The 117,053-nt window shown below is 43.0% G+C and overlaps 6 protein-coding genes across 8 annotated transcripts in view; 3 read left to right on the forward strand and 3 right to left on the reverse strand.

Annotated features, from left to right (window-relative positions):
* Positions 1–2,053, forward strand: part of IDUA (alpha-L-iduronidase) — a 14,889-nt gene extending 12,836 nt beyond the window's left edge. The window contains exon 13 of the mRNA XM_030467739.1: positions 1,769–2,053. Coding sequence (XP_030323599.1) covers positions 1,769–1,869 — 101 coding nt within the window. The 3' untranslated portion in view covers positions 1,870–2,053. The remainder of the gene's footprint in view (positions 1–1,768) is intronic.
* Positions 2,054–10,001: 7,948 nt separating this feature from the next.
* On the reverse strand, positions 10,002–34,436 carry LOC103527370 (purpurin). The gene is made up of 6 exons (XM_030467229.1): positions 34,362–34,436; positions 15,112–15,229; positions 13,862–13,998; positions 12,254–12,366; positions 10,998–11,210; positions 10,002–10,083 (listed from the first exon to the last, which is right to left on the reverse strand). Exons 2-6 carry the CDS (start codon positions 15,226–15,228, stop codon positions 10,073–10,075), a joined length of 591 nt encoding a protein of 196 aa, XP_030323089.1. The 5' UTR covers position 15,229; positions 34,362–34,436; the 3' UTR covers positions 10,002–10,072.
* Positions 29,876–51,440, forward strand: PDE6B (phosphodiesterase 6B). Its single transcript, XM_008492550.2, has 22 exons — positions 29,876–30,286; positions 32,541–32,693; positions 33,020–33,109; positions 34,382–34,522; positions 35,540–35,614; positions 35,705–35,769; positions 36,792–36,858; positions 37,004–37,051; positions 37,235–37,384; positions 38,326–38,469; positions 38,963–39,028; positions 39,638–39,784; positions 42,599–42,706; positions 43,912–44,021; positions 45,032–45,119; positions 45,675–45,775; positions 47,236–47,343; positions 48,018–48,081; positions 48,808–48,882; positions 49,813–49,896; positions 50,173–50,329; positions 51,382–51,440. The coding sequence occupies exons 1-22, from the start codon at positions 29,876–29,878 to the stop codon at positions 51,438–51,440; spliced, it is 2,511 nt and encodes an 836-aa protein (XP_008490772.1).
* Positions 51,441–56,785: 5,345 nt separating this feature from the next.
* Positions 56,786–59,195, reverse strand: ATP5ME (ATP synthase membrane subunit e). The gene is made up of 4 exons (XM_030467271.1): positions 59,059–59,195; positions 58,871–58,925; positions 58,469–58,567; positions 56,786–56,922 (listed from the first exon to the last, which is right to left on the reverse strand). Exons 1-4 carry the CDS (start codon positions 59,092–59,094, stop codon positions 56,897–56,899), a joined length of 216 nt encoding a protein of 71 aa, XP_030323131.1. The 5' UTR covers positions 59,095–59,195; the 3' UTR covers positions 56,786–56,896.
* Positions 59,196–61,739: 2,544 nt separating this feature from the next.
* TMEM175 (transmembrane protein 175) lies at positions 61,740–72,712 on the reverse strand. 2 transcript variants are annotated; one of them, XM_030467790.1, is made up of 10 exons: positions 72,487–72,712; positions 72,033–72,071; positions 70,842–70,939; positions 70,421–70,472; positions 69,370–69,405; positions 68,095–68,178; positions 67,267–67,431; positions 66,017–66,095; positions 64,104–64,245; positions 61,740–63,550 (listed from the first exon to the last, which is right to left on the reverse strand). In XM_030467790.1, the coding sequence occupies exons 1-10, from the start codon at positions 72,661–72,663 to the stop codon at positions 62,887–62,889; spliced, it is 1,536 nt and encodes a 511-aa protein (XP_030323650.1). In that variant the 5' UTR covers positions 72,664–72,712; the 3' UTR covers positions 61,740–62,886. The 2 variants fall into 2 exon arrangements, with proteins under 2 accessions (XP_030323650.1, XP_030323649.1); XM_030467789.1 differs by lacking the exons at positions 70,421–70,472; positions 72,033–72,071; positions 72,487–72,712 and having other exon boundaries at positions 61,802–63,550; positions 70,842–70,937.
* Positions 72,713–84,675: 11,963 nt separating this feature from the next.
* On the forward strand, positions 84,676–100,687 carry ALDH7A1 (aldehyde dehydrogenase 7 family member A1). 2 transcript variants are annotated; one of them, XM_030467752.1, is made up of 18 exons: positions 84,676–84,863; positions 85,030–85,083; positions 85,949–86,014; positions 87,158–87,238; positions 89,030–89,153; positions 89,707–89,839; positions 90,453–90,497; positions 91,509–91,586; positions 92,454–92,551; positions 93,542–93,583; positions 94,699–94,793; positions 95,622–95,706; positions 96,313–96,419; positions 97,144–97,260; positions 97,633–97,730; positions 97,894–97,967; positions 98,928–99,003; positions 99,780–100,287. In XM_030467752.1, exons 1-18 carry the CDS (start codon positions 84,690–84,692, stop codon positions 99,832–99,834), a joined length of 1,602 nt encoding a protein of 533 aa, XP_030323612.1. In that variant the 5' UTR covers positions 84,676–84,689; the 3' UTR covers positions 99,835–100,287. The 2 variants fall into 2 exon arrangements, with proteins under 2 accessions (XP_030323612.1, XP_030323613.1); XM_030467753.1 differs by lacking the exons at positions 97,894–97,967; positions 98,928–99,003 and having other exon boundaries at positions 84,678–84,863; positions 97,633–97,649; positions 100,119–100,687.
* Positions 100,688–117,053: the final 16,366 nt, after the last annotated feature.

The following is a 117,053-nucleotide window of genomic DNA, read 5'->3' on the forward strand; positions in this document are numbered from 1 at the left end:
GTTAACTCACAGCAATTCAAATCTGATCTTTGGGCTCAGTCCCTCACTGGCCATTCCTTTGCCTAAATTTATACAATCCTCTTGGGGTAGAGCAGTAGGAGCAAACTGCCTTGGTGACAGTTGGTTGGTACCACTGAGTCTTGAGGTGTTAAACTGCCTAAGGATACATCAACAAAATAGGTCCCACAAAGAAGTGGGAGTTCATGTCCACCTTTGCTGGAAGAGTTGCTTGTCTTGCATTTATTGTCCTGTGAGCACTAGGGGAAGCTGGCATTTCTGCTCGTCATGGTTGCCTGTCCCTGTTGATCTTCCTTTAGCAGTCTTAAGCATTTGAGGTCCTTCCTTACTACAGGAGGACAGAAGAGGTCCTCCTGTGGCACAGTTCATCCTGGCTATCTGAAAACCTAGTCAAAAAGAAACCCCTCTATTTTATTTTTCCTAGAGCTTTCTGTTTCATCCTGACTAGCTGCCTGAGTTCCACTGTAGAGGGCAGCAAGTTTCATCTTTGTCAACAGGCAAAGCTCATCACAGAGCCTGAAGGGCAGCCTAGATGCAGTAGAAACATCCCCAGATGAAAAATGCTGAGAGAAGGTTGTGATGTTTTCTTTGGGTATATTTTTGTTGATTTTTGGGTATTTTAAACCAAATATGGTCTAAGCTGCAATGTGACTGTCCAACAGGTATTACTAATAAGCACTGATCAGAGCTATGTGAAACACAGACAGACCTTGACTCAAAGTGAGGCCAATAAAGAGTAGAAGTTTTAGAAGTTTTTTCAGAAACACAGAAACACAATAGAAACACTTTCATAGAAGTTTTTCCAGAAGCACAAGCTCATTTTAGCCTGAGAAAGGCTTAGCGTCACCAGTGAGTACATTATTATATTCAGAGATATTATTGCAATCTAAAGGCTACACAGGTAAGCCAAAACTGTAAATCATGACGAAGGCAAATCTCTGAAGTAAAGATTCATTGTCATCCAATGCTCTACATCTGGCAAACCAAACAGATTGAACTGCTTGTTTCAGGAACAAAAAAAGAAAAGACTGCTTGAAAGAATCTGACATCTCAGCGGTCTTCATTGCTAGGTACTTCTTTCTCAGTCATTATGTCTTTCTTTTTCTTTTTGGAAAAAAACTAAGTGCCAAAGCACATATGAAAATCAAGTAAATAGATAAGAAAAGGCACATATAATGCACTTGAGTTAAAGACTCTGCTAGTGAAGGCTGTTTTCTTTGGACTGGATGAGGGATGAAAACCAGCAAAACCACAGAGCATTGACTCACATACCTTTGGAGCAAGTGGTGCTGCTTTCTGAGGTGAGCAGAGGGTATTCAGTCAGCCTGCATGCTTCTTGTTCTGCTTGTTTGTTGATCCTGTCCCCATATTACCTGTTCCAAAGGCACAAATCAGGCAGAAAAGAAAGGAAATTACTAGTTGTGGGTTGCAGAAGATGTCTTTGCTTTCTTCTGAAGGGACTGTTGGGACAGCAGTTCTCTGGCTGTACTTGCAAATTCTAGTGAGGATAGAGAAGGTCCTTGGTGCAACAAAGAAAAAAGAACCAGTATTTGGCCATGAGGATTTAATAATAATTTTTAGTTAGACCAGCACAGACAAACTTACACAGGGTGCAGAAATTATTTCACCACTCCCCCAGACCATTCCAAAAACCTACATTTTGTAATAGTAGTCGTGCCTGCTCCACATCCTCCAAGCACCACAGATGTCAACCTTTCACAGTGACCATTTCTGACCTTTCCATCTGCAGGAACCTCGGTCTCCGGCTTTTACAGAGTGCGTGCCATTGACTACTGGGGAAAGGCAGGCCTGTCCTCTCTTCCTGTGGAGTATGTTGAAGCTCTCAGGTGACTGTGAAGAGTGGTGCCTGGCTTGGTGATGGAGTGGTGTATGCTCCCTGCAAATCACAACTCCACAGAAAATAAACTCCTCCCAAGCTGAGGAGGGAGTATTGAAAGGACCTGAGTAAGCAAGTCAGGAATGCAAGTTAGAAGCAACTGCCCCTATTAACTCTTCAGAGTTATCAAACAGCCACAACAGAGAAGCCAACTGGTAAAACTGTGAGAGGCTGCCATAGGACTGGGATTCAGCTTAGTAACTAGGAATTAAGGAAATAAATAATACATTATTGCCTATTTTACACTGAGCTGATGACCAGGACAAATAAAGATTTAACAAGGTCACACATGGTAGCATTTGGAACAGAACCATCACTTCACTGTATGGATGAGGATGGCAGCAAAGGCATAAGGAGGGTCTGCCTAAGAGTGAGCTGCTGGCCTGAGCTTCTGGTCTAACTTGACACAATGGTTTGATGAAAAAGCACCCAGATGTGTCCTGAGCATTAATTGAAGGATCCCCACTTCACTGATGGTTAGTCGTGCATGCTCCAGTGGGGCATTTCAGAGCACCTGTCATGTTTGCAGGTCTAAGAAGTTCTTCATCCTCTCACAGAGGAATTTCCACTGCTCTCGCTGCATTTGTGGCTGTTATTTGGGTGTCAGAGCTATTCTCCTCACATGGGCAGAGGAAGGCAGCTCATTCTCAAAGGCTAAGAAGCACAGGAAGTTCTAGCCTTAAGACTTCTGGCTTTTCTGCTTTGTGCTTTTGCTCAAGACACCTTGCTTTCACTGTGGCCATCAGCTGCTGCCTCTTTCTGGTGGAGGTTCTAACCCTGAGAGCCCCTCTTTCTGTCACCTAGGCTGGCCCTCTAGAGCCAATGTGTCTCCCAAGTATGCCTCCCCTCTCAGACTTTAAGTGACCAGAGGCATGGCTTTGGGTGGCCAGGAGAAAGCTGAAATGTTATAACACAGGAGAGCACACTCTTGAATGTTACACAGCTCTTACTGACAGCTAGTTAGTAAATTATGAAGATCAGTCTGAGCTTCTGTGCTTTTGCGAAGCGTGTCTGGAAGTGTGTGATAGCCCCAGACCAGGGGCTGCAGAACACCTTTGTCTGTCCTTGCAGCTGCCAAACACTTTATGTAACAGCAAAATTCCCTGAAGTGGCAGGGGTGCTTTTTACTCCCCCCTTTTCACAACTGGCACAGTTTGAACTTGATTTAAAATGCTTGTAGAAGGAAGGATACTGCCAGTGAAAACAGCTGGACTGTTTTCTGTAAGAGGAGCAACTTTTCACACAAAATAATCCCCTACTGCTCTCTTTGCTGACATCAGCCTCCTTACCAACATAACAACAAAGACTGCATATTTGATGAAGCAGCCACAGTTCTCAGACAAAAATGAACCAAGTTTGCACAATAGGATAGAGCTGAACTACCCCAAGTGGCCTCACTTTACTGCACAGAAAATAAACACATACAAAAAGTCAGTATATTTTAGATGAGACCTTCTATCTCCTTACCTGCCAGTTACTTGTTCATATGCCTACACCAAAAGATAGTCTTAAAAGATTGATTTTGTTGCAGAATTCAGCAAAAGTACTTCTTTTCTGCCCTGAAGGAGCTGTTAATAATGAGTGCTTCTTACATCCTAATCTGCCAGTTCTTCATCCATAAAGGCTTGTGCAGAACAGAATACTGCCACTGGAGCTTATTTTATTGGTAACTTTCTCAGGTTCAAAAAAAGGTAAGGAGAAGTCTTGTTTGTATGAAGATAGTGAAAAAGTACTTTGAAGTTATTATAACTGCTCCTAAGTAAAGAATCAGATTACCTAGTTAAAGAGCATCTAGCAGTTAATACATACTGTTTTGCAAGTATGAAGAGGAACCACAGAAAAAAATGAATTGTTTTTAAGAAATATTCAAGTATTAAGTCCTTCAGAGGTTTCAGTGTATCTGAAGCAGGGAAAGATACAGGATCTCAAGAGGACAGTTTTCCATATTATCACTTTAAACCTTCTGCTTTAAAATTTTCCATCACTGGTAGTCAGCATCTTGCAGTCTTTATCAAACTAAGGACCATGCACTGCTTACAGGTGTTTGAAAAAATCAAGCATGGTTGTGAAAACTATTGGTTTTCCTACACAGTGAAATAAAAAAAATGTGGAAGTACGCAAATCATGAGAAATGGGTCAAAAAATCACTGGCCTGCTGTATTTAGCAGAGTGTTCTGCATCACAGAGGTGAGATCAATAGCATGTAGAAGGCAAATGAAGCAGCAGTGATAGAATGTTTGGCAAACCTGCAGAACAGACAGTGGTGATTTTTTGCTCTTAATGTATTGAAGTATGTCGCTGTGTCAAGTGATTTCCTTTAGGTCAAGTTATCATCTTTTAGAAAGCTTTAGGCTGGGAGCTCTGCCCAGGATTTCTGCTTTTCAGCAGTGACAGCTATGAGGCTTGTAGCTGCCTCTTTGAAGTAGGTTGTAATTCTCATCCTTGTTTTTTGTGTTTTCTTAAAAAGCAAAGTAACAGTGGTGTTTTCTCTAAAGTCTCAAGGTAATATTTCATGTCCAGCTGTATTGCTTATTAAAGTCCCAGAAAAGCAGAAATTCTATTTGCAAGGGTAGAGCTTAACGATTAGATGAAAATAAAATCCAAACATAACATCCAGAGTGTAGAAAGCACAGTGCTTTTTCACATATTTTCCTGGTAGTGGTGACTATGCAAAGTAGGAAGAGGTGACCAAAAGTGGTGCACTGCCTGTTCGGAAACAAGTTTGGAATATTCAGCAAGATTTTTCTTTTTTTCTTCTTTGTTGCTTTTGTATAAACTTGTTCCTTTAAGTATAAACAATTGGAGCAGAGTTGAGAATTTGATATTTCCTGGCTTTAATTTTTTTCCAAAAACAGTATACTAGTTTTTGGGGTTTTTTTTCTCATCTGATTTATAATATAATGTCTATAGAATAATACTATTTCATACATTTCATGCCCTGGTGATCAGTCCCCTTTCAGCATTCCAGTTTCAGAAGTGACACATGTGCATAGCTCTTAGTGGGAGTAGACATTGAATCATAGAATCACAGAATTGGCTGGGTTGGAAGGGACCTCAGAGAACATCAAGTCCAACCCTTGATCCACTACTGCTGTGGTTACCAGACCATGGCACTGAGTGCCACATCCAGTCTCTTTTTAAATATCTCCAGGGATGGAGAATCCACTACTTCCCTGGGCAGCCCATTCCAATGCCTGATCACCCTCTCGGTAAAGAAATTCCTTCTAATGTCCAACCTAAACCTCCCCCGGCACAACTTGAGACCATGCCCTCTTGTCTTGCTGAGAGTTGCCTGGGAAAAGAGACCAACCCCCACCTGGCTACGCCCTCCTTTCAGGGAGTTGTAGAGAGTGATGAGGTCTCCTCTGAGCCTCGTCTTCTCCAGGCTGAACAGCCCCAGTTCCCTCAGCCTCTCCTCATAGGATCTGTGCTCGAATCCCTTCACCAGCCTGGTTGCCCTCCTTTGGACCTGCTCCAGGACCTTGATATCCTTCCTGAACTGCGCAGCCCAGAACTGGACACGGGACTCGAGGTGTGGCCTCACCATCAGAATGCAGGATCAGAACCCAAAGCAAGACTGCAGAGCAGCTCTTGCTGACCATAAATCAAAAAACGAAAATCTGAGCGAAACTGCAAGATGAGGTTGTTTTCCTACTCTTTAAACAAAAGCTTCTGAGGCTATGAAACAGTTTTGTAACTACCAAGATGAATGCTAAGGAAAAACCTCTCAAAGGACTGTTTTATATTTTCTACCTGTCTATGTACTGCATTTTTTACTATCTTTTGTGATACCAAATAAAACCAATTTTTAATCTTTCACGTAAATCCTGTAAAAACAGGATCTGATCATTGTGTTCTGGAAACTACACAAAACTCCTGTGTCAACACCTTAATCTTGGGAGCTGAAGCCTGTTCTTGAGTTACGAAATACAGCTTGACTGTTGCAGGCTCCAACATTATATGAAAATGAACCATGAAGGGAGTGTGGCTGTAGGAAATTTCAGGGCTGGAGTAGGAACTGACATGCACAGATTGCCTCAGTTACCACAGCCCAGGGATAACTCACTGATCTAACTCAGCATGATATCACAGCGTGAGATCTCAGGACTTGTAGTGTCCTTGCTGGGAGGAGGGTCACTGGCATGTGAAGCACAGTATTCTTGCAGTGTTCCTCCTGCTGTTGCACAGTCGTAGCCTTTCTGCCAGCACTAAAGGAACTTCTGAGGACAAAACAACAGTCCTGTTCATTTGTAAGCTGCTTTTTATTTCTCTTGTTAGTGGAAAGTTTGTGCAAGACTGAAACTATGACTTGGGACCCTTGCACACACTTAAAACCAGGTATGATAGACTGATTCTCATCAACAAGCTCAAACAGCATACAGGAATGCATCTGCCTCTAGACATATGTCTTAAGTTTAAGGAGTTATTCTGTCAGCTGGTGACCCCTTCCCACCCAAGAAGGGGATCGGGAAACAGAAAGGAGGGTCATGGGTTGAAATGAAAACACATTTAATAAAACAATAATAAAGCTCTACTATTAATCCCTTTACTAATATGAAATACAAAATTAAACTCAGCTCATATAATGTTCATGAGCAGCACTGCATCTCCAGTGAGGGTGTGATGGTCACAGCAAATGGGACAGCAGGCATTGGGAGCAAGAATGATGAACAAAACCCTCCAGGAATGGGAACTGTTGAGGCAAAAGCCCTTTCCACAGCAAACTGCCCACTTTATAGGGAATGTGGTATTTATTGTTTGGAATACTTTGGCTGGCCAGCTTGGATCAGCTGTCCTGGGCTTTGCTCCTAGCCCTAGCAGCTGGCTAGATCAAAAGTACCAAAGACCTTGATCACTATGGAAACCCACATACTGTGGCTGGCCAGAAACTAAAACAATGTGTCCTACCAACTATTTTTCTTACAGAATTGAGTGCTGCAGTCTTAAAAATCGCAGCTTCTCTGAGTAGAAAATTGATTTTATAATTCAGTCCCGGTGAAACCAGGATAGCTTCCCGTAGATGTTTTATATGGAACTTAGTGAATAACAAGAGTTATTTTATTATCAGATATCAGATCAGTATCAGATCAGAAGACCCTTGTAGCTGCCTACCCTACCTTGTCTTTCACATTACATACAGTCAGTGGAGAGAAATGTATATAAACTAACTCCTACCTGTTTATTAATTCACTATATCATATGATCAGGGCCTGCATGCAATCACGATTGGAATGGGTTCCCCCAGTTCCTCCAAGAACAAGACAGAATTCCTGGGGCATATATAACTCCATGGTGAATTCTCCCAGAATCTCCTGTATCCTGGAGGCATGACCTTGTGAGGCTGTAGAGGGTTTCACTGCCTAACTCACCTGGACAGACTACACCAAGAGCAATCAGGATGCAGTTGGCCCTGCACATATCTTTCCTGATAGAACTCCCATCTGCCCTGATCATATTATAACTATAGACATTAAAAATTCCACTTCCCTAGGACTCATAGTATTGGTCTAAATGTCCTGGCCAAAGTTCAGGCTTCTTCAGCTAGAGGTTAACATTATCTAATCACTTGTGATACAAGTTCTAAGTTCACCACATACTTCCTCCACCCCAAATACTTCCTCATGGGAGAGAAGGGCAAGTGGTGAACATTCACTGCACAGACCTTGTGCTTAGTCCAGCACAAAAGGCTGATATTTTTTCCACATAACATTAGTCTCTCTGTGGTTTTTTGTTCGTCTGTTTGTTTGCATTGCTTGTTGCTGCTCTTGTTTCTGTCCCTAGTTTTAGATGGTATTTCACCATCTTGTTCCCTGTCATGGTAATATTCCCTTGATCGGAAGAACAAGGAACACCTTTATTTGATGCTGGCTGAGAGCCTTAGGAGTCCCACCTGGAAATCCTGGGTAACAGAAGCTTGAGAGGCTTCCTGCATCCCTGGCATAATGTCCTGGGCCTTGGAGAAAAGTCCTTAGTCAGTGGTTTTTATACTCCTTCGAACAGATGCAATAGATAATCACTGGATACTGTCAGTAAGGCTGCACAAGCATCTTGCAGAAGCTGTTTTATAGTATAGAATCAGAATCATAGTTACTAGGGTTGGAAGGTACCTTACAAATCATCAAGATCCAAACCTCCTGCATGGGCAGGGACAGCCCTAGACCAGGTTGCCCTCATTCTGCCTGGCCTTGAACACCTCCAGGGAGGGGCATCAACAGCCTCCCTAGGCACTCAATTCTAGTTTCTTACTACCCTTGTGGTGAAGAATTTTTCTCAGTATCTAAACTAAATCTATCCTCTTTCAGTTTAAAACCATTACCCCTTGTCCTATCACTACCCTCTCCAACCCCTCCCCAGCTTTCCTGTAGGCGCCTTTCCTGCACTGGAAGGCACTATTAGGTCTCCCCAGAGCCTTCTCTTCTCCAGGCTGTACAGCCCCAACTCTCAGCCTGTCTTCATAGCAGAGTGTAGTATAAAGTATAGTACCTCTGAAGGTCTACACTCAGTATCAGCCTTGTGCCACATACCTTTTGAAAGCTTCAGGAGCATGAGCTGTTCAGCTTGGTAATTTCTATGGTAACTGTGACTTGGAAAAATTTGTATTGCTGACAATCAGCAGTCTTCAGCAGCATGTTGAGGGTGTTGTGGACTGGTAGTTTTGTTCACAAGATACATTCAAAGTAAATGTAATTTTACTAAGAGCAGTAAGAACTATATGTGATAAATGCTGACATGGGTTACCCTTTTTCTACAAGAAGTTCTCAAGGTATTATTCTTTTGGTTCCCTCCATCTATGAAATTCTTGGCCATAAAGACCTGACGGTTCTATATCATTCAGTTCTATGCCTCCCAGATACTGGAGGCTGGTTTATAAAGGCAGTGGGAAGTAAATTTCTGCCTATCCTATTAGAAATGCAAGTAATTGTTCATTTGAAGCAATGCTATTGAAAGGAATATTATTTCACTTTTATTCTATTTCATTTGTGATTTAGGGGCTAATTAGAAATACTGTACAGACTTGAGTATCAAGATTAATGATAAGTAAATGTAACATATTACCAGACAGCAAGGATCACACTATGACTCTCATCTCAGACCTGATGTTCAGGAGGAATTCCTGTCTTCAGAATACAGATAGAAATATCGGTGGAGAAGGTATGCTGTGTACATCAGTGCTTTGTGCAGCCTCACCTGGCACCTCTGTCTGCATACCCCTTCCCCACAGTCCACAAACCCTCTTCAGCCCAGCCCAGGTCCCTGCCCCCTTGGGAGCCTTCCTGCAGGTAGCTCTGCCTCTGACCTGCTCACCAGTCCTGTTCCTGGCCAGAGCCATGCCTCTGCCCTGCCCTCTGCCTCGCTGCTAAAGCTTGCTGGCTGAACCTCCTAGCTGAACCCCAGACCTGCCCTGTCACCCTGCACTTGTCAGACTATCAGCATTGTTAGGGAACCTGTCCCTGTCACCACCCCTGCTGGCATCCCCTGGAAGGGCATTCCCCTTCCTATGCAGGTTCTACCATTGGCTGCCATCTCACCTTCTCTTGGTGAGCAGCCCTGCTCTTGCTGCTCCCTGGCAGGACAGCAGATAACAAAAAGCAGTTCCAGAGATATTTTTTTTCTAAAAAGGTTCATTGACAAATGCCACGTTAGGTATTCCCTTTAAAATTCAAATATCAATACTATATTGCACACAGTTTACAAAACCCCTGTGGGGATTGGTGAAGATGAGAATGGTGACTCTGCAAAGACCTTGGAGCAAAAGCAAGGATTTTTTAATTCCTAACAAGCCATGGGAGTGGAGCTAAAGAAAGCAGATACCTTTGCTCTGATACAAAAATAATATTGACTCCACAGAAAAAGCTGAAAAATTTCAAGGAAACTGTGGAAAAGTACAAGAGAACATTTAGGAGGGGAGCTCAGAGGGCTTGGGGGGGGGGAGTTGGTTATAAAGTGTGGCTTGTGAGTTAATAAACTTAGGTTCAGATGGTGTCTGTGAATCTGGGTCTGTGCCTTAATACACCACAGACTCTGAATATTTTAATGTGTTTTTCAGGAAAAACACACTAGTCCATATTGTAATTTTCTTTTTTTATTAGCTGAGTGGCAACTTCAAGACCAAGAGGTCTGGTGTCTGTACTTAAGGATAGGATCAGCAGTGTCCTTCTAGCAGGCCCCTGGAAAGAAAGAGAAATAAACATTAGTCCTAGTAGGTAAATTTGCAAAGCGCTTTAACAGCTGTTGCTACAACCTTCCTAGGGGACTTCTGAATCACAACAGAAGATTATGGTGGAGCCTGCAAAATGCTGTTTGCATTGTTGTATGCCTGGTGGCATAGCACTTGAGTGGCCATAACTAGTTCCAGCTAGCCACGAGTCTTCAGCTTCTGTGAGCACCTAGCATGAGCCTACAGACCAGTTACCCCTCTGCTGGACTGGGCAATATGGAGGTCTGGTTTAGTCCTGGCCAATGTCCAGAGAAGGCAGCATGTGTGTTAAGGGGGTGGGCACTCAACTGGTAGCACAGAGGAATCTGGGCATTTGGCACAGTTCTGAAAAAATTATCTGCCTATCTCATGGACAGCACATGATCTAGAAGAGCAGCTCCCATGCCTCCAGAAAACAAGTTTAAAAAAGGGCTTCAGACATTCTCTGTTTGCATGTGTGGCACAAGTGCTGATGCCCACTGCCAGCAGAGTTAGAACTGCAGCTCAGAGCCCCTCATTTCTGTTCCTCACACCAACCAGGACACAGACTGTGGTGGAGATAAGAAGAGGGAGAGTGGTCCTTTCTGAAGGCAGCTTCTCCTCTCCTGGAGCACAGTGAACAGACCTAAGGTAAGATGCTGTTATCCAGGTGGCCAAGCCAAGCAGAACTACTCATTAATAGGCTCTCTTTCCCCAGCGGGGACTTTTCTTTGCTGCAGCTATTTTCTGACTACATATACCATTTTTTAAAAAGTTGCTAAAAGAGTACAAGTTAGTTTGCTACAGTTCTGACACATTTACAGCAAATTTACAGCGATCATCTACACTACACTATAAGCTGCCATTGCAGCCTTGAGAGTGAGTTTGCTAATTATCATGAAGTACCTGACTGAAGCACAGGCTGGAACTGGCCAGACATGCAGATCTCTTCCTGCTTCTGGCGCACAATGCGCTGAATGGCAGGGGGCAGGCCCCGGGGGTTCCGTGAGAAGATCAGGGAGTAGCCATCATCACAGGAGCCATCCTCCTTCAGACTGCGGCAGGCATAGGTAATGGCATAGTTATCGTAGTCGGTGTCAATCACCCAGTAGTTGTCCCCTGGAACATCAGAAACACACGTGTTTGTCACAGCAGGATACGCAGGGCGAGTGAGTCACACTACAGGGTGATGCCTCATTTCAGCACATGAGAGGGATTATCTTCCCAAAGCTGACACCAACATCCACCTCATTTCCACACCACGAAGAGAAGAACTGGGGCAAGCACCAGGCATCTTGAGACCATGTTGCTCCCCATGATACCCAGTGCATTTTCACCTCAGATTTCTGAGGCTAGAAGTTTGAGGAGGACTGGGACTATCATGGTCTTCAGTGACAAAAAAAATTGCCATATATGCGTTGCTTAAGCAGGAGGGAGAGGGCATACAGATTAAATTTTAGCCATACAGATTACATTTCTCATACAAGAAGTATCCTGCTTTCCAGCCTTACACAACTAAGTGTATGTTGGCGTAGTTCAATTGCCAGTACTAAATGAATTTCTTTCTTACTTATTATCAGGCCATATCCTGCCCAGCTTCCCCCACAGCTATGGGGGACACTTGGGCACAATGTCTGGGGTATGCAGGGTGCATAACTAAGGTTCAGCACAAGTAGTTTCTGCAGTGGAGACTTCAGTAACAGCTTCATTCTGCTGGGTCCAGCTGTGTCTGTCTGAGGAGAACTGTGCCTTGTGGCTGGAGCACAGGTGAGGGTCCTGCATCTGTTATGAGAAGTACAAGGAGGGCTGACCCTCAGTGCCCTTGTAATGACCACCACAGAGTCCAGGAAGAATTACTTCCCTAGGTTCAGGACCCTATTTGGCTGTACAAAATCCATGTGTGTGGCTCACTGCTGCTGAGTGGCATCCTCCCTGTTAATGCATATGATGTTAGGGAGGGTCTCTGGGGAGCCTCTAGATCCTGCCACTTCTGTGGAGATTAAGAACTTTCTTGCTTGGATAAAGTGTCCCCCCAGAAAGGATGCTTTGTTTTCACTTAGAGCAATCTTAGCCCAACTGTTCTTACTGCTTGTATGCTGAAATACACAAATCTGGGTGGCTGAAAGCTATCGAACAACACTGTGGGGCTGCAGTTCACTCACCACCACTGGAGAGGTAGCTGGCCAGGCCCTGGTAGGTCATGTACATTTTAGCTGGAGTGGCTGGGTCAGGTACAGTGTACTGAGCAGCCATGTCGGCACAGATCACCCAGAACCTGCAATGAGATCCATTAGACTGAAAATAAAACTCTGCAGCGTATGAACTTCACATGGGTGACCCTCACTCAGGCAAGAACCAGTCTAAAGTTCAGAAAATTTTTCTAAGGCATGGGCATGGCCTTTCTTAAGACTGTTTGCCATTAAGTGATGCGTCTTAAATGCTGTGACACTTCGCCATCACTAACAGTGTACTGCTGCTCTCTGGTCCCCTCCTCTTCTCTGCAGCTGGGGCAGTGCTCTGACCCTCCTTCAGCTCAGCAGGCTTTTCTACACAAGCAGCCAGTCACCAAGTAAAATCATGGATGTAATTTTTTTGGATCCCTGCAAGTAGCTTTAGGCATGAGCTGACCTGCATTTGGACTCACTCAGGTGAATTTGCTGTGTCCCAGGGTGCAGGTGGGAAGTTGTCTCTCCTGTCTCTAGCCCTTCCTACCTCTGCTGGCACAGGGATATCCATTACAGGTGTGGAAATAATTACAGCAACTCTGCTGTCCAAGCTAGTCAGAGGCCTTCACACAGCCTATGGGAATCCTGTAGGTACCTGAACAGTCTATCTTCATAATCCATTTTTCCTAACACCCTTCTCTGGCTGACATCTGTTCAATGTGAATGCCACCTGTGCCTTAGCACGGTTTGTCAAGCCTTACATTGATCTGTGAAACAATGGCAGAGCCTTCATTCCCCTCCTTGCACGGGCTGCATTTCCCATTTACCTTGTCATGCAGAAAATAATTCCCAGCAGCCCTCAGACCCACTTGGTTTCTAAAGAGTCCTTTCAGGAGCCTTTTCTGCACTTCATAGTGTGCCTGCAAAGCTTCATTTGCCCTATCCCAAAATACCCTGGAGTGTTGTACTGTTAAGACAGGGTTCATAGCCACTCAGTTTTTGGTAGGTAATGCACAGCAGAACTAGTTCTGTTCATCTGGAAGCCTTAGATTTCTGTGCTCAGAAATCTACTTAAACCATTTACATACTGTAAATCCTTATAGTAAACATGACCAACAGACGAAACACTTAAGCTTCTCTCCCATCTGTCTATTCAGGCGTTGCAGTGGCACCCAGGAGCTAACCACATGTTGTCCACAGAACTGTTGAAATATCATCTGTGAAAGTAATTCTCCCTTACGCTCCTCCCCTTCCCCTGAATCTCCCAGTGAAATCAGAGCTGTCCCACCCTTGCTAGGTCCTCTTTATTTGTTGCAATTAGTTTACCTAACTGCATCACTTTTCAAGACTTGACTTTATAACTGACTCCATAATTGACTTCATGCAGTAGTTTTGTGGTAGAGCCGGACCATGGCCAGGCTGAGAAATGACCCTGGGCTCAAAACTGTGTTTAACTTCTGGCTTCTAATGTATCACCTTAATTGAATTTCCCTTCTTGATGAAGAAAACCCAGTTGTGTTGTGTGTTCAGGATAAGTCACCACCCTTGTTCCCCTCTTCTGGTACCTCACGGCAGTGGGTAGAAATAAGAGACAAAAGAACTCACCCAAAAAGTTTCACACGGCCTTTGGAAGATGCTGTCATTGTGCCATCTTCCTCCACAGTGTATTCAGCAGAGATGTTGTCCTGAAGGAAAAGGCCTTCTGGATCCTTCTTGGCCAGGGCATACCATTTCCCTGCATACTAACATGAAAAACATTTTCCTATTAATAAGCATGGCAAGATCAGCACAAAAGCATTTTTGTGAACATAGTGCCCTTTAAACTTCCCATTTCCTGGCCTAAGGAGAAGGTGTGAGTTTGTGTGGGTATGTAGCACACAGGTCCTGCTGTCCCATCTGATGAGCCCTTGCCTCTGTGCCAGGAGGAGTGAGTCTAGCAGTTCTGCAGTGCTGTGTGCAAGCACTCCTTATCACACAAGAGGTTCATGTCACATTGACTCCACACTGAAAGCTTCTCCCATCCTGAGATGACAGCTGGGAGTCAGGAAGGTTCTTCCTTGTTCCTCTTTAGACCCCTCCATTTCCATAGAAGATGCCACTGGCTGGAGATATTCTTCTGGCTGCCTGGAGCCACAGTTGACTTCAAATAGTGAAAAGGGTCTACTCCATAAGCAGAAAGCAATGACTCTGTGGACTGTGAAGGGCAAAGGATATGTTGGGGAAGCTAACAGCAGGGGGAACTAAAATGAGATCAAGGGGAAAAAAATTTTTAGGAAAAAAATGGGTCCCTGAAAATGTACAAGCACTATCTACTAGAATGAAATCAAGATCTAGCCAGGTGACTGATGGCCTGAGGAAGGCCATCAGAAGTTAACTTCATCAGTAGAAATATTGAAGAAAGCATAATTTAGCTGTGTTAGACTTCATTTTTCAGTGAAGCTGAAGAGTCAGTCTGTGTTCAAGGTGCCCAAATTTTTTCATTTTGCAATGACCCTCAGAGGATGTGTTTGTGCTTTCTCTTTGGGGATCTAAATTGTTTCATTCACAAGATCAGTCAAAACTGAGATCTATACCAAGCTTTGAGCTATCAACAGAAAACATCTGAATAAGATCCTTGACTTTCAACGCTGGTCATCCTTCAGTGCTCAGAAGGCTAAAGAGTAGTGAGAAAAGCAAACTACAGCAACAGTATCTAAGAGACAGCATACAAAAGAAGCTAACTTCTTGGTGAAGAACCTCTTCAGATAAACACAAACCATAGCCTGGGAAAAAGAGTTCAAATAAGAAGCTTCTTCACATATACTGTTATATATATATATAGATACATATGTGTGTGTGTGTGTAAATATAATTACCCTTTTTGGATCAAAATTGTCCTTCACAGCGAAAGACTCCACTGCACAGGACTGAGCCAGGCTATATTCAACATTGGAAAAGATTGAGGCCAGGAAAAAATATTGTGCGTACTTCATTCTGCAAGACAAAAGCAAAGGTGGAGTTTTATTTCATGCAGTAGATTACAGAATCATAGAATCATAGAATGGTTTGGGTTTGAAGGGACCTTAAAGATCACCTACTTCCAATCCCCTCTGCCATGGCCAGGGACATCTCCCACCATAACAGGTTGCTCCAAGCCCCATCCAACCTGTCCACAAATATTTCAAGGAAGAAGGCATCCACAACTCCTCTGAGCAACCTGTGCCAGGGTCTCACCACCCTCATAATGAATAATTTCTCTCTAATTTCTAATCTAAAACTCCCCTTTTTCACTTTGAATCTGCCCCCCCTTACCCTATCACTCCAGGCCCTTGTAAAATGTCTTTCTCCAGCTTTCCTGTATGCCCCCTGGAAGTACTGGAAGATCACAGTAAGGTCTCCCTGGAGCCTTCTCTTCAGACTGAACAATCCCTACTCTCTCAGCCTGTTTTCATAGGAGAGGTGCTCCAGCCCTCTGATCATCTTTGTGGTCCTTTGTGTACGTGAGTATCTAGTGCTGTGCCTACAGATACATTCCCCTCATTTAAAAACTACTTTCTTTTGTTCTGCGTAGATTCCACAAGTCCTCCACTGAGAAACCACTGGGTCATTGTGGTGCCTAAATCCAGCTAAAACTGAGCATCAACGGCAGTTACTTTGCTAGAGCATTTTGATTTTCAGTAGCAGTATTGTGGCTCATGGTATTTTTATATCATAGATAAAGCCACACTCTGGGTAAGTTTGGTAGGAACTGATAAAAATGTAATTTTCTTTTTTTTTTTTAAATTTGTTTCCACAAGAATAGTGTTCTAATGAGCTCTGGTAAAACTATATAGATTGCAAAGATGTTGTTTCTAATGGGTGAATGCCCATTTAGCTTTCAAGAACAAAGCTGTGGGTTCTATGACAAGCTTTCATCACTGAAGCAGACTCTCCCTACCTGGTTATTCTAATGGTAAAATTCATCTCAGTATTGACTGCCCTCAGGCCATCCCCTCTACAAACATGACATACAATTTCCAGTTGTATGCATTCTGCCATTGCAGTGAAGCCACAAAGTGGCCATGGCTTTATTTGTCTCAAGCATCCCAGCTCATCTGTATCCCAGCATATCTGTTTGGCACACTTTGTAAAAGGAGCACTTGCACATACATTCTTGCAGAGTATTCGACCTTGAATACCTGTTCTAATGCCAAGACACAACGCAGTTAGTTGAAACCAGCATCTAGGCTCAGCTACCAACTCACAACTTCCAAACACCCATGTAGCTACTTTGTTCCCAACACACAAGCTGCACTTCCCTGATGCAAAAGACTCTAATCTGACCCGCATCTGCTGAAGAGACACCTACCTGTTAGGGTAGAGGTGTTGGAGATCCCCGAGAGAACTCTGCTTCAGTCCTTGGGCTGCAGGAGAGTTTTGTGTCAATTGCCCTCCAGCTGCCTTTAAATAAGAATCTGCAAAGTGACTAATTGGTTATTTTTGCTCGTGTGCCTGAATAAAACGCTTAATCTTGGATAATCCATTATGTAAAAACCAACTGTAATCCTCACACTGGTGGGTCTGACTGCTATACTAATAAAAACACTGCTTTACATAATGGAAAAAGCTTGCCAGACAGCTTTAAGTCTGCTGATATGATTGTGCCACACCTTTGTCTCATTGAAGTCTTTCTGCTTTGAACACGTGTTAGAAGAATATGCACAGAGCATTAACCAGAGAAACTCATGGACTAAACATACTGATCAGCACAGGCACATGTTCATATTTGGCAGCTTGCATGAGGTGGATATATAATTTGGTCTTCCAATATCTGCATCATCAAATCAAAATGATCCTTGCAAGAGTAGAAAGATGTTATGCATCATCTACTGGGAGGGGGCAGGTAGTAAAAAAAATAAGATTTTGCATTCATGTTCACACTGAAATCTTATATTCCCCAGTTTGCCTGTGCACTGAAATGCCTTCATACACATTCTTCCCAGCTCATGTTGTCCACATTTCCATTATATAAATATTATAGCTTTTTTCTTCCCAAGATTATCTTCCTAAAAGGTTTATATGGGAATGCAATAAAGCACAACAAGATGAGAAAGCAGAAATGGCTAGGAAAATATTTTTGGTTGCAAATTGTGCCTGCCATTCTTACAATTTCCCCAAGCACCCAAAGGATTTCCTCAATTGCAAAGGCTGCCCAAGTACTCTCTCTCCCCAGGCTCACTTTGGGAGACTGAAGATTTCAGACATTCACCTAAGAGTTGCAAGCACTTCTAATTACTCCTTCTGCTGGGCTACTGGGTCGTGGGGAGCCTTGGACATACCCTCTAGGGATGACTCTACAGTTCCTATAGAGTAAGTCCAGGGAGTCCTGAACCTTCTGATCCAACAGTCTGGACATTCAGAGTAAGGCTAAATCCATGTGGATGTGTTAGACTTGCTGCAGAGATCACTTGCAGATGCTTGCCCAGGAATTCCTGAACAGCAGCAACCTTGCCTGTAGTTGGTGTAAACTTTTGTCTTCCAGGCAACTTGTTTAAGGTTGCCCCTTATGTGGGAAGGACAGTTCTCGCTGCCAGAGGAAACCTTGCTATATATGGATGGCCTTTGCATCTTCCACTTGGACTTCAGGTGGAGGCAACAACACCTCACATACATTTGTCTTGCAGAGGGACCCTGTTTACACCATCTGCATGTCTTCGAAGGCAGCCTGGGCAAGTTCAAAGGGGAGTTGTCTGCTGGAACCTGGGACAGGAATGTGACAGCAGCTGTCCTTGGATGGGGGTGACCAGCCAGGCAAGTGCCACAGCATGGCCCCCCCATGACTGAGAGGGGCTGGTGCAACCTGCATGCCCTCCACAGTCATGGTGGGGCCATCATGCCATCACACCTCCTGCTCCTGGTTCTTTATGAGTGTCTTGATGTAGGGCAGGTGAAGCACTTTGGCGCTGGTCAGTGTGATAGACAAAATTTTCTCTCTGGGAATTTTGGCTGGGTTTATCCAGGCACATCAAGACCAGACGGTGTGGGGAGATGCCACATGCCCAGCTCCTGTGATGAGATACCACCTGCTTTGTGTCCAGGGAAATGTGGATGTACCTTGTCTTACCGGGACCCCTTATCTTGATTTTCTAGAAAGATGCCAAATAGGCATTTGCTGAAGTAATCCTTCAGCTACAGCTGTCTGCCCACCATATGTACCATGCTCCAGGGATGAGCAAGGTCCTTGATTGCACAGGGTTGGTGCAGGCTAGCAGCATCAAAGCTGAAGATACACAGCTCTGTAATTCAGGCACAACTCCTTACCTATGGCTTTGTGCACACACGATGCTGCCTGCTTTCAGCTCCCCTGACACATGCTCCCTGTACTTGATTCTTCTTCACCAGCAGCATTTACTTCATTTGGACATGAAGGGAAAATCAACAGAAAGTTCATTTAATTTCTTTAAAATTCTTGGCCTCTTCAAGGGTTGCCTAAGAAGTAACTTCTTAAACTGCTTTTTGAGGGCTAGATGCTCACCTAATTTTCAAAGGATTTCTCCTGATACTGTATCAAAGTGCAGAAGTGTGCTTTTCCACCCTGACACAGACATCTGAGAGAGAACTAACTGCAGTGTTTTCTGCAAATTAGAAGGGCTTCGAAACACTTACCACTTTATCTGTTGCCAGCAAAACAGATTAGTTTATGTCCATGTGAGACATAGGTGACACTAGAAGCCAATCTTAGGTGACCACTTAATCCCTAGGGGATTAGAGACATGCTAATAATATCTAATCACCACACAAGATTTTGGTTGGTAACCACAACATCTGTCACTACATTACTTGCTGTTCAGAGCAAGAAGAAAACAAAATCAAATTAATCTTAATTTTCACAGTATTATGACAGTTTGTTCATGGCATAAAAAAAAAAAAAAAAAAAAAAAAGACTCAGCACAAGAGTAACTGGTAATTTTAATGGCCTGCACTAAAACAAGCATGCAAATTACATGATAAATTGTATCTTCTGCCCTAGCCTATGAAATATGAAAGCATCAGTTTTGGATTTCCTACCCCTAGCAACCCCCTCCATTTTCCTTATTATTGGAATTAGCACAGGGTGAACTGCTCTAGGAATTACTGCAGTTGCACTGTCGGATCACATTTAGGAGCATGTGCTAGCTCAGCAGTCAATGGCACAGAATGAAATCCCTAAATAGCTCCTGTATTGGGCATTAAGTTTCCTGCTGTCCAACAGGCAATTAAGTTATGTGCCTGTTTACCAGGGTGCCAGGGAACAAATACTGGCAGAAGCCTTTTGAGTCACCCTTGACAGCTATTATAATAATGGTTATTGCCCTGTAAATCTCTCAAGGATTTCCTGCTCTGGCTTTGTATCTAACTCATGCTGCTGGGGATGTAGGACTTCTTCCTGGGGTGTCACACACACATGATGCCTGTGTTTCTGGAAGACCCATGTTCCAGTCCCAGGTCTGCCGAGGACTGAGAGGGCAGTGACAGTCTGTTCCACTCCCTCTCCAGGGTGGGAGGCAGGACAAACACAGCCTTCCCATAGTGGCACACCACTTGAAGGCTGCTGCCTAGGAGGTTCTCAGTTTCCATTAATTTTGCTCAGAAATACTGATCTTTCCCAGTGAAGAGAGTGATGCATTACAGATGAAAAGGAAATAGTTTGAAGTTGGATCCCCTGGGGTTCAAGGGTAAGGCTCTTGGGTTGTGCTACATTATCAGATAAAAAACCCTCAAGAAGCACTACTTTATGAATTTCAAGGTGCCATTCAAATACCTGCAACTTCAAATGACTAAAATGGAAAGGTACCTTTCCATTTTAGTGTCATTCTTGCTAAACTTACTGACTGGCAATTAGTGGAGCAGGGCCTCAGGTGCTTCCCTGCTCACAGCACATCTCAGGTGCAGGTAGACAAACGTTCTTCCAGTTTGCAAGCAAAACCAGGAGACTGTTCAAAGCACAGGGGAACTGGGGAGCCTCGGCTCCTCTGCTGTGACAAGGAGCCAGCTGGGGGTGGTGGTCGTGGTGGTCTTCTCAGGGCCATTGTCAAGGACTTGGCAGCAAAACAAAGTTACAGTCTCTCTCCTAAACCCTTCAGCATCTTGCTGCCTTGGCAGCACAAGGTACCTGCAGAGCTGGCTAAAATCTCTTCTGAAGTGGTATTTTAACATACAGGTATCTGCTGGCCAAAGAGTTTTTGTGCCACTGCCTGGTTTCTGCAGGATGGTTTCTGTATGGATGATGGTTGCTGCTTGATTAGTGAGCTGACCTTTTTTTGACTCAACAAAGTGGTGAATATTTTGGTTGTTGTTTTCTAGTATTTACTTCTAGGCATACTGCTGACATAGCTATATACCATAGTAGTATTTACTACTACTAAACTGGTCTGTTTGCAGACACTGGCCAGTTTACTAATTTTAGTTGCAACATTTATTTATAGGTACAACATTTGTCTTTTCCTTCCACTTCATGGAGGGCAGGGATCATCCCTCTCAAAACAGGAAACCTGGAGAGCCTGACTTTTCAGAGTGGGCAGGAAGAGTAGCATATGCCAACATGAGAGGAGTTCAGCTGTCTGAGCCTAAAGACTTGGTACTTGAAGGCAGCCATAGAGTATCTCCCTGGCCTGATCCTATTCTTTTCCCCGGGTAAGGCAGCAGGAAGGGGATTGTTCCCTTGAGGCAGTCAATACCCCCTGCCGCATTTTGCAGTGAAGTAATGATCTGGAGTTTATTTAATCCCTGGTGTTATTCCCAGGATGCCTTCAAGAAACAAGAGGCACAGAGGGTATGTAAATATCCCTGAAGGTAGAAATAATGTGTGTTGTCATCTAAGTCTGGTTCCTTTCCTGTTCATGCAACAAAAGCAGCTTAACACCAAAAAGCGCAGGAATAAACCTATAGCTTGTTGCAAAGCAAAATGTAGCAGCAAAACACGTCCCCTGCTAAGTACTGCAGACAGTAAGGGCTGCCTACAGCTTACTGCTCTGCATTACTCCAGTGGAATATTTACAGCTCCATGTATGCATCTCAAGGTGCTTTATAAAAGTGATAATGCTGGCACAGAGCTCAAGTAGTTCTGGGTAAGCCAGGATGTCCATGCCAGCCCTGATGATGGATTTAAAAGCTAAAACCAGAAGCACAAATTACCAAAGCCAGGGGAATCTGTATGTGCATACAGCCAAAGGCCATTAGGCAGGCACCTGTCCTTAGTAAGCATTAGAACACATGGTTTCTATCTGCAACAGAAGGTGGAAACAGACTAAAGAGGGAAGGGTTAGGTCAGAGCACTTCCCTGCACTCCAAGGAGAGAGCTGTTGTAATCATGAGGCTGAGCATACAATAAGGCAAAAGCTTTCACACACAACTGCATTTCAGCCTTCTATCTGCTTCTTCAGTGGGAGAAAGGGATGGACTTCATCATATTGTTTTGGAAAAGGGAAAAGGACTGTGGGACTTTTTTCTAAGATACAAAAAATTATCAAGTTGTTATGGAGGATTTTGTTTATGCTTTAAACATCTGACTTGTTTTAAATATCTGATTTTCTTTGAAACTGCAAGACCTGAGATACTGTAACCCTTCCCGTGACTGGAAACACAACCATGTTCACCAGGCTTCTTGTCAGCTAAGGGCATTTACACAGCAAAGCAACTTTTCTTTCACAGAGCGGCCCAGAGGTTCTAGTCAACTTTCAGGATCCAACAATGTTACCAGCTCTGTAAACTTGCAACTGGAATACACTTGACCAACAGACCAAGCTTACATCTGCTTCAGGCTGACTAACAAGGTGGAAACACTGAAAATTGCAGCATTGCCTCAGAGGGGATTTAGTTACTAATACCCATTAAAAATACCATTGCTGCAGCAGCCTCTGTTGCAGAAAATCTCAGAATCATAGAATGTTAGGGGTTAGAAGGGACCTCTAGGTCATCAGCCTCTTTCTAAACCCACCTGAATATGTATTCTCCAAGCATCTTCCCAGCCTGATTTAGCTGTCCTGGAGCTGCTGTGTTGAGAATCACTTTGCATCAGCTGTTCCTATCTGTGTAACCAAAAGCAGACTCTGAACTATCTCCCATGGGACCCTTTCAGCCTTTCCCCCTACCCAACAGCCTCCCTGACCTGCAGAAATGCTTCTGTCCCCTGGATCCTCCCTGATAAAAGGCTCAAGAATTTCCCTAAAAAAGCTGATTCCAGATGCATGGATGGACATTTTCTGCTGGCTTTCGCCCCATGGCTGTCCTGGCTTATCACAACTCTTTTTCATCATTGTATTTCCCATGTTGCCCATAATCTTTCCCACATTTTCAGTTCTTGACTGTTTCCACAGCTTCTTATAGACCCAATAGCCCTTTTTTTCTTCCTCATTACTTTATCATGTCTTCTCCTTTACACTCAAAGTTAGAGTAATCTTTCTGCTCCATTTCTTTTCTGCTGAACAATCTCAATGTTTGCCTTTGTTTTTCCCCACTGTGGCCATCTTTTTCACAAATCACTCATGTGAGTAGGTGCCTTCTTGTTCTGGTGACACCTGCAAAACTTTTCATAATCTTTCTACTTCTTCAGTCCTTCATGACACTGCATGAACACACTTACTTGTGGGTGGGTCTGAGCACCCATATTGTGTTTTTTGTGTTCCTTTTTAAAATTTCATGTGCCTTCCCATTGCATGTTCCTTCATTGTAGTCCTAGAGTGTTAGGGGAAGATAAATGCAAAAAGGGTGCATGTGGTAAAGGAGTTTAGTTATCTTTGTTCTTTATGTGCTAATGTGCAAATGAAGGGGTGTCACTTTTGGAAACCCAGAACTTGTCCTGGAGCACTGGGCAGTGCAGGGCCTACCCTCTTAACACTGCCATTCCCTTGAGTGAAGAAACTCCTGTATAGGATGTGCTCTTATACCTCCTCTTAATACTAGGCACTTATTAAAACAACACCCTCTACACCCAGCATTTATTTTAAAGTTTTCAAGATTCTGCATTTAGAGTGAGGTTGGCGTTTTTTGCAGAAATAAAATAAAACAATTAGCTGAGAACTCACATAAGCCTAGAGAGGTACTTTCTGCATCTTATCAATTTTTGTGGTTTGAAAGCATTTTGCCAAGCTAAGCCAGCACACTTATTGGTTGCTGGTTACTCAGAGTGCACTGCTGCTCTATAGTAAAGCTTTGTGTTTATGTGTGTGTCCATCGCAGCACCTCCTTTAGCCAAGAACCATTAAGAAAAAAATCTCTGACTGTTCAGTTCACCAATGTAATATTTAAACCAGTAGGCTAATTTTGAGGTAATTTTCTGAAAGCATTACTAAGAGGAGGGCTGATGTTCCCTGGCCATGACCAGGAGTCGATATTCTGGCTGAAATGTGAACAAAATTCTCTGAGGGGTGCTGAGGTATACTGATTTTACTCTAGAACACATCATTCATTCTTCCAAATGAACTGCTTCATTCCAGAAGCAGTTTTCTCTGTCTGCACTAGTGGATGAGATTTATATTTCATTATAAACATTTAACAGTCCTGCTAGAACTCATCTATCCCCTATGTAGCCAGAATGGAAATAGAACTGTAGCACAAGTGGCTGCTGCTCACACTGTTTCCTGCAGACCTGAGATTGTCCCTAAGCTGTGCCTCTTTCTCCACTGTGGTATTTCTGTGTAATAGACAGATTATGTTAATGCAGGTTTGTGCTGTGCTGATGCATCTGCCCCAGCTGACACGTGTTCCCCTGTCTGCCATCCTGCACCTCTGCCAGGGGCAAAACCCAGACAGGCTGTGGGAGGAGATTCCTGGTACCTTTCTCCAGCCTGCTGAGGTCACTCTGAAGGGTGGCCTTGCCCACCACTCCCACACAGGCAGGAGCAGGACCCTGGAAGTGCCTGCGTCAGGGGGACAACAGACCCTAGGTGGCTGTGTTGTGCTCTAGTACTATCCAAAGGTCTCTGCCAGCCAATGAAGGGAGGGAAAAAACAGGGTGTATGCCCAGCAAAACCCCTGAAGTTCTGCCCTCTGTGTGGCAAGAGGCAATCTGTGTGTGGATGGAGGAGTGGGATGGAGTCTAGGGGCAGAAGAAGACCCTGGCCAAGGGGCAGTGAGGGGCACAGCACTGATCCTCATGGAGCTCCCATGGTTCCAGGCAGGAAAGCTTATTCTCACATACAAGCAGGTGGCATAAGAATATTAATTAGTAAATCAAATAAACTGCAATCTCGTTATGCCAACGGATGAGTGGGACAGAAAGGTTTGCGTGTAGCTGTCAATACAGCATCCTATAAGGATAATGGCTAATCAAGTTAGTCACTTGTAGCTGCCCTCCCCACAGCCTCTTGGTTAGGAGGAAAACACTACTTCGACAAAAGAAGGGGAAAAGCATCTTCAGACCTAATATACCCAATGCTTGCCATCACCCTTTCTACTTTGCAGGTAGCATCTGCACTGTGCAGTTTGGACACAGTCCCACAAATGGCTCTAATCATACTGCTTCTCTTGGATATATATTTGGCACCACATCAGATGGTGATTTCACATCACAATTTGAGGTTTTAGTAGTTTCCATCCTAGGGTGGAGGAGGGACTGTGCTATGAGTTGTTGGGAGGTGAGGAATTTTATTCCCAGAGACTCCAGCTCATTTTTCCAGACACCAGCCAAGCCTTCACTTGGGGTTTCCATTAGAACCTCTGTTTAAAGGACATCTACCAACAGCCAACAATGCAGAGGTCCTATGCCAACGCAGCAATTCATTTTTAAAGCTATTGAAAGCAAATATGTGCAACCACACGTGTTCAGATAGTATTATGCTGTGTGACAGCCTAGTGCAAGTTTCCTGAAATAGCAGCCTCCTCCAAAATCCTCTATTGTTTACCTAAGACCAATCAAAGAGCATTATCCTGTTGCAAGCTTAGACTGTATCCACTCCAGTTATCACTGGTATGCCAGCCTTGGCTTTCCTGGTGCCACCTAAGATGCCCTGGAAGCCTAGGGAGCACGTGCAGTCTTTGCACTGTGCTTTATGTTCTTGGTATCTCAGTCAACCCTCTTCAAGAGATTTGCTCTGGCAATTCTGGCTCCCTTTGCACAGTTTTCCACCCATCATTCCTAAATGGTTTCAGCTATCCAGCTGCAATTGCACAGCCCTGGCTGGCTTAACAGATACTGTCTCTGTTTCTCCACTTCTGCAGCTACAAACTTCAGCATTTAAGAACACACATTCTTTCCTCTTGTCAGGGGAAATCTTCATGTTAAATTTCAAACCCTGTGTGCGGAGGAAAGAACAGAGCTTGGATCTTTCATATTTTGAGCCTGGAGTGTCACTGTTGGACGTTGCCTGTTTTCTTTACAAATGTTTCAAAACAAAAATATTTATCTTGAACTGAACAGAATGTTTCATACCAAGCAAAGGGTGAATATCTGGGAGGTCTGGATCCAAAAGAGTGCCAACTTCAATTCAGTATGAATAGTTTACCCATTTGCAATTTTTCAGCTCCCAAATTAATGCCCCAAATATCCTATAACTATTTATATACCCCTTAGTACAGTCACCAAGCCTGTCACCTTACACATAAAGAATGAAGCCATAAAGCCTGGAAAACACCATATGTTACCAAGATCAAAGGACCTTCTGTTCAGATGTAAGGTATCCTGAGTACAGACTCTGACTATAGCTCTTATGCTGTGACAGCCATTTCATACACAATCTGATTCCTGGACATTGGAATAAATCAGAGAAGTGGCATTAAGCTCCCAGGAGACCTCTTCTTCCACAGATGTGCCTTCCTGGCACAGGAAAATCCACTAGATCAGAAGAACTGCCAGGCTGCAGCATGCTAGACTGTAAGAGAAGCTACACTTCACTTCAGAGTTTCTTCTGGTGATAGGAAAGGAAACTTTATTCCTTTGGGATGCAAGAATCCAAAATGTGTTAGCCCAAGTTGTTTACTCGGTTTTACTTTACCCAAGCCTTTTTCCTTCTGTGTGATGAAACAAGGGTCATCCTTGACAGGGCACTGGAAGGACACAGGCTGATACTGGGGTGGAGACCTTGGAAGACAGCAGGATGCCTTCTGCCTTCATTGTGCTTCAGTCATCAAGAAAATTATTCCCATCTGGCAGGTTTATGCTGCTGCAAGAGAAGTTTTTCCTGGTGTCCAAGCAATGGTTTCCTCACATATAACTGGACAGAGAGGCTGCTGACTGTGGAAAGCTGGATCCACAGAAATAGAGTTTTCACTCCCGCTTTAAGAAATCGCTTGTCCATACCACTTCCACCAGGCTGGTGTCATTACATGTGCATCACTGCTGATACAGGTGTTCAATGGGAAAAAAGGATGGTGTCTCTGATTCTAGGTCTCTCTAAGAGTGAGGGTGAGAGCCATCTCTTTCCACTATTGTGGAAGCTGTTCCAATGCAAATCTGAAATCTCTTGTCCTACCTGACTGAAGACCAGACTCTTCCCTTTTTCTTAACTGAGAAATCTTTCATAAATCTGGAGATAGTTTTGTTTAAAAAAAGATGACTGGAAAGAGACTCAAGAAACCTCAATCTTTCCTCAGACATAACATTTTCCCACTGTCTTACAGGTGACACATCTGTTTACTACATTTGCCATAATCTGTAATACAACAGAACATTCATCCTAATGGATGTACATCTCTTTCTGCCTAGCAGTGTTAACACATGTTTAGGCTGTGATAAGCCCAGATAATGACTCATCCCCATGAATTCACCAGGTGACTGTGACTGTTCTCCACATAAGCAGGGATTTCCACAAACCTTTGGTGCGTTTAGGTCCCCTCATCCCATACACAACTCTTTGCAATTGAGTTATAAGATGGTGCAAAAACACATTTATAGACACCTGACCATGGCTTATATGCTGGCTTACTATGTATTTTTCCACCCATCAGAGGAAATACTGAAATGTTCTATATCTGAGACAGCCTCTGCAGAGAATCCTACTCAAGAAGTTCTTACATTTTATCAGTGAGCGTCTAACGACCTCTCAGCTTCCCAATAGATTTGCCACCACTTTTTAACTATTTTATCTAAGACCTAAACTCTTAAAAGGCAATCTTGTGTGTCATTTCCTCATGACACACGACTGTGACAGTCATTACTTTGCTTCTGTCCAGAAGCTTCTTACTCTGGCATAGAAGTTATGATACAGTTTGCTCTTGTCAAAACCACACTGGCTGTTATTTACCTCTTCTAGTTATTCACACAAACAAGCTTATTCCTGTGTTTTGTTAGAGGCTAAATTTAAAGTGGCGTGTTGTGCATTTCTCCAGTTATTTCTTTTTCCTGTTTTGCTGAAAGAATTGTTATATCTACCTTTCCCCTCCTTTTCAGAATGTCAGAATATCTATCAGTTGTCAAGAAAAGCCATTAACAGCTTCCAGGTTACTTCACCATCTCAGCACTCCAGACCTTCAGTTCTTTTCTTGACATCCCCACCCTTCCCAATACTATAACAGAAAATGCTCATTGCCCTTCATGTTCCTAATTTAAACTCATTTTGGATATTGACCTTTCTGCCTTTTTATTTTTATTTTTATATGTTTGTGGTATTTTTATATTTACCTTCAATAATTTTGTCATGCTTACACACTTTTTGTGTGGCCTGTTTTTTCCAATTATGAACTCTAGTATCCTGGTCTCCCTCATCTGAACTTCAAGTTCTCACTTCCACCTTCAAATTCTAATCTAGGTCATTCTCTTGCTTCCAGTCAAAAACAAAGAAAATTTTCTCTTGTTCTTTCTGCCATCCTTTGTATCCAGAAATCCACTTCAACATGCAAGATCTTGCTAGGGCATGAAGCATTGCCATCCATACAGTGTCAGGCAATTAAAATTCCCCACTGTCACCAGGTCCCATGCTTGGAACAGTTCTGCTTCTTGCTCTCAAAAAGGCTTCATCCACCCCACTTCTGTCAACTCACCACCCACCCCCACAATAATCTCCTGAGAAGGTTCGTGTCCCTCCATTGGAACATGGAAGTTGGAGGCAGTATATGCATTCCTAGCACACAATAGCTCCTCAATTTCTTGAACAGAAATTCTACCTTAATCCTGGCTATGAGAATTACCAGAGCATGTCTCTGACATGCTAGCATAAAGGCATTTAGGACATACAACTAGCTGACCCGACAGCTTTCCAGTGATCCAGGAAACTGAAAAAGGGAAGAGGAGAAAATGGAATTATATCTAGTAAATTTGTAGCTCTTTGTCTCAGTTTCCTCTGTTTTACCTGGAATCTTCTGAAAGGATTTTTCTCTTAACTCCCCCCCCCATGCCTTTGTGTGATGGTGCTCATCTCCTGTTTTAGGACTGGGTAGAGATGGATCCAGCAGCTGTATGTTCAGTCATTGCTGCTGATGGGAGACAAGGAACTCCCAACCTATCCCCTTCTTGAACTCCACACATGCCCGAATAAGCATTTCTAATGCTGCCACCACGGCTTCTTCTCTTGCCACCTTCCTCCCAGCCACCCACATGCACCATTTCTGGCAGTAATGCCAATTCTCAAAGGCACAGGCAGCCTGGACCTTTACTTGGAAGCAGGAGAGCATTAATTAGCTCCCTGCAACACAGTGTTCCCTTCTGATAGAAACCCTTGTGCATTGTTTAATTCTCCTCAAAACCAGTGGCCTCCTTTTGCCTCCCAACGTGACACTGACCCTCATCTCTGCTTGTGCAGCATCATGGCCTTTCTGATGTGAAACAACTTCTGTCCCTTAGAGCCATAATTCCTACCTTTTCTCAACTGATAGTAATGAGGAAAATTTTTCTGCCTTCCATAGTGATTTCTTTGGGATTTTCTGCCTGCAGAGCTTCCCATGACTCCTTAGAGTATTTCAAACCAGGCAGCCCCAACCTGAAGCTTTCCAGTTTCCTTCCTGAAGAAATGCCACTGAGACTCATGTTTTCATCTCCTGGTTCTTACTGTCATGAAGAGGTCACCAACCTTGTGAATTCATTTCAAATCCCAGACTAAAGAATTCAGGATTGGTGCTTCCATTTGAGAACAGCCCCTACAGAAGCAGTTACAGAACTGCAGTAATACATGGAGTCATGAAAAAGTATCATTACCTTGGTTATTTTTGTTCTGACCATTGTGCTCTTTTGTGAAGGATGCACTTCCTACTACTGCAGGGAGCTGGGAGAGCAGAAATAATAAGATGCTCACCTTGTTAGCCAAGGATTAGGCCCAAGCAGTATATATTTAATTAGACTTTAAAGAGCTTATTTCAATGTTAGGAGATGCAGTTCTTCCCTGTTGCCGCTGCCTCAGTGTAATTGTTTCAGTAAGTGTTCTGCTTATCAAGAGAAAGGATAGTTTTTTCAGATATTGTGAGTACTCAGTTTTTGTTTGCATTTAGATTAAGAAGATATTTGACCCAAAGCTCCTGCAGAGGTCATCTAATCTGTTTGGTTGAGAAAATCTGTTCTCTCACAGGCTCACCTTCAGCACTATAAAGGAATACCTCTTCCTGATGACAAGCCCTCTTTGTGGTTTTACCTCAGCCTTGGTCATTCTGGAAGAAACACCTTCAATTACAGCATTTTAAGAACTACATCAGCAATCAGCTGTTTGCACAGACGACATCTCTGGACTATTACCTACCACAAGAGGCAGGGCATTCACAATGAGCATTAGTGAAGATGATGTGGAGAAGTTTCTTGATGGCAACCCTGCTTTTGCCAAGCAGTACTTTGAGAAGAAACTAAAACCAGAGTCCTGTGATAGCAACGAAACTGAAATCCTTTTTGAGCTGATCCAAGATATGCAAGAAACCATCAACATGGAGAAAGTCGTTTTCAAGACCTTGAGAAGAATCAGGTCCCTTATTCACGCTGACCGCTGTAGTCTTTTCATGTACAGGCAGAGAAATGGCACACCTGAACTGGCAACAAGGCTTTTCAACATCCAGGAGGGAAGCACCTTGGAGGAATGCCTGGTCTCCCCAGACTGTGAGATTGTCTATCCACTGGACATAGGTGTTGTGGGCTACGTTGCACAAACCAAGAAAACCATGAATATCAAGGATGTCAACGAGGTAGGTTTGTCATTCAGTTGTTCACCTGATAGAGAAAAGGCCCACATGATTACCAGTTCAAAGGGGTCAGGAGGCATTAGGGCACCTTGGTGCTTAGTCAAACCTCCTGCAGTGTAATAGCTGTGTAGTGGAAACCAAAGCACCAGTAGCAAGTCTGTAAGTTGCTTCCAGTTTCATTTATGTAGTGAGGTGAGGCTAAGCACATTAATTACATTAGGTGTTAATGCTGGCAAATGAGTGCACTGTCACACCTGGCCTGCCTAATTATGAAAAAAAAAAAAAGAAAATTAAAAATATCATATCTAGCAGAGAAGAGAGAGTGAGCCACAGACAGATCTGCACTGAATGTGAGTAGACTTTTCCATACTATACATATGTATTCCATGAGTAATTGGAAGAGAGACAGAGAGAGAGAGAAAAAAAAATCTTACACAGTGAGTCCAGGAAGGGTTTTCCACCACAAACAACATTTGAAAATGTTTGCTATATTATGGAAATTAGACCAAGGGCATTCAGAAGCATTTTGTCAGCCTCAGGACAGGTGGCTTAACTCCAGCCCGGGTATGGGTGATCATAATCATCATCAGCAAGAAATAAACTTTTACCAAAACAGCTATTTCAGTGAGCACTGCACACAGCAGTATAAGGAGGGTTCCAAGGAATTTGGATGGGTTTTTTTATGCCCACATGACAGTATTTACCCCTCATATTCCTGGGTTGAATCATGTAAAGCTGAATGGCACCAATAACAATCTGCTTGTATAAAATTAAAATCTCAAATATGACTTTTGGGATTATTATTATTATTTGCTGGTTATAAAAAGACCATGTGTTTATCCACCCGTTTCTTGTTCTATACTAGCATATCTAAATGTTGCAGCAAAAAATTCCTTGTCCTCCACAAAGCATACTGAGGTATCGATTTGGCTTTCCAACCATTTTTTGGGAGGTGAGGGACAGTATCATAATGTGACTTAAACTTTAAAAAACTTTCTGGTTCAAACATTTCTCCAAAAACATGGAAGGATTTCAGTGCTGTGAGCCAAGTGCTGCACTCCAACTCCAATTGCCATAAGGCAATTCCTTTAAAGGAGGCCCAGGGACTAAATGATTGGTCTACCCCAATTGGCAGGGAAGTCCAGCAGTGGGGAACATAAGGGGAGAATATGAATTAGGGAGCGATTTTTCTTTCTGGTGAAGCCTCTTGAATATGATCAGAGCTGTAGGGCTTTTTCTAACCCAACTAGAAGGACTTGTATCTGAAAAATAATTCATCTGAGCAGCGAGAAGAATTTGAGTTAATCAAGGCCATCCTTGCAGTCCACATTGGCAAGTGATGATGGTGTCAGTAAGGCCCAGAGCACAACAGGTGACAGGGCATCTGATTTCCCTGCACTACCTTCATCTGCTTCATTTTTGTTAGGGGTGAGGAGACAGTGACATCCATGTAATGAACAATTGGAGGAGTTCCCTTTGTGCTGCCCCCCCACCATGTCCTAGTACTCTCACAGTGGTCTGAATGGTGGTTCCCTCATGGGTAACTCCCAGGGTGGCCTCATCCACAGCCATGCTATCTGCACACAGAAATGACTGTGAAAATGCCCCTGAGGCAGAAGTGGGTGGGTCAGTCTCAGGGGCAGAAGGAGAGTGCCAGGAATCACACACTGCTGGTGCCAGTTGCATGCTCCATAGCGATACCTTCCCTACCATCTACAATCCCACATACGAAGGCCCAGCAACATGTGAGGGAATGCCTGGCATGGTATTTTTAAGAGAGACGAGAGGCAGATGGCTTCATGGAGGCTGCAAGATGAAAGCAGCTTCAGGGCCCAGGCAAAAGCAGAAGGAAAATGGGGGTGAGTGAACTTCCCAGTGACTGTACCAAGCAGCTCTGGTTTATAAACTGTGGCTATGCAGTAACTGAGAGTAACCACTGATAGAAAGAAGGAGGAAAGGAATGGAGGAGGCATTTTGAAGGATGCCAGTGATCTGAGAATAACCAGTGGAGAGCCTCCTTGTCCTGTCACAGTTTGACGTGTTAAAACATGATATGCAAGATCTTTCCAAAAAGTGAGAAAATGCATGTGTTAAGAGTCAGAAATGACAGCCAGTTCTATTGATACTAGCCTTATCACCTGTCCATTGTCCATTTTTCTCCTAATTTATTTCTCTTTGGTATTCTGTGCTTTGACTTAGTTTTTTGGACTACAGACATTGTGTAAAATGCTTAATTTGTAACTTCTCTATTAAACAGTGTGGCCAGTTCAGTCCATTTGTTGATGAACTCACCAACTACACTACGAAAAGCATGCTTGCTACACCCATCTTGAATGGCAAAGATTTAGTTGCTGTCATTGTGGCTATTAATAAGCTGAACGGCCCTCACTTCACCAGCTCTGATGAAACAGTAAGTGATCAGCAGCTCAGTTTCTATCAAGCAGTTGACACTTTTGCAGTGTAACAACGCTCTTCTTCACTGGGGATATCTCCCTTAGAGAAGCTCCTCTGGTATGAATTTAGGACTCACCCCCTAACAGAAGATGCTTTTTATGAAAATGCTTATCTCACAAATCTTAAGGGAAGTTACAGAGGGATAAGCTTCCTCTCACACAAGTGCAAATCAAAGCACTTATCCAGGGGAATTACCATGATGGTGATAAGGAGACATTATGAAATCCAGTATACATGAGACTGCTATTTCATACAACTCAATCTCATGGTTTGCCTTTTCAGCTTTTTCTGAAGTACCTGAATTTTGCCTCCTTGAATTTGAAAATTTATCACTTGAGTTATCTTCACAATTGTGAGACTCGAAGAGGCCAGGTAAGAGTGCAAATGCAGACTGGGCTCTCTCAAAATCAAACGAGTGCATTATTCTGATTTCAAAAGTGCAGCTGATCTGCTTCAAGGAACTGGGCCTGCTTTCAGCTATTGTTCCTTTCCCAGAGTCCTTCCTTAGGCTCTCTTCTTGCTGCAGTTGACAAAACTGTGGGACCTGACACCGTGGCACCAGCTTCAGCAGGGCTCAGCTCCAGAAGTTTTGCCAAACTCAGGCTTCAAAATTCCTGGGGTATTTAACAGCTTCATCCAGCAGCATCAAGAGATTTCTCAGAACAATTAAAAATGCAGTATTTTTTTCCCTATCTGTTTACCAAAAAGTGCTATCACATTTCTTCTTAAGTGCCAGTAAAATGAGTCTCATATGCCTGTTGTATTAGCCTCCCTCAGTAAAAGTGAACATAGATGCAAGTTCTAGGGTATTCTGAATCAAAACCATTCAGCCACCATTCTTTTCCCTGACTTGGATTATGAAAAGCCTCCTGCATTTATTGGGAGGAATATGAATCCATGCAATCTTTCTACAGCAGACAATCAGAGCTGTAGCCTACTTCTTGTTCAAATCACAGGTCTAGTCAGCTTCAGGAAGCAGCTCTCAGTGCTTCTGAAGCACTGCTACACATGTGCCCTGGGATCAGAAAGAAATGTATTCACATGCAGATGCAGGCACACACTAAGCTTTGGCAACTGTGTAGATGCTTGCTTACCATTCCAGAGAACAATAACATCTCCATTAGGCACACAAAGGCCCTTCTTGTTCCACTGGAAATACTTGCCTAACTTGCTGCATAGCCTCCATTTTTACAAATGAAAGGAACAACTTTCTTAACAGGAAAGAATAGGAAGTTGTTGCTCACACAAAGCAGCTGCAGAAAGGCTTTGAGGAAAGCTAAGTTCAGAAATTTCCAACAGGCCCCAGAATTTGCCATGCTTGTGATGTTCACTGGTTTTGGATACATTTACAGGTATAAAACGTAAAATGGCTTGATATGGCACTACTATACTTTTTTGCTGTATTTTGAGAGTTGAGTTTTACACAGCACTCCATGATGACCTGACTCTTCCTCAGAGTGCATCTTTCCCTAGTAATTCCTGGTATGAACAAACAATGTTTTTACGTTTTGCAGTATAGGTTGCCATTACACTTTTCAGAAATTCAGTATAAAAAATTAAGTTATATTTTTGTTACTCCAAACACATTTGGGAAGGCCAGCTCTCAAGGAGTGGCTATGCCTACCTTTGGATTTTATCCTGCAGGTGCTGTTGTGGTCAGCTAATAAGGTTTTTGAGGAGCTGACAGACATTGAGAGGCAGTTCCATAAGGCTTTTTACACAGTGAGAGCATACCTGAACTGTGACCGCTACTCTGTAGGTCTTCTGGACATGACAAAACAGAAGGTGAGTGAGTGTTCACATCTGTGTTGTATGTTTTTCTGCATTGCTTCTGTCCACTGAGGGATGACGTGAGGCAGACAAAGTCCAAGCTAAGTTGACATTTTTTATTCCATTGTGCAAATGAAGAACCTGGGATAAAGAAAACAGAGGAAAAGAGCTTATGGCTGGAACAGGACTGTCCAAGGAGCCAGAGACTGAGAAGGAAAAGGAAGGGCAAATGTGTTTGACCATGGAAATTCTGGTCAAAGCCCACAAAGTAAGCACAGTCTGCAGATATCAGATGTATAGTGAGATACCTGTGGAAACACCCAGCAACAAAGCAACAACCTTCCTCAAAGACTCATCCATGTGCACCATATCCTGACTTTTATGTGGAATTCAGCTTCATAAAAATAAGATGGCAAATACTAAGTAACTTCTGCAGCTCTGACTGAGCCTGTTTGCACCTTTGGCAGGCTTTATGTATGGGTTACAAGGCATTCTTGTCATAAGAGCCACGTTTTATTCTGTGGTCAGGCTGACTGGGGCTACCATGGACTTCAATCTCCATAACATTCTCACAGCCTATGCAGCACTCTGTCTTGTGAAGAGGTTTATTAAAAATCATTAGTGTGATAAAGACGCTATGATTAGCATTATAATGTAGCCTAGTGAAAAAAAAAATTTAAATCTTCCACTTTACCAAGCTAGCAAGTAGTATATCAGCCCTCTGGGCACACTCTGAAAAATGAAGAACCCATTGACATAAGCATTTTCTCTGTGAGTACAGCCCACATTGTTCATTGAATGAAGCATGAGCCAGTGTACAGGCAGTAGATACCTTACACAGTGTATATATGAAGTATCTGACACTTCCTGATTCAGATATACCATCCCAGTGCGGAACTACTCTTTATTATTATTATTTCATGTCTTGTTTACACAGTATCAAAACCAGCGTGATTGAGCAGTGGTTACTTCAAGGCTCAAGGCAGAACGAAACTCTCTACTTTAAAATAACTTCTTTCACTTTTAACCCAGGAATTTTTTGACCTGTGGCCAGTTCTGCTGGGAGAAGTTCCCCCCTACTCGGGACCTCGCACCCCTGATGGCAGGGTAAGAGAGAACCAGATTCCTTAAACTCTTTCCTGTCTGTCTGGATTGCCTCAATACTAATTTTAATACCACACTTCTTATTATTTATAGGAAATAGTCTTTTACAAGGTCATTGATTACATCTTACATGGAAAAGAAGACATTAAAGTCATCCCGTAAGTGCACAGTTTCTGTATGCCAGGTATTGACAAAGACTGTAGCTAAACCCAAGGTTCTTCACAATTTAAAGACATTCATGAGAAGACAGGAAAAACATCAGCTCAGAAGACTGAGTATGACAGCCAGAATCTAAGCTGGGGCTTTGATTCACAAATCTATGGGACAAAGATTTCCTCCAGTGCCTTGGGATCCTGGCTTGCAAATTAGGCTCCAAAAGTCGCTGCAACCTGCCATTCTTTTTAGATGCAGAAATAGACTGCCTTGACTGCCACTTTCATTGCCAGGCTGAGGCATCATTCGACTCTTGGTGCCCTCCCTGTGCCTACAGGAGAGCCCACAGAGGTTGCCTGGTGTTGAGGCACTCGCTACCCCTGCCCCTCACCCCTCTGCTACCTTCCTGACCTCTCATGTCTCCCCTGATCCTCTTCCTGTCTTTCATCTTCTTTGCTTCTCTCTTACCCTCCAATCACTGACCCCCTTCCTTCTTGACACCACATTGAGACAACCTGTTTCTCAGGAACACCGTCTCTTCTTGACACCAAATTTCCAGAGGAGGTTTTGGCACCTTGGACAAATCTGACATAACAGGAGTTTCACCCAGTTCTCATCTCATCCCTTTCCATTACTGTACATGCATCAAGAAAGGCTCCCACTGCTTAGATAGAGCAGACTTGCAAAGTTCAGGCTGAGAGACATTCTTAGACAGGAACTTTCTCATATCCTTCCCTGTGCTGAAGGACTGAAACATGGCCCCCACTCCCAGGTATGACTTTTCTTAAGTCTATGCAAATTATGATTTTTCATTACTTATTCTGTATTAAATCCTTCAAGGAAAAGTATTTACTTACCTTCTGTTTGCACACATGGGTCCTTTGAAAGTAACAGGACTGTTTAGTACCTGAGGGCAGAGACATGTAAACATGAATTGTGCAATCAGACAGATTCATTTCAGTTCTGTGACCACTCTTCATTAAATTTATATCCTTTATTTCCCTTATGCACTTTCTTTTCATTTTAGAAATCCTACTCCGGATCACTGGGCACTAGTTACTGGACTGCCAACCTATGTGGCTGAAAGTGGATTTGTAAGTACTTAACTTGGGCTTCATCAAGGCTTTCTGAGATGAAGTCATACTAATGCTGTTTTCTCAGCAATTCAGTTTTTTGTTTCAGTACTTTAGCTTCCCACTGCCTGTATTGTAATACATTTTCTTTTTTGTGATCCCTTAGATTTGCAACATTATGAATGCTGCTGCAGATGAGATGTTTAAATTTCAGGTACTGTGAAAACTTCCAAGTCCCATCATGTATTCCATTTTGTTTGCATAAATGTAATTTAGAGTCAATATTAGTCACATAAATTATTTCTGTAGCCTGTAGTCTTAATGTAAAATGGGAGTGCTGATGCAATTAGAAAACACATTAAGTACATGGTGTCTTTCTACTTGCTGTTGTTTCAAGGAAGGTCCTTTAGATGAATCAGGATGGACTGTCAAAAATGTTCTCTCCATGCCAATAGTCAACAAAAAGGAAGAAATTGTTGGAGTTGTCACATTTTATAACAGAAAAGACGGGAAACCATTTGATGAGCAGGATGAGACCCTCATGGAGGTACAGTTCCTTGCTGTGGGTAGAAGTAGTTCGTATGCTCGAGAAGAGGTCACTCACTATTGCTCACTGTACACCTGCAAAGCGTCCCCCAGTGTTCTGCAGCTAAGTTTGTTTGTTGCCTATAGATGTGCCATGTATCTGCTTGAAGGTTTTGAAAGCAACTACATCACATATTGGAGTTTTTTTCAGTCCTGGAAACCCAGCTGTGTTTGCGTTCTTTTGTTTCAGTGTTCTTGGGTTGGAGCTGCAGCTATGAGCAGACAGCTATGTACTAGCATGACCATTTTAACCCGTGTTCACATAAATGGCAACCCCCAGTGGCTAGGCAACTCCTTTGAGAAATTACAAAAAAACTGTTTGTCTAGCTAAGACATTAAGAGTGGTCAGTTGTAATTAAAGACTGTCTAGAAATGCTCCTACACTAGCTTCCAGTATTCACTCAGCTTCCGATATCTGTTATCAATCAGAACATTTCCTGAAATAGACGTTCTTATCAAAGAAAAAGACTGTGGAAGAAAACCTACAGTTTGAACTGGCCATTGGACAGCAAATGAGTTGAAAGCAAACACAGGGTGTAAGTAACCATATGTGAAAGCTGATACGACCACCTTGACCTCCCATAATATGAGGGTTCCTAACCTCCTGTCACCATAGTGACACCATTCTTTCCACAAGTAAAAATACAGAAATGACCTTCCATGTGTTGAACTGGAGAGCAGGTCATCAAACCTCCACAGCATGGATGCTCTGGAGACCTGGGGAAATTCAACAGCTGGGGAGTTTCTCTGCTGAGCAACAAGAAGTGGCTGGGAACAAATACACAGTTGCTCACTGCTTGACTTGTGGCCGAAGTGAATCTTGTGTTTCTCTAATAGTACATCATGCAGTGTTATTTTTCTGTCTTTGTTGTTTCACCATTTCCTTCTTTTTCCCTCACCAAGTCCTTGACACAGTTCCTGGGTTGGTCTGTTCTCAACACAGACACGTATGATAAGATGAACAAGCTGGAGAACCGGAAGGATATTGCTCAGGATATGGTACTCTACCACGTGAAATGTGACAAGGATGAAATCCAGGAAATTCTGGTACTACCTTGCAATGTTTAGCACACACCCAGGTGTTCTGGCCTGCAACCTGACTTGTGGCACAGACACAAGTTTCCCCTCCCATGGAAATGCTTCCAGCCACTATGGTGTGGAGGCAGCACCCAGGGCTCCAGTTACTTCACAGTAGCAGTGTCCTTTCTCATTTCCTCAGCAATGCCATCCTTGGAAATGGGCTTGTGCAGGGCTGGGTTGGAAGGGTGGAAGAGGAGCTGATTTATTCCCCAAAACCTCCTTAATGCATAGGGTGTGGACACTGGGTCAAGGGGGGTGACACACACATCTGCAAGTGAGTGAAACATGAATCAAAATCTAGGAGAACATCTTTACAGGCAGAATGGGTGGAAAGACCATAAACCGAAGTAAGGTCCAGGAAGAAAACACCATTTCCTTATGAGAGCTGCCCTAGATTGCCCCACTGTGCAAAGTCCATTGGGGTGATTCCATCAGTTTAACATGTCCATGCACTTTGCAGCCAACACGAGAAAAGCTGGGCAAAGAGCCAAGTGAGTGTGAGGAAGAGGAGCTGGCAAGCATCCTGGTAAGAGCAATGTAATGCTGGAATGGATAGCCCTGGCAAACAAATACTGCCTAGGTAGATGAAGGGAAAAGTTCCCAGTGTTGACACACTGGTACATATCAACAGGGCACCTGGTGAATGATGAAGGCAAAGCATACCCTGTTCAACTCTGCTGTGTGAATTTGAGATTATTATTACAAGGTGGCAGCAAATGCCTTCCCAAAATCCTATAAAGTACCTACTCTATGCCACTTTATCTCAAGGGGTTCAAAGCCCACCTGGAACATGTCAGCTACCTCAACTTGTCACACATTTTGTTGCGTGGAAATGCAGAGGACTGTAAATTTTCCTCTATAAAACCTGCAAAGTTTGAGTTTCCAAACTATATCAAATCAACAAGGAAAGTGCTGAACACAAAAAAAGCAGTATTTCTTGCATTTGACAAAAAATGCCCCTTTTCTTCCCCTAGTAAAAGGGCTATAATGAAAATCTGCGTTTAAATCTATGTGTTATATTGTCAAAAGTTCCCAGCAGTATCAGACTAGTAAGTTTTATTTAAGCAAAACACATCCCATGTGTTTCTAGAGATGACATAAGCAGCAGAGTAACAAACTGTCCAACCTCTTACAGAAAGAAGAACTCCCAGGGCCCACCAAGTTTGACATCTATGAGTTCAGGTTCTCTGATTTTGACTGCACCGAGCTAGAGCTGGTGAAATGCGGCATTCAGATGTACTACGAGCTTGGTGTGGTGAAAAAGTTCCAGATCCCACAGGAGGTAGGAGCTGGCAACACCCCAGAAAACCAGAAATCCCTTCCAGGATGCCCAGCAGAGTGGCCATGGGGCTGCAGTCCTGTGCATGCTCTGCCCAGGTCTCAGAGCAGTCAGAGTCTGGGATCACAGGGGCTTGCAGGAAGAGGAGAGCATGTCCTGAGTGCCTTTGCCCAACACTGGGCATGTTACTCTTTCTCAAAACCCCTGTTGCTACATGTAGGTTTGGGTCATGAAGATGGCCTCCTCTGCTCTGCACTGTCTGCTGCATGTGTGGGTCTGCTGTTGGGTCTAAACAGGAGTCTGTCTACACCATGCTTGCACATGATGTGTGTAAGGACATCACAGCTTCGGTGTAACAGCAGTTCCCAGGTTCAACCTGGGCAGTGCATGCTTGTGTGCATGCTTGGTTTACTATAGTACATACCCTATGGCTCCCAGCTAGCATATGCTGAAACCCACTCAGGGAGGTTCCCCCATCTTGAGGAGAATCCTTCATTGGATGGGGGAGGGGAAACATTATCACCGAGGATGAAGAGAAGGCTGAGGTACTTAATGCCTTCTTTGCCTCAGTGTTCAGTAGCCAGGCCAGTTATCCTTAGGGTATGCAACACCCTGAGCTGGAACACAGAGAGCAACACAGCTCCACCATAGTCCAGGAACAGGCAGTTAACAACCTGCTACACCCCCTGGACACTCACAGGTCTATACAGCTGGATGAGGTCCACCCCAGAGTCCTGAGGGAGCCGACAGAGAAGCTTGCCAAAGTACAGTGCATCATTTATTAGCAGTCCTGGTTGGCAAAAGAGGTCCTAGGCAACTGGAGACTTGCCAATGTGACACAGGAAAGGCTGGGAGGATCTAGGGAAATACAGGACTGTCAGCCTGATCTCAGGACTGGGAAAAATTATGGAGCAGGTAATCTAAAGTGCACTCTCATGGCAGGAGCAGGTCAGCCAGGAGATCAGGTCCAGCCAGGATGTGTTCATGAAAGGCAGATCCTGCTTGATCAACCTGATCTTTGATGACCAGTGGGTCCACCTAGTGGATGATGGAAAGGTTGCGTCCACCTGGATTTTAGTAAAAGTCTTTCACACTGTCTCCCACACCCTTTTTCTAGAGTAGCTGGTGGCTCATGGCTTAGATTGATGTACCCTTCACTGAGTAAAAAAAATGACTGGGTGTCTGGGTGCAGAGAGTTGTGGTTAATGGAGTTAAATTCAGATGATGGCCAGTGACAATCATTGTTCCCCAGGGTTCAGTTTTGGGGCTACTCTTGTCTAATGTCTTCACCAACAGCCTGGGTGAGGGGATTGAATGCTCCCTCAGTAAGTTTGCAGATTAACACCAAACTGGGTGGGTGGTGACCTTCTTGAGGGTAAGAAGGCTCTGCAGAGGGATCTGGACAGAATGGATAGATGGACCCAGGGTAACTACATGAAATTCAACAAGATCAACTACCAGGTCCTGTACTTCAGCCACAACAACCCCTACCAGTGCTACAGGCTTGGGGAAAAGTGGCTGGAAAGCTGCCTGACAGAAAAAGACCTGGGGGTGCTGGCCAACAGCTGGCTGAACATGAGCCAGCAGTGTGTCCAGGTGGCCAAGGAAACAGGTGGTGTATCAGGAACAGTGTGGCCAGCAGGACTAAGGAAGTGATTGTGTTCCTGTACTCAGAACTGGTGAAGCTGCACTTCAAATACTGTGTTCAGTTTTGGACCCCTCACTATAAGAAGGACATTGAGATGCTGGAGCATGTCCAGAGAAGGGAAATGAAGCTAATGAAGGGTCTAGAGCATAAGTCTTAGCAGGAGTGTCTGAGGGAACTGAGTTGTTTAGTTTGGAGGAGCAAAGGCTGACGAGAGACCTGAGTGCTCCCTGCAGCTACCTGAAAAGAGAGTGCAGTGATGCAGGTTCGGTCCCTGCTCTTAAGTTACTGCCAATGGGGATGAGAGGAAACGGCCCCAAGTTGCACCAGGGAATGTTCAGATTGGGTATTAGGAAAAATGTCTTTACTGAAAGAGTGGTAAGGCTGCCCAGGGAAATGGTTGAGTCCCCATCTCTGGACGCATTAAAAATTTGTGTTGGTGTGAAATATGCTTCAGGACATGGTTTAGTTATCATGGTGGTATTGGACTGACAACTGGACTTGATCATAGCTGTCTTTTCCAACCTTAGTGATTCTGTGATTCTATGATCTTCTTCCCTGGCAAAAATGGATGTGCCTTTATTTGGTGCATTCGGTACCATCTTCCCGACTGGCAGTGACAGAAGTGATGTGATCCTGGGGGGGGGGGTCAAGGACCACATGGCCACTGCTGTTTGTGTTCAAGGCTTTTGCCGCAGCTAAAGCCCCCGCAGGATTTGTGAAACATGCATTCCAGTAGCTCTGAGGCTGCCCAAGCTCAGCACATCATGTGAGGTTTGTTTCCATCTAGTGGGATCTGGAGGCAACTGCCCTGGAAAGGCAGGCCGGGAAGTAGGAAGGAACTGAAGGGCTCAGAATGGGACCTATTTCTGTGCTTCTTACTTACAGGACGTCAATGTCAAAATAGCCACTCCAGAACAACTTACCCGTGATACAGGTGTGAAATGCAGTCATTCATTGCTGCCACTCTAAGCAGCTGAGATTTAAAAAAATAATATTCCATTATTAATTTGCTAAGTGAGAAAACCTATGTAGCTACAAGAGGTAGTACATGTGAAGTAGAATGCAGAGGGGAACAACTGACAATATTACAGTTTCTGATTCTATTGCAAGAGCAACAGGCAGCAGTTTCATCACAAACTAACATCCTCTTTCCTAATTGCAATTTGTAGGTTTTGGTAAGATTTGTGTACTCTGTCAGCAAAGGCTATCGGAAGATCACCTACCACAACTGGCGCCATGGCTTCAACGTCGCACAGACCATGTTCACGCTCCTGATGGTAAGGTAACATCACCCCAGTTTATTCTGTGGTGTAGCTGCATTTACAGAAGGTCTTCTCTTGTACCCTGGAGACATGTAGGACCCTTTGCATCCTGGTGTTACTCATTCCTAGAACAGGTCCTGATACATGAGGCCTCCATTTGCTTTAAATGGCAGTCCTGGAATTAGACTTAGAGCTGTGACCAACATGGGCAAGTTAAGGAGTGATCAAATTCCCCTAAGTACAGACATGTACAGTATTGCATAGCCTCCAGATTAAATCATTCTTCAGCGTAGGGGAGAGAGACTACAGGCCCTGCCTTCCTCCAATAGTTTCTGACAGCAGCTAGAAAGAGACAAAAGGTAGCTGGCTGGTATGAAGACAACCTCATGCTTTCCATTTCCAGGCAGGACAGGCACAGGTCACACAAGTCTGTCATTAGTGTGAATGTGGCAAGGGCCATTTTCTCACATGCTCTCAGGCAACTGTTGCCCCAACAAACAGAACAGGTCTCAGAATGCTGTTCCACACCAAGGATGTACCAGTACCAGGACCCTGTGCTGATGGTATGGCCCACACAATGGAATTACATGTGCCACACCAGGACAGTTCTTTGGATGTTTCATCTTGAGACCCCGTCACAGCTCAGCATCTGGGCGGACCAGAAGCCAGAGGACATAGCAGGTGGCAGCGGATGGTGAAGGAGCGCAGGGGAACAGTAGTGAGGAGCGGAAAGGGCAGAGGAGAGGAGGGGCTAGGGTCTGATGAGCTTGAGAGACGATGGGCAGGGGATGGGAGGGAATGGATCCCTCTCTGTTCCGCCCCTCTATGAGTCTGATAGCTCTCCTTCTGAGGTTCCTTGATACTCAAACTGTGACACGCCCTTGCCCAGAAAGATGCAGATCCCCTTCACAAAATACTTCATATCCAGTGTCTGGAGGGGTGCTTATGAAGACCTGGGTGACCCTGGAGCATGAGACTGCTATAGCAGGTGGGCAGGAGGCACATATACGCAACAAAGCATGTTTACTTGAGTCTGAAATGTTTGGTTTCCAGCTGCTTCCCCATTTTAAACTACGTGTACCAGGTACTGCATTTAGCTTCACAAGTACTTTCAGGTCTTCTGAACTGTTTCAATGAGGAGCTCCCGAGTGCAGTGCAGGCACAGGTTTTTACCTTTTCCTGTCAGAGATACTGATGAGATGCAAATTCTCACTCTCCAGACTGGAAAGCTGAAACGTTACTACACAGACCTCGAAGCCCTTGCAATGGTGACTGCTGCTCTGTGCCATGATATTGATCACAGGGGAACCAACAACCTTTACCAGATGAAGTAAGCACTTTCTTACCACTTCAAACTATTTACTGTTGCTCTCCTGTGGAGTGGCATCACGCTGTGACTACACCAAACTCCAGTACAGCTCTGTTTTATTCACTGGGTTAACAATCTTCTTTTGCAAATAATCTTGTTTTTCAACTTGCTACAGCACTTGGGCTTATGCTTTGGCCAGTGGGGAAACTGGAAAATTGTGATGCTTTCTGGTACTTTCTTAACTTCCACACACTGCCTTTGCTTAAAACAACACTCTCTGTTACCATGGCAGTGTGGAACAAGCGCAGTGCAGGCATTTAGTTGTCCAAGCATCACAGGAGCCTCAGGATGTTCCCAGGACCATCCTGAAAAAAATAAGTCTACTTTATATATATATTTTTTTTTTTTTTTTTTTCTGTGAAGTAACTCTGGAGTGGCACTGTGTGCAGAAGCAAAATACCTATGAGGGTGCTGCTCCCAGCAGGTTGTTGCTAGCTACAGAAAAACAGTTGCATGATTTCATTGACCGGCCAAGCTTCTGCAGCTCACTTCAAGTAGTGCCAGATCACAGTTATTCTGCAATTCTTGCTACCTGTACTCTATTTTCTAGAGCTTTTCTGTACTGTATTTTCCATACTTTTCTGGAGCTTTGGACAAAGGTGAGTGAAGCTGGCTTGTGTTTTGGATACAAAAGGGTCTTGCTTTTCAGAAAGACACAGGAAAATGTCCAAGGACTGCTGGTTTTTTTATCAACACGTGCTTGTAAAGTAAAAAAACTTACTGTGTTGAGTAATAACAGTTCAGTCATAAACAAGAGTTTGGGTGAAATTTGTAGTTTGAAGACTGTTTTATACAGTGTCCAAATAGTTAAAAGCAGTGTCAAAAAAGTCTTTTGCTGGATGGAAGTCATTAGTTATTAAAAAAAATAAATAAATCACTCTTTAGACTTTTAAGATTAGTAGAACTTGGGACACTTCATTTTGGTTTTAAGTGCTGCACTGACATCTTTAATTTTTCCTTTACACAACCAGATCTCAAAATCCTTTGGCTAAACTTCATGGATCTTCAATTTTAGAGAGACATCACTTGGAATTTGGAAAAATCTTGCTCTCTGAAGAGGTTGGTGATGAAGTATAATGTAAGGACATGAATAATTTACTCTCAGGGAGGTTTTTCAGGAACAACAGAGCTGAAGCAGCTTAGTACAAGACCTTTACTGGTTTGGATACCTGAGAAACTGCAGTGGCCTCACTCCCCAAGTACTCTATGCTCACCCAGGACCAAAACATACAGTCTTCCTAAATACATGGTTTCTTCAGAAGCCATATTGTTATCACTGTAAGAATACATTAAATACAGGATTGTCCTCCTGTATCACCTCTGGCAGGGTCAAGACTGACAAATTCCCCCAGCTAATTCGGGCAAATTCACCCTGGGAACAGGGTGGGTACATGCTGTGTAGCACGGTCAGGACACTGACTCTTTTCGGTGCACAAAAGGGGAGACTTTGCACCAGCAAATGGTGAAAGGGGCTTACAACATAAGCACCGCAGAGAAGCAAGATGAAGCTATTTTAAAAAGAACAAAGTGAGAACATTTGAGAAAAGGAGAAGGTCAATAACTCATAACAACACAGTACTTGGATATTGCAGCTCTTGTTCCTTTGCTTTTCAGTCACTTAATATATGTCAGAACCTCAACCGCAGGCAGCATGAGCATGTGATTCACCTGATGGAAATTGCCATTATAGCAACAGACCTGGCACTCTACTTCAAGTAAGTTAGTCACATACACTCTGTCTGAAAGGCAGAAAACAGCTCGTATCACACAAAGGCAAAATGTGAAGTGCTGCTCTAAGAGACTCTTTGTGCATCAATCCTCTTCACAGATGCTGTTTCTGGGAAGTTGTCTTGAATACTGACATCAGAGCTGGTGGGGAGAAACCTGCTCTAATGAACTTGGAATTAAAAGTCACATAGGTGACTTTTTAACATTCTATTTCTAACAAGGCACTGCTATATGATCCCCCGATGGAAATAGATGTCTGATTTTTAAATTAGCACTTCAGCACTAAAAATTCCCATTAAATACTACTATTTATACTATTTACTTAATATTTATTTATTTAATATTTATTTATACTATTTATACTATACTAGCCTCAGCCGTGGCTACATTGATTTCTCTGGGAGAGCAGCATAACCCAAATCACAAATGGCCCATTATGGGTGAAGAATAAGTTCACAGCTTTATTTCTTAAGCAACACCAACACCACCAAACATCTGAGACCAACATGCACTGACTTCTTGAGGAAAAAAGCTGGAAGTCAAAAACATACAACTTCATAATCACCAAGGAGCTTTCAAAATGTGCTTTTAAAACACAATGCTGTGAAGAGGGACTGTTTATGTGAAGAATGATTATACAAACCATAAACAATCCATAAGAGACTAACATGAGAGAGGGTGTAAAACCCAGTCCTCTTACTGTAAAGGTAGGGTAGCTAGGTGGGAGCAGATGGGACCACTTCCTTAGGAGGTGGGTACAAGCCAATCTATGTTCTTGGTCGGCAAGAGAAGGCTTGGTTAAACTCTGACCCAGAAAAAATAGTATGGATGGAATATGTACACAAGTCACTTGTGAATCTGGCCTCAGTGTCTTCTCTGCTTGCATTGAAAGAACAGACTTTTACAGGTTTCATGCCACTTAGGGCACAGGTATGCGTGAATAAAACCCTGACAAGAAATTGCTGCATAAATTTATGTTTACAGATATGGTTAAGAAGCTCAGACTAAGTATAAAAAATCAGGCAGCTTTGCAAATACTTCAGCCAGCTCTTCGTCTCCACAGTTTGCTTAGCATTGAGGGGAGAAGCCTTTTTGTGGTGCCATTAAAGATGGAGGCATTTCTTACCAGACATAAATTACAATAGCAGTACTATCAAGTTCCTGCTCATGTCTCACCGCTGTACTTATTTTTAAGTAATTTACAATAGTTTCCTCTCCTTAAGAAAAACAGGTGATCATGCTTCATTTTGTTGGGGGCTTCCCTGAGAACCTAAATGCCCAGACAGCAACTACTGGAAACCATTATGGAAGGTTTATCAATACCATGATCAGTCATCTGTATTTTTAACACATTTGTTTCTTTGTTCTAGAGCTTTTTCTTGCTTGTTTGTTTGTTTGTTTTTTGTTTGTATGTTTGTTTGGTTTGGGCTTTGTTTTTCTCTCAAAGAAAGAGAACAATGTTTCAAAAGATTGTTGATGAGTCCAAGAGGTATGATAGCAAGACTGCCTGGACTGAATACCTGTCCTTGGAGACAACAAAGAAAGAAGTTGTCATGTGAGTAATTGGTTAGTCATGTGGTTACCTGGTGAGAGCTCCAGAATATACTTTGCTCAGTACATAGTGCAAAATCAGCATGTGATAGATCACTGTCCACTGAAATCTTCGGGAGAAGTGGGGAAAAAGACTGCAAGTGGCTCTTCATGCAGATAAGTGACAGGTTTTGGAGTGTCCTGGTTACCTATTCCTGGCAAAATATAAGATCCTTTCTGGGTATATCCTCCTTCCAGACCACCCTGTAAGCCACAGGGGGGGTAGGCTTCAATGGTGGATCCCCAGGGATCCAATCCATTAGTTGTTCTTCCCAGTGGCAACCAATCTGAGTTCCACAGTGCTGTTGTGTCTTGACAGATGCTTTACAGGAGATTTTGCACTGGTGATGAAGGAGACCCACAGCCTCACAGCAGTTTGCGCTGCTGTATCTCCATGAGAGAACCAGAGATGTTACCCCAAATTCAGATTCAGTCCATCAGTGACTAAAGCAGCAAACATCCTAGTGCCAGAAGCAATAAGTTCTCTAGCACAAATCTATTTTAATCAAGAGAGCAATGGGTGTCGGAGTCAGAGTCAAAGCTATTCAGCAGGAACCAGGAGATACCTGACACAGTATCGGGGTATGAGCATTCTGCAAGAGGCTGTAGAGAAAAAACTAATTTCTTTCCTCTTTTTAGGGCCATGATGATGACTGCCTGTGATTTGTCAGCAATCACAAAGCCTTGGGAAGTCCAGAGTAAGGTCAGGTGCTTGATACTGGAAGATTTTTCTAGCTTATATTTCAAAGTGAACACAATTTCTTAAGCTGAATCAAAGTCTCCACCAAAACTATAATTACTTTAGAATAACTATAGTTTTGATGGCTAAAACAGTCTTTAAGATTGCAGTGGTGAATTCTGTAGGAAACTCATGATTGCAAAAAAGTAATTAAAAAAAAACCCCGCAAGTATTTCTCTTCTTGTGTTGCAGTCAGGTTTTATGCATTTAACATGGGTTGATTGTGTTTACAGCAATACCTCCTGTTTGTTCAGTTCTTTGGTTTCCTTTAGGAAATCCTTCCTGTACTTTATTGAAGCACTTGCTAAGTAAGAAAGATTGACCTTTAAAGGACATTAAAAGAACTGAAATCCACCTTCCTGTTCAGCATGAAGGATAACTGAGAAAATCATAATAGTCAGCCATAACTGTGTCTGGAAGGCAAATTCTCAAGGGCAACATGTTGGAAACATTTCTTAATAGAAGAGCAGTGGACTTGTGAGCTCCAGTGCAACAAATTTGCTAAGCTGTCACTACACATCTGCAATCCCATTGCTACTGCTGCATTTCCCAGGAAAAAGGCTGTATCTGGGGTTGGACATGAAGTGACAGCAGGACTAGAAGTGAGATTTGCTTCCTGCTGGAGACCTGAAATACATTAATTTATACAGCTGAAGTGCTTACTTTTCTTTTCCCTCCTTGGCAATGTAGGTAGCTCTCCTGGTAGCCGCTGAGTTCTGGGAACAAGGAGACTTAGAAATCAGTGTTCTTCAGCAACAGCCTATTGTAAGTACTGGGTGAGAGCCAGACAGTTCAGTTCAGACAGCAAGTCTTAGCAGAGATTTATTATGAGCAGTGCTGCTCTCAGGGTGCTGTGACTGTTCCCAAAATCACTGTGCCTGCCAAAAACCATTGGAAAAGTGGGTACCCAGCTAGGGAGCACACTCTATGGCAGAGCCTCGTGCCCATCTCTCTATATGGTTAAGTGAGTCCCAGTGTCTGTGAGCCAGCAAGAGGTGACTGGAGACTTTGTGATGGTCCCTTCCAGAAAAAAAAGGAAAATGAAATAGATACACATCACAAAGGAAAGCAAAGTTTCCAATTCAGAGAAAAACTACATACGCAAATTTCCTGGAGCCCAGAAATCATCTCTGGTAAATGGAAGTTTATTAAGACAGTATTTCTTAACCTGTTTTTTCCGCTATAATGACTAATACTTAAATTTGACATCAAAAGAGCCGTGAATCATTCCTTGATGCAGCCCTCACCTGTGTACTTTGGGTTGTCTTTAAGCAGACTTACAAACACTCCCTGTACCCACAGAGGCGTCAGAAGTGATACAGTAAGCAACAAGGCATCTCAAGAGTATCATTTCATGTTCAGTCATGGTGTAGAGAATCAAAAACTTGTTCAACACTTGATAGCATTAACCTTTTCCAGAGTATCTGGTTGAGAGGAACAAAGGAAAAACTCTCCTTCCTTCTACCCATTCTTAGACACTGAAAGAGGTGTTGAAAATTTCTCCTAAAATGTCAAAGGAAATGAGGCTACTTCATTTCTCTGCAGCAGAGGAAGAGTGCTGGGGTGGATGGCTTTTATGGAAGGAATGATAGAACTTCTAGGCTGACACAACAAGGAAGTTTTGGGGAGAAAATTGAGGTATGTTTTTCAATTAAGTGTTCTCATAGATAAGGATGAACTTGTGTCCTCCCACAGCCCATGATGGACCGGAGGAAAGCTGCAGAACTTCCAAAACTTCAAGTGGGTTTCATCGACTTTGTGTGCACATTTGTCTATAAGGTAAGCAAAAGGCACCCTTGCACTCCCCATACTTCTCAACATAGCTTCAAATCCTAGGTGACTGGGTCCTAGGGCTGCAATACCACTTGTAGGGACAGGGTTGGGCAGAGGAGATGGTAGTTGCCCTTCTCTCATGCATTGCAGCATGGTCCTTCTTCATGCCATTAATGCTTTCTGTGCATGAGTCAGCCAGGGATATGCTGGGATCTTGTCTGGGGTATGATGGACAAACTCTGCCTCTGTGCTGCATTGTGCTGACAGGTGTGTTTTGGTTAGGAATTTTCCCGATTCCATGAGGAAATTCAGCCTATGCTTGATGGGCTGCTGAACAATAGAAATGAGTGGAAGACCCTTGCTGATGAGTATGATGAAAAAATGAAAGCTCTGGAGGAAGAGAAGAAAAAAGAGGAGGAGAAGATGGCTGCAATGAGAGGTTAGAAAGAATACTTAGCTTTTCACTCTCCAACTTGAAAACTTCTGCAGTACTCTCCCAGATGTACAGCAAGCCTTGCTGGTGGGGCTAGAGTCTGCTCAGAATAAGTTTCCTCAATCTTGCTCCACTGGCAGGGTTGAAGATACCTTGTCTTCAAACCTAACACCATGTGAGGTTGTCTAAAAGGCCACCTGCTTAAATGCCCAAGAGCTAGCACCTGAGAAACCAGTGAGATTACAGTCAGCATGAGCATGCATGCAACTGGGAACAGCAGAAAGTCTTTGCAGTATAGATGTGTCCCTGGGGAAGAGCGAGGAGACATCCTTTTGTACATGAAGGATGTGGCTGACAAGCTGTCCCATTGCCTAACACGCTCCTGGGGAGAACACTTCAGGAACTGCATTTAATTAAATTACTAGTCCAGATTAAGTACATCCTAGAAGCTGTTTTGGTTGAATAATTTTTTATTCTGTGAGCCCAGCCTGAGTAGCACTGAAATCCATCAGCTGCAGTGGGCATTGGGTGAAAGCTTGTTTGATAGCCTGAGGATTTGTTTGACTCAAAGAGACATGGAAGCTAAAGGCTCTCCTGGCCTGAGCAATCATTCATCAGATTCTGGTGACTCCGCTCAACACACACTGTATCTGAAACCTTTTTTTCCAAATTGGACCAAAATCTCAACAGCCCAGATAACACAATTTAGGAATAACTAGAGCTGTCGAGTTGTCTTACCTCAGTGTAATTTACAGTAATTAACGAAAATATGAAAAGTAAGTGCTATAGCTATGATTTAAAAAAATTCTGAAGAATTTTTTCCTGACTGGGTACTCCATATTTAAGTGAGGAATATTTATACTAACTCTAAAGTATTCTTTCCAAGCAGCTTTTTCATGTACAATTACTTTGCACAGCACACAGCCCTTGGTATGGGTACCATAGGTATGACTTATATTTATCACTGAATAACCTAAAGTTGCTAAAATACTTCATTAATGACTGAGAAGGACACTTGTGACTATGCTTCTAATTCTCTGTTTCTTTTTATATCACAGATGGAATTACTTGCAATGGAGGAACAGCGCCAGCTTCCAAAACCTGTAGCATACTTTAGACCTATTTTCATTGCAATATATGCCACCCAAAATGAGATTGCCCATGGTTTGGGTTTTTTTTTTTTTTTTTTTTTTTTTTTTTTTTTTTTTTTAATGCTATCATGACATACAAATACATTCCTGATAGGACAGTTCTGCTACTTTAATAAGGCTTATGACCAACCAGGGAAGGGCTAGATCTTGTTTGCCTTAATTACATCTCTTCCTGATGGTGAGGACCCAGCTGTGTCCTGTTTCTTACTCCATTTAAAGCATCTGAAGTAAGATGGCATATGACAAGCCAGAACAACATTTGGCCCAATAAATCAGGTTGCATGACTATTGAAGAGCATTTCTCCTGCACTGAAACACTTCTTAACCCAAAGCTGATGTGGCCAGTTGAATTCATACCCTGCTCCATGGAGCCTCATGTGACTGACAGTGCCTGCAACTGTAGCCTGCAGAGCAGGAAAACTGAAGAAGACACAGATTTACCATATTCAAGTCTTCATCTGTCAGAATAGCAGAAAGAAATCTGTGGGTAGGGATCAAGAATGAAAACTGTCCATAGTAAGCATTTGAAATTCTCTGAAAAAGTTACAGTTCCATGTAAATTCAAGAAACACTCATAGAGGCAACAGTTCTGCACTGCAAGAATTTGGACAAGTTGCTGCTTTAACACATCGAGCCATTCATGCAACATCCAGTAGCTGCCATCTTCACGAGCAGGATTCATGCTCTGCTAACCATGGCTTCAATCTGCAACATGAGGTTACCATCACTTGTCAGTGTTACCATTACCTATTACAGTATCAGTTTGTTATCCAAGCAAGCTGAATTGTGGCATCTCCTAAATTAGTTCAGTTTTACCTCATAATGCCAATGTTATTTACTATAGTCCTCCCCCCATCAGTACCAACTCTTCTCCTTTACCTCCTCCTGTTGAGATGTCTGTTTTTTAGATTCCCTTCCAGACTTTGAAAGACTGATGACTTGTACTCTCTTATTTCAGATAAAAGTTAGTTTTCATATTTACTCTTGCAACCACATTAGAACACGAAATTGCACTTTTGTAGTAATAGAAACACCCTTGTCTCTTCCTCTCTCTCTCTCTCTCTCTTTTTTTTTTTTTTTTTTTTTTTTTTTTTTTTTTTTTTTAAGTGTTTGGAGATCTGTTTTGCTGGGGATTTTCTTCTTCCTTCACTTCTGCTGCCTTGTGTGCTTTTACCCTTTAGTGTTTTGTTTTGCATTACAGAAATACCGCAAGTAAAAGGAAAGCTAGAGCTGTGGTTGTACCTGGTGATCATTTACCCATGCTTCAGTGTAGCATGTAAAATGTAATGCCCCTTCACTATGCAGCATTTCTGTGAACAGCAAGTTGGCTTACAGGAAAATTCAGAAACCTGTCCACTTTTATGGGAGCCAAGTATGCCACTAGTAGTGACTGCATACTGCATGTCTGTTTCATTAAGTACCACACAGGAGGCTTTCATCATGCAGTGTATGAAGTCACCTGTTTTTCAGAAAGGAAAATGCCACAAGGCTACTGTATTGCAGACACATGGTGTAGCAGTGAGCACAGCTGAAGATGACCACAAGCCAGAGTACACTTATGTGCTGAGAAAAATTCCTTGTGTCATCAAACATTTTCTGGAAATGCAGCCAGGAGGCCAGTGTTCCTGCCTGCTGTGCCCAAAATGAAGTGCAGGGAGGATGCAGGGAGCTGTAGCACATGCCCAGGGCACCCATCAGTACTGGTCAAGCCAGGTCTGTCTGTAGCTGTGCCCACGCCTGGGTACCTGGAAAGTCAGCTTGCCTTGCACAGCACTGCCCCAGAGCCAGTGTTCTCTCCTGCATCACTGGCAGGGGAGGTGCATGCATGTGGAGGGGTGTCTGTGGAAGCACAAGATGCAGTACCAGTGGAGGAATTTGGTTCTCAAGGGTGGCACGTTTCCATGGGAGTGAGGAGGTGTCCAAGGCTCCCTTCGGCCACGGTGGTGCTGGGCAGTCCAGGAGCCCCTCTGCAGTGGGGATGTAACCTGCATGCTGCAGGATTCTGTGACAAGATGGAGGGAACAGGGCAACTCTTCCCTCTCTCCCCCACCAACTCCTGCTTCCCTCTTCTGCTCTGCTTCCCTGGGTCTCCCAGGCAGTGCACAAACTCTGCCACATATGACCATTCCCTCAGACCACTGCTCTAGGTCAGTGGCCCTGTGTCCTATCTGCTCTGCTGCATACTGCCTCTCCTGTCACCATGTCACTGGCAGATGAAGTTGCTAAGCCACTATCCATCATATCAGAGAAATCTTGGCAGTCTGCTGAAGTTCCCACTTAATGAAAAAGAGGGAACTTAACACTCATTTTTTAAAAATTGAAAAAAAGATGATCCAAGGAGCTACAGACCCATCAGTCTCACCTCTGTGTCTGGCAAGATCATGGAGCAGATCCTCCTCCTGGAAACCATGCTAGGGCACATGGAAAATAAGCAGGTGATTGGTGACAGCCAACATGGCTTCACCAAGGGCAAATCATACCTAACAACTTTAGTGACCTTCTACAGTGGTGTTACAGAGGTGATGAATAAGGGAAGGGCAGCTGACATCATCTATCCTTGTGCAAAATGTTTGATGCTGTCTTGCATGACAGCCTTGTCTTTCAAGTCTGAAAGACTCAGACTTGGTGGATGGACTGCTCAGTGCATAAGGAATTGCCTGGATGATTGCACTCAGAGGGGTACAGTTAATGGCTGAGACCATATGGAGACCAGTGATGAGTGCTGTTCCTTGGAGGTTGGCATTAGGACCACTGGTATTTGGCATCTTTGTCAGTGACATGGACAGTGGAAGCAAATGCAACCTCAGCAAGTTTGCTGATGACACCAAGTTGTCAGCATGCTGGAGGGAAGGGAGGCTATCTTGACAGTCTGAAGAGGTGGACCCTTGCCAGCCTCATAAAGGTCAATAAGGCCAAGGGCAAGCCCCTGCCTTGGCTGAGAAGGGACAACTCCAAACACAATTACAGGTTAGGTGGAGAGTGGATGAGGAGAAGGACTTGGGGATGTTGGTTAATAAGAAGCCCAGAGATGCAATCATAAGCTGGGATTCATCAAAAGAAGCATGGCCAGTAGGTCAAGGCAGGTAATTGTCGTTCTACTTGTAAGACCTGGAATACTGCATCAAGTTCTGGGGCTCATAACATAAGAAGGACATGGAGCTGTTGGAGCAAGTCCAGAGGAGGACCACGGATATGATCAGAGTGCTGTGGCACTTCTTGTATTCAGGCAGGGTGAGAGAGTTGAGGTTGTTGAACCTGGAGAAGACAGCTCCAGGAAGACCTTATAGTGGCCTTCTGGTACCTGTAGGGGAGCTAAAGAAAATCTGTGGAGGGACTTTTTACAAGGTTATGTAGGACAAGGGGTGAAAGACTGGTATCACTGTCCTTTCTGGTCAGCAGTGCCTTATTAACAGACACGCATACAGCTTGTTGTACCATCACAACTACACCAATTTTTATTTGCTGACACTGTAGACACTTCCACATGGGCAGTGGAAGTATTAGCCAGTTTGATGCAGATGAAACCTGTCACGGTTCCCACCCATGGTATATCCCCTTGGCAACTCTGAGCTGGACTTACTGGACATGGAGAAGGGAAGGACCAAGAAACAGATGTTTTCCAGCATTTTCCCAGGCTTGAGAAAAAAAGTGATGTCACTGCAACACAATTTCAGAAGTCTCCTGACCAAGGAGCTTGCTGTTGAGTGCTGCAATTTAGCTCTGCTTTTGGCATATCCGCCTGTATCCTGAGGGTTTCTACATCTGGCTTGATGTAGATTCTCACCCCCAGTGGGAGACAAAGCGAGGGTTGTTCTGGAAGCACCTCATTGAAGCAGCCAATGCATATAGACCTCTGTTCTTGGTTTTGAAGGAGGGGATGGTGGGGTTGGTAAATTTATATCCCTGCAAGGCTAGCAGAGTAGTTTTCTCAGAGAAGACCTGTGGAGCAAAGAGTGTATTTTCTCTCAATTCAGTATGGGGGACTTGCCTGGGTGGGGAGCTGCCAAGGAGATTTTAATGCTACAGCTTGGCTATTGTCTGCTGTCCCAGATGGAGCGGATAGGATGAATAAAGACAGGACCTCTTTGCTACCAAAAAATAGCTTCAAAATAGCTACCAAAACAGCTTCAGCTGTTCCCCCTGCTGGAGCCTAACCTGCTACTGGAGGGTGGCAAGCAGAGGTGCCCAGCCTTACACTGTTGGGTGCGTGGAGGCACCTACAGGCAGAGCTGAGCATGTCAGCTCCTGCAGAGGTAGGAAAAATTGCCAGGGAGAGGAGACCGTGGTCCTGGCTGCAGCCACCTCTCGTGGATCGGGAAGGAGTGCAGGGAAGCAGTTTTGTCACTGTAGTATGTGTGTTGAGGCTTGTGCGCCCCTTTTCCATCCACAGAGATACTCATCCTGTTGTAAGAAGTCTCACAGGGACAGCTTTCTTTCCTGGCCCTGCAACCAGATTTTGAGGACTATATGGAAAGCATGGCAGTTCTGTCTCATCCAATGAGGGAGTCTTCTAACCTAGTCCCTACAGATGTGACAGACACCGTTGGCTGCAAAGAAATAAATCACCCCCTTCACATTTAGAACCCAGTCCAGCATTTAGCAACTAAATTGAGATACATGGGCCCCATATCCAGGACAACTTCCAGGAAAAGAAGTACTTACATCATAAGTCATGATGTAAAAGTCAACAGGCTGAGGCTTTTGGGGGTCTAGAACTAGGCAAGACAACAAAACTGCAGGTGGCTTGCACTCTAAAAACACCTACATATTGTCACCGCATTAGGAGTTATCTGTGAAAAAAACCCTTACCTTGCTGTGTGGGCTGGGGTCCTGCTCTGCAAGACACTGCTTGTACTCACCAGAATAGAGAGCTCAGCTCTGCCAGGAAGAGCCACCCTGCCCTTGCCAGGGGAATGACACTGAGCCAGTGCTGGAGCTCCATCAGTGTTGGCATGAGCAACCACCATGCTGGAACTAAAAGTAGGGGAGGGATGACCCTCTCCCCTTTCTAGCAGACCCCACACCTTCACAGGAGGGGACAGAAGCAGGTGAGCACATTTAACCCTCTGGAGAGCAGCAGGTGACAGCCTTTCTAGCAACCAGGTTCAGCACCAGCAACCCAGAGATAGAAGTGATACCACCTCTACAGCCCTTACCAAAGAGCAATGAAGGTACTTCAGCTGTAAGGAACTCATCACCCTGCTATAATCACATTTTGCTTGTGCACCACATCACAGCTGAATCCCAAGGGTCAGGTTTCAGTGGGTTTCCGCTAGCACCACAGGCACAGGATGAGCACCCCGGAAAAATATCACGTGAACTGTTTTAAGTACTTTATTTATAGCATGCAGGATCCCCCAACCACCCAACAGTTCAGAGCTTAGCAGTGTGTTTCCATGTGTGAAATGAAGGTCTCATCTTTTCACTTCAGTATGGAATCTTCACTTGCTAAAAGGAAGAAAAAACAAATGTAATTAGTACTAGACACTACCATGCAGTACTAAAAAAACCTAAAACACACAAAACAGTAGCCTTTGATCCCACAAATGCTAAGTATGCCCTTTTTTTCTATTTTCTAGCTAGTTTTTCTGATTGCTACATCTGCCTATTCAACAGAAATGTACTTCACTGCTTCGAGGTAAAAGAAATTTTTTCATTTACTCATTACATTTACATTCTTTTGATCTGATTATTCAAATAAACCCATTAAAAAGCTATCATTACATCTAATTATCCACCTTTAAAAAACAGTCTCCTGTAACTGCATTTTACCGAATGAAGTTCAAACAGTTAGTTTCCAGTAACAGCAAGTTTCCTACCTGGAAAACAACACCGAAACCACTGTTGGGAAAGCAATCACACAATCACTTGTGTGATACTTGTGAATAAATTAAACACTCCAAAGACATAACCACAGAAATACAATATTATGTGGGGTGGTGACACCACAGCAGAATTTCTGTTTCCCAAAGTACAAAAAGCTTCAGCTAAACCAGAAAACATGTACAAGATTTACTTATTTAGTCCATGACCAATGGAGTCAGTATATTTAAGATGGCGAAGGAAGTGTGCAAAATAGCTCTAAAACTCATAGGTGATACAATTCACAAGCCTGCCTATCTAGTTTTATGCATGGGTATCTCAATTTTACAGTTTTGTTCAACATTAGCCTTGTTTAGCACAATGCAAAAGGCACAACTTCCCATGGACATAACTACTAACTATGTAGCCGCACCAAGAACAGCTTAGATCATTAGTCAATTTTCTTGATGTCCTCCCTAACTGCAAATCAAATGAAAAAAATGTGTGACTTCAAGCCAGTGAGCACACTCCTCTGAAGGGAGGACAGGAGTCCTCTATTAGAATTGCAAAGCAGACACAAGAAATAATCCTAAGGATCAGAGCACACATGCTGCAGCAGGAATGCTACAGAGTGGAGAGGAATGAAAAAAAGCAGCAGTGCTGATCCCAGCTAACCACCTTCTTCATATTCTCTTCATGTAAGAGGTACAACAGACGAAGCTGACCTCAACTACTATGCTAGGGACACCACTTGGAAGTCTGAATTGCAGCCACAAACAGCTGTCTGTGACTTCTGGTTTTGATCACCAGTCTCATTTGTGACGTTTCCTTACTGCATGGAGAAACAGGGTCAGAGGTTTCTTACATCCAAATGAGTATCAGACATTTGATTAAAGTTAATATACAGTTCCAGTTGTTCCTGACAGAATAACCAGCAATGTTTAGAAGTATGTTCTTTTCCAGTAGATAGCTATTTTAACAAGTCGTCTTCAGTTGCAGAAGAGTTTTTAACTCTTCTTCTGTTGCTTACATTCTGAAGAGCATGTCAAGTGGCAGCACCATTGACCCTTCACATAACCCTAACCACTATAAGCTTGTGTCTCCCCTAGAGACACTGCAGTACAAGAGCAGTGTCCTGCAAGCCATGGTGTGTGTTTCAGGGTGGGAAGCATACAACAAGCAGAGGAAGTACCTTCCGCCAGCTGCTTTGCGATCCGCTCAAGCTCTTCACGTTTCTTTTTCTCTTCAGCCTCTATTCTTTTCTCCTCCTCAGCAATGGGCTTTAGGTAGTCTGTCAGTAATAGATTTGCATTAAAACGCAGTGTCCAGAACCCAGCGAGGAGCACTGCACCTGCTGTCCCACTCAGAAAGGAAGAAAAAGCAACCTCCCCAGCGCAAAGGTCCACTCCATACGAACCAGTCAGTACCTTCACGGCCCGGTGCCCGCCTCGGTCACGGCCCGGCAGGTCCCGCAGCGGGTGCCGGGGGGCAGTAGGGAGGGGGGCAGGGTGAGAAATGGCGGCCGGGCCCTCCCCAAGGTGCCCTTGGGGGCGGTGCGCAGCATGGGAAAGGCGACTCGGGGCGCCGCACTTACCGTATCGCTTCTTGCCGTAGACCATTCCCAGCAGCAGGGCCGAGTACCGGGTGACCTGCAGGAGGCAGAGACGGAGCTGTGCCCTTCGCTCGGCTCATACGCACCGCACCGCGCCCCACCGCCGCTCCCGCCCTGCCCCCCAAGGTCTCCCTTCCCTCGCGACCCGGGGCCGCCGCCGCCGCCCTCACCTTGATGAGCGGCGAGACCTGCACCGGCGGGACCATCCTGACGGCGGCGGCACCGCGGCGGAAGTGGCGGCTACGGAGCGGCGGCGGAAGTGACGAATGCGGAGCGGCGGTGGCGGTGCCGTGGCGGGGCTTTTCCGGGGAGGAGCTCTGCGGGGCCCGCGCCGTCACGTGTCATCCGCGAGTGGGCGGGGCGCCGTGACGTCACTGGGGGCGGTGGGGGAGGGGTTGCGGTGCTGCCCCAGAGGCAGAGGGTGAGGGGGGGGCGGTGTCAGCCACAAAACGTCAGACCCCAAAAGAGGTGCCCCTGGGGGCCTCCTGGTGTCTCGACGGGGTTAACCTTGAAGGCGAATCCACTGAGATGGCCCCGGGTCTGCAGAAACGGGGCCCTGTCCCTGGTGCCCAGTGACGGGAGGAGAAACAGCAGGGACGAACTGGCAGGGGACAGAAAAAGAAAAGGGAAAAAGAAAACCTTGAGTTCTCACTGTGAGGGCAACTGGACACGCACAGCCCTGGAGTGGCTGTGTTCCTGTCTGTGCTAAAGGACTGGACAGTCACAGAATCTTAGAATTGTCGGGGTTGAAAGGGACCTTTCAGATCATCAAGTTCCAACCCCCCGGCCATGGGCAGGGACACCTCCCACTAGATCAGGTTGCTCAGAGCCCTGTCCAGCCTGGACTTTAAAACTTCCAGGATGGGGCTTCCACCTGTTCCAATCTGGGCAACTTGTTCCAGTGTCTCACCACCCTCATGGAGAAGAACTTCTTCCCAACTTCTAATCTAAATCCACCCTTCCCTAGTTTGAATCCATTCCTCCTAGGTAGTCTTGTCAGGTACTAAAAAGTCCCTCACCAGCTTTCTTGTAGGCCCCTTCAGATACCGAAGGCTGCAATAAGGTCTCCTCAGAGCCTTCTCCTCTCCAGACTGAATAACCCCAACTCTCTCAGTCTGTCTTCACAGGAGGTGCTCCAGCCCTCTGATCATCCTCCTGGCCCTTCTCTGGACACACTCCAGCACATCCATGTCCCTCCTGTAAAAGGGGCTCCAGCACTGGATGCAGTACTCCAGGTGGGGTCTCACAAGAGCGGAGTAGAGGGGGAGAATCACCTCCCTTGACCAGCTGGCCACTCTTCTCTTGGTGCAGCCAAGGATCTGGTTGGCTTTCTGGGCTGCAGGTGTACACTGATGGCTCATGTTGAACTTCTCATCCCCCAGCACTCCCAAGTCCTTTCCCTCAGGGCTGCTCTCAAGCCACTCACTGTCCAGCCTATATCAGTGCTTGGGATTGCCCTGACCCAAATGCAGGACCTTGCACTTCGTCGTGTTGAACTTCATGAGGCTGTCATGGTCCCACCTCTCCAGCCTGTCAAGGTCCCTTTGGATGGCATCCCTTCCCTCCAGCCTGTCAGCTGCACCACACAGCTTGGGGACATCAGGGAACTTGCTGAGGGTTCAACTCAGAGCCACCCTCCATGTCACTGACAAAGATGTTGAACAGGACCAGTCCCAACACTGATCCTTGAGGGACTCCACTTGTCACTGGCACCACTTGGACATGGACCCATTGACAGCCACTCTTTGGGTGCAGACATAAAGCCAGTTCTTAATCCATCAAGTGGTCCATCCATCAAACCCATATTTTACCAGCTTGGAGACCAGGATGTTGTGTGGGACTGTGTCAAAGGCTTTGCTCAGGTCCAGGTAAATGATGTCAGATCCTCTTCCCTTGTCTATTGATATTGGGACCTTTTCCTAGAAGGCCACAAAGTTTGTTGGGCATGATTTGACCTTGGTGAAACCACGTGGATTATACTCAATCACCTCTTAATTATTCTTCTGCTCCAGCAGTGCCTCCAGGAGGATCTGCTCCATGATCTTACTGGGCACAGAGGTGAGACTGACAGTCCTTACCAACCAGCTCCAGCCGACCCCATTTTGAATAGAAAGGTTGGACCAGAGAGTCTCCACAGATCTCTTCCAACCTCAGTTATTCTGTAATTAATAATTTATCTTAATTATTAGAAGCATTTAACTTCAGATCTTCTGAGAAAAAAAAACTTGTGCCATTGGTTTGGTAGTTGCTGTGGTCATCTCAGCTAGTTACAGTTGGGTTTTGCATTGTTCCTTCTAGTTGAGAATTGCACAATTCAAATGAATTCCCCATTCTGAAATGCACTCAAGTTTCTCCAGAATGTACCAAAATTTCCAGGATGATGCTAAAACAATTCTTTTTATGCAAAACCTCAGGTCAAGTTTTCCCCTAAGTTTAGGCTCTGACACATTACTAAATTTGATTTTAATAATGGTATCCCCACTACAAGCAAAAAAAAAAATTCTTTCTGCAAATAACTTGTTTGCAAGTGGGGTAAATTATGTATTAGGTAGCCAACACATTTCCTGGTAGTCTTTCTACATTTATAATTAACTGCTCTTTGAAGCATTACTATAAACACTGAATCAGACTCAGGTTTGGGTCTCATTTTCTTCAAGTACCAACAGAAGCAGACTCACCATTTCTTTACATCACATAAAAAGCTTTTTGCTGTTTCACACAAAATCACAGAAGAGTTTTCATTGATGGTTTTAGAGGAAAAAAAATATGCCCAACATAATTTTATTTCTAGACATCAGATTTAAGTTTCACCTGCAGAGAAGAAATAAAGGGCTAGACGCTTTGCTTTTCCACTGACTGAAATTTATTACAAATACACATATTCACTGCTTATTATGTGCCTGCTGCACATAATAATAAAATAAAACAAAAAAAAACCACCCCAAAAACTGAAAGTGCTTTTATTAAATACTAGGAAACCCCTGATACACAACACAATGCAGAATCCTTCTGCAGGTCATTTCACCTCGTACAAAACCCCTTGAGCACCTGCACCCCGTGTGTCAGAAGTACCCAATGAGGTACCAATAATGAGGTGTTGGTACCAAACTGCTCCACACCACAAGCAGATGTCCTTTCAAGACTGATCTCAATGAAACACAATGCCAGAATTTGTTTTCACTCACAATTACTGAGGCATATCTTGCCACAGTATTTTTATTTCTTTTCTTTTAAGAAGAAAAAAATCCCTCAAATGCCTTTACATGTGGCATTAAATTTATCAGGCACTAAGACAGTTCAAGATACAAACTAGTGGCTCTGCTGAAAAGAAATGTGAAGGCTTCCAGGACAGACTGAGGCTCAGTGACTTTGCCCCACCCCTCCTGTGCAGTTCTCTGCAGGATGACATTTCATAAGCATGAAGCTTATTGAACTGCATAAAAGCATTAAAATATTTAACATGCCATGAACTGGAGCTTCTGCAGGGCTAGTTTCTTTTGCTGCCTTCCTGAGCCTTGGAAATCTGTTGGATCCCTTAGCCTCTGCTTAGGGAAGCTATCCACCACCATTCACTACCCAGAAATCCAGAGATGTCCATGTCTTTTGTACCTCACTCCATCTTAGAGCAGCACAACCAGCTTCTAGACCTGTGTTTGGCTGCCAGAACGACTGCCCTGTGTCAGAAAAAAAGGGCATTTTTCTGTGCAACTCTTCATAGGCTTCTTAACTGATCATCACTGCAGTTACATGTTAAGCAGCACATTTTCCAAAAGGGAAACTAAAATAAGGGGAACATGCTTTTCTTCACATCCCCAGCCTACCAGTTTTTTCAGTTACAGGTTCTGGGGGAAGGGTCTAAAGCAGGAACAGCTAAAACTCAAATATCCCCAGTTAGCCAGCATGGGCTTTGGTTTAGATCCACATAGTCTACACATGAAGATAATGTGCATTAGGAGAGCTGCAATCAATTTCACAACTTCACTGCACTGCACGTAAATTTAGGAGAATGTTTCAGTAGGAGACAAACATGCCTCCTCTTCTTCTAACAATACAACCTTTCGTCTGGAGAGAGACATCACAGACCTTATGACAGTTAAGGAAATTCTAACAAAAATCCGCAAGGCAAGAAAAGCAAATGGGATTACAATCTGCATAAGATGGAAAATTGCTGTGCTGAATTCACTTAACAAGCACGTTAGAAAGAAAGCTCCAAGGCTTACACAGGGATAGAGAGCCAGCTTGGCAAACATGAAAGCATGTTCCTTGCCACCATACCTAGCAAAAGGATGCAACGTTTCCCTTTCATGTAGGAGGGCTGTAGTCCATATTGCAAACTGGAATATGCTGGCGAAGAAAGTGATAACACAGCTGACCTGAATGGCTTCTATTTCATTGTGGGACTTCTCTGCGAATTCACTGGTCAGCTGGTAAGCTAGTGGAAGCCCACCAATGAAAGCCAGTGAAAGTATGTTAAGGAGTCCCATTAATCTTGTTGCTTTTGTTACATAAATGAAAAGTGAGTGATGGACAAACCACAGGAGACCAATTGTTACAAATGAGCCAAAGTAGGCAAGGTAGTTTGGCCCATATTCATTCAAAGCTTCAAGAAGGCTGCCATGGAACTTCTCCTGAACTTCTCTGGGATCAGGGACATTGTCTTCACTGTGGAGAGAAAAATTTCTTTACTTGGCTTCTTATTGTTATAAAAACACACCTAGAGCAATGCTGAAATAATGTGCTTTACTCTGAGCAAGTATGGAGTAAAAGATGTACACTGTATTTCTCTGATTTGTAATTTTAAAACAGCATTTCAAATTATAGCTCCATGAATAAATGATATCTGTCAAGAAATCTGGAAGTAAGGTGGCATTCCTTTAGGGTAGTGCAATAAAGTTACCACCACAACGAAACAGCTTTTGTTAACAAAAGACTTTTATCTGAAGACATGACTAAGCAAAAAGGAAGTTTTGTTCTTCAAGACTCCTTACCCCAGCATACATTAAATAGACACATGATCACTACAGCTGAAATGTGGGCATTACAAGTATCTTTGTGGGTGGGGTCTTTCCAGAAAATTATACTTAAAGTAACCACTGCAGGGTTCAGAAGGCAAAGACAATGTTTGGTTACTTTTACTTCCTCAAATAGCCTATCTACACAAAAGTTAATACTTTATTTAACAACACAAAGTGTAGGAGGGAACAAAAAGCCTTACCATATATCCAAAATGAGCAGGGTTGCTACAATTGCATAGACTCCATCACTGAATGCTTCTACCCGTTCCTTACTCAGAGGCTCACTGAGATAAAAAGTGAAGGTTTCTAAGCGATGCTGTTCCTCCTCTTCAGGTCTTTGACCTGGAAACAACCCCAGATGTTTACCAATGAAAAAAATCAGGTGGTGTAAAACAAGTAGTTAAACAATCTACTGTGACCTCCCTTTCTCTTTCTCCCCACCTTCCAAAACCTTTCTGTAGAAAGAAGGGTGACATTCATCCACACAGGTCAATCACTCCACTTTTTTCAGCAGCTGTGCCTCTCTCTGAAGTTCATATTGGTTTCAGAACAAGTGCTTTGGGGACACAAAAAAGCAGCCCTTTATTCACTTCCACCAAGTGAATAGTGATTCAAAGCTGTAATTGAATAAAACATTGGGGCTGAACAAATCAGATGCTGTGCCTCAAGAAACCACAACAGCTCTTGGTCCTCTAGGACAGTGTGGAGAAACCCCACTGCATGGGAACCAAAACCAAAATCAGAACCAGTGCTGCTCACTAGAGCATGGGAGCTGCACTAGGGCATCAAATGGCCTGCTGCCAAAAAAATCCAGTCTTTGGTAAGGTGGGGCTCCAGAGCTTTTATAGGAACTGTCAAACATGTCCCTAAAGACTGAACTGCCAGCTAGCCAATCTGCACTGTTTCAGGAGTGGACAAAGAAAAACTCTGGAGATTCCCAAGGAAACAAGAAGGGAACTAAACAGAAGGCAAACATAATCACAGCACAATCAGTAGAGCAGTAATTTATCTTAGCCATCTGAGGGAGCAAGGTGTACACAGACACAACCTGACTGCAAACCACAGCATGAGCCCCACAGTAGGCATGGGCAATATTTGTGTGTGTTCATTCTCTAGCTTTATCTGTTTCAGAGCACTTCTGTCTCATTTTCTACTGTTGCTGACTCACAGGGGAGACAGAAGTGTTTCTATTTGCAGTGTGCACAGACAGACTGGTGCTAGGCTGAACAGCAGCAGCAGAAGCACAAAGGTGTTTTTTTCTGGACTCACCTCAGAAGTGCCAATTCCAAAGACATTCAGTGTTTTTGTGGTCAGTTTGTATTGCTTCCAAGGAGGGACATTCCACCTTTTGGCTCAGCAGGTTGCATAATACCACCTTCCCCTTTATTTTGGCACTGGCAAACACATCAGCAGAGCTCAAAAGCAACTCTGGCTGGTGGTATGGTTGTGCAATTGTCAGTGCTGACATCAGTGGGACAGAAAGAACTTAGGCAGGAAGCATGAGCTAAGGAAGCAGATTTAGGCTTAGTTTGTGAAGGAACACCTTTAGATCACAGCACTTAAAATAAAGAGATGCAACAGCCTAAACTATCACAGCACTTAAAATAAAGAGATGCAACAGCCTAAACTGTTAATTACCCTGAAAAAGTTTGATTTGCTCTGTGCTTTGTTTGCCAGAACAAACTCTGTGCTTTGTTTGCCAGTCTGAAAATACAAAACTATACAGTATTGCTAGGAAAAAATGATACAGGTGTAGAGCTTGCTAACTATAATCTCCTTCCCTTTTTTGCAGAGAAAAAGAATAGACAGCCTGCAGCCATCATTCCTGTACTTGTGTGTGCATGCACATGTGCACTCATTACACACCACAGAGGTTTTGCATGCAGAAGTGATCTTTGAACATGTGGTATCTTACACACATCTAGTCACAAGACAAGGGAAACTGCACAGTAAAGGGGAAACTGTTTAATACCATGGCAGTAAACCCCGAAAGCACCAGAAGTGATTTAGTCCTGGAAGCAGTACTAAAATTACTTCATTCCAGACTGTATGGATAACATGTTGACAACCAAGTAACGTATCTGAACCCATCTCTATGAATTTTGTTACTCACCAACAATCTTGGTTTTACACCATTTAATTAATTGAGTGAGATGTGGAAAAACGATTACAAGCCCAAGGAATACGTAAGACTATGGAGAGAAAAATGAACACAGTTTAAATTTAGTTATCACAATATAAATTACCTTCAAGTTTAATATGAAACTATCAGTCTCAATCTTTAGGTATAATCACACTGAGAAAACGAAAACTTGACTTATGACTTGACTTACGACACTGAAAATGCTGACCCAAAAGGCACATGCACCTCCTGAGTATTTATTGCATGTGCCACCTAATACTGCTTTTTGATAGCCTAATTTAGTAACAGTAATGATGCAAACTAAAACAAGGGAAATAATTCTGCTGACATAACTGCAGTAATGACTTCTTTGACAGTTGATGAACTATCCCATGATCCTTACATATCATGAGATATTCTATGATTCTATTACTTGTGTCCCCAAAACACCTCAGATGGTTCACGCATCTAAGCACAGAGACTAATTTCACTGTTATTCATATTAAAAGAAAATGCACTACAAAACAAGGCAAGGGAGAAGAGGGAAGTAAGGGTGTAAGAGAAAACATACTTCCAGTGACCTTAGGTCTTTCCATGTTTGGACTCATAGCTGTCCCTTTTATCAGCAGCAACCTGATTCCCCCCAAATTTGGGGATTATTTAAAAGCTGCTAACTCTCATAATAAGTACTACTTAATATGAGTACTACTTACTACTAATAAGTAGGAAAAACTCATCACCATTTAATAAAGATGCCAAAGAAAAGGGCTGTATAAAAGCAGTCCTTAGCCAAAAACACTTGTTTTGAGATGAATGGTGGCTAAATGCTGTTTATTCTTTTTGCTCTTACACACTTAGTGCAGCAATTATATCTACTTGTCCTCAGTTTGTGCAAAGTGGTGTTTCTTTGATGTAACCTTCCAGATTATCTCACCTCGTTTTGATTAAGATGCTATGTTACAATTTAGAAGACCTGCTTCTAATTAAGACAAGCATGGAAAAAAAAATCAGGCAGAGCAAGTGCAACAAATGTTGTAAGCAGAGCATGAACTCATGGATCAAATTATGGATTGGTATCTGTGAACTGAACACCTTCAGTACAAAACAGCAGCCATGATTACAACGCCACAGAACTGAAAGTCTCTGTATTTAACATGGATGTTATTATTTCAATATACAGTCCTAAATATGATCACTAGAAACTGCTACATTGAAGTTCTGGGTTAGCTGGAAGAACTTACCAAAGGAATTAAGAAAAAAGAAAAGATGGCTGCTAAAAAGCATAAAATTGGTCCTCTCAAGATAATCTTTAAGATATGGTGTTTATAGAAATTCTGATCTTCAGACTCCTGTATCTGCTGATTCAGTAAGTGTGGGTGGTAGAATCCATACACTACTATCACAGCCTGGAAGGAGAAGAGCATTAATGAAGTTATTACACAGTGGTGTATGCAGCATTTCAATACAAAACTGTAAAGCTATAAACCAGCAAATTCTAAAACACTTTCAACCTTATTCCTCACTCCCATGTGTAGGGCTGGTCTTAGAAACTGAGATTTTATGACATACTGCATGTCAAGATTTTGGTCTCCTCTACAGAGCTTGTGACAACCATGGATCTCACACAAAAAGGAATGAAGACCTCCACAAATAAGCAACAGAAAGAAATGAGACACTGCACCAGGAGAAAACCAGTGCCACTGGACTGAGGCTGAAAGCCCAAGTTCACTTGGACATCACTGCACCATTCAGTAAAAAAAAACTGTCAGGAAAAGCCAATTGCTACTTCGTCAGACCATTTTTGAAGAGTGGAATAAAAATTACTATTCTGTAGACTTTGACATCAGCTGATTTTGCTGTATAAATCAGCTTCATAGGACAAGGGCAATGCAAATTGTGACCTTACATAGAGATACTATACTATCACAACAGGCACAACTCTGAAAAATAATGCTATGCTAACAAGAAAGATTTACAGCAATTTAAACACACAGTTAAGAAACTAAAATTTTAGTTTCATCCAAGAAAATCTATTTAAAAATGAACATGTAAACACATATCTCCAGTACCTGTATAAGGCCGATGACAATAGCACACACGCTGAACAAGAAAATGCCAAATGGAACTGCTGGAAAGGAGGCCATTAAGGAAAACTGGAAAAAAATGCAGCTAGATAAAATATTTTATTAAGAAGCAACGTAGGAGTAACAGCAGAGTAACAGAAGGACTTTTCATTGAATTCTGACCCTCAAAAACCTAAATAATACATTGCATTTCAATATAATTCCACTAAATGCAACATCTAGCCACTAATATATGCAGTCACCCCGACCAAAGGCATCTGGAGAGATGGCTTTGTTCTCATGTTGGTACTGCAAAACCACACTGACATGATGTCTCCATTGTACCTACAGACTGGCTTGTAGCTGAGCATACCACTTAACAGTGTTTCCAGCAGACAAGCTGTTCAAAGCTGTGAAAATTGTTGATATTAGGATACATTTTTGAATCTTTCTATTTCTCAATCTTCATGTCTCCCTGTTGTATTAGTTTTTGCAACTTTACTACAGGAAAAAAGTCATAGCAGGGTAACATTGACAATTTTGCAAAAATTACTTCAGCTTCAAGGCAGAGTAAGAAGTATGTGCTCTTGATAACAATCATTTTATTGACCACAGACTTATTCTTTGCAGACTTATATATAACACAGACATATCCAGAGAGAAACAGCTGCCTACCATACAAACTGTTCTCCTGATGAAAAAACCAAAAAAAGTAAAGATGCATTTCAAGCAATTGTTTTGATCTGCTTATAGAGTGTTCAGTTGCAAAAATTTTTGCTAGGTCTGCAGGTCGTCTGACCAGAAGCTGTGCAGAACATCAGATTTGTGGATCTAAAAAGTTAATTATTAGCTTCCAGAATCAAACTTAATGAATAAGTAAAAATTTAGACAGAATACTCTGTCTAGATTACAAAACGAAAATGTTGTCTAAAGAGGAGTTTGAAACACAGCTTTTGTTCCTCTACAAAATGCAAGATTTTGATCAGACAGTTTGGACATTTTTCAACATAAAAAGAAATAATGAGAAACTATTACTTTCCATGAACAAAATGCTTTTTTGAGAATACCCATTTTTTGCTAGGGCTGTAACATGCAGTAATTGAAGGTTACCACACTTCCTCATGTATTTTTAAAAAAATCCAGGCTTAACTATTACAATGGATTCCATGTTCATGCTATGAAAGTGTCCTGGGTTTCTCAATATTTGAGTAAAGTCTTTCCAAGTAACTAAAGAAAAAAATTCTGTAATTTAAACGTGTTAAATTTCAGAAAAGTACTCACTGTGTATGGCAAGAAAGTTATGGTCATCATACAAGCCTACAAAAGAAGAAATCCTACTGAAACAGTAAATAAAACACAAAGCAAGTGATTCCCTTGTTAAAGATATGTACAAAGAATGTAAAACTAGCACATCACATGCTCATGCTGTCACCAAAAAAACCCAAAAAAACCTCCAAAACCAGAAGGTGCTGATCTTTGACTCTAACAAATGGCTAGTTCTGCACAGATCTTCCATGTTTACTCTTCAAACTGTATCAGATTATTCCAGGCAACACTACAGTTTTATTACCCATATCAGGGGTAGAAATTTGTTATGGTTCTTTAACAGACTTCTTTCTAAAGCACCAGTGTCAGAAGTATTGCAGTTTCTGATGAGGTGGTTTTGATTTATCAAAACCATCAGCGTCTGATCAAAAATATTTCATATATAAAAAAGCTAAATTAAAGAAACAATACCACACCAAGCAGAAGGACATGCATTGCTTTGAAAGCTACATTAGGTAAGAATTTCACATCTTAAACTAAACTTTGAAACCAAAACCTATGTTCACCATTCCAGCATTCCATTACTACTACTAGTGACCAAGATATTAAAGGTTGGATTGTTAAAAAACATAAATAAATGAAGAAATTTTAAGCCACAAGATTTGTTGAAATGTAAAGCTCAAAAACTGATTCAGACATTGGTCTCTCAGTGTCAGTGTTTTTGAAAGAACAAGTCTAGAGGACAGATCGATCCTTCAGCTGGACACAGATGAGCAGTCAAAAGCTTTTGCTGCAGGTGCCTTTTTAGTTCCTTCAGATGAACTTCAGGCTAACCTGCAGTTGAGCTTCTTTTGGCTTACAGGAAAACACATGCAGGCTAAAAGCAAGTCAGTTACCAATCAGACACTTTGGTAAGGAGGAATTTGAGCTCTTTGTATCTTCCTGACTTGAAAACTTGGCAGATTTATTCTATTTAAATTAGAAACTTTTGGATATATAAACACAAGAGTTTAAAAAGTGACCTTAACTTGGTAGTTAAACATCAAGCATGTCTGACAAGACTCACCAGATTTAGAAGAGCAAGGACATCATCTATAAGCTCTATCACCTGGAACAACCTGTCAAAGGGAAGGCAAGGTATCTCCAACAAGCCAGGTCCTAAAATGTGTTTTATGATACTAAGCTGTGTGCAAGTTACAGAGCCCTACTGTTTCAGCACAATTAGAAGTTAAATTCCATCTAGAATATGAAGTTAAATGAAGACTAACCCAAACAGATTCATAATGCTTGTTTTATTCTGTACAACTATGTCAGAGTACAGTTATTCACCACTTAGGGTAGCATTTCTTCACAAAGAAATTTTTGTATAACCCAACAGAAAACAATTTGGAAATGCATCAGCATGGCAGAAATGTACCAGACACTTTAGCCTCCTGTCCTTTTAAACAACAGTTTAACATTGGAGTGAAACACTGTGTTCCTCCTACCTTACATGAGCTGCCCATGCCACTGTTACTATTAAGAAGGTCATCAAATAGACTCCAATTTTTGCTAGAAGAAGTTGCTGAACACTTTCACCTAGTTTCTGAAACAGAAAGTGACACCCAGAAACAAGGAAAGTTAACTGCTACATTGTGAAATAATTAGCAATTCAAATTAGCAATGCAAACATGAAAGGACATGCAGCCATGCAACAATTTTTTTTAAATTTCTGCCAAGAATGCATTATTTTTCCAACAATCTTTTTACTACTACACAAACAGGTTTACTACTACAGAGACAGGTTTATTAGACACAGGAAAGTGTGTTGAGAAGTGCAGTTAGTGGCATATGATATGCCAACATATTTCTCCAAACTGTAAAGCAGCTTCCCAATGCTCTGTCGCCTTCATGCATGATTATACATTTCAGAGGAGGGCTGGCCACAAAACACCCCTTCTGTTTTTCTAGTGCTGCCTTCTGGAATAGAAGCATTGCACTGATTCTTCTCATGGGATGACTGCTAACAGTGAGGAAGGGAACAGCTCAACCACAGTGTATTTCACATGCCACAGTTGCTTAAATAGACCAATGTGGAATATATGCTGTGTGATGGGTCATACCTGAGCTTCCTAAACTAAATGAGACACAAAGTTTGCATTCAGATCTGTTTTTAAGAGCTAAATAATAAATCATGATTGAAAATAAAACAGCAATCAACAAGCCTGGAGTCATTTATGCCTAAATGCATTTATCACTAACCCAGTTTTAAAATCAGCACTCAGCTTCCACCATGTACGTGGCTTCTCTAAGTGATGATGTGTTACTAAAAAGAGCAGATGCTTTCTGAAGGACTTCTTGGTTAGATGGGCAATCTGTTTTTCATACTAAAGTAACTGGTTACCACCCACGGTCTGCTATACACAGCTCATATGGACTTTGTAAAGCATCGTCTGCAGGTTACACAGATCCTCAAAGTTTAAATTTTTCACCCCAAGCTCGACAGCTCCTCCCCCTGGGAGAATCATCATATCATAGGGTGGCTAGGGTTGGAAGGGACCTTAGAGATCATATTCCTGTTGGTTTCAATTTTCATGCTTCTGGAAAGTCTGGAAGGTGACGATGTGGGGGTGCTACATGAAGACACCACATGTCCTAGAAAGGGCAGGAGAAACACCAGAACACTGGACGCAGAGTACCTGATCTGGATGTATTTTCGTGTGAGCCACGGGCAGAATCTGCAATAACAAAACCTTATTAGCACAGCGCATTCTTTTCCGTATCGAGAGCTCTGTAGCCACTCTAAATGCCTCGGGCCGTCGCAGACGTTGCGGGCTCGGGCAGAATCGACACGGGACAAGGCCCTTCCCTCTCTCGGCACCGGGCTCCCTCGGCCCCGCCGGCACCGGGCTCAGGGGGCCGCGGGCTCCAGGGAGGCCGCGGCCGCCATTTGACGATGCCGCTGGAAGCGCGGGGAAAGCGGATGCTGGAAGCGGCAGGTGCGGGCGGCAGCTGCCCGGAGAGACCGGCTCTAAGGCTGAGCCCGGGAGGGGCTGCGGCTGCCCGGGGCTTCCTTCCCTTCACACCGCCCCACGGCGGGCCCCGCACGCAGCCGCTCTGCCGGGCCTGCCCGCCAGCCGTGCGCTCACTCACCATCACGGTGGCGATGATGGAGAGCAGGGCATCGCTGTAGGCCAGCAGCCGGTGCGACGTCTGCCTGCTGCTGCTCCCCAGCTCCGGTTCCAGCTCCGGTACCCGGCCGCGAACCGGGACCTGCTCCCCCTCCGCCACCCCGTCGGACCCCACCGCCGCTGCCCACGGAGCCGACATGGCCCCAGCGCTCCGCCTGCCGTGGCGGCGGCCATGGGCGGGGCGGGAAGCGGCGCTGCCCCTCCGGCAACCCTCCGGAAGGCGGGAGCCTCCGGTCCCTTCGGAGAGGAGTCGGGGTGTGTGTGTGTGTGTGTGTGTGTGTGTGTGTGTGTGTGTGTGTGTGTGTGTGTCTGTGTCTGTGTCTGTGTCTGTGTCTGTGTCTGTGTCTGTGTCTGTGTCTGTGTCTGTGTGTGAGTGTGTGTGAGGTGGGGTGTCCGGTAGCGTTGTGCTCTCGCTGGAGTGGTTCAAACGCTGTCGCCAGGTGCTCTGTTTGCAAAGTTGTTTGCGTTTTAGAGTCTCTGCGGTTGAGAAAAACATCAGGGTATTCGAAGGAAACACCTGAATCTGTGAGAGATTTCTGTCTGGCAGAGCTTTTGTCGCCATACACTTCGTGTTTTCAGTTTCAAGACGGGCTTTTCACTAAATAATGGGCTGAATAGAAGAAATCCAGAGAAGAAGCCAAGAATTCAAATTTCATGTGAGGAACTCAAATTGCAGAGAGAAACAATGTACTCCAATGGGGTAAAAATGTTCTATGTTTGGACAAAGTCCAATATGAAAATACATTGGGAATGGGGTTTAATTAATAAATTTAATTAATTTTAATGAATTCCATTTTAATTTTATTCAGTTTAATTCACGATGATGGGAATTTAGATATCCAAGATGCTCTAGGCTGAAAAGGTGTTCTTTTGGTACAGGGTGCTGCTTCCAGTAAGCATAAGAAAAGGGACTAAATACAGATACTAATTCCCAACCTGTTAAGGCCCAAGTGTAAAACCATGACCAAACCAACCAAAACTTGGTAAACAGATAATACCAAGAGCCTGCAGAAATTTCCTCCCAAACAGCTGTAATTGAGTGTTTCTACATGGCTCATTTAAACAATTATAATCAAAGGAGTAATTGTGAAAACTTTTTTTATAAACAACAACCTTTATACTGAGTTACTATTGATAGTTAGAATAATGCTTGGCAACTAGGAAGGATGACAAAATAACATTTGGTGGGTATCAAACCGTATGTATTTCTAGGCCAGTTAAACTAGTAGAGGTAGGGACTCTTACTGATAATGATGCTGAATTGAAAATTCCAAGAAAATATTAAAGAAATTCAAGCCCTAAGCCCAGCACTTGGCAGAAGACAACCCATAACATGTGTAGTGCTGCCCCATGGCTGCCCTGCAACAGCAGGAAACCTAACAAAAAGGTAAATTGGGAAAAACAGCACAAACATTCATTAAAAAGTATTTTAAAATTCCTATTTTTTTCCTTAGTTTAGTAATTCTTCTATAGCTTTAGTAACCAGAGTAAATATGAAAATGAAAGTTGTGTAACATTATGAAATTCCTCCTCATGTTTGCATCTTACCCAGCTGTTCTCATACCTTTCTCTGTGGCCAACCAGATTTTCTAGGAGATGTCAGGATATGGTACTCATTAAGAATCCATCCACATATGTCTAAATAATATTTTGCATATACAAAAGTAAAGAAAGTGCAAATTATTGGCACTTCCTGAATCATGAGACTTAGCCATCCTTTTGCATTCACCTTCTGCATGAAAGCATTTTTAAGAATGGCAGGACTGTTCTGTGTGCTTCTGTTTGTAGTGAAGTCATGAAAATCTTACATCATGCTTTGCAAGAGACTGTAATGAAACTGATTCTGCAATGCATCCAGCAATCCTAACACCAAAGCATATAGAAGATTACCAAGGCCAAAACAACTATTTTCAAAATAATTGAGAAATAATTGCCCTGAAATTGAGAACTACAGGAAAACACAGCATATAATACAAATGTCATGACTGAATCAAGCGACACCTCAGCAATCTCCCCCAGCTAACCTGCCCCTGTGTGATATTGCCTGCACTGCAGCTTCCCTGTTCCAAAAACACATTTTTACTCTTTTTGAGCCCCAAAGCTATGAATTAAGTTATTAAAAGGAGTACCAGCTACCAGCAACTTTTTCAGGGTCTCAGCATCCCCTGGGACACTCTGAAGCATGCCCTGAGGTGCCTGCTGTGTGAAGAGAGGTCAACGCATCTGCTCCTGCTCACCCCCTTTAGGTCAATGCCATGGTCAGTGTGCTATGAGTATGTCCTCACTTCGTGAGGTCAGGCAGTGCCCTTTGTCTATGACACTGTATCCCTATGACAAAACTTCCTACTTCACTGACCCCTGCAACTTGGGGTTACCCTCCTCTGGGGCTTTTGCACCTGGATGGAGATTTTGTGATGACAGTGAGCAAGTGATGTTCCCTTGGGTAAATGACAAAGCCTGACAGACCAAGGTGTTGAAAGAAGTCAGAAGAAAAAAATAGCAAGTGCCTGAAGGGAAGAAGTATAAAACCAGCAATTAAAAATTAATCTGTGCTAGTGAAGCCAATGATAATCTGACTGACATTGCAAAAATTAGCAAGAAATTTGAAATAGATTATGTTTTTCTTCTTGCAAACTGATGAAAACCATTAATACCAAGAAAAAAAAAGAAGTCCATAGTGCCTTTGAGGAAGCACTATATTGAATGTCCCCTGATTGTTAGAAAACCATTACAGGAGTCACCAGGGGAAAAAGTAACTTAATACATTATAAGCTACGTTAGCATGGACTGCCAGGAGAGGGCATCTCATTGTTGGTCAAAGAGCCATCATAAAGTTAAACATTATTGCACCTTGGTACCAAAAGAGTTATTAGTGAGCAGAGAAAACTAGTTACCTAAAACAGCCTTTGAAACAAATCCTGTCAGGCCATACACCTTCACATTCATATTCAGATTAACTCATTACAATTAATTCAGGAGTCTTACAGAAACACAGCTTTCCAGAAAAAAACATTTCCAAGGTATGATACAGCTAATGAGCAGACCCAAACAGCCATTTTACGGGTTTCCTTCTGCCTGACAGCAATGAAATTATCAGAAACAAACTCTGAATCACTTTTTCTGCTTCACCAGTAGCAAGTCAGTAGTGTAAGATAAACATGTTGACCTTTCCCCTTCACAGGGGAACTTTCACTTCTGAGTCAAAAAGAAGCAAGTTTGAAAGTTAAGTTGCTTTCTAGAGGTTGTCTCTCCACACAGCTTGGAAGACCAGAAGCCATGTAGCTCTTCTACTGCAACCTGCACAGTTCTACTCCACCTGATGCCAGTCAAAAACTTCTTAGAAATGGGGAAAAGCCTTCCCCTGAGAAGTCTTGGTTTTTCCTCCTGAGGTGTTGTGTCTTCTGGAGTTTCTCAGTGAAGGGAGTTTTGCCCTCCTGCAGCTTTGTGGGGAAAGACCATGCAGGTACTTAACAATTCTGTCCTTCTGATCAGAGGCCACAGCACTGGCAGTGCCCAGGCTCTTGCTAGTGTCACCTGAAGTTCCTGACATCAAACCACCCCATCCCTCTCCCTGGCACTGGGTATGATATCCCATTTTCCCCATGCTCCACCTAATGAGACTGTTGTACTCAGATAGCAGAAATGAGGGCCCTGAGCAGATGCCTCTGGATGGACACCAGTGAGATCCTGCTCCTGACATTGTTCCTCTAAGATTCTCAGCACATCAGGTCTGTGGGAACACAGGTGCTGAATCCTATCCCCACAGCAGGGGCAGGGGCAGCACTACACCTACGACAGGGGCAGAAGGACACATGCTGGGCACAGGAGACTGCAGGCTGGGGAGAAGTCTATCCTAGACACAGCAACAGCTTGTCTGGGGAAACAGGTCAGCAGGAGGCCCAGGTCTTTGGGGTTTTTTTGTTTTTTGTTTTTTTTTTATCCCAAGTTAGCTACAGCATCTCACAAATAAGTCGACTGCTTCTGTCTTCATTTCAGGTGCCACCATATGCATGCAGAGAAAATGCTGGTGCTGCAGGTGGGCAGATAATAGATTTGGGCTGCTTTGTGAAGCTGCAGACCTTCAGTGTCATTTTTCAGTTACCACAACCAAACATTTTTTGTCCTGAGCAGCTGAGCGTTTATGACTGCCCACAGCTGTTTTGCTTGTGAACTGCCACGAGGTGGCAAAACCCTCACAAGCATCACTCACTCCCAAGCACCCCAGGCTGCAGCTGTGGCTACAGGAGAGGAGAAACTGCAGGTCCATTAGGACCACCGATTGGCCTCCTCGGAAGTTCAAATGTGAGGTGTTTTTCACCTGAAGCAGTCTGGAACGAACTGACACTGCTACTCTGCTGTGCAGCTCTTGTAACTAACTGAGTATTTTGGATGAAGAAGTTAATCAAGCAAATCTCCCTCAAGGTGGATAGTGACAAAAGTGGGGAAATTATTCTTGGTTTTCATTGTTAGTGTGTTGCTTGTTGTTGTTGTTGTTCTTCCCATTGTTATTTTTATGATGATGCACTGCTATTGCAATTGCTAAACTCGTTAGTATCTATCTGGATAACTTAATTTTCTGAGATGACTCATATTACTTTCTGCTAACATGAGAGATGGAACAAAAATTAAAAAGAGTAAAGTGTCAGGACACGTGAAACTCTTCATGCTTCCCACGTTCCCAACACATCTGATTTGTATTTATCTATTTTAAGGTAAAACCCAATAAAAATTACTATATAAATTTAATGTGCTAACACATAGTACTTTAGCATTATGAGGATTCTCAGCAGCTTTCAAGAGACAAATGGAGCTAGTCAAATACCTGTGAAAGAGTTTCTTATCTTTCCCTGCTTTCAAATCAGGCAGTCAGCAGCCTCCAAAACACTCATCTGTCTTGCTTCTTTTCCTAGGCTATTTTTGGACAAGTCAGAGAATGTAAAATTATTATGGAAAGAGAAACCTCACAGTCAAAACAGAGAAGGCTCTGTTAATCTCTCAAAGTTTATTAGGTATTTATTTGTCAGGTAAGGCCTTAATTCAATACAGTTAAGCACATCCTCAGTCAGAACCCCAGAGGTATAGACGTAGTCATTGAACTCCAGCATTAAATGATTTGCTAACTTGAAAAACCAAGTCAGGCCTCCTCCATCTTGTAAGAAAAAAATTTGCACCTTATCCAAAGTACTGCCATTTGGATCACTTGTAAATCACTTGTAAAAGAAATGGACAAATACTGCAACCCCCATAATTGTCCTTGGTACTTTAAAATAGGGAGATGTGGTATGAAAAATGTTGAAAAGAAACATTTCAGATGCAGGCAAAATAAAACTTGAAAACCTCCCAAGAAAATGTTTCATTTCAGGTAAATCTGAAAAATGGAGAAAATTTTCTACTTAGTGAAGTAAATATTCTTGTGCAGGTAATTACTTTTAAAAATGAAAATATATTTCCTATTGATGTTTTTTATCAAGTAGTCCCTAGATAGTCTTTGTTGGGTACTAATCTCCTAGAAACACTTCATGAGATACACCTAGGTCCCTTAGGTCATGATGAAAGTCTCATCGGAAATAATGAAAAAAACCAGATTTTGCTTTTACACATATATGTACTTGCAAGAAATATATATATCCCAGGGTCTGTATCCATTCTGATTACATTCAATTTACTCAAAATGATGATTCAGGTTACTCTTACATGACGCTATTAATCTTTACATTTATGGACTGCTATACCTAACAGTAATGATGCCCTCCTGTTCATTAATAATTTTTTTTAAAGCATAGTTTTGGGTCCAGTCTTTCATTGATGGTGGTGGTGGGAAATGGGCTATCCCTTTGGGTTAGTGGAGATCTAATGATATTATATCAGTCATGAATTGTCATATACCAAAGTTTAATTGCTTTTGTTAATTTCTAATTCTATAGGAGAGTAATATTGCCAAGCCCAAAGAGCCAATACATGCTCTGTGAATGTCATCTTGGCTTTCCTACTCCAGCAAGAGCTTATAGATTATAAAAATAGGGAAAGTTTTGATTTTATTTATATGATTCTATGGCAATCTTTCTTTCCTGAACAAACAAACAAAAACCACCAAAGAGAAAAAGGAACAAAGTAAAATTTGACACAGAACCTTTTAGAACTTCTTGCAGAACAAATGCAATCAATATATTATTTGATATATAATGATTTTTCAGGCACTAAGAGGAAATATTATTTTCCTGAATTCTTATGATACACCTAGCCCTACTATGTCTCAGAAGTTCTTTCATTACATTGTTTCCTCTTTAACCTGAGAAAACCACAAAAGAGAAAGTGCAATAGAGGTTTGTTGCAGTAACTGCATACAGCCAGCTTTAAATAATTGAAAGCAATGAGTTTGCTAGCAATGTAGTTATAGTTGCCTAATTTAGTCACAGCTGAGACCTCGTATAATCAGGGAGACAGAGTAGCTCATTCTCATATATTAATGTTTTGATAAACCACATAGCTCTTGCTGACAACTTCCTCTTATGGAAAGGCAAGGCAGTGCATTTGGGATGTTTCTTAAGTCAGTCTTGATCTGGAAGAATACAAGTAGTTGGGTGTTAAAACCATTAAACCTTGATGTGAGTAAAACACTTTTAAAAGTCTATTTGTTTAAAACCAAATAAAAACAAACCATAACATCTTATTTTGTCTCAGATTAAAAGAAAAAAAAAAGTTACATAAATGCCTACTCTTACTTACTACATGAATGCATCATCCTGAAGTAGAAATCTTCCATGTATATTTTCAGGATTTAACAATTTGAGCAGATCTGCACTTGCTGCTGTTACGTTTAACAGACGTGCAGGGACTACTTGCAACAAATGACTTACACGAGTCCCCTTCTTGAAGTAGCCAACAAAGGCTGCAGCACTGTTATGTTCTAAGGAGCCTGAGAGACATTTCTTTTTATGAGACTCTCCCCAAGACATATATGCAGTAAGGGGAACTAACATCCCAGGGGACCTACATACCTAGTAAATTCAAACTTAGGCCTTAGCCTTAAGCTCTTTTGCAGTGGCTTTCCATTCCCCTGATGCCTGTTCCTCTTCATGCACATGCAGTTGCCAGGCAGTGACATGAAGACTTTCATATTTTGATCATTCTCCAGAAATCACCCCAGGACAGAGTTCCATAGATTTTATTTAACCTCTCTTAATTGCTGTTTGCAAGATGTAATTTGATTGCTTTTATAACAAAAGAGGCAGTTAAAAATCTCAAAAAATTCCAGACTAAGAGAAAAAGGTGGATGGGGAAAACCAGTTCCTGCTAAATTTTCTAAATGAAACTTTCTCTCTTATCACATGCATACATAGAGAACTATGTAAAGGACACCAGTTATCTAATCCGCACATCAATGTTGCCCTAGGTTGAAAATGATATTTGTCTGAAATAGGAAGCCAAATTAGATGTAATTAGATGAAGAGCAGCCTAGACAATGAAAAAGTCAGAGGTACACTGATTTGTCACCACCAGCTCTCACAGTGAATGGGTAGAATAATAGTACTGCAACTGAAACCTTGACAAAGGGGCTCTGGCATCCCTGCACTGCCCTGCTGCCCCACAGAGTTAAGTTTCTTCAAAGCTGTCACATATTGCTGTGTAGGAAGCCAAAAGATGTAAGAGCAAGCTAATTTGTGAGGGAAAAAAAAAAGTTGTTGCTTTCAATGGTAATCCATTAGTTGTTTTGGCCTCCCTTACACAACACAGTACAAAAAAAAGAGGTGGCAGTGGGGATATCCTGGAATTTTAATCCTTCCCTTTGATAATCTAGCACTTAGTCTGGTTCTCTACATGTAAAATAAACAGTTTAGGTCTTCTGCTACTCAATTTGTGAACTTTAGATGGAATTTTCATTGGTATTTGATGTATGTAAAGGCTTCAAAGATTCTACATATTATTTTACAACAAAGTAAACAAGAAATAAAGTGAGACCCTGTTCCTTCAATAAAAAATAGAACATAAAAGCCTAAGATCTGTTCCTGGGACATGAAAAAGAATTAACATAAATAAAATATTATGAACACCCCTTCTCTGCCAAAGCAATGCTGAGACTTTGGTAGACAACAGAGAATTTAACCATGAAACCTTCCAGCAAGGCCAGCTGTTTGGCTCCATTCCCCATGCCCTGGCTGGGTGTTGTGCCCTCTAACAGCTGCTGTGTCCCAGGAATGACTGGCAGGCTGACAGTCAACCTGTAATGTAACACTTGTACTGATATACCAAAGCACATAGTGTTATTAGGAAACCAATATTAACTTTGTTATTTTATAAGTAGGAGATATGATCTTACGGGGAAAATGATAAAACATTTTATATTCCTTGGCACAGTTTCTAGATCTGCAAACCTTAAAGTTTCCAGCAGGGTCTGAAGAACTCCCTGTGCTTCAGCTCTCTCATAGTTAATTGTATTTTACTGTCCTGCTCTCTGTGGCAGTAAAAGCTCTGATTTATGCTTTTCTATTGCAAGAACAGAAATACAAAAGAAATTAAAAGAAGTTAGTTTCCTTGCATTTTTTTACAAACTGTTTTTTTCTTGCAACTTCAGTGCTTGGCCTTAACATCTTACATTAGGAACTGCATGAATGGAGAAGTGAAAAATAAAAAACATATATACCAGAAAATATTTTCTAAACCAGAAAGCATCAAAAGAAAAAACAAAATTCAAAATCTGCTGATATCTTTTTGTATTAAATCATTGCTGACCAAAATCAGATAGTGAACTATTTCCTGTTACATGATCACTTGAAGGTAAATATGTGAAGTCTGTTTGTATGTGTACTAAATTCCATGTTGTACTGTTCACATAACAAGGTACTTCCAGTTTTGGATTTTTTTTTAATATCTCAAACCATTTCCTGCCTTTATAGTCTATGAAACCATATCTTTCTGTCTCTTGTGATTCAAGTGATTCACAAGTGTGACCACCTTCAGTGCAGAGTAAATACAGCACTTTAAAATGTGCTACAGAGGTGAAGAGCACTTATTTGAAACATTTCAGGTCAAGAAAAAAATCTGTGATTCATTTACCCCCTGTAGCTTTAACTCAGTGTTTTCACTGCAAGAATCCCCACAGTTCTTTTCACTGGGAAAAATTCACTATTCCTTCTGAAAATGAGTTGAGAAAGTTGTTCTGTAAACATGACAGAGAAGCCTGCTGCTCTGGGGCAAGGCCACGTTATGATGCAAATGTATGTGACAGCTGGGAAAGTTTTAAGCAAATTTTTTGGAGCTTTTGCCATGTTCATTCCCACTCCATTTGTCTAAATTTCTTTTACTAGGCTGAATCAACTCAAACTTCACATTGTGGTGAGAGCTCTGGGATCTTCTCTTTTTAACATGGACATTTGACATTTAACCTTCACCTTCACTGTATTCAGGCAGCCAACATGCCCTGGGTTATCCTTTGAAGTGAGAAGTACCTTTTCCTTCAAGGGAGGAAATGAAACACAGAGCAAGGAATGGCTACATCTGAAGAGCACTGGAGCTAATCCAGTACCCAGAAGAACAACTACATAGGATTCTCTGTCTGGCTTATGACCAGAGCATGACCAAACTACTTCCCTTCCAGCCTCTTTCCACTACCATATTGCACAGTCTTCCCATGTAGATGTGGACTTGAGCATGGCAGGAAGAAATAAAGCTTGGGCCGCATGCTAAGCAGGTCTGATCACATCTTTAGTACAGTGCATGGCTGAAAGTCAAGGCAATTAACCCAGCTAATTCTGTGTATCTGATCACTAATGCTGTGCAGATGAGTCTGCCCCATGTCACCCCTGAATGGACTGTGGAACCACCTACAACAGTGACAATTTGGAGGGCTTGGATGTCCTGGAGCACAATGATGAACAGAGTTGAGCTGGGCACAGTGCCAAGGTTTTGATTTTCTTTGCATCTTAACCTATTACTCTAGCAATAGCTGTGTGTAGTCAAGGCTGATAGAAATGCTCCCTTGACTGAGTAAGTTTGTGAAGGAGCTAGGATCAGTAACCACCTCACCTATGTCTCAGGCACAGCCCTTAACATTTGCATGTCCCCCTTTTATGCTAGAACCCAATGCATGGGTTGCAGACTTCTTGTAGTTATGCTATTGTGAAGTACCCCTTTCACCATATATGTGTCTTTATGTATATAAAAGGAAAAAAAAATAAAGGTGAATGCCTGGACAAGATTCTGCAATGCATTAGAAAATGTCACCTCCCAAAGCCCACTGGCCTAAGCCAGTTGTACCTCCTCCTCCAGGGAGCAGCACAGGCCACCCTGGGGCATGGAGAGCAGAGAGCAGGAGAGGGCTTCACCAGCCAAAGCCTCAGCCTGGATCATGAGGTGGTGTGGCAGTGACAAGGCAGGTCAGACATCAAATCAGAATCCAGCAGCTGCGAGCAGATCCCATGAGGATGGGCAGAGGCCAGGAGACCCCTGGTCCAGGCCTGGCTCAGCACATTGATGTCCAAGCAGAGGCATGACTGTGGCTGGGTCATGGCAGGAGGCACCAGAAGCCCAGGGCTGAACTTCAGTCAGTGTCCTTGGCTAGGGGTGAAGGATGAAGGCTCCAGGAAGGCTTTTAGGGCTCTATTAGGGCTCATGGATGCCTTCATGTCCTTGATATTCTTGAGGCAGTGGGTTCACAACCTTGGTATTTAACACCAAGAGAAAGTGTGTGTCCTTGCACTGGATTATATCTCTCCATTCCTTCTGGGAAGTGCCAGGGACAGACTTAATGAGGAAGATCTTTGTGGAGAGTACTACAGCCAAAAAAGGTTGTGATCTCCAATGGGTGTCCGCATGGTTTCAAACACAAAGCTTTGGGCTCCCATTCTCCGGCTGTCTTATTGTGCTGGAGAATGCTGTACAAGGACAGATACAGCCACAAAGGCTTCAGTTATCATAGAATATCAGATTGGAAGGGACTTCAAGGGTCATCTGGCCCAACTTTTCTTGGTAAAGCCCAGCCTGCACAAGATGGCTGAGCACCCTGCCAGGCTGCATCTTAAAAGTGTCCAAAGTTGGGAATCCACAATCCAATTAAGTAGAAAGGGTGCTCTCGTTGCAGGCTCTTCTCCCTGACGTACACATGGAGCTGCTCCAGTTCCAGCTTCACCAGGTGCAGCACTCTATGCAACCAGATGGAGCTTACTTCATCTATGTATTTCATCTCCATATGAAATAAACCTTCTGAGAAGGTTTGCAGCAGTCATCAGGAGACAGAATAGCTGAAGGGAGGCTTCACACTTCTGGGTCACTGGATCACAAGCCCTTTCCAGTCGAGGTGGGATGGAAACCTGTTTTCCAGCTGACCAATGAACATTCTCCAGGGAATTATCTACCACACCATATGTCGGATGGCTTCTGAAGGTCAAGGTTGTACAAACACTGTGTCAAAACAAGGGCAGGAAACCTGCACTGCTCTTCTCCCGTAGTGGTTTGTTCTCAGGATACATGTAGGATTTTATTCTCCTACTGAAAAGAGGAGTTTTATATTTCAGATGTACTAATTTCTTGTTTGGTTTGCTTTTGCTCAAGTTTCCTTATATATTAGCCAAAAAAAGATTTTTGCCTCTTTGGTACAAGTTTTGTAACATCCAAGCCCACTTTCCTCATACAAGTGGCAACAACATCTGCAGCTCTCAATCCTTGCCAGGCTACTTTCATAATAGCAAACTTTTCGTACCATACAAAACAAAAAAGCTTTTTATTTGACAAAATTTCCCGAACAGCCGTTTTTGGTTGGTGGTTTGTAGTAGGTTTTTTTTTGTTTTGTTTTGTTTTTGTTTTGTTTTGTGTGTTTGTTTGTTTGCTTTTGTTTTGTTTTGTTTTTTGTTTTTTTGTTTTTTTTTAAACATCAAATTACGTACAGTCAACGCAATTCACAGCAAAGGTGCGTGGCTGTGGAAATCAGAAAATAAACTATGGCACTCTGGAGAGGTGGGGGCTGTGAGCTGGGAAGCTGGGGACAGCCAGGAGGCAGGGGCAGGCAGGGGAGAGCAGGGGGCAGTCAGGAAACCACAGGCACGGTCCTGGTCCGGGTCCGGGCCGTGTCGGGTCCGGTCCGGGTGCGGGCAGGGCAGGGCAGGGCAGGGGCGGTGCCGCGCCCTCACCAATGGGCTGCGGGCGGAGGCAGGACGGGCATTGCCGACGGCCATGCTGGGGTTTCCCTTCGGTGCTGCCGCGTTACTGCCGCTGCGGGCCGGGGTCCGGGCAGCAGCCATGTCCACCCTGCTGGTTAACCAGCCGCGCTACGCCTGGCTGAAGGAGCTGGGCCTGCAGGAGGAGAACCCGGGCGTCTACAATGGGCGCTGGGGTGGCGGCGGCCAGGTGCGGGCGGCTTGCGGGGGGGAGCGGACTCGCGGGAGACGGGGCCTGGGTGTGGGGCGGGAGGACGGAGGGACCCTGGGGCTCGGCGGGGCGCTGGGGCCCGGTCCCTCTCCGCTGGGGAAGGGTCGGGCGCGGCCCCGCCGCTCATCGCCTCCTCCTGCCCCAGGTGGTGACGACCCTCTGCCCCGCCAACAACGAGCCCATCGCCCGTGTCCGGCAGGTGAGTGCCCGGGCGTGGAGCTGCTGGGGGGAGGGGGGCGGCCGCGGGACGAGGCGCTACCGCGGGGTGGGAGGATGGCGGCGGGGCCCGGGGGCGCGGGGCAGCGGGCGGATGGAAAGGAACCTGGGGCTCCTTAGGTATGAGAAACCGGCTGGGTCGTGGGTGGTTTTGTTTTGTTTTGTTTTGTTTTGTTTTGTTTTGTTTTGTTTTGTTTTGTTTTTTTTCCTCCTCCCTGCACTGGGAAGTGGTGATGGGAAGAGCGAAAGCGTCATCTTCCCGTTCTCGTTCGTTTCCAGAGGGAGTTGCATAGCAGGGTTGGATAGTGGATGGCGGCTGCTGAGCCGAGCTGGGTGGCCGGGAGAGGGAGGGAAGTGAGCGAGGGAGAGCAACGTGGCATTGTCCCGGTGAATTTGGGAGAGCTGGTAGCTTGAGAATAGTGCTATGGAGCTAACCTGCTGCTTTCCGATGTGAGCATCCGTATATAGCTTTCAGTGCCCGGTGACCTCATGGCCTCATTCATTTAGTATTAATAGTAGTACCCAAAATAAAATATATGAATGTATGATGAGTGCTTCCCTTATCACTATTTTTATGGAGAATCCTGTCATATGAAGGAAAATTTCTGCTCATGTGTTTTTTTGTTTAGAGAGCATATATGCTTTTCCTCGGCAGTAGCTTCAAGCAGTTCAACAAGCCACCTTGGGACCAAATGATGGGCAGGATATAAACTTAGTGTGAAAGTGGTACTCTGCAATACAGTACTATTCACTGGAGATGTCTTGAGTTGGATGCTGAAGCTTTTCTATAGCATTTGTTTTGGGGTTTGATATTTCTAACTTTCTCTTTGACATGCTTCTTCATTTAGGCCAGTTTGGAGGATTATGAAGAAACCGTAAAGAAGGCTAAAGAGGCGTGGAAGGTCTGGGCTGATGTAAGTTAAGAGTTTTGTAGCTCCTGCAGCAGGTAAAGGCTATTAAATTGCCCTGTCAGGTGGAGGTGTAAAAAGATGTTCATATTGTGTATGTTGCATTAAAGCAAAAAGCTTCCAGGAGGACCTCAGGAAACAGACAGCTTGTGCATATCACCATTGAAGTACAAGGATGAGGATATTGGCTCTTGGAAAATGTTTGGTTTTGAAAACCCTGGGAAATTTACCCAAGCTTTTGCCTGTAAGCCATTGCCAACAGGTCTGTTGAGGTACAGAAACTTTGTAGCTACCAAATGATCCACCTGCACCTGTGTTAACTTTGTGTTGCCCCATGCTTTCTCCCATGAAAACTCTGCAGAATTTTTGGATACTCAGCCTGCAGTGATAATCTTTTTCTCACGGGGTGAGGAAGACTCCTGCTTTTGAAAGGGATATTTTTTGTTCGCTAGCTGTGCTGGTGTTTCACAAAACTGTGATGTTATTCCAAAACTTCGGCATTAGGTGGCTGTGTTAGACAGTAGATTGTTTTTCCATAGCAAACTGTAGTCCTCAGTGCTCCTGTACAAGCTGTGCTGAGCGACTGTCTATTTTCTTGCCATCATGCAAGGTTTTGTTTTTATACTTACCTGCTATTTTTTTGATGTAAGCTGAAACCTGAATTTCTTAAAGTATTGGGTGTTCTGCATTTTATACACTAGTAGTAGTGTAGGTGTATAGTGTAGTACAACAGTTTCTCCATCTTCCTCAGGATATATTAGCACGTTATAATTTGTGAATGTAATGTTGGTGAGTGCACACCAGCTCCTAACGTGCTTGAAAATAATATAAAAGCAGTCTCATGGATAAAAAATAATGAAATGATCAAATGCTCTAAAACCTTATCTCCAAGTTGTTTGTTCCTGGTGTGTGATTTTATTATTATTTTTTTTAAGAGTTTGTGTGAGACAGGAAGCAGTTTCTTAGCTTCTTGTAAAGCAGTGTGGGTGATAAAAATTGATGACTAGCAGTGCCATGGAAAAACAGGGGAAAAGCTCAGCAATCATTGATTTTGTGCTGCAGGGGTAGAAAAGTACCAGTATGTATGCAGGGGAAGTCATAGATGCTCAATTTCACATAGATTCTTCTGTTTTCTTTTGGTTTCTCTAGATCCCTGCACCGAAGCGTGGAGAAATAGTGCGACAGATTGGTGATGCCCTGAGACAAAAAATCAAAGCTCTGGGAAGCCTGGTAAGGTGTTTGTAATAAGCAGCTTAGCTTTAAGAGGGACATGGGGAAGTGGAAGGGTGTGTGTTGAAACTGTTTTTCTTTTTTGCAGCATACCTCTCTGCAATACTGAATTTAATAAATGTTAAAATGCTGTTAGATATGGTAACTTGTCTATAAAAATTTAAAGTTAGAAAAAGGAAAAAAGCTACATTCTACACTTGAAAATGATAATATGTAACAGGAGAAGAAGAAAGTGTAGTTTGTTCTGAGCCTGTACTCTGGCCAAGAGGTGTATTAGAACTGCTGCCTTGCTGTTGTCTCACTTGCCTGTCAAATAGGGCACTCTGATTCTGAAAGTGTCTTGGAAAGGAGCTTCCTCTAAAACAGAGCTTTAACCTTTAGCTCTTTCTGGTTGATCTGCAGGATTTTGAGAACTGACACATGGAATTACAAGGCTTAAGAAGGTGAGATGGTCTTAATAGGACCTTCTTGCTGTGCTGTGTGGGACACACTGGTTGCAGGGTTGCTCCTTTAAAACACTTGCTAGTTGCTAGGGAAAAATAAGAAGACAAGTAGGCATGTTGCTGCTTTGCTTTTCCAGGGCTTGCCTGTATGTGCAGCTGTTCAGGAACAGCTGTGTGTGAGTAACTCCATGTGTAGTCACGCCTTTATTGTTAACCTACAGAACTTTGCTGTTTCTTTTGATGTTGTCTTCTCAGCAGTTTCTGTTGTGGAATTAGAGTGTTTATATGCCAGAGCATTTTTCTAGTTTCCCAAACAGATTATTAACTTACTTGGCTCTTATAGGAGAGAATGAACCTGCACAGCAGGTATCCTGGTGTTAGGACTGTTTCTGACTTCAGGATATGTAAAAGGGAATGATATGTCAACTCACCTTTTCATGTGCCACTGAAAATGTCCAGCCTGTGTCTCCAGTGTCCAAGTGTCCAGATGTGTCTCCACTGCATTAAGAAACACTCTGATTATGTCTGATGCCCCTCCAGTTCTGGTCACTGGCTGTTCCTTCTATCTTGAGATGACCACAGCATCATATAAATTCATTCAGCCACCCTAGTTTAAACTTTTAAATGGCAAATAAAATCTTATGTCAGTCCAGTCATTAATGTCATTAATGAAAGGGACACACAGGTAATAGAGTATTACCAAGTTAGGGAATTTTCTCACATGTGGAGAAAAATGTCTTCAAATACCAACTTACTCTCCTTGTTAATCTATGTATCTGCTGTGGATGTCTTAACGTCTTCCAACAGAGGAACATATCTTAGAACTGACCAGTGGAAATACTAAAAATATATAGCCCTTTTCAGCAGTGTATGAAATTGGAGTCTCTCTAGGCTTTGAGATGAAATAAAATTAGTAGCTAGCTTTTGAAAATCATTTTACTGTTTTGTGTTGCTGGAGCAGAGTCATCCCTTGTTCCAGTTTATTCTGTTCCTGGTCCACCAAATGTGCAAACGTCCTGGTGAAAATATAGGGTTTCATTGATCTAAATCCATAAGCCATATTACAGTTGGATTTTTCTTTCAGTAATTATTTTAAATTTACTTTGTTCTTCAATTTCCTGCTCTGATTTTCCGCTGTTATATGGAAATGTGACTCCTTTCTAGTTGTCTGTTGTTTTTGTCTTTACACTGAATAATTCAGGAAGAGATGGGTCTCTTCTAATTAAAAAATGTGTATTAAGTCTTGCTTGGGGTAGAGAGATGCCTGTCATAAGTGACAGATGAAATGCCTTGCTAATGGAAGGGAGTTTTTTAAAAAGGAATATTTTTTTGCTCTTAATTTTTTCAGGTCTCTTTGGAAATGGGGAAGATTTTTGTTGAGGGTGTTGGGGAAGTGCAGGAGTATGTTGATGTCTGTGACTATGCTGTTGGTTTGTCCCGAATGATTGGTGGACCTATTTTGCCCTCAGAAAGTAAGTACGTGTGTATATGTGTGTGTATGTTGTGTTTTGTTTTGTGTTGCTTTACTTTTTTGCACAAAGGAAGAGGTGAAGTTGTTAAATATACAGTGGTGTAGTGCAGCAAAATCTACCATACTTTATTTCAGACTGTGGTCTCTGGGAATAGATGTGCTGGTGGGCAGTAGTGGCACCTTATGAAGCGTCTAGCCTGTGGCATAGAGCAAGAGGCAACAGATTTTCTCTCTTCTCTTTGAAGCATTAGTGTCTCTTAGATTTCTTTGTTAATGAAGGTGCTAGAAGGAACTCATCAGGGTGCTTAGAAATTAGAGAGCTTTTTGTCAGTTAATGATAAGCAAAGAATCACCATGTTGTTAACTGAATAGTAAAAATGGTAAAAGGTAAAAACTTGCTCCATTCAGCTGCAGGGGAGGTATACAGCTCTGTCCCACAAACTCTGGTGGACAGAAGAGTGGCACTAAAGCCCTTGCTCATGTGATTTCTTTTTTTTAAAAAAAAATAAAATCAAAAGGATGCTAATTGCATCACATTGTGTGTTTGGTTTCAGGACCTGGCCATGCCCTTATAGAGCAGTGGAATCCTGTTGGCTTGGTAGGAATCATCACAGCCTTCAACTTCCCTGTGGCGGTTTACGGGTGGAACAGCGCAATTGCAATGATCTGTGGAAATGCTTGCCTCTGGTAAGATACAGATCTCCAACATGATAACAGTATTTTAAAATTAAAAGCAGTTATCTCAGGCATGGAATGATTATGAAATGGCTGGTCTTTCTGTATATTTGATTTTATTACATGTAGGCTTAATTTCTGTCAATTTTGAGGTTCACTTGCAGTCAAAGAGCTTTGTTTCATTTTGTGGTAAACTTCTATGTGTTGTTTAGAATCAGACCTACCCAGGGCTTAGTCACATTGCCTGTTAATAAAGAACAGGTTGAGGTCTTGAAGCAGTGGTGGCAAGCAGCATTTTCAGAATTGGTACAGCTCAAATTGAGAATCTAAATGAGTAGCTTTACTTCCTGTCCCTGCTTCTGCTTTGCTTTCATTTACCTGCCTCACTCAAATGTGTGGCATAGCTCTTGTTCTCATGGATTTCGGAAGAAGCTCTGAATGCTTAGCTGTGGAAAGAAATACTTGAATTCCTGTCTTACCATGCACCCGAAAGCCAGCTTAGCCAACAGATGCTATATTTGAGATACCTTAAAAATTGCATATTTTAATTATTTTTTATTCTCGAAGAACTGTAAAGAAAATGATGTGCTTTATTTTTTTTTTTTTTGGTTGCTGTTCTTTTTAGGAAGGGTGCTCCTACAACATCCCTCATTAGTGTTGCTGTTACAAAGTGAGTCCTGTTTTCTCAGCCTTCTGTTTTGCTTTTAAAGAAATTATTTGCTGCTTGAAGTAGTGCTTAGTGGTCAGAGGAACTGTTTTCTCCTAGCGGTGTGCTTCTGCTGAAGTAGAGTATGCTTCCTTGTCAAAGATGAGCTGCTTGTGAAGTTCAGCTTCCCTCAGTCACATGGTTGTGTTTCAGAATCCCTTTTGAAGTTCAGCTTCCCTCAGTCACATGGTTGTGTTTCAGAATCCCTTTTGTTTGGGAGTCTCGGCCTAATATCAGCACCCAGTTTCTTAGCAAATTCTTTTGCCTGGCTGTGTAAAACTCCATCTTGAAGATGCCTTTGCACAATTGTTATTATCCAAACTTAGTAACACCTTAGCATGTGTTTCAAGGTTTCAAAACTCATCCTTGGTAAAAAGAAGGTCTCCAAAGAGTGGACGACATAGTGATACTTAATTCCAGGTTTATTGTTACTTTGCTTACTATATTAGCATTTTAAATACTTACCTGTTGTGTGATATGAACAACATTTATTTTTCAAATGCTGAATATAACTAGACCTCTTTAAATAAGTAACTAGTAAATATTGTAGCCTTAGTATTAAATCCTGAGAACAGTGACCCCAAGCTCCTTAGGGGTGTTTTATGCAGCTCCATGAAGTTACCTGAATGGCTGTTCTCTTTTAATAAAAAACCCTCTTTTAATAGTGAAAGAGGGTATGGCCAAGGTTTTTACACACCGATTTAATAATGCTTGCCAGTGCCAGCTGTGTGGAAGCATAATGAATATATTTTAGAGTCTTACTTCTATGTCAGCTGTGACTGTAACACTGAAGTAAGTCCTTGATGAGAGAAATGTGTTATTCATTGTGCAAATTGCATGTTAATTGACTGCAAGACTGCTGCTTCTTAAAAATTTGTACCTTTTTCATGAGTGTGGTCAGATGCTTGTAATAAATTATTGTCTATTATATGCACCTGTCAGAAATCTCAGGATTATTTTTATCTCTGGTACTAGGATAATTGCCCAAGTCTTGGAGAATAACAAAGTGCCTGGAGCAATCTGTTCCTTGGTTTGTGGTGGAGCAGACATTGGGTAGGTAACATTTCTTGTGATTTGTGTGTTGAGGAACATTCTTTGAGGTGCTTCTTTTAAGGTTATTCTGATCTTCAGGAGCTCCCAGCATGTACCTGTTGTCATAATTTTATTCAATTTTATTCAGTCTGAAACTCTGGCCATGCTGGAAATGTAGTGTGTGTTTCTACTTGTGGCTATGAGATCAGCTGCTAACAAACATGTTCCTAGGTATTTAACAAAGAGACATGACTAAGTTCATATTCTACTTTGCATATGCTTACACCAAAAAATACATCAAGTATTAAATTCCACTCATCATGTTCTTAAGAGATTTCTGTTTCTGGCTCATTGTCTTTTGGACTGCATGTGGAAGAGAATACTTCCTCATTATCTACGCTCACATAGGACTCCACACTTGGGTAGAGATGCATACCCGTGCTTGGAAGCAGTACCAATCAAATTTTTTCTTTGATTATAACAACATGCAAATTCTCAGTATAAATGTGTATTTATATGTATCTTTTGAGTGTTTCAAGAGAAGGCAAAACAGATGGTAAACATAAAAAAAAACAATTGGTTTTGGTGCTTTTTTTTTTTTTTTTTTTTTTTTTATAACAGTTGGAGCTGAGCTCTCTATGTACTTTAGAGTCAATTTCAAAATTAGTACAGGTGATGTTTTTATGGTCTGAAAAGGGGGAGGGGAACAACCTCGTTCCTTTTATTTTGGACTAAGTGGTACCTTTCCTGCCATCTGCCGAGTCACTTACCTGAAATTTTCAAGGATTTAAAAAGATCTTACTGGTTGAAGCTGGAACGTGAATGCAGCTTTTCCAGCTGTCTGTCCTACAGCTATCTGGACATGGTGTTATGTCTCCTGTTGTGTAGAACAGCAATGGCAAGAGATGAAAGAATGGACCTCTTGTCCTTCACTGGCAGCACGAAAGTGGGCAAGCAGGTAGCTCTCATGGTTCAGGAGAGGTTTGGTGAGTATGTGAGTTCTTTACTTCATTTCTTTCCGTGTCTGGGAGAGGCAGGGGAGTCCCATAGGATTTTAAAGTACCAGCTTGTTTCACTTACCTCTTATATTACCTTTTTTTTTATCTTGGTGAAATAGCGTGTTGAAACTGCATAGGACTAGACACTATTTTTCAATTAGCTCTTTCACAAGTCAGCTTTTTTCCAGTGTATGCACAAATCCATGGTTCTACAGTTAACTCAGTTGGGGGTGCTGTGAATGTAACTACATGGAAATTGTCAAGATGAACAGCCTGGGCTTATGGTCTTTTGACAGCTTGTTCACAGAGAAGTTCCCTCTTGCTTTTTCCTCCTCATAAATACAGGAGAAAAGTTAAGATTTTTGGGGTGTTGTTTTTGTTCCAAATACTTAAAATGTACAGGCATGAGTGTGTGCATAATGGCTGGACTCTAATCTTTTTTTTTTTTAAACAAACCCACTGTGAACAGGATTTTCTATTTTTTTCATTTGAAGTTCATAGGTGCTTAAAAAAAATTAGAACATATAGCAAACATTCATCCAGAAGGAGAGGAGGATTCCGTCTCTAAAATTTGGGATAAAACACTTGCTAGAGAAATTGATAAACCTGGTTAAATTTTATGTATGCATTTTGATTTTCATAGTACCTCCTGCTCTTCTTTTTCTGCCTCATACTATTTATGCTGCAACTTCTGATTTTCATATTTTCCTTACCAATGCTATTTTTGCATATTTAAAAAAAATTATTCCTGCTGTAACTAATCTCCAGGTGTCTTTATTCACAATATGAGACAGATGTACTGTCTATGGTGTAATTTTCTGCTTTGGCTAGAGTGATTAGTTGACTATGATACCTAAAACTTGTCCATCCAGAAAATTGTGTTTAATGGAACTTGGCCCAGTTAGAGGTTAGCTTATTGAATGATGTGCAGTGAATACGCATGTGAATGACATAAATTGTTTTGTGTGTTTTTGTTAGGTCGAAGCCTGCTGGAACTTGGAGGAAACAATGCCATTATTGGTAATATGCAACGTAGAAATGTAGTCCTGTAGATGATACTTGGATTTTAGTGTATGGATGTTTGTAGTGAGTTGACTCCTTTTCTTCTTTTTTTCTTTTTCTTTTTTTTTTTTTTTTTTCCCCTCCCCCCACTGGGGGTTTAGAAAATACATAGTAGAATGTTTGATTTTTTTTCTGTCTTCAGTGTTGCAGAGGTGTAGTGTTTGAAACATAAAAAGAAAGTTCAAGCTCTTATTTATGTCACTGTCAAAGTGAAGAAAGGAATATGAAAAGCCAGAAACTTCCTTCAATAATGGGGTTTTTCAGTAATGCTAAATACATATATTTTATTATAGTTCTGATCTTGTGAACACCATGCTTTTAGCATTTGACAGTATAAGCACATATATATAAAGTTTAAGGCACATGCTTGAATGCTTGATGCTTGAAAGCAAAGCATGCAGGTATTTATTTCAGTAGCACGTTTTACAGTTTTAAGTAGCTTAGGGTATGATAAAGTTGCCAGGTAATCGTAACATAAATACACTGAAGCTGAGCAATGTGCCAGAAAGAAAATAGAAGCTAGAAAAATACTTATATTTTTCTCCCATTGTGTTGTAGCCTTCTGTTTTCCCTTTTTTATATTATGAGTAAATGTAATTGCCTGTCTCTAGTATTAGGCACTTTTGAAAACTACACTTGAGGAGGTATTTTTTTGCTGTGCTGCTTTGCAACCTGTAGCAAAAGCTTGCTTTATACTTAGAAAATTGTTTCCTTTTTCGTATGAAAGTCCTTCTTTTTTCAGGGTTTGGCTTTGAATGATGGCAGAAACATTGTTTGGCTTGACTTGGTGCTAAATTTAATAGTTATTTTGGATAATTGGAGCATTCTGTGGGACTGTGTAAGCTGAGCAATGCTTTTTCAGACCAAGATTTATGTGCAATTGTGTGTGTCTAATTCCAGGTATCTGAGTAATAGCAGTTTTGAGATGTTTATGTGTATCTTGTAGTGTTACCCTAGTGCAACTGTTCCTAATGCTTCTTGAATAATTTGTTAATTTATTATATTGTTCGGTGTCTTAAGTTGTGCAGAGTACCTGTTCACTTCAATAACATGCTGATGTTTTAATTTTTAAGTGTTTGAAGATGCAGATCTGAGCCTAGTCATCCCATCTGCTCTATTTGCTGCTGTTGGAACAGCAGGTCAGAGGTGCACAACAGCTAGAAGGCTGGTGAGTAAATGCGTAGTGTCTGGTTTGGGTAGTTCTGAATTTTTAATTAATTCCAAATTAGCTCAGAAAATGCCTAACAATTCCTAGTATTATGGAGAACAGGAAATAATCTTTGAAACACATTTTACTTTGTCAAAAATCAGTATGATGGAAAAAATAAGACTCATTCTACTATACATCTAGCTCTAAAGAGTTTCTTTGTGTTCCTCAATGTACCTGATGCTAAAACTCAAGCAAATAAAGCTTACAGTATTTTCTGTATTTCTCTGTTTTCATTGTCAGAGCTTCTTTGCTTGTGCCTGCTACAAGTTTTTTGCAGGGCTTAGCTTTCAATGAAGCAAGGGTGTGGGTGTTGCTTTCTTTATCATCTATAATTTTCAACAATTCTAATGTGTTACAGTTTCAGCCTTTGTCTGCATAGTCTTTTCAGAATTGTTTCGTTCAACTTCATCAGAATTTATGCAGATTAATTTTGGGTGTATAAGAAGGGCAATGATTGCTTAAATTATAGCAATAAAAGTCACTTCAGTATTTGTCTTAAAACACTAAAATGGAGTTTACAAAGCACATTGATACTATTTATCTGAGGTAAAATTAAAGGTGGGGTTCTTGTTTCTTTGCTTCTTTTAAATCTTCATGATGAAGATTTTAAATCTTCATTTTATGGGGTTTTATGTGTAAAGGCCTTGCTTGTGTGTTTATGAGATTTGCTGAGTGTGAGCAACACTATCTCCACTCTTCATTCAGCCCTCTTTGAAGTGGAGTCATACTTTGGAGATAGTTACATAGGCTGAGCTGTCTGACAACTTCTTATCACATTTTGTTTAGTTCCTCCATGAAAACATCCATGATGAAGTGGTGGCAAAGCTTTGTAAGGCCTATGCCCAGGTCCGCGTTGGTGATCCATGGGATTGTAAGTAGCTATTTCCAACTCCCGGGTTTTGGAGACAAGTTTCCAATTGTTTTATCCTGTTTAAATCCCAAAGAGTTTATCATTATCATAGAATGGGCTGGGTTGGAAGGGACTTCAAAGATCACCTAGTTCCAACCCTCATACATGGGTTAAAGGTCAAAGCTACTTTTGAGCCATTGCTAATTTGCTCCAGGGAGCAGAGATAACTGGTTTCATTTAGAATACAAACTCTGAAAGGGAGATGAAGAATCCTGCTAATTCTGCTCATCTTGGACAGCTTAAATAATTACTTCAAAAATATATTGTCCCTAGTGACTAGCAATAGGAAAAGAGGACATAGGTTCAAGTTGTGTGAGGGGCAGTTCAGTGAAGGCAGGTTGCCCAGGGAGGTGGTGCAGTTGCTTTCCCTGGGAGTGTTAAAAAAATGAGTAGATGGGGCACTTAAGAAAATGGTTTAGGGGTTACGATGGTGTAGGATGGATGGTTGTACTCAATGATCTTGAAGGTTCTTTCCAACCATGATGATTCTCTGATTCTATGGCACTGAAAGATCATTTGCAAACTATAGTTTTGCTGAAAGTATGTCTTCGGATCTTTTATTTTTAGCTGACACTCTCTATGGGCCTCTTCATACCAAAGAAGCAGTGAAAATGTTCCTTGATGCAGTGGAACAAGCAAAACAACAGGGTGGCTCTGTGGTCTATGGTGGAAAGGTGACTTACATTCTCCCTGCTGAATTTAGTGCTCTAGGAAAAGAAAAATAATATAGTGTCTTAGGCCAAGACTGTACCAAGTTTGTCCTGTTAGCCATTACTGGATGTGAAGTTAGTCTGAGAATGTGTGAATTGCAGTCTTGTCTTCAGCATAGAAATGGGTCTACCTGGAAGCTACCTTCTCCTCCAAGGTACAGCTAAGAGCTTTTGGCTGTTCCTTGCATTACTCTTTAGTTGCAAGTGATGGTGAAAATAAAAATAGCCATGTAAATGGTGATTATGAAACACATAATGGAAAAATTGCTGGTTTGTCCTTGGATTCCTAGTATAAAACTTCAGGAAATGCTGGTTTCAAGAGAGGTTGTAGCACATATTCATCATATGGCATATTTAGTTCTCATAGACTTAATGTTTTGGTAGTCATTGTCTGCCACTGGCACCTTCTTTGTTCCTAATACCTTTAAAGTTCCAATAGCTTAATAAAAAGCTTAAAAGTGGGAGAAAGTGTTTTTTGTCATCCGCTATTTGATCAGCTGCTTAGTAGATGGAACTTATGCTTCTGTATTTTTATTACTTAAATGAGTAAAATTTAAGTTATCTACTAAGATGACCTGACCTATTTCTCATTGATAGGCACAACTATAGGAATCAGAGCTTAAAGGATTCCCTTCCTACACTAGTAGTTAGCAGATTTGAACTTACTCTTTTCTTCTGTGTTTTAAAGGTTATACATCGCCCTGGAAACTATGTTGAACCAACCATTGTGACTGACCTTCCTCATAATGCACCTATTGTTCACACCGAGACATTTGCCCCCATACTGTATGTGCTGAAATTTAAGGTAAAATTACAATGGGAAGTTTATTCAGTTGTCAGGGATGCTGACAGAAGAGTGAGGAGAGACATTTCAGATGTGTATCATATTTCTGTAGTTGTCCCAGCACTTGAAGAAGTGGTGGGATGCACTGTGGGACTGTGATAGTTTATCTCACTGTGCATCTACATTTATGCATTTTCTATGATGGGCATGGGAGTTAAGATGAGGGTCTGCACAGTAATAGATTTTTGTTCCCTGTGTGTTTGCCTAGTGGCATTCATTATATTTGCATTATATTATCATTATACTTTTTTTTTTTTTTTTTGAGCAGTACTTCTCTGTAACTTCTTTGCTTTGAATGGTCATGGCTTAACCATTGTCACATTCTTCTTTTAGGAGGAAGAAGAGGTTTTTGCCTGGAATAATGAAGTAAAGCAAGGTCTTTCCAGCAGTATCTTTACAAAGGATTTGGGGAGAATTTTTCGCTGGCTTGGGTATGATTTAAACTATTTTTCTAACTTCCTGAAGCATGAGATCAGTCTTTTGTGTATTTTGTATACCTATGCACATTGCTAGTTGTGCATTTTATAGCTCTCATTTCAAGAAAGGAGCCTTTCTTGGTCCTGAGGAGTAAATGTGTCTTATCTTCATCTGTAGGCCCAAGGGATCTGACTGTGGCATTGTGAATGTCAACATCCCAACCAGCGGGGCTGAGATTGGAGGTGCTTTTGGTATGTTACCTATGCATTTTCCTGTATCCTTAGAATGATTAAATCCTCTAGCATCAGGTCTGGAGACTATATTTTCTTCAGGCTTCATTTTTTTTTTAAACTTGGTGAGACTTTTTTTTTCCTAATGACTCATCAGGAGAATAAATAATGCATTGTGGCTGTAAAACTAGTATAATTTAGGTCTCCTCGTCTTATTTTTCAAGGTTTTAATAAATCCATTTAAATTACTAGATCTGAAGAAATCAGTGAAGTCAATTTTGAATTATACCGCTTTAGTATAAAGTTGATGAGAGGTAGTTGGATTTCAGCTTTTACAAGTATCTGTATTTGGTTTTTAAATACTCCATATCTATTTCCCCCTACTCCAATATAATTCCCCCTGCCTTCCTCCCCACCAAGGCATGTAATTCAAAAGCATGTTCTAAATATGTTTAGAGATGTTGCTGAAAGGAAAAATGTTTAAAATAATTTTAATTAAAACAGGCTTGAGAGTGTTTGTGTGTGTTTGCATGTGTATGTAAAAATTACTGCATAGAGGATTTTTGCAAAAAAGTCTTTAAATGCATTTTGGGCTTTATTTGTCTCTTTTTGTATATTTTGAAGGAAGTGGGGGGATGGAAGAAGAAATACTGACCTTGCCATTTAAGCAGTACAAGAACCATGGCTTTTTTCTTGTACTCTCTCACATTAAAACAAAGTATCTTTAAAACAAGGTCCTCTGGTGCCAGCATGATGAGACTTTTAATTCAAGCAGATGCTTTTTGGATCAAGCATAAGGAGAGAGATAGCTGTGTGAGTTGTATGCGATGATATTCTGGTAATAATTATAGCTATAGAGCAAAGGCAAAGAAATAGTTTTTTCCATGAGCTTTTTATAAAATGCCTTGCATTCTGGCATTAGTCCACATTTCCATGCTCTAGAGAAACTTCAAGTTCTCCTTTATAATCTTTTTCCTACAGGTGGCGAAAAGCACACTGGTGGGGGAAGAGAATCTGGAAGTGATTCATGGAAACTGTATATGAGACGGTCTACTTGGTAAGACAGCCTCTTAATATGCTAAATATTTGTGAATTCGAGATAAACTTGTGAAAGTTCAAGGTGTATAAATCCTTGCCTACAGGAGGTTGTCATCACTAAATGTGAGGTAACCGTGTGTGAGTGTAATTCTTGTTTCACCACACAAGAATTTATACCTGTGTTTCTAGTGGAAGATGATTTGAAAGGTTTAGAGATGGATCTTTCTTTACTCAGTGTTCCTCAAATGGAAGAAATTTTTTTTTCTCCCTCTTGCCTGTTTTTAAACTGAGGTAAAGTGAAATTACTGAAACTTGTCTGGAAATACTTGAAGGGGCAACAAGAGTGGGGGGGTCACCATTGCCAGTGGTGGGTGATCTAGCCACCTGTTAGGTTTCTATCTGTGAACCCCCTGCCAGGCTGTAGTGGTTGACCATTCCCACTCTCTGATGGCCTCCCTAGCCTTTACCTGTGATAACTTTGGTTTCTATCTAAGGGCTTTTGAATTCAAGAAATCCCATCCTCATTTTTCTGTATTGGATGGTGCCCTAATAAGAAATCTTGCAGTGAATGATACTTCACTTTCTCTTTGAGCTATCAGTGAACAGTTAATGGGGAATATTGGCCAATGTTGAGGAACTGAAAACCAGAGTTAAGTCAGTTAGTAACTTCAGACAGACAAACTGCTGACAAAAGACTTCAGTGTGTGTGTGACAGGTCAGAAGTCTTTTACATAGGAAATGTACTACATAATCTGTGATCAAGTCTGGTCTCTGAATAACTTGTTTCTTTTCCAGCACAATCAACTACAGCAAGGATTTACCTTTGGCTCAAGGAATCAAGTTTCAGTAACAGCCTTATGAATTCCCATGCCCGGAACTCTCCTAGCATTTCAGAACCAAGTACCTTCTAAACCTTATGGGGATAGAAATTAATTGTCTAAACTTACCTACGACGAAGATACTAATTCTATAAAAAAATCAGCTACTCTAAAATTGCTTTACTTTCAATGTATGAAGCTACTACTTTAGTCTTCAGAAATATGTTGTCTTTGGGAGGAAGGAAAGTAGCCAACATGGATTCAGTCAGCCTGGATAATCACCTGTTGCCTTATCCCTGTACTTCAGCATCCATGCTGCCTGTATCCCTGGCCTCCCTACATTCACTGGTATCCAGCTAGTAGGTCTACAATTCAAACCATGTGCTCTGTTTCCTACAGATAACCTGGTGCTATGAGGGATGGGCAGTATACAGCTAATTTTCAATACGTAAATAAAGCTACGTTTATGAGAACCTTGGGCTTCTAGGTTTTTCTCTGTTGTTTTGGAGCAGGAAAATCAAGCTGACTGTCCATTTTCACACACTGAGCTGATAGCTGGGAGAAGGATCACTGAGCTCAAAAGGACTACTTTAGTTTTCCTGCCTGTCCTTCAGGAAGGAGACTTTCATTGGTGTGTTGGGAGATATGGGGTGAGACCAGTGGCTGCTCCAGTCTCTTGGAACCTCCTGTTAAAGCTGAAAGGAGTCACAGCCAATTCAGGTTGTTACAGCCCTTGTGACACTCTGCCATCAAGACAGCTGAAGAAAAAGAGTCATCCAGGATGCAATACTTTTCCAGTAGGAATTTTTCAGGGAAAGACAAGTTCTGTGTTTCACTGTAGACAGGGGGTTCTTCTGGCCATGGAAGACTTCAGCCATCAACAGCTGATTTAGAAGCCTTGCTCATATTCCAGGATGAGAAAAGGCATGGTGCCACTAGGCTCATTATAGCTTTCCACAGAGCAACTTGTGAGGGTTTTAATGTACTGTTTCTGGAGGAGATTTCTTTCCCTCTCAATCTAATGTACCAAATTTCTCCAGCCTCTGAGATTCTAGGGCTTCGATTTGGCTTTTGGTTTATTTTGACAGCAAAAGACTGTAAAAGTAGCGTCATCCAAATTGTGTTAAAGGTCTAACATTCAACAATACTAGCTGGTCTTCTTTCACATTATTTACACATTTTAAAATAGATAAGTGTTTTAAAATTTACATTTGCATTGCAGAAAGTATTTTCATTTTCTACAGCCAGGATGCAACCAAGACTTGTTTGGGGTTTTTTTGCCTGAGTCTCTGCCAGCCAGGTGAACTCTTCTCCTGTGGGACTTTGTGCTTGGCCATTTAACAGATTTCATGAAAGAATGTTGTGTATTTGTACAGAGAAAAGAACCAAAATCCCCTAAGCATACAGGTAGATCACTACCTTGTAGAGGGCAAAGAGACAGTCCAATTTCCAAATTTAATTCTAAAAAAATAGCAAAATTTAATAGAAGGTATGTTCTTTGATACTGTTTTGTAGCACTGGATGGCACTATGAAATTGTATCAACAATGAAAAATTAATTCAATTACTTCCCTTTTTCCTTTTTGCTGCTTATTCATAGAATCATGGAATTGTCTGGGTTGGAAGAGACCTCAGAGATCATCAAGTCCAACCCTTGAACCACTACCGCTGTGGTTACTAGACCATGGCACTGAGTGCCACATCCAATCTCTTTTTAAATATCTCCAGGGAAGGAGAATCCACTACTTCCCTGGGCAGCCCATTCCAATGCCTGATCACCCTCTCGGTAAAGAAATTCTTTCTAATGTCCAACCTAAACCTCCCCCGGCACAACTTGAGACTGTGCCCTCTTGTCTTGCTGATAGTTGCCTGGGAAAAGAGACCAACCCCCACCTGGCTCCAGCCTCCTTTCAGGTAGTTGTAGAGAGTGATAAGGTCTCCTCTGAGCCTCCTCTTCTCCAGGCTGAACAGCCCCTGTTCCCTCAGCCTCTCCTCATAGGATCTGTGCTCGAATCCCTTCACCAGCCTGGTTGCCCTCCTTTGGACCTGCTCCAGCACCTCAATATCCTTCCTAAACTGAGGGGCCCAGAACTGGACACAGGACTCAAGGTGTGGCCTCACCAGTGCTGAGTATGGGGGCAGAATCACTTCCTTGGACCTGTTGGCCACACTGTTCCTGATCCAGGCCAGGATGCCATTGGCCTTGGCCACCTGGGCACACTGCTGGCTCATGTTCAGCTTCCTGTCAATCCTGACTCCCAGGTCCCTTTCTGCCTGGCTGCTCTCCAGCCACTCTGTCCCCAGCCTGTAGCGCTGCATGGGGTTGTTGTGGCCAAAGTGCAGGACCCGGCACTTGGCTTTGTTGAACCTCATCCCGTTGGAATCAGCCCAACTCTCCAGTCTGTCCAGGTCCCTCTGCAGAGCCCTCCTGCCTTCCAGGTGATCGACACTCCCCCCCAGGTTAGTGTCATCTGCGAATTTCCTGATGATGGACTCAATCTCCTCATCTAAATCATCAATAAAGTTATTGAACAGAACTGGGCCCAACACTGATCCCTAGGGGACACCGCTGGTGACCGGCTGCCAACTGGATGCAGCCCCATTCAGCACCACTCTCTGGGCCCGGCCCTCCAGCCAGTTCCTAACCCAGTGCAGAGAGCCCCTGTCCAAGCTGTGGGCTGACAGCTTTTTCAGGAGGATGCTGTGGGTGTCAAAAGCCTTGCTGAATTCCAGGTAGACCACATCCACAGCCTTCCCCTCATCCACCAGGCGGGTCACCTGATCATAAAAGGAGATCAGGTTGGTCAGGCATGACCTGCCCTTCCTAAACCCGTGCTGACTGGGTCTAGTCCCTTGTTCATCCTGCAGGTGCTGTGTGATTGCCCCCAGCATGATCTGTTCCATAACCCTGCCAGGCACTGAGGTCAGGCTGACGGGCCTGTAGTTTCCCAGGTTCTCCTTCTGGCCCTTTTTGTTGATTGGCGTGACATTCGCCAACTTCCAATCATCTGGGATGTCCCCAGTGAGCCAGGACTGTTGGTAGATGATAGAGAGAGGCTTGGTGAGTTTTTCTGCCAGCTCTCTCATCACCCTTGGGTGGATCCCATCTGGTCCCATAGATTTGTGGGGATCCAAGCAGCTCAGTAGGTCACTGACAGTTTCCTTCTGGATTACAGGGGGGCTGTTCAAATTCTCATCTCTTTCTACAAGCTCCAGAAGCCAGATTTCCTCAGGACAACCTGTCTTGCTGTTGAAAACTGAGGCAAAGAAGGTGTTAAATACCTCAGCCTTTTCTTCATCTTGGATAACTATATTCTCACCCGTGTCCAGTAGAGAACGAAGGTTTTCCCTGCCCCTCCTTTTGCTACTGATGTACCTGTAGAAGATCTTTTTGTTATTCTTCACAGAGGTGGCAAGATTCAGTTCAAGTTGTGCCTTTATCTCTCTAATTTTCTTTCTATACAACCTAACTATATTCCTAAATTCTTCACGAGTAGTTAGCCCTTTTTTCCATAATTGGTAGGCTAAATAATTATTAATAGCTTTTGCATAGCCTCATTATGTCACATCTCTTTTTTCTAGAAAATAAAGGTCTTTCAACTCTTTTGAGTAAATTAACTTCACAACTCCACTGGTTTAATTTACAAGGATATGGTTAACTCTGCCATCTATCTCTAAGGGTGTGAACTGAGACCTCAGAAATGAGCAAAAATGAGATGATGTCTGGCGTTTGAGTGGTCTTCAAATCATTATCTGAAAATCAGTATGAATGTAAATTATATAGTAATTTAACCAAGGTGACAAAGCATACATGTTAAACATTTTTAAAATAATTACCTTGGCATTTCAATATGTAATGATCCCTTCAACCAGATGTTTTAGCAGTCATGCAGAATATTCAGCTTGAAACACTTGTGTATCTGCCCCTGTGTTTCATGAATAAGTGGATTAGATCACTTTTGTGTAGACAAGTAGCAGGCTCTCTCTGTTTAACAGAGTACAAATTCATCCTGACTTTGCAAAGTAAATGAACTTCTATTCCACAGATTGTTATCTGCATTGTCATTGGGCTGTTAGCATGGCATTACAGGAGGTAATAGTTAACACTTCATCTGCTTCCCAGACAACTTTACATTCATTAGGTGATTTTTGCAAATTCCTTTTCCCCACCTTTCTATTTATTTAGTTACCTATTGTTGAGGGATCCTACCTGAACTGACTAGCTGAATGACTTCCAGTGAGGAGAGTGTCTTTTGAACACAGATGAAGATTGCAATAGGTTCTGGTAAGGATTTAGGTACATATAAGCAGTTATGCTTATGATTAAAGTGTTAAACTAAGGAGACTTAAAGATGTGATAAGCACCCTGTTTCTCAATTCCTGCTTTCATTTGTAAAGTCCATTCAGGGGGTTGTAAACTGTATTAGCTGTCAGTGGGTTATCTCACCCAAGGAAATCACAGATCACAGAATCCTAGGGGTTGGAAGGGACCTCGAAAGATCATCTAGTCCAACCCCCCCTGCCAGAGCAGGGCCACCTAGAGTACATCACATAGGAACGTGTCCAGACGAGTTTTGAATGTCTCCAGTGAAGGAGACTCCACAACCCCCCTGGGCAGCCTGTTCCAGGGCTCTGTCACCCTTACAGTAAAAAAAAGGAAAGCAATTTGAGAATTCATAAAATGGGTCTTGGAGCTACTGGTATGTGCAGCATAGTGGAACTTGCAGCTTCCACTGCAATTTTACCAGCAGCTTCCACTGTTGAATAAACTTAATTACCACTGAGTGTGTAACACCAGTGAATAACAAGTGTTAAATGACACATGATCAATAATTAATTTGTTAGCACAGTATTGCTTACTGTGAAATGACCTTGGTGGGAACAGTTTTGCAAGTAACTTCCTTTTTTTTTTTTGATATATTGTTTTTAACTGAGAGAAGATGCAAATTCTACTAGTGTACTTTTTACTTCTAATTAGAGAGCAATTACTTTTAAAATCAATGGTGAAAACTGAAACCCATGGGCTATGGGCTATAGGCTGGTACTCTTCAATTCTGCTGCATCTGATCCCAACTAACAGCAGAGCTAACACAAGAGGTGTTCTCAGGAACCAGGGATGCTGCTCACCTACAGTGGGTCTCAGCTTGAGTTTTTGCAAATAGCTGCCCTGCCTTGCTTAATTTTAAACAATCAGGAAAGTGCTCATTTAGCTTCCAGTACTAAGACCAACCCATGTATATTGCATCATGTTGTTTTTTTTTCTTGTGGTATTTTCATCATTCAGTTCTATGTGTTATTTCTGGATGGGTTCAAAACCATGATGCTGCCAGAACTCCAGCTGCTTATGTTTCTGTATGAGACTCTCTCTATATATAGTTACTGCATTCAAGACTCATTAACCTGTACTAACCCATTCAACTCTCTGTATTAATCTCAGCAGGAGATAAATAAAATGATAGTGTGTAAATCACAGGAGAGCTTTTCCCCTGTATTGTCTTCTGAACCATTTGCTACATTGGTGCTGCACCAGTGTGGAAGAGAACAAACATTTTTAAGGCTTATATTTGAATAAAATGACATATTCACATAGAATTCCTGAGTAAAAAATGTCTTGGCAAGAGCCAACAAACATAGAATGGTTTGGGTTGGAAAGGACCTTAAATATCATCTAGTTCCAAACCCCCTCTCATGGCCAAAGGACACATCTGTCTTGACCAGGTTGCTCAAAGCCCCATCCAGCCTGGCCTTTTAAAATGTCTTGTGTTTGGTGTTCTGAAATGTTTATTCCTTGAGCATCAAACCATGCTGTCATTTGCTACATAAGTGATTACTGTTTAGAAACTAATGGATTAGTTGCATTCAGCTGTGGGCAAACTTCTACTCTCATGGTACTACTTCTTGCAGTGCAAAAGCATCTTGTCCAACCTTGCTTTTTGAACAGGGCTGCCTGCAGGTACCTGGTACAAAGGTACATACTCATTCACAGTCTCTCTTCTCTAAATTAAATGCATAGATTTTCCATATAACTCGTTGTTTTCTTCCAGACAACAGGGAAGCCCATTTGCAGCTGTCGTGGTCCTCCTGATGTAGCTGTAGGTCAGGCTGAGCGATCCCTCCTGCACAGGAGCGTTGTCTTTCCCCAGCCCGTTCTGTGAAACATGAGCCTCTTCATCCCAGAGTCTTTTGTATTCCAGCACATCTGGGAACTCTGCTGTTGAGCTGGTAATTAAATACACTACCATTAGTGTAGTTGATTAGTGCAATTATTGTATAAAACATTAACTCCAAGAGCCAAAGGATAAAAATAATACTGTTTCAGCTGGATACTCTTCTCCAGAGCAGAACAGTTTATTGCATACTTCACCCAGTATATTACTCTTCTCTGGCATACGGCTTTGTTTCTCTGCAACCTGATTTCATGAGGGAGTTAAAGGGAATAAAGAGTGTTAGATGAACTTCAGAGAAAGGCACATTCTTTCATTATTTTAAAATTTGAAAAGTTGGAAGTTTCATGTTTCCCTGATGCTATCCATATAGGTTGCCCAAACCTTCCCAGATGCAGTAGTAAAGTTAGTTAGCATCACCTGTTAACTTATCCATCAGATAATTACTCATTAACACAGGTAATGAAATGAGAGCATACAAGTTTAAAAATGAGAGACCGAGGAACAAAAGAAGGTAAATACTATCTCTCTCTTGCTTCTAAGGCTCTTACTTAGTCCCCAAACTAGGCACTTGTTGTCTCCTGGTTTTTTTTAGATTTTAAGAGTCTGCTCACTCATTAGTCTGTGATACAGACTGACCTATAATGATGCAGACCTCTCAGTTTGCAATGGCAGTTGTATCTGAACAGTATCTAAAAAATGCAGCACGCACTTCGTCTTCGAGCTGTATGGCTTTTAACCACATGTTCTACCACAGTTGCTTGTATTTTTATATTTTTAACATATTTGTCACCAGAGTAGGCAGGATGTTTGTATATCCCCCAAATGTAAATCTCTTTCTAGCTCATATGCAACTACATTCACTTATATGCTCACACTTACGTGTTTGGGAAATAAGGGGTATCTTTATGAAGAGTAAATACATTCCCTCTCTTGATTTGACCGAGATGTCACTTGATTTATGACCTTGCTTTAAGGCAGAATAGTGGAGTAAGCTTATGGTGATATTTCATGATACAGGGCAAGTCAAAATATCCTGCTAAGCTTTGCTATGGTATTAAATCTTTTATAGGTTGAAAGAAAAGCGTGAAGATCTTAGCTAAAGGAGAAGGTATGTAGGATATTGGAGTGACAGCAAAGGAGGCAGAAATTTATGGTAATAAGAAAAAAGTCAAGGATGGAGCACAAGGTAAAAAAATCTAAAAATATTTAAATCAAGCATTGCTTTTTTCTAATCAAGCTTAACCAACACCATCTGCTGTCACCCTGTCTTGCTCACTGATTTCCTTTCCATATAATTTTGTTAGCTGTGTTACTGATTTTTATTTTTTTCCTCTGGCAATTTAATGCTGAGCTGACTCCTTGCAAAGAGAGAACATGAAGGAAAGCAGCGACCAGTCACTGTCTGAGGAAAAGGGCTGAGCCTTGGTAGTGAGGATGAGGGATGCAAAACCACCAGCAAAAGAAGTGGTGAAGACAGGGTGAAAGTCATAGGCAGCACTGCAGAGGAAAGAGACAGTACCAGGCTTTTAGATGGTGTTTAGATGGTTTACCAGGCTGGGTGTTAACACTGGGAGCACTGGCAAAGAGGAAGTTGGACTACAGCAAATGGAAGGGGGGCCAGAGTGCACAAAACAGGATAGACCGAGAGTGCATGTTTGTGAATATTGTATAAAGGAAAAAAAGGATTAGAGAATTCCTGGATGAGGAGGACAGGAAAAAGAGCCAGAGGTAGTTTAAGCTAAACATATAAGGCTACAAATATGGCAGATAAAGCACAGACAGAGCATACTCACTATAGAAAGGCATCATCCTAAAGCTACAAATCAGAGTTCATTGACTGGAACATGGATCTGGCTGTCAAAACTATCTATGTGATTAAGGAAAAAGATAGCCAGCCATACAAAAGAAAGTATCTGAGAACAGAAGAAACATTCATATATTAATGGCTGTGTGCCTCCTAATATTTTCTTTACTGTAGAAATCTTTCCAATGTAATTCAGCATGTCTTGTGTAAAAAAACAAACCAAACAAAAAACCTGAGTCAATCTCTTTGTTCTGTGGGCTTTTTTGTTTGTTTGTTTTTTTGTTTTGTTTTCTATTTGTTTTTTAATCAGCTCTGATGTATTAATCCATGCATTTCAAATCTCTATATTTACTAGATTTATGCCAATATTTGCCTCAGTATTCCAGCTTACATCCTGACTATATCATTTACTCTTCTGGTTGTTCACTGCCACCTTCTTTCTTAACAACAAATACTGATGGTTTGCAGAAAGATTAACCCTTGCTGATACTGAGCCTGTGCTATTCCATGTTGTGTTGTTCCTATGGGAAAAAGTAGATATAAAGCACACTTTTCATAATTCTTTTAATGAAAGAAGGCCACTGTAATGTCTCCCCAGAGCCACCTTCTCTCCAGTCTGAACAACCCCAACGCTTTCACAGGAGAGGTGCTCTCTGATGATCTTTGTGGCCCTCCTCTGGACTTGCTCCAAGGGCTCCATGACTTTGCTGTGTTTTGGGCTCCGATCTGGACACAGTACCCCTGGTGGGGTCTTGCGAGAGTAGAGAAGGGGGAGAGAATCACCTCCTTCACCCTGCTGGCCATTTTTCTTTTGATGCAACCAAGGATACAGTTGGCTTTCTGGGTTGCAAGTACACATCTGGCTCACGTTGAGCTTTTCATCAGCCAGCAACCCCAAGACCTCCACCTCAGGGCTGTTCTCCGTCCATTCTCAACCCAACCTTGCTTGGGATTGCCCCAACCCATGGGTGGTAATTTATGCTTGGCCTTAACACATTCCTGTTGGCATGGATGCACCTCTCAGGCCTGCCAAGGTGCCTCTGAATGGCCTCCTTTCCTCCAGCGTGTTGACTGCACCACACAGCTTTGGTCAGCAAACTAGCAGGAGGTGCACTCAGTTCCATTGTCCATGTCTCAGACAAAGATGTTAAACAGCAATGGTCCTTGTACTGACCCTTGAAGAACACAACTTGTCACTGTTCTCCATTTGGACATCAAGCTTTTCACCACTACCCTCTGAGTGTGACTATCCAGTCAGTTCATTATGTACTGAATGGTCCATCCATCAGCTTAATATTTTATCAACCTTGAGAGCAGGCTGTCCTATTGGTCAGTGTTGATGCAAAACTCTGCCCCTGAGAGTGGGATGCCAGCCAAGGAAACTTCCCAGGACTGAGCTTCCACTCTCCAGCAGAGCCTTGAGAGACACAAAATGCAGGGGTGCTGCAGTACCCAAGGATGCATGTGCTGGCATCATGGGAGAGGATAGGCTGTCATGACACTGGCTTTGCCAAGCAATGAGTTCTAATGTCACCCTGAGCAATGGGCTCTTACATCATCACGTTCAGGGTAGTGGGGCGTCTGCTGTCACAGAGAGATGGAATCTGACATCCCCAAGGGATGGATTGTGACCCGGCGTCCTTCACAGCTTATAAGCGGGCACCCCCAGCTTCACCCCGCCGGCTCGTGCCCACACTCCAGCGGAGCAGCTTGCAAAGTTGGAGTGTTGTGGAAGGAAGGCTCTTGTTGGTGCTGGTGTCGTGCCTGGGGAGTTACTCCTTGAAGTTCTCCCCGTTCGACTCCAGAGCCCTTGGAGGATTTTCCCCGGCCCTGCCAGCTTCAGGCCGCCGGGCACTCCGCAGGTGCTCGCAGCAGCAGAGGTGAGCTGGGAGGCGACACCTCACCCTGGGGAGCTGTGAAGGTTTCCTTCTTGAGGGACCCGAGCGTTTCTTCCACCTCTCCCCAGGCCAGCCCGTGACTGTGGCCTCTCTTCCTTTCCGAGCACGACACCGGCTGCTGCATCGCCGGTGAGAGGGAGCAGCTCAACCTCTCCAGCTCCCCCCAGCCCACCGCAGGAGGTGGAAAGCATGGCCACCGAGCAGGACAGCCGCTGTCCCATCTGCCTGGACAGCTGGCAGGAGCCCAGCTACGTGATGCCATGCCTCCACCAGTTCTGTTACACCTGCATCCTGCGGTGGACCGAGAGCAAGCCTGAGTGTCCCCTCTGCAGAAGGAGGGTGACCTCCATCTTGCACTCAGTGCGGGCGGACAACGACTTCAAGGAGCACGTCATCCCACCACCCGCAGCCCCGACAGTCGTTGTCCAGTGGGCAGAAGGACACCCGTCTGCCCAGAATGCCCATCCCCTAGCAGCAGCCCAGCCCTCAGCTGCAGTGCTGCTGCTCAGCCAACGTGTGGGCGGCATCTATCCCCTCCTCTGGGCATTCCTCTTCAGAGTGTACCCAGCTCTGCTTCAGCCCGTTCTGCCCTGGCTGCAGCAGGAGCTGGGGATGATCTTTGAGGATGCCCAGGAAGCGGCAGCAGCAGCGCAGCAGCGAGTCCTCTCCAGCCTGCACTTATTTGGGCTGGATGAGGGAACCCTGTGCCAGCTGCTGCAGGACACCCTGGGCAGGCACACGGAGACCTTCGTGCACCAGCTGACCAACACCATCGTGGAGCGGTGCAGCAGGGAGGCCCAACAGCGGATGGGCATGGCGGACGCTCCTGCTGCCAGGGGCCGGCAGCGCAGCCCCGCAGCCGTCCCCGGCACCGCTGCCTCCCGACGAGGGTCTCCTGTCCCCCACCCGGCCCCCTCCAGCAGCCCTGCTGGAGCCCATGAAGAGGAGCAGCCCAACACCTCAACAGCTTCTCTTCTTGGGGGTCCCAGCAGCGCTCCTGATGCCCCCGTTCCCACCCACGGGGAGCAGCAGGAGCTGCACGAGGATCCGGGGGAAGCTGTGGCAGGTCCCTCCACTCCCAGCCAGGGCAGGGACCGCTCGCCTGGGAGGCCACGGCGAGCCACGAAGCGGAGGGCCAGCAGCTCCCTGGACTCTTCCCAGCCCCGCAAGAGGCCACCCCGCCGGCCCCGCTAGATCCAGGCCCCAGGAGCTGCCAAAACCAGGGCCAGGCCAGCAGCTGGGGCACACGCCGGCCCACGAGTCCATCAGAAAATGGAGGCCAGCCCGTGCCCCGCTGACCATCACCGCAGGCCTGGCCTCCTCCCCACCACACCCTCTGCACCCAAGTCCCAGGGCTCTGCTCTCCTGCCCCGCGGGGCTGCACGGCACAGCCTCTCTGCGGCAGCACCCACATCGCTGCTCCTGTCTGCAGTCACGGCTTGGTGCTGCCTCTGCATCGCCCTCGGGTGGCAGGGACCAATGAAGCTGAGGCCTGTCATGCCACCACCTGCAGCTCTATCTGTCATTATCCACCTGGCAGAAGTAGCTCCTGGACACTCAGTTGCTCAAAATCCATCATCCTGCCGCATCCCAGACACCAGCCTACACTGCCCGTTGGTCCAGGGCTCCTGTGTGCAGCCTCTTGTCCCTACATCTGGGAATTCTTCTTCTGAGAGTACCCACCTCTGCTCCAGCCTGTGCTGTTCCAGCTGCAACAGGAGCTGGGGCTGTTCTTTAAGGATGCCCAGGAAGCCAGCGCAGCAGCGGTACAGAGGTGATCCTGTCTTCCAGCAGGGACAGGCATGGATGAGGAAAACCTGTTACAGCACCTGCAGCGCACCCGGGGCAGCATGGGAAGAAAATTGTGGCCCAGCTCATCAAACACCATCGTGAATCAGAGCAGCAGGGAGTCTCAACGTTGGAGCTGACCTGGGGGATGCAGGTGCTGCCAAGGAGCAGGAGCTCAGCCCCACAGCTGCTCTGGCCCATGCTGCCCTCTGCCCGGCTCTCCCTGGGAGTGCTAGCAGCCCCTCTCTTGCCTCCATTCTGACAGTGGGGAGCAAGGAAGGCCACTGGAGGGCCCAGAGGAGGATGTGCATGGGCCCTCCACTCTCAGCTGGGTCCACTAACATTCCCCTTCATGAAGGCTCCTCTGGTGGGCCCAGGAAGCCCTTTAAGGGGAAGGAGGACTGTCAGAGAACCCCTCCCACCCACTCACGCAAGAATCCACCCCACCAACAATGACATGGAAGGATGCCTCAGGGGCCTACCAACCATACCTTGGCCAGCAGCTGGGATTTATCCCCAAGAGATCCCAGCCCCTAAATCTGATGGTTGTGCAATAAAAGAAAATTAAGGCATGAAAGTGCAGGAAAGAGTCTCAGTATTACTATTACGTCCCCAATGCTCATGGCCTTTGCAGCATACATAAAGAGAGCATTGTGGTCAGGAACAAAGCAAGGATTTTCTAATGCATGTCAGCCCACTGAAACGGCATTCTCACCAGGCTGTCCTCTCATCTCTGCAGTCTTCCAAGTGTGTGAGTGGGCTTTCTGGGGAAGGAATTCCACTAACATTTATTGTTCTAAAACTAAATGCTTGATGAGGTTTTGTCCATGTCCGGCTATTAAACCTCCCAGTATTGTGTTGGTTTTACATATGGCACCACACTCCTCAAAAAGATAAAAAAGCCTCAAAAAAAAAGAAAAAAAAAAGAAAAAAAAAAAAAAGGGAGGGGACCTTAAAGATCATCTAGTTCTAACACTTCGGCATGGGCAGGGTCACTTTCCACTAGATCAGGTTGCTCAAGGTCCCATCCAACCTGGGACACATTCAGGGAGGGAGCAGCCACAACTTCCTTAGGCAACCTGCTCTAGGGTTTCACCATCCTCAAATCAAATAATTTCTTCCTAATGTCTAATCTAAGTCTGCCCTCTGCAAATTTTAAACAACTTCCCCTTGCCTGCTAACCTTGTCTACACACCTATGGAAAAAGCCCTACCCCAGCTTTCTTGTAAGCAAACATAACAGGCAGCAAAAGAGAAGTTGAGATCTTTTTAGGTGATCCATTGCTATCTGCTAGGTAGGAACCAGCATCTAAACCAGACACCCAGAAAGTGATGCTTGAAGTGTTCAACTTTTCAATATTAGTTGCATTTTATTAGGCTGGACCACCTTTCTGAAAAACCAGTATATTTCAACCAAGGCTTTCACAAAGTGGTCTGTCCTTCTGCCTTTAATCTGCAGAATATCTAAGGAAAGGCAGCAGAGAAGAGCTACCATTTAATCCAGAATTCCAAAAAGAACTGAAAAGGATCAAGCACTTGACATCTAGTACTGAATCACAGTGATATTTCAATTTGCTAAGCTATTGCAGGTTCTCAACACTCCAACTTTGTTCTCCCAGCGATAGCTGGCAGAGCTAAGGAACAGGACACCATGCTCTGCAGGCCACTCTGTTGGATAGCTTGTGTCAGAAGCATCCCTGCCCTGCAGCGAGCTCTCTGTGCATGCAGTCACACTACACCTTGCTGATACAGCAAGCATGAGACACAGCATTCACTCACCACTGTACCTTCTGCTTCCTTCTAGGTCTATGTCTCAGGGCTCACTCCTTTTTATGACTAGTGCTAGGAGCACACAGAAGTTGGACTATTTGCCAGCTCTTGACTTCCCTCTCAAAAGCAGAATGAATGTGTGGCATTAGCAGCTTGAAGAGCAATGTCCCTAGGAAACTCTAAGCTTACAAAGTCAAACACAACCTAAGGCTTAAGTGAAGGGGTTTCTGACTTGTTTAAGGCTGCTAGGCAGCTAAAGATGGGTCCAGATACAAAATGCACCTAAAATCCTGGTGGCTCAGCACACACAGCTTGAGACAGAAATGGTAAATATATTCTTGCTTTAGTTACTGAAGATTCCTTGCATTCCCACTTCCACATGTACAAACAACATAGGCCTGCATCAAGGAGATCTAACACACATATAAGCTGCTAATTTTTATTTGGAGCTCAAGTCGTTAGCCATGGGGATAAAAAAAAGATTAGTAGTAATTGCACTTGTACCAAATACAAACGTCTCACCAGAACTCTTCTTCAGAAACAGGTAATGTGTCTCAGGGGCAGGGATCATAAATATCTTGAGATTCTGGGTAGAGTATTTTGGTTTCTGAAAAGTATCTGAAAGCAGGGGTCCATTAACTCTGTGCAATAAGCCAATCCACACACCGAGTTGAGATACTTGCTTTATTATCCATTTCTGTGCAGAAATGGGAGCAAGGTGGTATTCCATACTTGCAGTCTCCAAAGTGCAACTTTCATACCCAAAATCGTGAAAAGAACTTGATTTTCTATCATTATTTTATCACTCACACACGATTGTTTTACTAATTCCTTGCTCTCATTTAAAGTGGCAATGCTCAAAAATTGCACTGTGCATGCTTGAAAGTAAGGGGCTCTTTGTTAGTATGAGACCCTCTAGCTTGTGGGTATATGTTTTTAGCATGCTCATTAGTGTCTCATTAACACATTAATGGCATGTTAATACAGTGAATCAATTCCTAAGTGGTTTTTTGAACCTAGTGCTCAAGGGCTGTAACCAAGATAATGTGGGGGAAAGCTCCTCCCTCATCCTTTTCATCTGCCTTGCAGGTGTCTTGCAGGCCTGTCTCAAGGCTGGGCTGGGCCTTGGGACATGTTTTTATTTGGAATCAGTTTTCTCTAATTTTTACTGTTTCACTGTTACGTGAGCCCTATTTTTAATTCTGCACATCTCCCTTTGTTCTCCTTTATGTGATTTTTTTTCCCACAAATCTGATTTTTCCCTAAAAATTTACTTATTTTATTTAATAACTGACATCAGTATCATGTGCTGATATTGAGGCATCCTAACACTGTTCCAGCCCAGGGAATAATCTTTGTAAGTGCTACTGATTAATGCATGTACTAATCAAATTGATTTATTTGCCTTTTTTGTGGTGTGTGCGCCCACGTGTGGTGTGTCTGCTTTTGTTTGTTGTTAAAATCAGGAAGGCTCATGATAAACAGAGAATAACTTGAGAGAATTAAATTAAAATTTACTGGCACACATTTTTTGTGGGCTAGTCACACTGAAACAACAGGTATTATTAAGTTCTACTACTGTAAAATTGTATTATATTTTCATATCCCAAGAAAGCCCAAAAAAATGCATCCTTTTCGAAAGTCTCATAACGTGCAAACCGTGTTTTTTGCCAGAAAGCTTCACAGGGTCAAAACCATAAACCTTGAAGTGGACAAATGAGATGTAGTCAATTTCCCACTTTAGTTACTTGCATGTCTGACTCAGAATAGTCTCACTAAGCAAACTGGAAAGCAGGTGCTGGCCAAATCCTTTCAAAGACATTATTCCTCTACTGTTTACAGAAGCACACACAGAGGCCTAAAACACAAAAGAAACTGCTCACTCAGTTTTCTGTTTAAATAATCAGCTTTCCATGACCTTTATTGCACGGCACACCTGTTCTGTAACTGCAAAATCTCTTACATTCCTTGGTTAGTAACACTCAATTAGCAGCTGAACCAGCTACGCAGTAGCCTGCAAAGGCCTGAACCTGGGCCAACCTGGAGATTTATTTTGGCATTTGTCAGCTGCCTATGAGCTGGAAACTTGGAAATGAAAGTGCAGTCACAGCAGGGAAGGGGAGAGCAGTTACTACACACCCGCATGAAGGTTCAGGTGAAACCAGTGTAGTACTACAATCAATCACACATAAAAACTGTCTTTTCTTGGAAAAGCAATCAGGAGTGACTACTTTTCATGTTCTGCTTAGACAGGTCTTTATAGTACTTCCCCTTTTTGGAGTATTAGCTCCAAAATCCTTCACGCCAATAGTATCATAAGCTTGATGCTCCTCAGCCCAAACTAAAGTAATTTGGCAGGACACTAATTCAACAACCTCTCAACTTTAACCAGGCCTCTTCCAAATCCATGTAACTTTTTTCTCCTCCTTCTGCTGTGATAATGCCTAAAGAAAAATAAAAACTGGGGATATGGAAGAGATGAAAAAGACTCTTCCTCTTGATAGCAGCCTGAAGATAAATGAACCCCCAAACATCAGAAATCATGCCTGCAAGTTACTTCCATGTTTCCCACTATCACCATCTGCCCAGTGACTGTTAGGCATTCGGTACATTTTCATACCTGCAAAATGAGGAAAAACACTTAAATCAGTCTCTCCAGGCCAGGATGTAAGGACTCCACTTGCTGGACATCTGCAGAATGCCCTACCCCACAGCCACCGAAGTGTTTTAGGAGTTTCCTCAAAATTCATTTTCTGAGAAAGAAAACCAAGCAGCTGGCTTCTGTAAACAGATTAAATGCTCTTCCCTTATAATAAGCACTCACATGAACTAGAGAAGGCTGGGCAACGGCTGTTAAGAAAAAACAATTGGTCACTAAGTACAGCTAGAGAAAATGCTAGTGATGTGCCCCTAATACCTTCCATACATCTGCAGTTTCAAATCATCTTGCTAAAAACTGGTACTTGTAGTATTTCACTGCTGGTGGAGCTGTTTTTTTTTCCCCAGCCTCTATGCTGTGAGCAATGACAGCCAAAATTTAAGTAACAGAACAAAAAAGAAGAATGCTGGCTTTTAAAACCAGAATTGCAGGGAGCCTATGCAGCAAACTACATGTGACCTTTACTAACACTGTGTGATAACATTTGACGTAGATTCCCAGCTTCCCCAAACTGCACGTCTCTGCAAAGGGACCTGGACAGGCTGGATCAGTGGGCCAAGGTCAATAAAATGAGGTTGAACAAGGACAAGTGCTGGGTGTGCACTTTGCTCTCAACAGCCCTAACCAATGCTACAGGCTTGGGGAGGAGTGGCTTGAAAGCTGCCAGACATAAAAGGACCTGGGGGTGCTGGTTGACAGCTGTCTGAATGTGAGCCAGCAGTGTGCCCAGGTGGCTAAGGCGGCTAACAGCATCCTGGCTTGTGGATACTAGTCCTGGCAGGAACAGTGTGGCCAGCAGGAGAAGGGAAGTGATCTTGACTCTGTATTTGACACTGGTGAGACTGAACCTTGAGTACTGTGTTCAGTTCTGGGCTCCTCACTACAAGAAGGACACTGAGGTGCTGGAGTGAGTTCAAAGAAGGGTGATCAAGCTGCTGAAGGGTCTGGAGAACAAGTCCTATGAGAAGAGAGTGAGAGAATCATGAGGAGGCTGAGGAGACTTTATCCTCCAGACATCCTTCTCATGATACCTGAGGAAGGAAAGGCAAGAATGCAACAGGCAGAACAGTCAAATCATAGATTTCTGTCAGATCATGAGCAGACAGAAACTTGAGCCAGTCAGGAACATTAAAAAGCACATATAGCACATATTTCAATATTGCAATA

The sequence above is a fragment of the Calypte anna genome, chromosome Z, assembly GCF_003957555.1.
Source record: "Calypte anna isolate BGI_N300 chromosome Z, bCalAnn1_v1.p, whole genome shotgun sequence".
Taxonomy (NCBI): domain Eukaryota; kingdom Metazoa; phylum Chordata; class Aves; order Apodiformes; family Trochilidae; genus Calypte; species Calypte anna.

Bases quoted from the DNA above. Each gene is read 5' to 3' on its own strand.
- ATP5ME (XM_030467271.1), bottom strand. From the start codon at position 59,094: ATGGTCCCGCCGGTGCAGGTCTCGCCGCTCATCAAG. The intron at 58,926-59,058 runs GTGAGGGCGGCG...TGCCTCCTGCAG, and splicing joins AGGTCTCGCCGCTCATCAAG to GTCACCCGGTACTCGGCCCT. The intron at 56,923-58,468 runs GTACTTCCTCTG...TCTTCCTTTTAG, and splicing joins CGCAAAGCAGCTGGCGGAAG to CAAGTGAAGATTCCATACTG.
- LOC103527370 (XM_030467229.1), bottom strand. From the start codon at position 15,228: ATGAAGTACGCACAATATTTTTTCCTGGCCTCAATCTTTTCCAATGTT. The intron at 13,999-15,111 runs GTAATTATATTT...TTTTCATGTTAG, and splicing joins ACAATTTTGATCCAAAAAGG to TATGCAGGGAAATGGTATGC. The intron at 11,211-12,253 runs GTGAGTGAACTG...CTGATGTTCCAG, and splicing joins CAGCTACCTCTCCAGTGGTG to GGGACAACTACTGGGTGATT.
- PDE6B (XM_008492550.2), top strand. From the start codon at position 29,876: ATGAGCATTAGTGAAGATGATGTGGAGAAGTTTCTTGATGGCAACCCT. The intron at 34,523-35,539 runs GTGAGTGAGTGT...CTTTTAACCCAG, and splicing joins TGGACATGACAAAACAGAAG to GAATTTTTTGACCTGTGGCC. The intron at 37,052-37,234 runs GTACTGTGAAAA...TGTTGTTTCAAG, and splicing joins ATGAGATGTTTAAATTTCAG to GAAGGTCCTTTAGATGAATC.
- TMEM175 (XM_030467790.1), bottom strand. From the start codon at position 72,663: ATGTCGGCTCCGTGGGCAGCGGCGGTGGGGTCCGACGGGGTGGCGGAG. The intron at 67,432-68,094 runs GTACTGGAGATA...TTCTCCTTCCAG, and splicing joins TTGTCATCGGCCTTATACAG to GCTGTGATAGTAGTGTATGG. The intron at 66,096-67,266 runs GTAAGTTCTTCC...TTCTCTCCATAG, and splicing joins CTTTTTTCTTAATTCCTTTG to TCTTACGTATTCCTTGGGCT.
- ALDH7A1 (XM_030467752.1), top strand. From the start codon at position 84,690: ATGCTGGGGTTTCCCTTCGGTGCTGCCGCGTTACTGCCGCTGCGGGCC. The intron at 86,015-87,157 runs GTAAGTTAAGAG...TGGTTTCTCTAG, and splicing joins CGTGGAAGGTCTGGGCTGAT to ATCCCTGCACCGAAGCGTGG. The intron at 97,261-97,632 runs GTAAAATTACAA...TTCTTCTTTTAG, and splicing joins TGTATGTGCTGAAATTTAAG to GAGGAAGAAGAGGTTTTTGC.